The sequence below is a fragment of the Strix uralensis genome, chromosome 8 (assembly GCF_047716275.1).
Source record: "Strix uralensis isolate ZFMK-TIS-50842 chromosome 8, bStrUra1, whole genome shotgun sequence".
Classification (NCBI taxonomy): Eukaryota; Metazoa; Chordata; class Aves; order Strigiformes; family Strigidae; genus Strix; species Strix uralensis.
In genome coordinates, this window is record NC_133979.1 from 17,151,907 (window position 1) to 17,296,085 (window position 144,179).

Below are 144,179 nucleotides of genomic sequence, written 5' to 3' on the forward strand. Positions count from 1 at the left end.
CTGAAAATATTCTCCAGCTATCTTCTGCTTAGACTTTTTACAAGAGTGCATTTGGGAGGGAAGCTGGTGTTCTCAACCGCACGTGTTCAATAATATCGCTGTTCTTTGTCTCCTTGGCTATCTTGTCCCTTGGGCTCTTCCTCTTAGACATGACAGCAAATTTGTTTCAGAGTAACTGGGTTGGGCCTTAAAGTTAACCACTTAAAGAAAAACACACAAATTCCAAAGACGATGTTTTCTTTAGCTGCTGTTGATATAAATATTCTGTGTTTTAGAATTTGATGGACCCCTCTCAGGCCCACTTGACAAATTTCAAAGTCCATTTACTTTATGTGGTCAAAGCATCCCTAGCAAGGAAAATTTTGTTCTTTGTGTAACCTTCCTTACACACTGCAAGAACCAGCAAATGATGTTCCTTGCAATACACCCGTGAAACTCTCTTAAGTTAGATTTGAGCCTGTTTGCCTTTAGGGGTAGAATGTAAAGAAGTTCTAATGCAGCTCTAAAAATCCAGCTTCCATGCCAATGAAGTAGAATGACAATAAAGCATTTTTTTTCCTCGGGGGGGGGGGGGGGGGGGGGCGCGGGGGGAAGGGGGCCTAATGTCCCTGGTTGAAAAGGAACATCAGAAGATTTCCTTTGCTTCTGACAGCTCAGGTTCAAACAAAAATTATATTCAATAGGAGCCCAGGTTTCTGAACACATACTTTTTTTTTGTGCGTGTTCTTCATTAAGTTGGCAATCTGTTCTTGTTCTATCTGTGCGATGAAACAATAAAACAAAGACCGAGTTGAATACTTACTTTCTTTCCATGATTTTAATATCTGCTGGAAGGTTTCCCTTAGCTCTGAAACAGATTTTTGCCTGCTACAATAATTTTGTTCACACTGCAGGAATCTATGACTAAGCAGGCACCCAGGAAACCTTCCAAGTAGCTTGTACACTATGCTTCAAATTCATCTACATATCATATCTCTGTACAAAATGGAACGTACAACACTTTTTTTTTTTAAAAAAAAGCACTGATACTTTCTCCTGCAAGATGAGTTGCCTTTTTTTCCTTCTAAAAAGATAGGAGGGGTAGATGGACACTTCATGTTTCAACTCAGTCATGCATGCTTGCTGCTTTTATTCTTCCTTTCATTAACTCTCTCAAGATTTGGCACAACAAGAGCATTATATAAGACTAAATAATTCTTACATAAATCTGAGTGAATGCCTTTCATGAAGTACTGGGTGCTTACCATGGCTATAAGTAAAAATGAATCACTTCCTTTTTAAACGGGAGCTTTAAACCTTGTATTTTGTGTAGCTAATTGCCACAAGCCAAAATAACCTTTTGAGCTCTATGAATTTTCACAGCTGCAGACTGGAGGAAAAAAACCCCACACTGATAAATAGAAACTTAAGAATTTCCAAAAGAAATTACTCCCCACTCCAACTGCCTCTTTTAGCACAAAGCCCATCTCAGTTTTGCCAGAATGTTAAATGTTCCTAGCATGTGTCTGTAGAGCCAAGAACCTGAGTATCGTCTGAAGGATAGAATGAAAGAATAAAGCAAGGATAGGATGAATTTGACACTTCAAGAACAGCATGGAGAACAGGCAACAGGTCAAGAAGCATTGGTAATTAAGCTTTTCCTAGAGGCTAACAGATTGAGTAGGTTCAGGGCTCAGCAGCTCAGTAACAGAATCAAGGAAGACTCTCGACGTGTTCCTATATATAGGGAAATACAGGGATGTACCTTGTGTCTGCTTTTAAGCTAAGGCAATAAATACCTGTATTACAAGGGAAGATGAATATATAGAATAGGAATCAGCAAATCAAGAACCTAGGGAAGAAAACTGGGAGAAAAGATCATTTCCAGTCTCCTTGATGAAAGTAAGTGGGAACCAGTCCTGGGAAAGGTAAAAGGCTGCAGAAACACTACTGGAACTGCACTCATAAAAGCCAGTTATGCTGGAGGAGAAATTCTTTGACCTGTCATCCTTCTCCACTACAGGATGGTTATCTCCTGGTACAAGAGTGAGTTCCCTGCTTCTGTGAAAGACAAGCAAGAGCAGGAGTGAAGGACCTGGTGTTGGAAGAGGAAGTTTGTGTAGGGAAGTAGTGGGCTGGCAGTAGGAAGACATAGAAAGAAAATGGAGGCTGAAGGTCAGAAACCCACTGGTCATCATGTTAAGAAGGAGGAAGAAAGAAATACTGAGAGAGAAGCAGAGACACATACTTGGTGAACATCAAATGAAGCAAACAATCCCTCTGTTGAATGGTAAAGAGGACCTAAGGCTGGAGAGAAGGATGAGGTTAAGTCTGCTAAAACAGAATAATAAATCACCAACACAGAAACTGAAATCCCTTGTTGGCAAACAGAGGAATGAGAAGTATGGGATATAGTCAGTATATTAAAAGACCAGTGGATGGCAGCATATTTTTACTACCAAAATACTGGGTTGTCATGCCACATGTTTTGGTTGTAGCTCATCTGCTGACTAATACATCACATGTCCCAAGAACAAATCCATGTTTGACTCTAAGTTATCACCAGCTGCAAAGACTTGTGCTTTCTGCGTATAGTTCACATTTCTTTAAGACAGTGGTAACCACTATTGTAGCTGTCCCACACTGAGTCATCTGGGAGATGAGCAGCATGTTTTACAAGAACAAGAGTGAAAGGCATAGAGTGAGAGCGAGACCAGTGAGGATAAAATCATGTGACCTTGCTGTACACACCTTAGAAAGAAGAGTTTATAAGAATATTTTAGGAGTAAAAACTCAGGAGGCTATGCTTAAAAAAATCACCTTTGTGTATTACTTCTGCTAATTTAGTGTGGTCTCAGTCCCAAGTTTATTGTTCTGCTATGAAGCTGATGATTTCTTCTCAAAAGTTGGGAGTAAAATCTGTAAATTGTAGAGAAATTTCTTGGGATCTAGAATTATACATGAAGAAAAAAACTGAGTACCAATTCAGGCTATAGCATAACACCTATCCAATCAAAAACTGGTGTGCATGAAGTAGTTAAAGGGAAGACTTACTCACTAATTAGACTTCAGAAAAAAACCACATCATTCTTGCTTACTGTGTTTATTCACTTTAAGTGGAAAAAACCTGACAAGTTGTAATGGATTTGACTCATTACCATATATACTGTCTATATTCCTTGTTCACATAAATTTCAACTGAGACAGAAAAATATACATTTTAAAAAGAACAGTTTATAAATTCATTTGATAAACAGACTTCCAATAAACTTGTGAAAGTTTGAAGGAAAGGTTTTTCAAGACTTACATCTCATGTTTTCTGAAGCAAAACACTTAACGTAAAGCACACCTGACATCTGACTTCCATACACCTCAGAGGTTTTCTATGTAGTCTTCACTAAAGTGTACTTACTAAATGTTTCACAGCACCAGAGCATGAGTTCCTCCATCAGCTTCAAAACATGTGAACTAGATACTCACTATAAACAATGCTTCTATAAAAAGGACATTTCAAATACAAAAAAGAAGAGGGCATTAGCAGTCAAATTTCTTTGGGAGATAGTACATTGCATTTGGTTCTGACTTTCTTACAAACAGCAGCAGAGAAAAAACATGGTAATCATTTCAATTATTTGAAGCTCTTCAGTTTTAAGAGCATTTGTAAAAACAGGTCCAATTATAACAAACTGATATTTGCATAATTAACTTTGAAAAAAAATTTGTTAGTGATAAATGCATTAAGAGCTGAAATATATTAAGAAGACAAGCTATTCTGTTTGTCAACTTGTCAGATATGTGTGTTGAAGCTTCCCCTTCTAATTACAAGATGTTTAGTACAGCACAACGGATATTTTAAAATTAATATGGAAGCCGGAATGTTTTTTCAATTGTAGCACACTTCATCTGAGAAGATTACCATGACAAAACATGAAAAGGAAAGAGGACTGCAAGCAATGATTTATAGACGTTCTAATTTTTCACTTAGAAATTCTTCCACACTATCTGTATTCCACTTGAGGATGCTCAGTTCTTCTGCAATGTTCCCACTGTCATCCAGCAGCTTTAGTACAGGGTCAGAACCACGCACATACTGCAGGGGGAAAAAAAAAAAAAACAGTCAGCTACCTTGGGCTGGAAATGCATTCTCCATATTAACCTTCCCCCCCAGCCTCCAATTGATTTACATCAGTTAAAAAGATGTCAAAGCACAAATAGTAAAAAGACCAGAGTGACACCATGAATACTTAAGAAAAGAGCACTAAATTACATCAGAGTATTCTGGGCAAACTTTGGCAATAAAATTTGTGCTAAGAAATCAACCTAAGCTTTGGCTTTCTAAAGCTTAGAATTCTTAAAAAACAAACAGACGAGCTTGGTTGTTCTTGACAATGCTCAATGCTATAAATATTCCAGTGCCACGTATTTTGTTCTGATTTTATGAATTTCATTACTAGAGTGTTTAACAACAATGTATTCTACTTTTCCTGAAGAAAACATCTATAAAAATCAAATTAAGCTTATAAAATCAGTCTTTCAGCTTTTTTTTTCCTATGCTGCTACCTCCTCTCCTCCAATATGTTTTCACCTACTGTGCAGATTCAAAGGAGAAGAAAATGTTCAAAGCTAGAGTTTGTGTGCATGTGCATATGCAAAGGAAGAACCAGTAAGAGGGGAGACACCATACTGAAGCTTTAAAGACAGAGAGATGCTGTAGGTTGCACACTCCACCAGCAGCAGTTGGCCAGTGTTTGCAGCTCTGGATTAGATGCTTTCTTGACTAGTTCTAACGAATAAGGGTGGGAGAAAAGATGAAAGCATAAGGGACAAAGAGGCCTCATTTCACAGAAAATGAAAACACATTAATTTAAGAGCAGTAAATGTTTATCATGAGAACCAGAACAGAGTTACTTGCCTTAAATAAAACAGGTAGGAAACAGCTTCAGTTCAGGCTTCCAACTTGCATTTAATGTCAAAGAGAGGAAAGTGGAGGAACAAGTCAAGTAAAGGGGGAGTGTGGAGGTGTCTAGGAGGTGTGTATGTGAGAAACATCATCTACTTGTTCTCCTTGGCCCACTACGCAAGCTAATGCATATGGCAGGGGGCAATGCCATAAGCCTAGGTTTGAAAGACTGTATTCTACTTCTGTTGTTTTAAGTTGCTGAAGTTGGGTTTCTGAATCAAGCAGGTGAATGATTTTTCTTATATAATCAATAGCCTTTTTACCATTTTAGAAATTTCTGGTTACTTTAACAGCTTGAAGTTCTTCTATCAATTTCTAATTTAATCACATTCTTTCTTGCTGTGTGGTATCTGTGCCTGCTCAGCTTTGCTGGTAACATAATACTTTAATGCTTCTGAAGACTCACTAAGTCACAAAATATGTAATGCAAATAAAAGCTTTTAACAGTATTAGAAGGCTCTAACCATTTAAATTTATAGAAAGATTTCCCCAGAAGTATTTTACGTTACCCTATTGAGCTAACCTAGTTGGTTTTACTAAATGAAGTTAGTGGCATCTCTAATCCATTTTCCAGCAGTCTTGTAAAATACAGATCCATTTGCACGAAATTTTTTCTGTTAGTGCACTATACCAATTGTAGTCCAGACTGCTTTGATGTTCAATACAGCTACAAAGTTTAAAATAAAAATGAAACAGTCAGTCATGCAGAAAGAGAGAAAGCTTTTGAAAGAAACTGGAGGACACAGAGACATGAATGCATGAGACAGACAGAGGAAATCTGTTTTAGATGGAATCTGCTGCTGAGAAGACAAATCACTTATTGCAGCCATGCATAGCTATGAAGTGATTCCAGATGGTGCCATTTGGTGAATAGAGATGGGAGCACAAGATGTAAGAATCAAGATGTATATGTGAAGTATGCTGGAAGTTCACCCAGGATTTTAAGGGGAAGGCGAAGTCTTATACTAGATCTTGAAAGCAAAGAATTGCTAGAGTTTAAGGCAGTGCAGCTTTGCATATATGCAAGTCATAAGAAACACCATTCAGTACATGCATTTCTATAAAGCTGAATGTTTGAAGACTATAAAGAAAAACAGAATTACAGAACACAGGAAGGAAATTCTGAGAGTGAGGAGAAAAAAAATAATCTAGGAATCACTGATTGTATGGGAACAGCAGCTTCTTCAGGAAATGAGGGGAGAACAGAACCATACAAAATGAAACTATGGCAGAATATGCTTGAGTAAATCCAAGATATCCACAGAGTAAGGACAGAATGCAAGCATTCCTCACATTGTTTTGCCATCTGCTATTACTTATGGTTTCCAGTATATTTTTTCCTGGATTAAAATGAACAACAAAAAAACCCAAAAACCCCAACAACAACAAAGAATTGGTACCAAACAGTTACTGAGCAATAGACTAATTAATATGAACAGCAGGAACTCATAAAGGTTTATACTGGCAATATAAATATATGTCTTCTGCTAGAGGATTACTTAATCAGCAAATAAGGACCAATCCACAGGAGCACTGTCTCCACCAAGCTTAATTCCTCCTAATATCCCAAATAAAAAAAGTTAGGTTACCTTGATTTGCAGTCCCCTGAAGAGTTTTGGCTTATCACTCCTGACAAAAGCTACGGTTTGGAGAGAAGAAAGAAAGATAATCAAACTCTTCTCCACTTGCATAAAGTAGATTTACATTCAAGCTAGTATTCCCTGAATTACTTCTTTTGTAATGATGCTTCAGAAGATATTTTAGCATTAAAATTCTTCATATCCTCACCAAATTAATAATACTAAACATATTATGCCTAAGGAACACCCTATTTTTGCTAGTATTCCACACAAGCTTCATATCTGGATTTTCCTCGAGCATTAGTGCAACTGTCTAAATCAGTTTATTTGCATGTACAACCGATAGTCTTCAGCAGACTGTCCCATATGCTGCTGTGACATGCAAATGTGAGAAAAAGTGTTACAGTGATCAAAATCTGGCTGAAGATAATCTTTGTGAGGGAGGCTAAATATGAGACACATCCCATCAGCATGCTCCACACAGGCTGCAGCAGTGCAGGTGAAAGGGCACAGAGGAAACTGTGGGTAGAGGTGTTATTCTTGCAAACAAGACGGACAATCTTGTCTTGCAGTGATCTCCAAGACTACATGTTGAAAACCAGCAAGAAAACGAGAAGCTGGTATCTCCTCTTCTCCTGACACTCTGAAAGGCAATCAGCTTTAAGATGGACTTTACGGCCTCTCATGTAGCTACAGGGACAGAAGGTCAGGTCTGAGGTAGGCTACAGATGAACACTTCTTTGCTTGGAGCGCTAATCAGCAAACAGCAAGCATTAGCAGCAGCACAGTCCCTGTTTCCCTACAGCACAACCCAGGCCTTGTGTTAACATTAACTTTAAAAAGAAAAGACAATATGAATTATTTCAGGACAAAGTATGAGCGTAAACCCCTCCAGTCCAAATGCCTGAGTTCTAGAAGTATTTAAAATATATTTAGAAAATAGCATAGTCTTTATTCCTCCTTTTTACATTTATGCTAAAGGCTGAATTTAGTATCTGTACTGACATTAAGTGGATTCTGGACACTCCTGTAGTATGTCAGTAGTCTCTCCCCAAGGATGAACCCTGTCAGTATGGATTGACTCTTACAAAGGTGCTAGCTGCATGTTAAAGCTGCTTTTTCAAGGGTAGACAACAATGAATCTCTCACAAATTGCAGTGCATCTAGCTGGTGCATGGAGAGGAGTGCAACCTCAGGACTAATGTTTCGTACTGCCTCACAAAGTGTAGTGCTTTCCTCAGTAATTGTAGAGATGTCCCCTGGCATCTTTTTACCTATCTTTATATTACTGTAGACAGTTACCTTAACACTTTCTCAGAATCTATACACAGACTGGCATTTATTTTCTTCCCTCTTCCACTGTGCTCCCTGTACAGATCAAAATCATATACTCTCCCTGCTGCACCAACCACTATACAGTATAAACAAGTTAAAAAAAATACCAGTGGTCCAATGAGCTGCCAGATATACTAGAGCCCTGAAGAAGATGAGGCTTATTTTTGTTCTTTCTACAGAACTATTCACTAATGTCATATTGTAAGCTGTACTTGTATAACAATTTCAAGTAGCACTAGATGACCAATACTTGCTCACACACTGCAGTTCAATTCTGATTTAAACTCACAAAGATGTAATTTTTAACTTCAGAGTTTCCCATGTCCTTGTGACCTGTTAGCTGTCTTGGCTGTCATGAACAGTAACATGCAAAAAAGTGGCACAGAGATTTCTTATTCTTTGTTAAATCCACAACAGGTTGAACTATTTCACTTTTTCCACATTTTTTTCAATTTCAGTCTAAAGCGGAAATCAGTCTCTAGGGCTTTATATGAAAAGCAGGTTGTAAAAAGCAGTCAGTACAGTGGGTAACTTTAATGGCAAAACTTAAAGTAAAACAGTAAGAGAGCACAGTAAACCGGATAAAGTTTCAGAAGCAACTCTGAACTGTGGAGCTCAGCTGTATTAAAGAATAGCCTTTAGGGGTTAACTCAGGTTACAGCACTTCAAGCTTGTAACAGGTGTGAGGATTTGTTACTTGAGTGACAGGTGAAAGCTCATTTGGACATGAGTGGCTGTTCACTGGCTGCAGTGTTGGACTGAACAAGTTCACATAAACTGGGAACAGAATTAGGTAGAAGAAGAAAGTATTCTATAGGCAGTATTACATGTTGTCACTTTAAAAGTAGCTATTACACACTTGTATCAGTGTCAAATGTCTAAATCTTCTGAAAGCTGACGCACTACAGAGCATTTTTCCTGAAATTTTAGACAGCTAGAACAAAATTGGTTTCTGTTAATGGCATATTTATTTCTAATGCTGATCATAGTGACTTTCTGCATTAGTCACTTAAATTTGCAATGCAACAAAGAAAAAACTCACTGTACAAATGACTTAATTTGTGTATGTTCAATTTTGGAAGCTAAAGTGAGAAACTAATATACTGACATGCATTAAAACTACAGATTATCCCATCAAACACTTTTTTTTTTTCTTTCCTTCCACAAAATCATCACATAAGTTGAATAAACAGCCTTTGAATGGAATTGATGGGGTTAGGAAGTCAGATGCAGCTACAGTGCACCTTCTGGGACATGTGGCTCCTTGCTTATCATGTGATGCAGTGCACATGCTCCACCTTCACCACTGCCCCAACAGCTTCCCCTCTAAATCCTATGTCTGAAGGCTGCTTGCACATCTTTACACCATTATTTAATATTTTGATGTTTAAACTGACATCCTAGCTACCTCCCCATTTTCTTCTCCCTGTAGCAGCTTTATAAATTACCCACTGCAGAGAAACAAGAATTTATATAATCCCTCCATGGATGAGCGGGGAAGGCATTTTCTACATTGACTTCCATAAGATGAACTCTGAGCTTGGTGGCATGACACTATATTCTGGTGAATTAAGCACCAGACTAGAAGTCAGAGCTGTTCTACTGTCAGCTTTGCAACTGTCCTTTCACATAACGTCCAGAGAATCACTTCACCTTATGCTCTTATAAAACTTGTGCAATACCAAAGCATATGCCTTCTGTCTGAAGGCAATCCTGAGGTGAGCCTACAGAGCAGATTTGATTGCCAGGCAATCAACTACAACTAAAAGGTCAGAGAAAAGGATCAGGTGCATATGGGCATTTTAAAGCCTGCCCAGCACCAAACTCTTTTGCAAAAAGAGGTAATACTGAACAGTGTTTTAAAGACCTAAGAGTAGGCTCTGCCTATGAACGACTATCATTATAATGTCACTTTGTTTTGATATAACACCTCCCTGTTTTGAGAAAGTCTGTGAAAAGTACTCTGTTGGAATTAAAGCCTAGAGTCCTAAATGGAGACTACCAAGGACTCTTAAAAAAATCACTCAGGCCCAAATGGCAAGTCTATGTACATGCATGCACACACCTGCACTTCTCTCTGAGGTACAGTAGGATATACCATGAGAAAACTTCCTGACCCAAAACGGACACACGATACCACATCTCTCCATGCAGAGTTGCAGATCTATATGCTAGGCATAACTCTGTAAACAGTTGACTACCTACTGTTATATATTAAGGGCATGATCCAGACTACCAAGGATATCTACATTCAGAATATTCACATTATTTAGATTCCTGCTTTAGAAGCAAAGATCTCCTGCCTCATCTGTAACTGAAAAAATACAAAATTATGTTGAGAAAAAATTAAACTAATCTCTTAATACCTGAATGACAGCCAATATACAATGGCAGTAAAATCTCACACTCGTTTTCAAACAACTGTCACACAGACAAGCATGTTTAACCTTGTCTGTCTCTACACGCATCAGAAGGTTTATAATAGCCTCAAATCAGAAAACTCTGTAGGAGATTAAAAACCTTACTGTCTCTATTATATCAGTTTCAGATTTTAATGGCAGAAAAGCACAAGTCAGAACTAGTCAAATCTTTACCACAAGGTCAGCAATAAATTTTTACTGCACAATTTTTCCTCCTGGTAAGCTAAAGCATGTCTTCCAGCAAGTATCTAATGTGATCAAGTATCTGCCAGTAATGGCAAAGACCACTTGTTCAAACTTCTAATCCTTTTGTTATTTAAAAAGCTGTGCTTTTAGTTTAGATTTATTCCACTGCTTACTGTTGTAACACTTAGGAGGACTATGTATGCCCGTGGGGATGCATCCAACTTTTTAAACTGGACATAGCCTTCTCAGTTTATGCTATTTTTCTAGTAAACAGAACTCTTTAGCTTCTTCTAAACTCTTGATGCTGTGTACAGATACACAGCTTCAAATTACAGACAAGTCTCATTAAAAATGCTGATTGTACACTGAAAAGCAGCAGCATACTTTTCTGAAGAAGGTGATTATCCCTCCCGCCCCTCAGTATTACAGCAAAAGATCAGGGCAAAGAATTGTTAGTGCTCCAAGAGCAACATCAGAAAGGAATGCTTCTATCATCATTCATGAATAAGGAGGGAGGTTTCACACATTGAATTAGCAATAGAAAGCACATGAATTATTACTATCTTTCAGAAGACTTACATTTTATCAAACAGTAGCATGGTGCTTCATGCAATTCAATGCAGCATATATAACTGACTAAACGTATACAAAATGTGTTACAGGAAATAACTGAAGTGATCTAATACTAATACACCAAAGTATGATTAAAGTACATCTAAGATTATCTACAAATAGTTGTTCTGAGTTAATTTCAATAAACAGAAAGCAAATGTAATATTACTTAGCATAAACCAATGAAATAAAAGGTAGTTTGCTTAACTTGGCCCTGAATTTAGACACAAGCAGTTTGAAAGAAAAAAAAAATTTACTAGAAATATAAGTTTGTGTAGACTGTCATAGATTTGTTAAAAAAAAAAAAAAGGCAAAATGACTGGGCTATACCACAGACTTGACCATTCTGGACCTAAAATGAACTTGAATAAAACAATGGTTTTATTGAGGCATTGCTATCATGTTTTAAACCTATGGAAAACAAAAGCAACCAAAACAAAAGGAAGAGTAGCGGAGTGGTATTTTATGAAGACAGGAAAACCCAGCATTTAATTATGTCACAAGTATTTAAGCATTGCTAAGACAACTGGCAATATTTGCTAAAAATGTGAACGTGTAAATCACTGGGCACACAGGCAAACCAAAAGCATTAATTTTTTTCCTCAGACTCTTTAATAATTTGTTTTGGGGACAAATACATGCTCTGCAGTTTCGAAGACTGCATGAGCCTGCTTCAAAAGATACCAGGAAAGCCTAGCAAAGAGACCAACTACAGCAGACATCAACACTCATTTACATTTTAATGGCTATAGCTCTTTACCTTTTGGGGACCTCAGTTTGAGATAAGAATTTAAATTTAAGAATTCATATGGCACATCAATAACTACTATTTGTAGTCTATTAATCAAATTACAATGGAGCTGTTCATTATTTTATACAAAGCACCACATGTTTTCAAAAGCAAATCCAAGATGGAGCTCCGATCAAGCCTGAAGAAACTTCACCAAAAAAAAGAGACAGGGTACTTTGCAGAAGCAGTAGGGCAAGAGACATTTCTAAATCTGAGAAGTATTGTTTTAGTTTGGTATCATCTGTTTACAAAAGATTATGATAAAATGATGCATGTCTCCCACTATAATATTTTACATTTCTTAGCTTTACTAAGATGTTTTACTATGTTTAAATGTTTTGCTAACATTTCTACCAATGCGAGATTTAAGGTTAATATGACTTACTTTCTTTCACCAGTATTTAAGAATTACAGATTAAAATAACCAGGAAATAAGTGATCTTACCTAAAAACATAATCTCATAACAAATTACATTTTAGCAGCTAAACGAATCCCCCTCACACTTGCAGAACTTGGGCAATATAATAGAGCGCTTACTGACTCTGAAGTCAGGGGACCTAATGTAGTTGCATACTGCATGAGTTGAAGGATTAAGGACCTTGTTTCTGTAACAGATTTGCTGGGATCATGTCCATTTCTTAACGAAGAGAGTCACACAGGGAGAGGTGAGAGTTATTCTACCGATGAACAAAAAGAATGCAGAGAAATATGAAAGAAATGTTCAATGAAGAAACCCAGCCTAATTCAGTTTTTGTTAAACAAACTAGAAAGAACATAGGAGTCTAGACACTGTGATCTATCTCATCATGAACAGAACACAGCTGCCACTGAAAAGTCAACTTAAAACAAATATGCTAGATTAATCACTGACCCAGCTAATTTATTATTCTATTTCAGAGCGTTAGCTTTATGGATGTCAGCCAAAAACTGTCACATTTTCTGTGTTACCTGGTATAATAAGATATTGCTTCATCTATGAATCTTGTCACTTATGTTTTCGATGTTCTACTTTGATGGAGCGCTTTTGAATGATAAATATTTAAGAACAGTTTTATACAGAACAATTTCAAAATACTTGTAATATAGGAATTACTTTTATAGTACAGCATTTATAATGGAGCAATTTATTTTTAAGGGAAACTTAACAAGAAAAATATTTTAGTACTGAACTTAAAGAGACTTACAGAAATGTAGTCTGTTACCTGACTTATCACATGAAGCGGTATTTGAAAAAAATAATAGACATCCTTGGCCATATTCATGAAAGCATTTAGTAGTTTGTTATGATATTACAAAGAGTAACATTCAGTTTAGGATTGATATGATCTTGCTGAGGACTAGATTTTTTTCATCACTTGTCACTTCTTTGCTTTCCCAGTATCTACAGATATATTCCATATCCAATTATTCTCACATTTCAGGCATACAGCTGTATTCAGCAACCATTTGTAGCTAAAAATTATATAACCGGTAATTTTGATAGAAATTTTGATACAGAAGGACCATAGAATATTGCATTTAGTAACCACAAGCAACGCACAGGTTTTTCCAACTGTGTACCTTCCTTACTGTGTAACTTTTACAAACCTTTATTAATTCAACAGATTTTAATCCTTAGCTATTTTAAGATGTAAATCTCATTATAAAAAAACCACTGTTCATCCTTTGGCCAAATAAAATATAATCCAGAAGTAATCCATGACAAATCAAGTCTGTGGGAGTAAGCCAAGTGACAAAACAATTTACACAGGTACTTAAAGGTGAAGACTTCACCATCAGAAACAGAAGTAACATATAATAATCCATGTATTCTAATACATACACTTGTCATGCAATTAGTGGTGCCATTTTGTGTATATTCTGAACAAAAAACCCAAACCCACAATAAAATCCTAGCAGAAGCTATGGGAAAGGAATCAGAGTTATTTGCAATGAGACATTGTCAATGACACAGTTCAATGAAGCCTACAAAGACAATGCTCCAAAAGCAGCAGCATGACCTTCAGGCAACCTAACTTGCGTAGCAAACATCCAAGTGAAAAGTTGAAATAAAAACACTTCTTGAATTTTAATGTCTTAAGATGGAGACATTAAATACTGTTTCTGGTAGAAGTTAAAAATCAAGGGGAAAATCTATGTAGTAGTAGTCTGACATTAATACTAATGTGAGGAAAAATACCAGTTGGACGAATACATTCTACTGCTTCTTAAAATTTCTAAATATGCTCTTAAAATTTATCCCATCTTTCAACCTGTTCTCATACCCTAGCAGTAAATTTGGTCAAGATAAATTTAGACTGGGTAACTGCAGAAATTAGTGATGAAAAGGCAAAAGAGACCTTTAAGTGCACTAGTCAGTCCTTTTTTTCTTCTTACTGTACCAAAGAAGAACTGGTAGTCAAAACAGAGAACCTACTGAAAAACCACTGAAATTTATTCAGTCATTTTAAAAAGCAAGCTATATGATTAGTGGAATGTAAATCTTTGAGCAGGTTTAGATAACCAAGGATTGAAAGGAAAAAAAAAAAATCTCTAAAATTTTCAAGTTTTTCCTTTGGTACTATAAGCTTTTGGAATATGTTTCATGGTGTGCACACAGCAGAAATTGAGAACCATTCCCTTTTAGGACCTAAATATATGACGATAATGGAGGACATAATGCAGGCTGGAGTCAGGCTAACAGGTTGACCATTTCCTTGAAACCTATAGCTCAAATGAGCACTTCACTGTTACAAATTCACAATCATAAAGAAGCTGAGTGAATGGGCAACAACAGTTGGGAATGTTTTTAATTTGCTAAATTTGAAGGGTGATGGAGATATTATGGACTCCTGTGCTAACAAAGTTAACCTCCTCATGCCCCTGAAGTAGAACAAGTCATTTAAAGAACTCTTTTTTTGGCATTTTAAACAGCGGAAGAGAGAGAACAGCTTTGTTCTGGTCTTGCAGTCAATTAACTGAACCCCATGTGGGTAGAGGTGGCAGGAGAGGGTCTAAAGCAGCATAACTTATGTTAATTGTAACCTGTGTTAAAATCTTTTTTTTAATTTGTTTGTCAATCAGCCTTCAAACAGGGAGGTACTAATACCGGCCATGGTAGATGGAGACGTGCTGGTTGTGCAATTTTATGTCTAAAGCTGGATTAGTCTTTCCTCTCTATGTCCAAATTACAGTATTAGAATCTTCATTACAGAAAATAAAAATAATAGAAAAAAAAAATCCAAGTACTGCTAACACCTAAGGTCTTCCCATGTTTATAAGTAAATTCCAGTTTGAAATTTCTTACAGATGTTTTTCCTGCACTTTCTCCCACCACACACTGCTGATTTTCCTTTTACACTACTGTTACTCCATTCACTTTAGTTGACTGTCATTATCCACTGACAAAACAATTATACTGCAGGATCTGTGAAAAGAAAGTAGTTCCATAAGTGCACAATATAATTTCATCTATCAGTTATTGGAGACGAGTTACATGAGTCTCAGGTCAATGCAACTTTCCTGATATAATATACAAAATTTATGACTACTTATAGTAGTACTTAAAAGCACATTTTGTCATTCAGCTGTGACAGTATTTCATATTTGAAAGAGCAGTAGTGGCTTTACTTACCCTGGACTTGAGGGAACCTTCCCAATTTTCATCCACATACCTCTAAGACAGCTCCTGCATAAAGCTGTAATAATAAACAGAAGCTGTTAATGTCAGAAAAAAAAAAATCTAAATTACTAGTTTACTTATTGTGTGTTTTCTGTTGAACTATTTTTCTTTGAGGAGACAATACACTATTGTGTTGATGGTAACTACAGACAAATAAGATCCTAAATAGAATCACAATTCCAGACCTGTCTCTGATTTATGCAACAACTGACTGTTCACTCAAGATACATGATAATTTTCATTCATTATATTAAAAATGTAAAAGCAGGAAAAAGATCATTTGAGATATACTGTTGCTGGAAACAAAGCTTTATTAAAAAAAAAAAAAATGCAATCGGACGTATTACAATGGGTATTATGGACTAGTAACAGGAAAATTTTATTTCTTCCTCCCCAGAGGTGGGTTAACTATTAGTAGTTTATTGTAGTTAATTGTGATTGCAGAAAGAGAAGAGGGCATATTAACAGGCCTTAGCTGAAGTAATATATATAGGCTGGGCTAACTTTGCTTGCACTTAGCTGTCAATCATTTCTGTCAGTTATGCAAGATACTCAGATTTAATGTTCTTAAAGCAAAGTTCATCACCTATTGATCTTGTATACTGTCACATGTTTTTAAACTTTTTTGGTCTTTTTGTTTTTTTTTGACAACATGCAATTGATTCTATAGTTTGCTGAATCTTAATAAATTAACAACAGATTTTTCCAGCTACTAAAATAGAAGTTCATACTGTATAAAGACAGGCATTTTAATCTTACATATAGTTGTCAATACTGTATAACAAATCATGTCCTTCTAACCCTGAAACCCCACTGTTTATAGAGAAGCTGACAGAATAAGCTTCAGTTAAAATTTTTAACTGTTTATAGTAGGCAATGAATTAAGACCTCTGCTTTCATTTTCTTTTAGACAGTGTTTTCATAACAAATGTGCAAGTCAGGACATGGAAAAATACAACCTTACTGAAATGAAGTAAATTCACATTTCACTTAAAATATGAACTGTGAATATATGTAATTAAAAATAAGCTTTCACTATGAAATTTAATGAGTACTAACCCCTCTGAAAAAGGAGTGACAAGTCATAAAAGCAAATCATACATGATATGACAGAAATCTCAAAGAGAATTTTATTAACACTTCATCACCTAGCTATGTAGGCATTATGGACAGCCAAGAATATATCTCCATTTCAGAGTATGAATTGTCTCAATTCAGGTCCAACTCAATATTTGCCTAAATACTATGAATTAGAATATAAGAAATACTCTAATCATTCACAGGAAAATTACAGCTTCTTTCCTGATGCAAACTAATCAGTAATCATTACTTCCACGGGAAGCAGAACTAAAAATGTTACATTGCATTATCTGTCCAGAACAGCATCTCAGAAATTTGCTTAACTGCATTTATATTTTCAACCAGACATTAGATTTAAGATAAAAACTAAGATCTGACTGTTAAAACCCAGAACTGCTATGAAACAATACTTGAGAGATCAAAAATACCAGATTTTTAAAGCTTTTTTCCCACTAATCAAATAAAAATTTTAATTAAAAAAAGGCACTGATAAACAGCTCATATACTAGCTTGCATAATTAAAGTTCCTCTGGACTTAAAACATGACATAATTACAAAGACGGAGGAAATATGGAATAGTGAGATTATAAAAACTTCACTTACCTTGTCTCTATTCATTATTCTTTAAAAACATTCAACAACAATTATATCAGCAATCCTACATTTAGACAGTAGTTTGCACACTCACTAACACACTGAACATTTATACTTGTTCTCTGATCCTGACAGTTATCTGCATTTTTCTATCAAGAAATTGGTACAAAGAAATAGACAAAGGAATAAATAGCCTTTTTCTACCTAGTTAACTGATTATCTTATATATGTGTATAAAGAACTAAGTACACACAATTTTAGGACTACTGTAAAATGAGTTACTGCATTACTGCAAATAATTCTTACAGTTTATTCCTTCCTTTCAAACAAGGATTTCCATGGAACAAGATCACCGTAGGAATCTAAACTACGTAAGACATCTTGTAATTACAAAGTACTCCTAGTCTGTAAGTCTTAGCCAATATCAGATAGAAGTTTAACAAAGAAAACAGCTCAATCTTTGATGTCTATATTTTGAGCTTATAACTCTGCTGTAATTGAAGCCCAACTGTGCTAGTACAAAAAAGTTCAGATTCATGCTGGGACAAACAGCTGCTTTCTAGATGGCTAGACAAGAAAAAAATTAAAAAATCAATTGGCTTCATTTATAACTCTCAACAACGGTGTCTTTTGCAAGAAACACAGGTTTATTTGCATCATTTAGCCCACAACAAAAGCATACTTGTTAGTATCTACTGCTGCTACCATCTCATCATGTCCAGAGCAGATGTCCTCCAAACTTCTTGTGAAGGCATTTACTGTGTTCAAGTATTACTAAGAATGACATGTATCACTCAGTGTGGAGGCATACAAACATGACGACTCAGTTCATTACACAATGCTTAACTCTTAAGTTAGTTCATTTTAAAATAATGCTTCACTTGTTTTAGTGCTCGTAAAAGTGAGTTTAGTACCACGAGCAATCAAATAAAGACTCTGAACTGTTACTAGTGTCCATTTTAACATCCAAAACAAGTGCTGTTATGATTTCCAGGCTGATTCATGTCTGCATCTATAAAAATAACTATCTTTTTTAAAAACATTCCAATAGTATGCTTTCTAAGGTTATTGTGACAAAATCTGAACTTTTCCCTCATCTTTTACAAAGCATCAACTTGAGTTAAATTTCATTCAAAAGCTTTTTGTAAGCACCTGGATGTCTTGTAATAGTTCACACTACATAATGAAGATGGCTCTTCACAACTGAGAGGAGAAAAACCACACTATCAGCCATATCTGCTTTAATGATGAAGGAAAGTGGTAATTATAACAGAATAAACCACCACTTACATAAGAATAGTGTTAGATAAAAAAACATGTATTGTAAAAATAATTCTTCCAGCAATTAAAACCAAGGAACCTTAACTTAGGTGAAAGAAAACATTTCAACCATTATTAGGAAGGGAATTGAAGTAATTTCTGCAAGACAAAATTCCAGCAGTGCTTCATTTAGAAAGATATGGTATTGTTATCACAATTACTCATGGTGAAAACTCCAGATGAAAAATTACCTTCCTGCTATGAAGCTGCTATATAACTGTTCATGTTTACAACCAAACTGGAAGTCAGATCAAACTGAACTGAAAGAAATGTACTTAAGAGAGATTGCTCCTTGATCATAATAAAATGGTGTTAGATCAAAGGTAACAAAGTTTTGTAAAATACAATAAATTATCCCTAATTTTACTTCTAATGCACCTATACTTCTCACGCTGGTTTCTTCTAACTACTGACTAAGCCTGACCCTGCAGAGGTTACAAAGTGTCACTCAAACTGGATTTGTACAGCTGTTTGCAATCAGCTGAAAAAAAATGACAGTACCATCATGTCTTAAAACATGCAATGGAACAGGCTGTTATGATAAAGTCACACAATGGTAAATAGCTATCTTATGCTATCTGGATTCCCTCTGATATCTGCATATTTTCCTCTCAATATCAAACAGTTTTAAAAAAAAAAATAAAGTTAATCTCTGAGAACAAGCAGTAAAACACAATTTATGACTACTGCTAAAACTCTGGAATCTTCCCTTGTCTCAGGTACAAGGCAATCTTCCACTACCAACAACTAATCTCTTTCCAATGCAAACAATTTCTGTTTTTATGAAATTCTGTAATTTTGACTTCATATTAGTATATATGCAGATCTGCCAAAGAAACCTCCTCATCCCCTATCAACTCATACTATTGCTTTACTTCAAAGAAAAGTCAGGAAAAATATAGATATTACTATTCTTATTGACCAAGTTGCTCGGTATGTGCAAACCGGTACTGTTTTAAAATAGAGTGTGTGATCTCTTTTTTGAAAAGCACGCAAATTAATTTTTAGTGTGTTCCACCCACCCAGAAAAGAAAACAATGAGTTAGTAATTGATATCTATTCTTCTGAGAAATGAAGTCACAAAGAAAAGATACTTTGGTGCAAGTTTCCTCTGCTCTTTCCTAAACTTACAACTACCAATTAACCTGTTACTTTAACTAGAAAACTAGATTAGTTAAAATAAAGGAATATACACTGAGATATAAACTATAAAATATTTTCTCTTCTGTGAGGGAGAGAATGCAGGGACAACTAGAAGCTTTCAAAATCACTCTAGCCTTCCCCATTCCTGGAGACAGAAAATGAGCAAGAATCTGTGGGTTAACAGCGAGCAGTCGGACGGCCTCACTGCCAGGAACATTTTGAATTACTGTTCTGTAATGGAGAAAGCCAATAAAGTCATTGCTACACACACACACACCATTCAGAACTGATGTAATCAGTAAATTTAGCAACAAAGAAACTGCTACCATTCACAACTCATCATCCTGTGAAGGGAGATGCCTAACTCTTAATTAGAGTTTGGAAACAAAGAATCAAACAGTCAAAAACCAGTTAATCTCAATCAGTGCTATTCCTGTGACTAGTGCTATGTATTACAGGCAAATTCCTCTGAACAAAGCTGAAGCAGAATCTAAGCTCTCATTTATTTTCAGGGAAGGAAATTCCAACTGCATATAAGGGTGAAAAAAAAGTCACAATGAGGGTGTTTAAGCACTGAAATAATTTACTAAGAAATGCTGTAGAATTTGTATCCTTGGAGTTCCTCAGAACTTTTGAGTTCTGCTTTGAGTAGGAGATTCAACAACATAACATACTTGTGCATTATACTACTACAGTCTTCAGCATACAGAAAAAGTGTCATCCACCTAAGTGTTTTATTTTTGTTGTTAAACATTCCTCCTTGCAGTATTATGTAAACATTTTCCGCTCTTTAAATCTAACAACCACCAAAATGCTCCAAAACAACTTCCCCTCCTGGCAGACTATTTTTTGTTAACTGTTTTCTGAAATGGTTTGGTGGAAGGTCGTATGAGCAAGAGATCTGGCACAAGGGTGAGAGAGAATGCAGAAGCTGAGCAACCATCAACCTTAGACCTCTGGAGCTGTAGCATGGATTAGGTGGTGTGAATCCCCCTATTTGTTTGAGAGGGGGTGAGGGGCAGACTGGAACAGAGGAGAAAGGTGGCAGGAAAAGGGCTCCTACATACAGGCTCTCACTTGGACCTAGTGAACAGAATTACGTAAGCTAAAAAGTAGAGACAGAAAGTGAAAAGTTTAAGTTGCAATTTTGGAATACACTGTCCAATTAACTTTGCTATCTATCTACTTACTTCTAGAAGTAGAATCCCTGAACATCTCTTCTGTTGTCCAGAATCTGTGCTCTTATTAAAAAAATAAGCATCTTAGAAGAGTTGCAAAGAACTCATCAACTATTTGAATTTATGGATTTAAGTAATTTGAAGACTGTACTTTTTGAAGTTGTTTCAACACACATAGAAGCAAATGCCAGTATTTTATCCAGATGAAGGAGGTCAGACTTAATTAGCTAAACCTAATCCATTTCCTAGCACAGATGCACATCAACAATTTTAACTCACATTTAGCAAATTCATATTTATGATTCCCCTAACCTTTTCTTTTTCACTGATAAGACTAGAAAGAGGTCTTCCATAGGTAAGGCTTGCCCTACTACAGACAGATCATGTATTTTATCTTCATTTATCTGACAGAGATGAACCTTTGGTCAATTTGATCCAAGCAAAAGATCGTAATGACTAGCTAGCTACACCTTCCTTATCTACGACTACTGTTTGTCAACATTAATTTTCATTGCTGATAACATCATGTACAAAAGAAGGGAAAGGGTGTACATGGTAAAGTTCTTGAGAAGGACATCTACTTCAGCACATTTTTAGTACAAGGAATAGCTGTGCATAATATTCTGAAGCGACAGTACTCTGATAAGAGACTTTCTCAATTAGAGAGAACACAATCATCTCAATTCCCCAAGTTCCCTACCAATATTCCCCATAAAATTATTCCTCTGTGAACTGTATGGAACACTTTTAGTCAAAAGCAAACGCTGAATGGAGATAATATGACATATTAGCCTTAATTACAGAGTTCTGATTATTTACTTGAGTGTTAAATAAAATATGCTGTCACTGAATTATGCTATTTTTAAAAGTCACACTTGGTAAAAACAATGAACATGAACCATTTTTAGGTAGCATATTAGAAGTAAGGGGTACAGCTCTGTAAAAGCACAATTTGCTTTTTACAAAGATGACAAAGGATTTTATAGAACACGTCAAAAGACAGAAAAAACTGGGGTCTTTGAGAAACAGCTACAAGTCAACTAAAATTCTAATTCATTTATACAAGTATTGATATGAGTTCCATTACACCACTGAGATGTCAATGAATTCTATTTTTATCCATCGAGTTAAAAACCAAGAGTTGAGACTGTTTCATTGGAACTATTCATATTAAAAGCCTCTAGCAGAACAAGCAGGCAGCCAACAGTAATTTTTGAGTGTAGCACTTTAATTAGTGAAATTAAAAGAAAAAAAAAACAACGTGAAAAATGAAACTAAATTGGGTCACACAAGAGTAGCCTAAAGCATTAAAAGCATTTCAAGTTATTCTAGTTTCAGTAATTATTGTGAGTTTTGTAAACTATTTTGAGTTTTAAAAAGTAAGTCTGAACGTCACCTTATTCCTCCTTGTAATTCATAACAGCACATTGAAAAGGTCGGTACATGTAAAAGGGTAGACTTTAAAGAGAGCTTTCAGTATTTTTTTTTATTAAAAGTAGCACACAGTCATAATTACAGTGGACATTTTTATTAGTAATATTACACTAAATATTTATTTCATTTCCAGGAGGGGTCTAACACTAACTCCACTCAAAGAACTGGTTTTAAGTTATGGTCAAACTACATCATAAGGAAAATATAGGTATTATCCATTAGGATTAAAATAACCCGTTCTGAGGAACAATTTCTGTATACATGCTCATCTCCTACTCTATAATACTTAAAGGCCCAAGTGGCAATTTTGTTGTGAGTGACAGATGGTAGACTACAGAAAACTGAATTTGTATGGGCATATTTTTTACCTTTCAGTGAAATTAAAAGTGATCTTTTCTTCAGAATAGACCAAGCTGAACGTTACCAGCTACTTATTACATGGGCTAAATAGGTATAATTCACCCTTCTTTTGTATATTGTCCATCACCTCCCTATTTTTCATCCACAAAAACTTCTCAGAAATTGTGTGATATGCAGAAACAGGTGGCTGATGTGGAAGAAGGGGTCAGAGCCCCAGCTTCACTTTCAACAGACCAGAAGGAAGTTCCATGGTTTTGCAGTGTTGTAACAGGCTGAATCATTCATGTCTTAAAATGATTTCCAACATTTTCAAGTATCCAGGACTTGCAAGGAAAAGAATCTCAGCTTGATGCAGTGAAAACATGATATGAGCTTCGTGCAGAAATGTCAAACTACCTGGTTAAGTACAGCATCAGCTACAATGCAGCAACTAGGGAACAGGTCTGCAACTTGCCCAGCTGCTGCATGTTTTGATCAATCTAACTGCAGTGCTTATATTTACAATTACAATGCTTACATGCTAACATGCTTACCTGACTGGCCAGTGGAAATCCACAATAAAACTCTAGGAAAGGTTCCTCTGCTGTGCTTTGACTTTTCTCCCCATTTTCCAGAGTGTTTTAGTATGCATTCTTAAGATTTTTTCCCCCAGCTGGTTCTCTGTTTCAGCATTTTTCAAAATGTTGGGAAAATACTTGCTAAAGGTCACTAAATACCACAGTTTTCTAAATCTCATCCATTCTGTTTGTCTAGAGCTAAAGGGATTATGTCCATAGACTTGCATTAACTTTCAAACAGCAATCATAAATACTGAAAATCATTTTAGGTTCAGGTAAGATGTAGAATGGGGATCTGAATGTAAAGCAACCTTAAGATGGGCTTTAAGATTTTTTTAGAAAAAGTAATAGCCAAAGTTTAAGCTGCCTACATTTGTTTCAGGTTAATATTTCACAATATTTTCATGTAAAAATGAAAGGAAACTTTTATACTAACTGGTGTGGGAAGAGCATCAAGTTAGAAACCTCCCCTCTTACAGCACAATAATCCATTTCAAGTTTCTGAAATATTTATGTTGTTACATCTAGTACAAGGTTGGTGAAAAACCCTAAATTTCTCATTATCTTAGCAATGCAGAGGCCAGATATTCCCGTAAATTATTAAACCATGCTTTGACAGCTTATCGTATTTTGACAGCCCTAAATATGTGCACGAGAAAGTTGCTAAAAACCTTAGGATTTTAAATGGTTTTGCTTAAATTTGTACAGTAGAGAAGTTATTATCCATCTATACATAATTTTAAAAGTATGCATATAGACTTCTGTATCATTATGTTTGCCTTGTTTTAGAATCATAAATGATTTAGAAATACTGTATGATAGACATGTATGATGTTACCCATGACAACTTGACATCTAAACCATCCACTTTCATGTCTCCAATTTCCTGGCCAACTTTTGCTTACACCTGATGTCACGTTATCTAATTCACCAAACTCCGTAACATTACAACATGACAAATACTTGACAACAGAAATTTAAAATGCTGAAGTTCAACACATCTCAATGAGCAAAATATGTTTCAAAACTGTTTGGAAATATTGATGACTTTTATGGGTTGTAGCAATCCTGCACAGTGCAACTGTGAAAAGTAATGTATTGCAAGTTTCATCACAGAGTTGATTCTTAAAATCAATTTGGATTTTGACACACATATATTGCTGAGATAAATCTAAGACTATAATATACAATTAATGGAATATGCTTATAGCTATGTCTGAAATGATCACACAGCATAAGTGAAGCTGCAGATGGAGTGCGGCTATTTTCAGCTACTGCAAAATATGGACAATCTCTCCTGCTACTACAATTTCACGCACAGTTAGCTTCACCTCTATTTCATCCTTCTACATTTTACACACCAGCAGTACTCTGCATCTGACAGACTGAGGCTTAAAACTTGCAGCTGTCTAAAGCAATACTGTTTAAGCTAGCTTCTGAATTAGTCTGAAAGTGAATACAATATCTCTAGAAGAGGAGAAAATAACCAAAAGAATTTTTTCATTTTACTCACAGTCCAATTATGAAGTAATTAAAATATTTCACTGGACAGGTGTCAGCAGAAGTTAAGAGCAAAATAAATACTGGGTAACAAGAGCACCTCTGCTATTTTCCGCAATGTCAATTCACAGAATACTGGACCACTAACAAGACCAGGATTAATAAATATCTTTCAGGCATATGAAACAGTTGAAATCTGTAAACATCTCATTTGAGGTTGCACTGATGCTATTCAGCACAAAGTATTTTTAGGACTGGGCATATTTTACAGATCATTTGTGAAAAGTAGCAACAATATATAAAAATTCTCAGATACACGTGCTATCCCCTTACCTTTAATTTTAAATTTTCATTTAAATTTCAGGCACAAGTCATGCAATAAACTAACTCTTGCTTTCTCTATTTCTAACACTTGCCACGTACTTATAAGAATTAACTGAAAATCCTGAAGTCTGTCCTGGAATTCCTAATGGTTTGCAAGTCTGCTTGTAGCAGAGGCTACCAACATGCTGTGTCACATGATGGGAACAAATACCTGCTTGCATAATGAACAAGCTAGGTCATGTACTGGAATCATGGTTCAGAAAAAAAGATTCATGTACTTTGAGGATGTTCAAGCATGTAGTCACAGCATTAGCAAAACCCAGAGCACGACTGCTCTAGAACTCTGCAACATAAAAGGTTACTAATCATCAAGTCCAACATATCTAGATGCAAGTTTTTAGACTAAGATTTAAAAATTCTTCAAGCAAGAGGGTAGGAAAAAAACCTTTTAAGATTTTTTACGTCCATTTACTCTTAACTATCAAATTGTCATTAGAAAGATTTCTATGGTAACCTGAAAAAAAATAGGGAAAGGGACAAAATATAGCAAAAGGCAGCATTCAGTTTTTCTATTCTGCACACATATCATGCAAACACTACTGTAGCAAGAAGCTACTATAAATTAGATTGTTACTTTTTACATAAGAGTAAAGTCTTAAACTCAATTACAAACACCTATTATAACCAGCACTATGTTAAAACACAAGTCAATCCAAAATGTCATGATTCTGAATACAATCTGTTAGGATAATTGTGGTCAGTTCTCCCAACACTGATTTTCCACTGTCAGGTCTTCAAGGGAATTTACTCAGTAAGTTTAAAAAAACCAAACAAACAGAACAAATCCAAAAATGTACATTTCCAAGCAGTGGTAACAGTATTAAAAAAAAAAAAATCCACCTTCTGAAACAGCATTCAAAAGAACATTAGAAATGATGTTATAATTTAGCACTCAACCATATAACCATAACGCTAGAACAATGCAATTTTTCTATTCACACACACAGTATGCAAAGCCTGCATTCAAACCTGGATATGGAAATACATGAGAACAGTATCATAATCACTCCTGTAATTCAAGCTGATACTTAACATGCTAGCTCCAAATCATAACTAGCATTTGTATTAAATTTCTTCCAAAATGTCACATAAGAAAAGATAAAATAATAATCAAGATGTACATTGAATTGTGCTATAGCAGCAAATTGTTCACATTTACTACAAAGCAGAAGCAGAAAATGAAACTGGATAAACCAAACCAAATACATGAAAAAGAACAACTTATAATCTACAGTCTCTGGGTTCCTATGAATATACAACAAATTCTGGTTCACTGTGAAGGGATTTGTCAAACAATCTTGAGACCTCATCCAGCCCTATGTTTTGTTCTACTACATTCAGCATAACTAAAATAGAAAAAGTTCTGAGACTAAGAATATTTACAGTGTAAAGCCCTGATCACAAAATGGCATTTGATTAGTCTTACACAAGAAGTGTGATTATCCACATGGTGAAATCTAGGTCTGATTCAAGATAATCAGAAAAATATCCATTGATTTAAATTCTGTTGTTTGATCCAACTTTTATTAATGCATTGTTTACAATGCAAACTAAGGTACATCCTTGAGTAAATTACTGATGAATTGATAAACAGATTTTTTTTTTCCTCAGAGGTCACACTGACAGAAATGCAATGTAACTCCCCTAGTTTATTTTCCAAAAAAAAGACAACACAAATTATCCTGCTTTACAACTTCTTGTGCTGCATCTTATGCACACTGAGGCAAAACTGTATGAATATTATGTGAGCAAATAAAAGCATCCACTCTTTAAGTGAGGACAGGAAGCCTTGCTGCTGCCACCACAACTGTTACTGGTTATGGTACACAACCACAGCACAGCTGGAGACCCTTTCATATTTTTCCATTCCCTTTTAGCACACTTCATTAGTACATTTTATTCTGAAACTTTTCACCTTGTGTGTGTGTGTATAAATATATACATACATACATATAAGAACTGGAGCATTTTCCAGAGACAAACTTCCCTTTATACAATTTATGTATCTAGCAAAGAAAAAGTCTTAGATATCAAGTCCCATAACGATTGTACTGAAATATTATTGCAAGCATTCTTTTGTCAATATATGAAACAATGCAATTTAGTCTTACCTCTTACCTTTGTAGCCTCTCAGTATTAAGGAACTACTAATTATTAATTCTCTGCAACTCTCAAACACTTGCTTCCTGATATTTAATATACTGTGCCTAACACTGTAATCAGTGATTTTGTTAAAAATTATACACAGACTTTTTTTTTTTAATATTATACTGAAGTTAACTGACAGGAGAAACCTGCTAGATTTCGTCAATAATGTCATGTTGTTAGTTATTCAGTTACCTCCCAGCCATGAAAAATAACTTCAGCATCTCTTCTTGAAATCTCTACTCTCCTGATAATTGATTGGTCTTCAATGCATTCTAAAGTACTCTTAAATTACAACCTATTTGAAAGGATGTATTCTTTCCAAGACTCTAAAAATTCTTCCTTGCTGACATACCTTAAGCACGACAGATATTTACTTACTACAGATAAAAGAAAGGTTTTGCCTTAGCCTAGCTGACTGAAGTACAGCATGGGCTCTGAGCAAGACTACTCCCAGTATTTCTAGCTGTTGGAACCTAGCTGTTCTGACCGCTGCAGAATGGAGTTGAGCAGTCCTGCTTCTGTCAGGTTCGTGCCACTTCAGGAGTAGACCCAACGGCTGCACCAGCCTTTTGTTCATTGGGACCGGACTGAACTATCCTGGCCATCACACTATGGGTCAGTGACCAAGCAAGAGCTGCAATCAAGAACACCAGTCTCCTTACCCTCTTTTTTTTTTTTTTCCCCTCTTCAAATCCCAACTTCTTTCAATTTAAAGAAGCTGGACATAGCTCCCATTAGTCACTTCACACTACAGAACAGCTGTCACAGAACCAATGGTTCCTCTGCTCATACAGGGACGTTATTTTAAAGCAGTATGGCAAGTCTGCAAATCTAGACCCTGTATTGGACTATCCAGCAATGTTGCATTTTCCTCTTGAGATTATAATCCAGATTCTCATGCATTTTTAAAATGAAAAGTTTCATAAACATAACCTAACGTGTTAAATTATTCCACAAAGGATTTGGTCCAAAACCCACCTTTCTGGTTTCCAGCTGAGCTTCTTCTTGGCAGCACTGTCTGCAGAATGGATCCAGCTGATTCAGATTGAACTGTCCAAGAAGGTTGCAAGAACTGCATAGCAAATTACTGGAGAAGCCCAGCTCTCTGCAGGCTTCTGATGACAACTGTGCCCCATACACACTTATCTGAAAATCAATACAATGTTATATTTTAATAATAAATTAGTTGTTTAAAAAAGGAAGATTTTAAATGCTTTAATGATTAGGAAAACCAACTAAATCTCTCGTGACCATTTTACAGTAATGCCTAATGGTCTGCCCCTAAGTGCCAAACACCACCTTATTTTGAGGAATAGTCTTAAACTAATAGTGAATTCTAGACATTCATAATATGTATACTTCAAGGTATCAGACCTGCCAAAATTTACTTATATATTACTTATATAACCTGCACTTCTGATTTACTAGTAATACATTAAAATAGGCAACTCAGTTACATGGCTTCTATGCATAACACCAGTTCTGTTTTTAATGAGCAGCCAAAACAATTTGACCAAGTATCCCAGCATTTAAATGGTATTTGGTTTTTGTTTTCACATTCCCACTTCCCTACAGAGGGATTGCTCACACCCTAGCTTAAAACCTTTCCTTCCAGCTGTATGCTTGGGGGGAAGGGGAGCGCATGGGGTGGAAGTGAGAGAGGAAATTAAGAAAGGAAAGAAAGGAGACGGTTTTCCCAAATGCTTCTCAGCTTGGGTGAAAGGCCTTGGGCAAAACCCACAACATTCAAAACACCAACAAAATAATCAGCAAGCACCTCTGTGTTCAGAGAAGAGTAAGGTGATAGCAGCAAACTGGACTGGATGATAACAGACCAAGAGTCAGAAGAATTATGGTGGGCCAAACAGAAGAATACAGAAGAAAAATGAAATCTGTCCTTCAGCAAATCAGACTTCTCTTCACATTCACACATCATTTAATATGTACAGCACACCCAAGTAAGGCAGAGACAAAACCCATTTCCTCCCCTGAAGTGGCCAACCTACAGCCAAAGGAAAGACGTGTCACTGATGTGACAGACAGGAACTGTTAAGGATTAGGAATTGGTAGAAAATATTAGGTACCTCATTAATCTGTTTATCTGTAGCTGCTAAAAAAGTTAAAGCATGAATAGAAAATTATAATATACAGAAAATTATTTTGAAATTATTATTGTCAGACAGAAAGCTATTTTTCTTCCTACAAGACACCACGAAAGTAATTCCTACATATGACAGCAGGCAAGCAAAAATGGGACCATATTCCACTGGAATCATCTATTAATTATCCAATAGTCTCCTATTTTTGTGGGGGTGGGGTGGTGTGTGGGATGGGACGGGGACAACACCAACCAAAAAACAGTGTTTTATGAAAGCAAGTAGTGTCCATTACAAGAGAATTCCTCAGTGAAGAAGTTCTGGTTACACAACGAGCTCAAAACAGCTTGAGAATAAAACCATAGGGAGGGGGAGAAGAAACTGTCTCTCCCTAGGGTTTTTTCCTCCATTTTTAGTACTGTAACTATTGTACTATTCTGCAATAATAAGTATACTAATTATAATAAATATCTCTGTTTAGGATTAGAAAAGAACCCTCACATTTCAGAAGCTAATTTTCCATCAGAACAAGGTAATTTCAGCTGCTTCGCCAGTGATGCACTTCATTTCAGCACCATGCTCGCCTTTAAAGCTTTGACTACAAATACACGTTACACAACTGTTTTGCTTTTACATTAGATAATTTAATATATTAAAGCCAATGCAGTATCGATACAAATTGCTTTAGGAAGTACTTAATAGAGTGAAACATTCTAACATATCCTTAGTATAATCTCATGTCTCTGTAGCTCAGGTGGGTCAGAACTTTGAGGGTGTCAGATGCACTAAAATAGAGAAAGCTGACCTGTCTGGAAAACCTCGAGGAAAAGCTTTCACTGGACGACCTTCAGTTAGAAATCAAAAGCCACCTATCTTCACTTTCCAAACCCATTCTTAACTTTGTTACTAAGAATAATCCGGGTCACGAGGCTTATAACACACAAATTCCTTTAATAACGGGCGAGGAAGCTTCTAAGTTTATTTCAACAGTCCCTGCTACACCCACAGCCATCGCCGTTTTCCGAGCTAGCAGGGCAAACCGGGCCGAGGGGAGGGACAAGGCGGAGGGGTGTTTAGGCTTCAAAACGCGGTTCTCGCAATGTGGAGGAGTAGAGCAGCGACAGCAGGACGGAAGAGAGCAGAAGCACAGAAGAGCCTCCAACAAAGACCAAAAGAGGTGGCCACAGCAGCAGGAGAGGGACGAGGCACAGGACGACGCCTCGGGAATGGGATGGGCAGGGCAAGGCCGGCTGCCTCCGCCTCCCGCTATGGGACACGTCTCATTACCGCCCCACCCCCCTTACACCCTCTCTCTTTCTCTCAGGAAATCGCAGCCGCACTCAGCCCCGAGCGCGAATGAACCGTAACGGCCTCTCACCGCCTGCAGCCCCACTAGCAACCAGAACCAGCAACGCCCCAGGGCCGTTAGCTCGGCGGCCGCCGCCATCTTGGTGCCGGAACGCTCCTGCTAGCGGTGCCGGGAGGCCGCTGAAGGACCTCACCCGTCGCGAATGCCCAACACACTGCCTGATGCGGGAGAGCATAAACTTGCTCCTAGCCCCCGGCAGCACAAGCAGAAGCAGCTAACCCCGAACCTCTGCGGGAAGTCTAGAGCAAGACTATTTTATTCTGTTCAGAGTAGCGCTTCACAGCGAGGCTAGAGGAGATGCCGTTCCCCAGCCTTAGTCAGGCATTGCTGAAACAACCCCAAATAAGGTCCTTTCTCGTTCCGGAGTTGCTGCCAACCTGCACATAAGCCCCTAGCCCCGGCGATTGACGGCCAGTCTGAGCTATACTATTGTGCCTTTCCCAGGTGCCGCGGTGCCTGTGCCCAATGAGAGTGGGCAGGTGGGCGGGATTTCAAGAAGGGCCTCCCAATCACGAAGGGTCGCATGTAGGCGGGACATCTCCTCGGTCCGGCAGCCCAGGGCCGAGCGGGGAGGAGGAGGAGTTAATGCCCTGTGGGCGGGGCGTCGCCTGAGCGGGGCCAATCCTGTTGCGGGAGAGGCGGGGTGACGGTAGCACCGCCCTATGGCGGAGGGCGCGGGGGCGGGTCCCGCCGCCGGGCATCGGCGGCGGCGGCGGCGGGCGGGCGCGCGGGCGGTGGGGCGTTCGGTTGCTGAGCAGCGCACGCAGGCGGGGGAGGGGCGCGCGGGTGGCCGCCGCGCGGCGGTTGGCGCGGGGGGCGGTGGGGGCCGGGCGCGCGCGCGGTCCGCGGGGCTATGTGAGAGCGGCGGCGGGCCCTGTCGCGCGCGCCCAGCCGCGCTCCCTTCGCCGCCCCTCGCTCGCGCCGTCCCTGCGGCGGCGGCTCCCGCCGGCCTCCGCGGCCGGGCCCCGCGTTATGTCGTGATCCCGGGCGGGCGGCGCTGCTGCGGCTGCTCATGGGGCTGCTCAGGATTATGCTGCCGCCCAAGTTGCAGCTGCTGGCGGTGCTGGTCTTCGGGGTGGCCGTGCTCTTCCTGGAGAACCAGATCCAGAAGCTGGAGGAGTCCCGCGGCAAGCTGGGTGAGCAGCGGCGGGGCGCGGCCGGGGGCCTGGGGCGGAGCGGGGCCGGGCGGGGGCAGGGAGGCGGCGGCGCGGGCGGCCGGACCGGCGGCGGGAGCGGACCGGCGGCGGGAGCAGCCCGGCTCAGCCCGCCTCGGTGTGCCGGCCGGCCGGGGGTGGGGGGGCGCGCACCGCCGGCTACTTCTCCCGTATGGCTCCTCGTGTTTACATGCCCGAAATGGTAAAGGGCCGGATCAATACGGTCTGGGGACTCCGCAGAGGGGCTGTCAACAGCAGCGGCAGCAGCCTTGGCCTTTGAGTTCATTTGTATGTGTGTTTTGCCAGATCATGAGACCTCGGAGAGGTCGGTGTTGGAAAGATAAATATTTCTGTAGTGTGTCTAAAGGGGTTTTCTTGAAAGAGCAGCGGTGCTCAAAGCTATTAGGAGCAGCGGCTGGCCTGCGTGCGCCTCCTGACAGGCACCTGGGAAGGGAGCAGAGAGGCGGTAGCGGTGCCGAAAGTGAGTCTAGTTCTGCTGCCTGCTGCTGCAACGAATCCTCTTCACATTTAATTCCTACTTCAAACGTTCTACTCACGCTTGGCATTGTAAAGGAAAGCACAGTGTAAAAAAACAAAAGCTACAGACGTTGTTCTTAATGACAAACGAGTAATTTGTTTTACTCTCATTGAATGTAAGATGTTATTTTTTACAGTTTACTGAGTGTAGTTAGTGATCTAGACTGTCACTGAGCCGTTAGAATAATGATGAACTTGAAAACTCTCGTGTAAGATTTCTTTTGCTATTTCTTCCTTAAAAAGACCTTTTTAGAGTAATACCTGCCTGGTAGGTAACATCTTACTACTTTGTCTCTTGCACATAAGGCTGCAGAACTTGTATAGATTTTACATTACTTAATTAAGAATCTCAGGGGTGTGGAAAAATACCATTCTGAACCTAGTTTGTGGTGCCTAGGAGTTGTAAAAACAGAGCACTGAGACTTCTGGTGTGTACAATTGCAGGGGCTGGTTTACAAATGTTGTTGATTTGTTTGCTTGTATTATTTGACTGTACTAAGATATTTAGACTATAAACACTTCAAGTTTGTAGGAAGAAAAGTGCACATGTCATGTTCCTACCGGTGTTAAAACTGGAAGTGGACTTTGAGTGGCATGGGAAGTTTAACAGTGAGCTTCTAACAGAGCCAGAGTCAGCATAACTTAATGTTGAGCTGTATGAATGCCATTGGGATTTTACTTCTCAGCATTTATTTTCCACTTTGCTCTCTCTGAAGTGGATGTTAGAGATTAGGACCCTGAAAATGGCAATGCTTCACTGCTTGAGTTACAGGATGCTCTTACTCTGCATATTTTTCAACTGAACGTTTGTACCAATTATAATCGAGGCATTATTTTTGCAGGGTCTCAATAACTGTAAACAAAAATTTGAAGAAGAAAATTAATGAAATTGAAAGATAATTCACACAGGTGTTAACATAGTGCTCAAGGTTCAATGTGATTTTGGATCCATCTGTTTTAAACTGATTGGTACCCATGGCTTCAGTGCCTCTGTTGCTGACAGTATATGTTACTTTAGGGAAATCTACCTTCTGGCATGAAAAGATTAACATAATGCATGTGAGAATAAAGAATTTTGCTGGTACAACTTCCTCTTCCTCCTTAATATATATGCAGTGGGCATGATTAAGTTACATATTTAGAGGAGTAAAATACACAGGTCCTACTACTTTGGGACATGAATCTAATTACTGTGTTCTGCTGATGTTATTTCTTAAGCAGAAGGGAAAACTACTGTAAAGTTTATTAAAAGTATGGTGGAAAGATTTGCTTTGTGAGCAACTTACTAGTGAAAACCTGTGTATGGAGGGGAAAAAGGGCTTTCTGCAAGAGCTTTGAATGAGCTTGGATTCTGTTTTTTTAACATGAGAGTGTGCTTTGTTAAAAAGCTTCTAGCTGTCTGAATGTCTCCCTTTTTATGTGTTTGGTGTGTATTTTATGACTAGCAAATGTTAAGGTTTCATTACAGAAAATTTTTTACCGTCATGGTTGGTGATGTTTCTACTGTGCTGTAATACGGAGAATGGTTTTCTCCGAATCAAAGTAATTAGTTGACCTAATGCACTTGAATTCCAGTCTTTCTCTCTGCCTCCCAAAAGAATGAGGTGTGTGCAAGTGTGTGTGTGTGTGTGACAAGGCAGTGATTTGATGGTAATGACAAAGTAGTTCTTTTGGTCTTTCAGTTGTTTCAGTGGGCACTTTATGTTAGAAGTCACATTGCATATTGTTTGGGCACGGGGTTTTGAACTACGCTATGTATTTGTGTTGATATATCATATGGTAAACTGTCATCTTGGAAAGTAGCTGTAGAATTAGGTGCTGACTAGGAATACCAAATTACTTCAGATTTGATAGCAAATAAAATAATTCTGCAGTCTTATTAGCAGTTCTAATAACATTCAGCTACACTTCTGTGTTAGAAAGGGTTTTATCCAATTTCTTCACATATGAGAAACTCCTGAGTCTGTACTGAACAACTGGGGTGTGTGTGTGTGTGTGTGTGTGTAATTTCAGTTCAACATCTTAAAATATCTTACCTATAACATGAAAATGGAGCATGTTTCTGGGCAAAAAAAGAACATGAACCTCTTTCTTCTTGTAAGACTTTATATAGGTAAAACTCAGTCACCCTGGCAAGCTTTCCTTTTTTAAGTTGAGAAGTACAGGAGATAGAAGCCAATGACCATCACAAATGCTGCTGCTGCTTTTTTTTTTCTCTGTGATGAGATTATTATTATCCTAATATAATTGAAAAAGGTATTTGTAAACCTGTGGGTTTCTTCATCATATGAAAGATAATTCCCTAATTAAAAAAATAAAGAAAATCAAAATATTAATAACTTCTCTGCAGCTGTTGGACTTCTTAAGCTCTTTACAAATAGTTTACAGTGGTGAGATCACAAGCAGAGCTCAGTCAGAACCCAGTTTCAAGTACTTTTCTGGTGAGACTTGTACATACCAGCCATTAATCTTTCATATTATTTTCAATTATTTACATGTAAGGGCAGCCAAATTGGCATTCACTCCAAACTGAGCTGTCCCTAGTTGCCAGTGAGAACTTCAATGCTTTTATTTAAGCTTGGTGTAGATACTTGCCCATTAGCTCCGGGAGCATGCAGCCCTGATAGAGAATATTGCATGTGAAAGGCAAATGTTGAGGTTTGCACTATCATTTCTGTAACAGAAATGTCTGACCATCCCCTTTGGTTTTTGGAAGCTTGGTGGGTGCAGCTCTGCCTCTGGTTTAAACTGACCTACTATTAAACATCTACCATGCCATCTCCTGCATTGCTGTTACTGTTTGTGGTGAGTTGGATCAAAAAACTGATCCAGCTGGAAGTAATCCATCCATCTCTTCTCTTCCCTCCCCAAAATTTTGTAATGCATTAATGGGGAAAAGGAAGAGGAGGGAAGTTTATGTGTGTTCTAGTTCTTCTCTTTAATTTTATTCTACAATAGCAAGTATTAGAAGCACTTCAAGTTGGGGCAGAGGGGTGGGAGAAGACAGTGCCTCATTCAAGGAAGAGTCTGTAAATCAGAGAAGGTGAGGATAGTAGATGGGAAAGGATTACTCTTTGGTGGGGTGGAAGTGAAGTAATACTGCTACTATCTAGCTGCTTAGTGTTACTTGCATGTTAGATTTTGAAAATAGTCCATGTCTGGGTAACATAATATACCATAACAGAGAGGGAAAGGATTAAACAACTTTATTACCATTTCAGATTGTTGCTTCAGATCATGTTGAAACACTGGTTAGCCGTACTGTGGGAGTATTTCTTCTGCTAAGTGATAAACAGAGTTATGGCTCATATCTGTTAATTCAGCACCTTTAATTCTGTCATTTGAAAGAAATTCTTAGTATTTTACTTCTTACATTTTTTTTTTGTTTGAAAATACATGAATAACTTGAAAGGCTAAGGCTCTTTTCCTGAGCCCAGGAAAGAAAATTTAATTGATGATTAATTGATTGCCAGATTTTTTTTTTTAAGGTAGTTTCCTGGTGCCTGTGGCCCTTGCTGGGGTAGTATCCTTCCAAGCACTGTGCAAGTACCTAACAAACCACTGTTCCATTGAAGCTAAATGATTTAATTTCCCAATGATGAAATCTTTCTAGGAATATAAGAGTTTCTACTATTTTGGGATGTTGAAATAATAGGCATCTTATGTTTCCTTCATTTAGGAAATAAAAAAGATCTCTTGTCAGTAGGCCTGCCAGTTGCATATGTCTGGAAAATCCCTCAGAAAACTTCTTAATTTGTCCCTCATAATATAACATGCATGGTTCCTTAGTATATTATTTATACTTGAACTTCATTTATGAAGAGTAGTTTGTGATTGTTGGCAGTTCTGACTGCACACAGCTATGCAAATAATTTACTAGCATTTCTTTTAAATATAGCTCCATTGCCCAATAGTTATTATTTTACACTGAGTAGCCCGAGGCATTCTTTCAGAAGCTGTTTTCTTGTGTGCTGGGTTTCCTGAAATAAGAGTTTTAATGCTGCTTCCTCAGTATATCTCCAGCCAGTGAAACATTCTTCCACTTTGCCTTGCTGGTTCTATCATACTTTTTCATTTAGTTCCCCCTTGCTGTTTCCCTTCACCATGCCTCTGGTTGTTCCAGACACTTTCAGAATAAATTTTAAACTACTCCCATACTACGCTTTTACTTTCCACTGGAAAGTGTGATATAGAGCAATTGTATTAATTTTATTTATTTATTATGTTATAGTTTGTGATTTTATATTTATTTATAACTTTTTGGAGTAAATGTTGCAGCTGCTGCTGTTGCATTTTCTATGAAATTGGTAATGTCTGAATTTTGGCTAATACAGAACTGTGCATGTTCCCAAGCACATACCAAGACAGTTCAGACTTGGTAATGAGCTCCAAAGCTTGATCTCACCTCCCTTTTCACTGGCACCCCAACATTGCTTTTGAACTGTGGAAATAAGAGGCACAACCTTTTAAAATTTCTCTCCTCTTCTGGAATGCTGCATGTGAAAAATTTTAGTATTGTAATACCTAGTTTGCGGGCCTCATGCTTCTAGTGAAGTAGGTTTGAGAACTAGGGATGTGGTGAGAGCTGTGCGTTTGATTCTAATAGCAGATGCTATTCCAAAGAGTTATCTGGGAAGGGGATATTTTTGTTAGAGGTATTTTGAGGGCAGTTCTGAGAGATGAAATGGACTTGAGAAATCAGATAAAGTGTACGCCTCTAGTCCCTCCGTCCATGGAATGCAGTGGATGAGGTAGTCACCAGGTAAGGTGTTGCATCCTTCTAGATTTTCCATTGGAAAAGGTCAGGTTTGGGCCAGTACATATCTATGTATGTTACTTTTTAACACATAAATTTGAGTTGAAGAGCACAAAGGTTTACAATACCATCCTCCATGGAAATCCTGGAAAAGAGCCATGATTACAATCAGCTGTTTAGGATAGAAAAGACTTATTGGACAGCCAAAGAAATGCAAGTGCCATGCTCCTCTTCTTTGTGAATTAATGGAATATTGCAGATTTGGTAATAGTGGCTATGAAGCAGGGAATTAGTCCAAGACTGAGAACCTTGGGAGAAAGCGTTTAAAGGAGTTCTAGGTCCTTTATCCATATCATTGTTTTTATACATTAGAAGGGAGATTGGGTTATTTCAATAATGAAATACCTGTCAGGTTTCAGTAATGTGCTTGGCACTGTAAAAGGAAAGGTGATAGCACTACTGGAAATCAGAAAAAGCTACTTTTAATGCCTTTATTTACTCTGTGATAAAGCAACTAACACAATGACAACATGGCATGCCAATGCTCCCTTTGTTTTTCTTGCCTATTTTCTACTTCTGAGGATACCCAAAGTAATGAAAATCTTCATGTCTGCAATGTGTCTTTGAAACTGAATGATTGAAAGTTACTATGTCTCTTTCTTAGGTCTCCTGGAGATTATTAACAAAGGAACTGCTTCAAAACACAGCAAAACCCTAACAAAACCAGAGATCCCCAAATGCTCCACTAAATTAAAATTGACTGGTTGTGCATTTTATATATGTGTGTGTATGTATAGAAACACATAATAAATGTATATATATTTAAAAAAAAAAAGCTCCAAACAGCCCTTGCTAAACTACTTAAACTTTGGAGTTAGCACAACAAGTTAAACCATTGCTTTCCTGTTTATCATGTACATCTGAAGTGAAATAAATCATTGGAATTTTTTTTTCTTCCTTATTTCAGAAAACTAACGTATTTGCAGCTGGATTCTTTTTTTGCATAGCTTTGTATTGCCCCTGGCTGTTGAAGTTAGGGACATTTGAACAGTTCATGAACAAGTCATTTCCATATCTACTGACTGGCAACCATGAGTCACTCAGACGTATTCTGGCCAGACTTGTCTTGTCTTCTAACAATGAATGGCTTTCTCCAAATTCTTGCTTCTCTTTAGGAAATAGGTGGCTTTTGCATATGGAATCCTCCAAGTATTTTTACTTAATTGGGTCAAAATACAGCCTTTTTGTGTAATTGTTTGCAATCTGTAGTTTCTGTCACTTATCTGAAGTGTATTTAAACCTTGTCAAGGCAATATTAAAGTAGTGGTAAGTGCTTTGCTTGAAATGTGGTGCTATTTATCTGTTTATATATCTGAAATACTAGCCTAGCAAGCATAATAAAGTGCCATGCTGTAGAAAAATAGCTGAACTGTTATGTGTATTTGCATTATTTCTTTCAACCAGAAAGAAGAAAGACTGACTGAAAGGAGTCCAGTGTTGAGAGAGGCATCTGAAAGTTGGCCAGTTGGCTGCAGCATTTCATAAATCTGTACAGACTCTTAACTGCAATCTGTCCTACTCGCTACCTAGATGGGGGGTGGGCAGTATCTTACTCAAACCCTTAGCTTTGTGTGATGCTCAAGCCCATCAATTCTGCTGGATTTGCCCACTCCCCTAAAAACGTGTGGCGCTGTGAAGCTGTGTTTAAAGCGCAGCATCTTGAGAAAGGTGGCATTCAGAGAAGTCTTCAGTCACTTAGTAGAGAAAAGCCAACCTCTTTCCTTCCTGGAATTGGGTCAGTTGGTTCTTTATTCACCCCTCAACTCCTCTCCACTTGACCTTTTAAGGTTTGGAGACCTGAAGTCCCTCCATTTGGCATTCCTATCAGTAATTGCCTGTATTAAAATTACTGCTAGTGCTGATTGTAGTTGCTATGTCCAGGCACTTCATTGCTATAAATTCTCAATACTTGCGGAAACATTAATGTTAGACATATATGTATGTTTTTGTGTCAGGAATATGCTGACTATCAGGACATTGGTGTTATTGCAGGATGTGCCCTTGAAAGTCAGGGTCTGGTTTCATATTGAGTGTCTGTATGTTCTGAAGTAATTAATTAATTGCTGTAGTTTAGCTTTTTATGGCTATAAATTAAGAGCAAATTTTTACCATAGAGGTATTGTTTGCAAATATGTCTGCAGGAAGCCCAGCTATATCCACATATCTTTTTATTGTCTCTAGTATTCAGTGTATTACTGTTGTCCTTACTTTGCAATATCCTCGTGTCATCACGGTTCCAATAACATTACTGCTGTAATAATTATTATTCAAGCTTTCTGGTGGTGATAAAATTCATCATGAGTAGCTAGGAGTCTAGGGCAGTGAGAGAATTAATAAGATAATTAAATTACAAAAAGTATTTGGAAAGAAGCTATCTATCACTTTGGCCCAGTCTTTGCCTTCCTTTACGTCCGTTCTCTGTATATCTGGTTAGAGTTTAAAATGACAGCTGACATCCTTTTTTTTATCAACTTGCTGTTTAATTCTGAATACTAATTTGTGTTGAAACATATGTAAAACTTAAGTGCTGTTTTGATAAAACAGCTTTTGATGATTTTGAAGTGTTTATGCAAACCTTGTGCATAATTGCTATAAAACTGTAAAGAGTGTGGGGATGGGTTCTTAGGTTCCTTAAATTAAAATGCGTATCTTCCCCATTTAACTTCTGTAGTGTTTTTTCTCTCAGAAGATCTTATTTTATTCTTCTGGTTTTTTAAATATATATTAAAAATACATAGGGGAGAGTAAGGAATATATAAATTTATAATGTATATTATTATAATAAGTATAAATATTATGTATTTATATATTCCTCACCCTCATTGTCTATATTTTCCAGTGTTGTAGTATGGGACTGATCTTTCTTGGACAACAGATTGAAAGGCAGTAGCATTTCATTTCACTTTGAAAAAGGTGGAGAAAGGCTGTTGAGAACACGAAGGAACTGGGAGATATGAGAGCAATTGAACAGAGGTTATGGCTGTTCCTCTTACTTTCTGCAAAATGGAGAGGGAAATCCAGCTAATTTAGTTTTTTTTTTTCTTCTGAATATTTTCCCTGTGTATCTTTCCATTTTCAATATTTCTATTGTCTTCTGGATATATTGTTGTTGAACATATTCAGAAAGATTGCATAATTATCATATCTGTGTTTTCTTTGAAATATTGGCATTTCTTTATGTTGATTCCGTGGGGGGCTTTTGGAGGAGGTTTTGCAGTTGTAGAAGTTTCTTTTTGCAAAACCTGGCATTTGCAATGGGTTTTAATTTACAAAACATTAATCAGTGATTGATTGGATTATACTGGAGTTGATTTTGATCATTCTGAGCAAAGGATTTCTGTAATTCTGCGAATGATTTACACATGTAGAGTAAAAGGGAATGAAGTCAAAAAGTAGGGTGTGAAAACGATAGAATCTTATTCTGACACATTAAATAGACCAAAAAGTGTCTCCTGAACAAAGCAGTTTAAGATTTTGACTCCTTTAGCATTTGAATGACAGATGTAAATTGAGGAGAAAATAACTTTTTGGAAGATCTAATTCCAAATTTTTTATTCCTTAAGAAAATGGCGATTAATTTTTACAAAAGCTGAGTCCAGCCATGTCCTTCTATTGTCTGTGGTAAAAGTAGTATCACACAGGGTTTTATCCCCATGCTGAAGGGCAGAAATACTACACCTTGTCTATTGACCAAATCCCTCTTGAGCACAAGTGCATGATCACTTTCTGAAGATGTGGTTTTGTAACCAGTACACAAAATACCTTGTATGAGGATCTGTGTTTTAGGAAGCAAAGTCAATGTCAGATTTTTTGTATCCTGATGTTGAATGAAGTGTTTCATAGGTAGAATCCTATTTCAGCTGCACTCCCACCAACAACTTTGGAGCCAGGATTTTTCAGCATCTCATTTGTCAGTAAACCTTCAGCAGTGTGTGCTCTCAAAAGTGAGAAAAGATATTTTCCTGGCAAAATATCTATAATTGCATACTATTCTTGACACATTATCCTATGAATTGTGCTGAGATGACCATAGCACTAAAATGATTTCCCTTAATCAAGTTAGTGCTTTTGGGAATATTGAATGTCTTATAGTTTGCCCCTCTTATTTTATTTTTTTTTTTTTTGGTGAAAAAAACAAGCAAAAGAAGCTTACAAAGACCTCCTGCTTATCTGAGAATTTAGTCTGTTTTAGGTTTTTAGGCAAATTAACTATTTTGTATTAACTTTGGTAATGCTGCCAACAAGGCAATCTTTTGAAGCTAAGTACCTAATAAATAGTGCTTCCCTCTCTTTGCTCTCTAAATTGTTAATCCTGATGTGCTACTTGTGGAGCTGCTGTTGGTTTGAGTGAAGACAAAACTTGCAGTAGCTCCGGTGTTTTAGCAGGGCCTGTTTAAGGTTTAAAGTTGTCTTCGGTAGGAGTACTTCATGTTTTTGTTTGATCAAGCTGTAAAAAAAAAAAAGCCGACCTAGAACAAAGTTCTGGCATACTGCTTGATTTATACTTTTAAATTAGGGTTTATAGACTGTGTGTTTAATGCATATGCAGTAGTCTAGGTGTGTTCCGCTATGAGAAGTACCAGAAGACCTTACTTTCTAATAGGCTAGTAGTATTTTTTCTAGTCCATGACATGCCTGCCAAACATGCTCTCTGAGCCAAAAGCAAAGGCTGAATCACCCGAAATACCTGTCTAAGCTTACATTTAAACACAGCAGTGTTCATAACCTTCATGTCTGGTTCAAACTTGAGTTTTATCTTTGAAACTATTAAGTGGCCAAAACATTAGAGTTATGTAAAAACTTTTCCACAGAATTTAGTTGGAGCAAGTTTTATTCCAAAGTTTTGAATTTTGAGGAGAGATTTTTGAGTGGGTTAGTCTTGGAGGTGCGTGAGAGGGCTTGAGAAGTCACAAGACCCGACAAATGAGCTGTCAAAGTTAGCAGTGGGAACTTCCCCCAGCAGTTTGCCCTGCACTCTCATGGGAGAGTATCACCCCATTGCTAGCCAGGGTGGTAACCACAGGTGTGCCCAGCTCTGCCAGCAGAGATCAGAGCATGGAGCATGAATTTAAAGCACTCTTGATTTCAGTTTAGTTTAATGCTTTGAGCTGCAGAGATAGCATATGTTTGCTTCTGGACAGGAAAGGACAGCCACCCCTTCATCCAACGCAGAAAAAATTGGTAGAGGGTATTTGTCAGGCTTCTTAGTTATTCATGAATCATGTTAAATGCATTTGGCCTAAAGGCATATTTATAAGTACGTGGTCAAGCTTAGAGGAGAATATTAAAGATGAACTTTTGAAGAGGGGTAATGAGGAGTAGAAAGGATGTGTATGTGAGCATTAGTGCAACTTTTGCATGTGTGAGCTATCCACAGTCTGTCTGATCCCAACAGAAAGGCAGAGTATTGGGGAATACGCTTATTTTCAAGGCTAGCTTCACTCTAGCTTAAGAGTCTGAAAATGTACTTGCTTCTGATTCCTATTTCTTTGTCATTTACCCTCTACAGTACTATTAAACCCTCCTCTCTGATGTGAAAAACCCACATAAAACTGTGGTGGTGGTTTAGCAGAAAGAAATGATAAATCAAATAGTAAAACATTTATATGTATCCTCTTCTGGTTTTCCTGTCTGTGCTTTCCAAACCATGCTCTGAAAAACATGGTCTTGCTAGCATGTTTGTGGGAGCATTTTTCTAAACATTTGTGGTCACTGGAGCAACCCAAAGCATTGTTTCTAGTGATTTTTATGTGCCTACTTATGTGTGATTGCATAGTGCAGATGACAAGGCACTCTTAATATGAGAATTAGGAAAGAGAAAGGGATGATAAAGTATTCACATATCAAGTTTAAAGAAAAAAACACACGTGCAAAGGGGGAATGAAGACATTGAAAGAGGCTTTTTCTTTTTTTTTTTTCTTTCTTGTTTGAAGCCACAGCAAAAAGCCTTTAGAAACTGAATGACCATTTTTATATTTGCCGGGAGCATTAGTGGTGATTATGTGTAAGTTTTAAATATGTGCCCTCTTTGATTGGTGGAAGCTTGTGTCAAGGTTGCAGTTAAAAGCACATAGTGTTTTTTAATAGGTAATGGGATGTAATAAACTTAAATTTCTTAAACTGGTGTTAAAAAATTTACAACAAAATATTTGTTTTGCTGGAGATGATGATAAAAGGTTTTAACTGATAACTGAGATTGAAATACTAGTTTTCAAGAATGAATGTTGGAAAACAGGGTAAACTTATTTTAGACTTGCTTCCTCTCATTGTTATGCCATCCTAAAACAATATGGAATAAAAATAACACATCCTGTGCTTTTTTAAGTATAAAAAAACTACTAAATGTCTGACAACATGACAGTTAAGCAACAAAATCTGACAAGTTATTTATATAGCAGCAGGAACATGAAATACATCTCTTTTACTTAATATATATTAAGTATGTGCATGTAAATGTAAACATGAGATGGCACTCTAGAGATAACTAGTATGCAATAGAAACCCATATGAAAATCCTCTCAGATATCCAGGAATTGATTTGGATGAGTTTTCTGCCCTTGGTGGAATCGTATATCCATAAACTCCGCAAATTCTGTTAATCCTTCAACCTCTGCTGTATCAGGTTCCACAATTAAATAGTAACCTAAATAGAGACAATGTTTGGCTACTCTGTAGAAAAATGTCTAGACCTTACAAATACATACCAGGCGGAGCTACCAGATAGTTTAAACCAACTGGTTAATCAAATGCAGACATAAAACTGTGAAAAGGAATTGTTCTTTTTCATTTGTTCAAAACCTTTGTTACAAGGAATTTGAAGAGCTAAAAAACCTGTGATATTTAAGGCTCAGAAAGGCATTGATTTCGAACTTGACTAAACTTGTTGTCTTGTGTAATTTCAGTAGCACCCTTCATAATTTTCCTGTGGTATTTAATGTACAGTATTTTGTGGTGACAAGCACTGTATCCTGTACAAGATGGAATATGAGAATGTAGTGTATGTGTCCTCATCTTGTCCCAGGGAGACCCTCATACAGGTTTTGAGGGTTTGGTTTGGTTTCAGAGCAAAGAATCTTTGTTTTAGGCAGTTTGTTAAAAACCTTAGTGGTTTGAGGATACTTACCTTCTTAAGTTTATCGCTGCTTTCTGTTTGATCTAAATGCAAGATCAAAATTAGCTCCTAAGTATGGCACTTAAAAACTTTGCATTTGGTAATAATTTAGGAGGTGTATCAGTCAAGAACTGTTAACATATGTCAGAGCATGTGAATTAGTTGCCAAAAGTATTCTTCAATTTCTTTAGAAAACAAGTAACAGCACTTTTCCAAACTATGACTGAGCTTAGTGCAATAATTACAGTTTAGTGCTATTGTTTTATTGTACTCTGCTGCCTTGACAGCAGTACTGATTTTATAAATGTAAAAGTTAGTTATGCTTTGATTCCTTTTTTTGAATAAAACATAGTCTGATCTAAAGCAAACTTCCTAAATTGCACTTTAGTACTTCTGAATCATTCTGTGACTGTAACCTCTAGTAGGCATCACAGAATGCTTGTTAAATGAAGTAGCTGTGTTTCCAAACTAGAACCAGACATAATTTCATGTAGGGTAGTAGTTAAAGCATTAACTAGATGCTTAGCATTCTAAATTTGATTTCTGGTGTGTGTGTGTGTGTTTGTTTTAACTTCAGGTTTATTTCAGGTGAATTTAGAGTGCTTTAGATTATTTTTTTAAATTTTTTTTATAAGGGGATTGCTTTGACCAGAAAGTTTCAATATAACTTATACTTGAGAATTTTATATGGAATACTCACATATTAACCTTCTGGTGGCAGTCTTGTGACTAGTATTTTTTATTTTATAATAGCTGGAATAAAACTATGCAGCCACACTATCTTTCATGACTTTCATGATTGGTTGCTGAAGAGCTAAACTTTGTTTTGAAGTAGAAGTGACTACTGGATTTGGTGTTTTGTTTTTGGTGGGGTTTTTTTTTTGGGGGGGGGGGGAGAGTGGTGGGGTGTTTGTTTTGGTATTTTTTAAGTGAACATCCAAGAAGAACATTTACTGATGCCAACTGCTGGAGTAGCATTTTCTCATGAAAATTTAAGATCTCTTGCCTTGAGTGGTCTGGCAACTACTGGATCAACAAAGTGCATGTGGCTTTCCTTGTTTGTGTGTTTTGTGGAAATTTTCCCTTTTATGCTCTGTGAGCCTTGGCTATGATGTTAGAATGAAGAACATTTTTTACTGAGCTTTTTGCCATTTTACCGGTTAATTTGTGAACCACTGACTGAACAGAACAACTTTTACAGACTATAAAGTGCAGCCTTGTAACATGGAGTACCAATCAAATAAAACAGAGTCTCTTGGGGAAAGTAATTTCCCCACATCTTTTAAAGAGTCAATACTTGAAGCAGGGGGAAGGTTGGGGCTGTGGGGTCTTGTGATGATTCACAGCAATCCAAGAGATGAAGGGACTGGAGGAGTTTACTACTAATAGTGTGGGCCACTATAGCCATCAAGCACGGAAATGTTCAGTAACACTTCTGCCTCTGCTCCCATCTCTGGAGCCCCAAGGATATACCTGATTGGTTTATATGAGGGCAGAAAAATAAATGAAAAAGTCTTCATATTTCATATGGAAAGTAATTTTAAAAATACCCATAGGGACCACCCTAATACAGAAATGATACAGTCTTTGTTTGATCCATGTCCTTCACAGGTATATGACATTATGAACTTGTGTATGTACAAAAAGCCACTGTTTGTATTTATACTTGAATTTAAACTTAGTATTTCTTTGTACAAATTTGAGAAATATTGCTATGGAGAGAAAACCATATTGGTGTCCTTGTGTCACCTGACAAACAACTGCTTAGTCTTCCTTATCCTGTTTAAAGCTACATGGGTTAGTTTTGAATGGGCCAGTATGTTTACTTGGGCTGCTGCAGCCTTTCTTGAAGTTATGAACTTGGCTTCTCTGAGCATGTTTCTGCCGAGGTATTTGTTCCACAGCTCACATGCTTGTTTCTGAAGTGCTGCATTTTTGATGTAGATTTAAGCATCAGTCTGTTCATGATGTGTGTTGCCCTGAAGTTCCTACAAAATAGAGGTTTATGGGTCTTCTCTTCATTCTATACCATTTGTTCCATTGTCCATCACACAGAATATAGAGCGATTTCTTCTCTTGGAGTCCTGCACCCATCTTAGTGTTGAGAGAATCTTTATAGTTGAAGGATTTCCTGAAATATTTTTAGTTATTAGTCCATGTGGATTGTTTGTTAATTATTTAACTAACTATGTTCAATAAGCATTGAAATAAAACCTTTATGGAGTTACTTACTTTTTAGTTTAATTGGAATTACACTCATTAAACTAACATTTTGGAGGAGAGAGCGTATGTTTGGAAGACTGATGACTGTTTCAGGGACATTATATAATTTCTGTGCAGTGCCTCATAATAAAATCATGCTATTAAAGACTTTCCTATGTTTAATGTGTGTATGGACAAATGTGTTATTTAATTAATAGAATAATAAGTATAAGCAATAGTCTGTCGGCCTTGGGAGCTCACTGGCTATTTCAAGAATTTAACCTGCTTTGACACTTCCATGGTTTCTTCCTGTGAGCAGCTTGAATACCACTTACTCAGCACTGAGTTAAATAAAATCAGCTAAGGAGAACAGCATACTGTAAATGATGCTGGGAACAGAAAAGACATGTAAAATTGCTTGTAAGATGATAACATTTCATAACATTCTGGAAAACAACCTCTCATCTATTGATTTATTTTTTTAAAAAATTTTTTTTATCCCTCCCGTCTGCAAAGATGAAATGTAGTCTTTCAAGGAGTCTTATTCCTTCCTTGAAGACTTGCTATATTGATCTGAAACCACAGAGCTGAAATTGGTCATATTTTACCATTGTTCCTTCTCTAAAGACAATATATGGCCCTATTGTTTAAGTGGAAAACTTGCTGAAGTATTTGTGTTACTGGAATTTGTGGAACAGTTAGTAAGGGACTTCTCTAAAAATCCCTGATGAGATACTGCAAATGGAATACTTCACTGACATCTGTGTGAGTGGATAGCAGACCTCTGCAAATGTGATTCCTTAGTCGTGTTTCATGGAAGCATACCACCAACATGCTCCAGAATAAAGTTATAGGAGAGAAGAGATTTTGATTAACCTCTGTCTGACTGAATACAGATTTTTGTGTTTTCTTTTTGGCCTGGTGCTCCACTTATCACAGGCCAACTAATCAACACACTTTTTGTTAGTATGACTTTAGCTTTCTTAATTAGGGATAAATATAAGAAAACTTACCATCCCCCTCAGAACAAGGGACAAGACAATTTCTCCTTCTCTCCTACCCCCTTTACCAGATGATGAATTTGAAAGCTGTTCCATATTAATTATTTCCTACGATAACTATTTTAGATGCTGTTGCAAGCCTTACTGTTACTCTAAAAATGTGGTAAGTTTAAAAAAGTATAGGACTTACCATTAATGAGAGAGCTTTTCCATCTCTTGGAAAAAAGCAGAGGGGAAAAAATTCATAAGAAAACATACACAAAGGCCTGTGGTGATTTTTTTTTTTTTTTTGAAGTCTGGTTCTGGAAACAAAGGAAGTACAGAAGGTCAGAATAACAGTGTAGAATTTTTGGTGCTTTCCAGCCTCATATGTTCTTTTACCTCCACTGTCATAAACCTGTTGCTTCAGAACGTGGCAATGTGTTTGTAATCTCTCAGTGGAACTAAAGATGAGTTACGTAAATTTGAGATAAACAAATATAATCTTAAGCTAATTTAGTCTGGCCATTCAAATTTATGGCACTGTATATGCAATAATAGATTTACTGTATTTTAGACATAACAATCTGCAGGGTGAGGATAGACGACTGAAGGATGTCAAGAGCCTGCAAGCTTGGCTTTAGACAAGAACAGGAACCCAGTAGGTCTAAGTAACTTAAACTGAGCCAGTTAAATTTACAGTCTGAACAGATTTTTCTGTTTTGGAAACCACATGATATAAATGTAACATTGAATCAACAAATAATTTAACTGTAGACATGTCTGCATGAACCATGTTTTAAAATCCTACTGTAGTGAAATTTATGCCAGGAAAATGGGCCTCAAATGAAACAAACAAACAAAATCCATTCTAAAACACACAGTTTGAAGTTTTGGAAACTTTAAATGTCAAAAGTGTTTGTTCTTATCCAATGCACAGGAAAACCAGTTGGTTAATAATGTCACAAATGGTTGGGAACTAAATGAATTCTGGAAGATGCACTCTTGTGTATTATAAACTCTTGCAGAAAGTGGTGTTATCAAGAGAACATAAAACACTAAGCAGATGTATTGTTGCACAAAAATTATAAAAGCATGTTAGGCACAGATTTACTGAAATAAGATAGGAGCTAGACAGTGAATTTGATATTCCTCCCTTTTCCTGTTGCCATTGTGCTGTTCTCGTGTTCATCACATGAGAAATTGTTATTGTATGATTTCATAGCACTTTACTGAGGGAGGACAGTGTTACCTCGATGCTAACTGAAACTGTATGGTCTCAACATTGTAACATTACTTTGCATATTAAATAGCAAAAGTTTTTTAAGCTAATGTTTCAACAGTAAAAAATCCTGATTGCCTTGCTAGTGTTTAATGAAACCACATGGTAGGGTTGGTTTAGATCTGGGGGGTTTGGTGTCTTGTGAGGAGAAGATGGTTGTTAATAGTAAAAATGATTAATCTGGAGTGTCCTTCTGCAATTAGATTTCTTAAGTTTCTAATATACAGTAGTAACCAGGGAATGCTTTTGCATTTTATTTAAGCATATATGCATATGTATCTTTAAACTTAAATTCTGAAGAAGTCTGTTTAAAAAACAAAAATTAAAAAAAAGCTCTATTGCTTGGAAACTGCTTTAATGTATTTTGGAATAGTGAAGTTTAAGCCATAGAGTGTTGGGACCTGTGTAGGCTTTTAAAAAATAACCACATGGTGTGACCTCTGCAGGTATCTCTTCCTTTACATCTGATTTCTGCTCATTCTAATGGTTTAGAGAGAGGGCTGAATGGTAGCTGAATGAGATTTGTAATGTTTTAAAAACCTTTTTGTCCTGTTAATTAGCTGGAAAAAATCTGACTCTTGAGGATTGTGATTAGAATTGTTACTTGTATTTTTTACTGAGCATTAGTTCATGCACTTTTCTGTTTGTTTTAGAGATTACTGTGCAATGTAGGATGATAGTTTGATGATAATGAGCTATTCAGGGGAAGAATCTCTCAATACCAGGTGATGGGGTAATGGCAGGTGAAACTCAATTTTGTCATTTCTAAATGTATTTGGAGAAAAACAATCCCAAATTTACATATGTTATATTTTGAATTGGCTGTCCTCACTGAGGAAGGAGTTCTTGGAGTTACAGAAGTTAGCTCTAGGAAAACTTCAGGTCAATTCTCAACAGTGGTCAAAAATGCATGTAGTGTGCTGGAAGCCATTAAAAACAGATGAAGAACCACATGAGAATTTTGTGTTCCATTGGATACAGCAATTCTGCTGTGTTGTCCTTTCTTGCTCTTCATCTTGGAAAAGGTTATAGCAGAGTTGGAAGAACTGTATGACTAGTGAGGATAATCTAAGGAACAAAGCATCTTCCGTATAGGGAATGATTAAGTACCAAGGCTCGTCAGACTTGGGAAAACATGTTAGGAAATAAAAGGCAGGAGCTTGTAAAATCATGAGTAGTATGGAAGAAGTGAGCAAGGAATGTTTATTACACAAGTGTAGGAAATGATCAAAAATAAACTATTGGTTGATAGCTTCAAAAATATTGAAACAAGCTGGTAAACTGTAGAACAGAATGCCACAGCATATAATGATTATCGAAATGCTTAGACAAACCAGGGGTGGAAAAATCGTTGATCTAAAAATTCATTAATCTACTAAGTTGCAAGTAGGTGGACGGTGGTAAATACATCAGGAAGATATGACCATGTGCTTGAGCTGTTTTTATGTCTTCTCCACACATCTATTGGCCTTTGTCACAAACAGGACATTGGAGCTTTGGTCTGAGCCAGTAAAGCCCGTTAGGTAATGTATACACCAGGCCACTTCCCTTAAATACCATGTGTCCCTTAATGATTCGTGTTCATCCTTTTCATGCAAGAACTTGCCTGACGCTTCTTCAGCATTGCATAGCTTCATAGCTATTGCTTCTTCAGAAGGCAATTAAAGACTTACAGACCTTTTTTTGGTCATTATTCACTTAAATTTCAGGTGGTACCTAGCAAAAGTCTTGCTAATCCATTTCTTCCAGGAGGGGATCCAATCTTGCTTTGAAAGTATCATCAAGAAATGGAGCATTTCCTTTGCTCATTTAAGAGTGACCTTTGGAACCTTTCACTATTTTGAAATAAGGCCTTGATTTCTTAAAATCCAGACATGGTTGGTCTCATGTTACAGCTACTAGATCTTGTTATCGTGTTCTCTGTACTCCCCTCCCCACCACCCTGTGGTATTTTTCCCTGTGAAAGTGCTTATATCCTGTAATCATCTCACTTCTCAATCTCTCTGAAAAACTAAACACATTGAATTCTCTAAGCCTCTCATTGTAAGGTAGCTTTCTGATCCTTCAATCATTTTTATAGCACTTCTGCACCCTCTAGTTTTCCACCAACCACTTTAAAATGTGGACAAAAATACTATGCAGTGTTTCAGTAGCAGCCTCCTCCCTGCCATGCACTCTGTTGTTTTTCCTCTGTTCTGCCCTCCTGACCCATCTGTGGATGCCGTTTTGTATGTGGTTGATTGGAGGCATTACACAGCTACAGATATAGCTGAAGTGGCTGGTTGTGTTAACCAGATGCCATGCTCTGACATTTCTCAATTTTTACTGAAATCAAATAGTAGATAGAATTCTGATGACAGCAGCATTATATGAAATTGAAAGCAGAGAATTTATCGTATTATCTCCAAACTAAAAATGCCAACAAGTATTCAGTTTCAATTTATTTGCTAGATACTAGAAACTCAGTTTGTAAATCAAAATACAGAGCTTTTATAATGTGGAGATGAAAGTATAGCTAAAACTTCCCCAAACTCCTTTGAAGAGTTGATACTTGCAGTATTTACTGATTTATTTTACTGATAGGAAAATCTATCATCTACCATCTATTAAATACTGTGAATATATATAATGTGGAGTTTCTAGTTCCAGTCTAAAAACACTATAGTTGAACTTGTATGGAGCCATATTTGTGCAACTGTGCTGTTTTATTTTTGAACTGGTTTCAGGATTATCTATATGATACTCAGGAATTCAGTAGGATTTCTTTATAGAAAGCATATCAGGAAAAAAGACCCACATCTCCATTTTAAAGGTCTAAGTAGCATTTGAAGAGTGTTTAAATGTGTGTGAATTTAGTATTTATATGAAACACTGCATAATTTTCGGTGTTCTAACAGTATGAAACATGATAGAACACGTTTAAGGATGAGTGATGGATTACATTCGGAGTGTGTTGGTGGAATAAATAACAGATCTTAAGATAACATGTTTCTTCTTTATTACTTGTAATAGTACAGTGAAAGAAAAAGCAGCTCACACTTTTAACTCTCAGGTATTTTTTTTGTTTGTATTTCCTTAAGGAAAACTGTTTCCCTGACTTTTTGTCAAGAAAGTAGTTAGGCTTTTTGGATTTCATAATTGACAAGTGGTACTTATGCTGTTTGACTACCTTAAATATTTGAAATTTAATTTCTTCTGCTTGAGAGGAGAGCAACTGTTGCTTTCCTGCCTGACTGTTCTGATTTCTGTTTGTGATGTGCTTAAGCTGGAGATAAAGGGGTTTGTAGCTTGTATTTCTGTTCCATAGCTGTGATATTGTCACACATTAGAGGTTGGAAACCCTTGTGGTAGTAGCTCTACACTAAGAACATGTCATTCATTGTAGCAGCTGCTTTAAACTGCATTTATATTTAAATAGAAGAAAGAGATCTATTTTGAATTTTCAGAGTTGTTCCCATGGCAAAGTAACTTGCTGTCTTGTCTTTTTCTTCACCACTGATTGATCCATTTGCTTACTTAACCCCAGGAGTGGGGAGGAAGAAATCTAGAGTGAAAAAGCCTTCATTTAGGAGCATGCTGAATGCTTCCTAATACCATTTGAGTTCAAAAGACCAGAGTCCTCTGGGTCTGTTTTGTTTATATAGTTTTAATTAGAACTGAGCCTCATTAATGAAAATGTGCAAAATAAAACAAGGGCATCTCTTTAAAGTTCAGATATATACATTGTGAGAGTGGGATTTGTGTTTAATCTAGGAAGCTGTGAGTTAGCTGCAGTACAGTGTTCAAGTCAACTGTTGCAAAGGATCTTACCCATACTGACCATTACTATTCATCTGGTTGTCAGTTTTCCTAACTTAATTATTTTTTCTTCAGATGTAAACTTTTAGAATCATTTGTCGGGTACTTATATTCCTGGCTTCTTAAATTAAGAATTTGAATTTAGCTGAGAAAATGATTGTCAACTTGTTATAAAGTGATCACTGTTTTATGAAAAATACTGTTAGAGTGCTCTTTGCTCAAACTGATGTTGGGACTCTGAGCACCCTGAGTGATAGAAGAGTGGCCACTCTTTGCCTCTCTGCTTGCCTATCCAGATTTTTTGGGTGATGACATTTGGATGACATTTTTTTTTTAATGCTGAAAATATGGAAACAGAGGCAATCACGGTTGTAATGCCAAGTGTGTGAGCAGTTGCACTGCTTTATTTACTTAATTGTTTTTAAAAGCTAAGCAGCATTTTGCTATCTTTGGTTTTTTGTTTTTCAAGACCATAGCTCAGTCTTGTATGTCACTAAATATTGGTAGTGTTTTTTAGAAGAGCATGTGTATATGATGCTTACTTGTAGCATCAGCAAGACATCAGGTCAAGACTGTATTTACTGTGCCTCCTAAGGTTCTGTAAAGTGCCATGCTGGTCCCAGTTTGGAGAGAGGCAGATGAACTGACTGGGATATCGGAGAGCTTGTTTTCTGCCCAGCAGTACCCCTTGTGCGATTGGTATTGAAACTTCTCTCAGACATTGTTAATGCAGGAGTAATGCACAACAAGCAGTTTGCTGTGTTAAGAAACAAGATTAAGCCCATCTCGTGGCTTTATTGGAAAAATAGAGACTTAATTTTTCAAGTGCAGTCTTGTCACAGATGGAACTGTTTGGGACAGAGGAAAAAACACAGATCAAGTATGTTTGTAGTAGCTGAAATATGTGATTATTCTGGATTGCAAGCATGTTTCTCCACGTTGAGAAGTCCATTACATGCATTTACTTGAGTGTTGGAATCATTCAGTTTCTCTTACTTCCCTCAGTTTTAAAGAGGAGGAATACGTAGAGAACTTAAATGCACGCAACATATGGCTGAAATATCACGTATACTAAAGATCTAAAAATCAAAGTTGCTGTTTCCATGACAACTGTAGCCGAGCCAAAGAGTTCTTTTCATAAAGACTGCAGCCGTGCACAACTTAAGTTCAGAGCCTGGGAACCTGGTTCCTAGGATGCTTTAGGGTCCACATATAGATCTCCAGGGAGGTGCTATTTATGTTTGTATCTACTTGTAACTGAGAGTGTCACTTGTTCTCAGCTACTGCCTGCAAAACACACTGACAGGAGTAGAGTGTTTTTATGATATCTAATTGATATGTCTGACATGTTGCAGATGGGAATAGCAAAATCAGAAGTAATACCACCTTGGCAAAGAGGAGTTTTAAATAGAATATAGGAGCATTTCTATCTTTAATTTTGGGGGCGGGGGATGATGAGGCCTTTGATCTGCAGCTTTTGCTAATCTGAATTGTTTATATGAATACCCATAACCAGATTCTTTCTGTGCAAAGACTCTGATCTTGATTACAGGAAAAAATAGGCTATTCTACTTTTCTTCTGTAGTGCCACTGTATTTGTCATGTCAGGTGAAAATTTAATTTTTCTTCACTTTGCTAATTGTTCATGTCTTCACGAAATAGGAAAAGTGAGTCTTGGCCACAGTTAGTCAAGATAGTGAAATGAATGAACTGATATGCTAAGTATGGCCAGTTCTGTGTAACCGTAGGGTTGCATTGGTGTCTTTATTGTGCTTAACTCCAGTTTAATTCAGATTTTAGATAGATACAGGAACAGAAATTTTATGAGATTAGTTACTATTTACCCTTTTCTAGTATCCAGATATAAAGATAAATCAAGGGTGGATTAACCAAATCTGTCTGCAAGTTGTTTTTCTTCATCCAGACTACCCAGCAAAGAAGTTTATTTTACTCAACTGAAGTAAATATTCCAAGTCTTCTTTTGGCGTGTCTCCAATTTCATCTAAACATTTTTAGTTTAAAATTATAAAATGGGTAATCTGGACATTTCAATTTCAGTGAACAAAAGCCCTATTACTTTAAAAGGGAGGAAATAATAATAATATACTGTAATTTTTTTTCCCAATTAAGAAGTAACACTTTTAATTCATGAAAACTCTTAAAAATGTAATTGAACTTTCAATAACCCCATTACTGTAACTGGTTGACATTACTTTGATTTGAAGAGTTCAAACCTTTTCTACTGGGACAACCTGTATAATAATAGAATTGTTTCTTTTTTCTGATCTGGCTCCTCTATATTAATGTATCTCAGTGGCAGTAACTGAGTTTGATCATCATATTTCTGGAATACTGATTCAAGAAAATTTTATCCCTGGTGATACGAGTTAACCTTTCCAAGTGTGCTGTTTAAATCCACGTGAGAACTGAACTTGTGGTGGTTGGCAATCAATGTTAGCACAGTAGATGGAAGCTAAGTGTTTAGAAATTTGGTGCCCCTCCATCATAAAAGAGCTCTGATTCATATTCCCAGATGGATTTTGCTATCTTGGTTTAAGTGATTCTCTGCCTCATGGGCCTGACCTTCCCATCTGCCAAAGGCAGTGCTCCTTGGCAGAGATGGTAGAAGTGGCTTTGCACCAGCTTATGGACCCATTTACACTGATACTCCTCAAGGTATGACATGAGTTCTAGGCTAGACCAGAAGCAGAGCCTCTCGGCTGAAGGAATGGCGCTGTACATCTGCATTGGGCTTTGGATTGTGTCCTCAGATACATTCAGGCAATTTTATCTCTTATCACTTATTTGAGGGGATGTGATGGTTTAGCCCCTGCCGGGGTCTGAGACCACGCGGCCGCTGCCCCTCCTCCACAAAGGGAGTGAAATACAAAGCCCCGATCTGAGATAAGAACAGGTTTAATACAGCAGTGCAATAGCAACACAACAAACAACAACAATAACAATAAGAATAACAGTAATAACAATGAACAGAGCAAAATATCTACCAATACAGCAGTGAGAGAAAACCCGGCTGCGCGAACCCCATGCAATCACCGATTCTTCCCGCGCTCTGGCGCCTGGAGGTGACGTCAGCATGACATATGAATAACCCGGCTAGAGCTTCCTCCCCCACTGCTGGGGAAACTTAACCCTATCCTGGCTAAGTCAGGACAGGGGATTGGGGGGTGAGGGTAGAGAAAAGGTTCACAGTCAGGGCATGGACACGTGAAGTGTCTGACTAGATTCGCTGGTCAGAAAGTTCCAAACACTGTATGAATTAATGAATAGAGCTCTATTTATTAAATAACAGGAAAAGCATTAACAATATTAGCAAATGCCTGGCAACAGATCCTTTCCTGCTTTCCAGAATTTGGAAAAGGTTTGTGGACAATGCCACTTACCACCATTCTCCTTGTCAGTGCTTTGTATTACCAGTGAGGGCACCCTCTTCATTCAATATATTATAGATGAAGATTGCAATAGAAGTTTTAAGTTGGCTTTTTAAGTGACATTGATTTTTGGGGGCATATTTAGAAATGGAGCTGTATTTCCCGACAAATAGTTTTATGGTTAAAGTTTTTGATATTACTTGAATGTGTTTTAACTTCTGTCATTGAAGTCTTGGCTCATGCATCAGGTTTTGAAATTGAATTTGTAGATGGCATTCTTGGAAAAAGTGCCCCCCAAATGAAACATTTTTCTTCTGGTTCCTTAAGTGCTACAGATGTATCACAGACTGAACATAGATGTCACTGAAACAAAATTCTTAAATACAATTTTCAGAACCAGTACACCAGAAAATATGACCTTTCACTTCAGTTTTTCTTTACTGCTAAGCCTAGGTGATATTCTTCAATTTCTATAAAGTATATGAGACTACACCACAGCAAATTTGCAGATTTTCTGAGCAACATAGGGTTTTAGATTATGCAGTCTCTGTCATCTGTCACGATTCTGCAGATACTTGTATAGAAGAGCGTAATTTTTTCTGTTTTCATTTAATGACAAAAAATCATTACATTTTGCTAGATTTCAAAATGGACTTTTCATGACTGGTTTCCCAGGCTCCATTATGTAGATCAAAAGTCTTTTCAGAATAGCTTATATCTTTTGTTTTAGCAAAGTATATATAATTGATAAACTTCCTTTGAAAGTAATCTTTAAATATAGAATTCAAGTGTCTCTGTTAAAATGGTTGAACATTGATTAGCGAGGGACAAATGGTATCTTACCCAAGCCTAATTCACAAGTGAGGAGGGTTGATGAGAGAGAAGTAATTGACATTGACAAGACTGTTAGCATTATATAACTGAAAACATAGATGGGCTTGAGTTACTGTATTGGGTTGAACCTTCTGCCCCCAAAGTTCTGTACATGCAGCATTTTCCCTTTTCTGAGGTCTTAACAAACTGCTACTCTGGCATAGCAGATTATCTCCCTTGAGAAAATTTTTCTTTAACTATCCCATGTCCCTTTGTATCTTTAAGGCTTCCATATGCGCTTTTTTTTTTTTAATTATGGAAATACAGCTGTTTAACTCCACTGTTAACTACAGATGCTTTCAGGCATTTCCTAAAGAGTGATCTTTGCCTGGGGAAGAATGTAAATAAGAATGGTTCTTAAACCTTGCACCTCCTCATTTGGGGTGTTACTAAACACATGAAGAATCATTTTACAAATCAGAATCCATATCTTTCTAATCAGCATTAGTGAAGTCTGGCCAAAATATTTAAAATCAAGATATAGTTTTGCTTGTTAGAGGTTTAAAAGTGCATGATGTCTGGATTCCAAATTTGTCTTCTACATTGTAAACTGAAATATAAGTAGAATACAAAAAATTTCTCTTCCATAGTTTTAAATTGTAATACAAACATATTTGTTGGTTAGCTAAGTAGCTACACCTTAAAATTTTATATAGAACTGATATTTACACAGTAAATTGCTGGTACTGACGTATTTCTGCTGACCAGCACATCGTACAGTGGGATCATGGTGTTTGGTAGTTTACTAGGAACAGACTTTTTTTTTTATGGTGTAGGACTTCATGTTTACAAGAGTTCTTTCAATAAAGTCCATCAAACTTCAGTCCTGACCAGAAATCTGGTGATAATGTAATTCATTACTTTTAAAACAAGTCAAGGTTAGGTGAATCATTGAAAAATAAATTACTAAAACACAGACGTAAGTAGTGAATGCTATATGCTGATGCAAGTTGGAGGAAAAAAATTAATGGATGTAATCTTTGGCTTTTTTGCTAAATAGAATTCTTTGTACAGACATAGGTTAACTACTTCGTTATTGTCTGGTATAATTGGTATAAGCTTGCCAGCTGTATTTTGGAATTTAAAAGTCTGCATGGGACAGATACTTCAAAATATCTTAGAATACTTATATGATCTAATGCTGGTTTTAAATAGCAATTTGATCTTGGCAAGGTTAGCCTGGGGCTTCCTCTGGCTAAGCTTGAATAATGAAATATTTAATGCAGTGACAAGTTGTGAGGTTTCTAATAACAGTCTGGGTCGATGAAGATCAACTTCATGCTTTGTGAGTTGTTTTTTAATGGTGATCACCATCTAAATAATGCACTAACATGACTGTACCCTTAGCCCATCTGAGCTTATATCCTGGTGGAGGACATTGAATGTAGCATCCAAATTTCTGGGCAAAGACTCAAACTACTAGTTAAACCATTGTAACTAATTGCCATGTGTGTTATGTTAGGAGCACTTAAGAACAGATTGTGCTGTGATTTAGAATCTCCTTTATAAAAACTTAATACTTGGTATTATGTTGTATCAGTTTAAAAGGTATTATTTAATATTGCTCTGGTATTATGTTGTATCAGTTTAAATAAGAACTGTCCAAGGAAAAAATAGGAGAAAGGGGTGAAGGGGATCACAATTCAGCTGAAAAGTGTTTCAGTATTCCCCGACTAGTCTAGAAAGTGGTTTTAAAGAGTACAGGAATGAAAGACCTGTGAGCAAAGAACAAGTATTTATTAATGGTATTTGGAAGAGAGGATAGTGCAAAATTGTTATCCTAAAAACTCTCTTCCAGATTATTTTCCCCTTTCTTTTAAGAGCAGAAATTGAAAATCTGAAGTGTGCTTTCCAGATCTTTGAAAATACCGTATTTCATTCTATTCTATGGTGTGTCTAACTTTGCGTTATATATCTCTTTTATTTCTGTTTTAGGACTCTACAAATCTGTGCTTTTGGAAGCAAAGAGATGGGGAAAATAGGCATTTAAGTCTGCCTGCAGACCAGACAGACGTATTAACAAAAATAATTTTGTGTATTTCTTCCTAGTAAAAAAACTCACACAACCCACAACAAGAAAACAATTTATCATCTCACCTCCACTTTTGTGGTCTACCTTTGTTGCTACATTTCTGACTATTACAGCAGACTTGTGAATTTCAGCTTTTTAAAATATGTACCATACATATAAATTAAAACAAGCACAAATTTACTAAGATGTAGAATAATCTAGACAGTTTATCCCTTCTCACAGTCATATTTGAAATAATCTGCTATAGTAAGGCATTAAATGTGCACTCATGTTTTTTTGGTGATACTTCCACTAAAGACATAAAAAAAAGTGTAACTTGCATTACCTGTAGAATATTGCTTAACACTTGCATAAACATACATTTACCAAATTGTACCAAGAGGGAAAACGCAACATAATCATATCATAATTGCATAATCAATTCACTGTGATTATATTTTCTCCCTGGATGCAATTTAGTAAATGGGAGTTTGGGTAATATGAAACAGAGTCACTTGCTTACAGTGATTCGTTCAGTTAGTTTTGGGTTGCTTTTCTACTTTATAAATAGTAAGAAATATCTTTTTAACTTAATTCAGTTCAGAATGTATTTCCCTAATGATCTTTTCAGATTGCGCAGGTGTTTTCATGGAGGTTAGGTCTGTTTCTTGTGGTTTAAGTGTCTAGATTCTCTATAGTCTAGATTTAAACCAGAATAATATGGAAAACAATTCCTTAACGTAAAACTTCTCTTCCGTTAGTATTAGTTTGATTATTCAACATTTGTAACATTCCTTTACAGCAGCTAGGGATATAGGGAGTCTTTGTGAGCAGAAAAGGTAACAAAAGATATGGAGTTTGAGATCTGGAAGTCACTTTATTGTGTGGAGGAGAAACTATTTCCTATTTAATACAGAATAAATACAAGAAAATAGCTTAAATATTGGCACTTGTAAGGTAGATTTTGTAAGTCTAGTTCAAAGCTTAGTGTAATTTTCTTAATTGTGCATGACTCAATGGTAAGCAACATGTGGAGTACCACTGACTATAATGTTGATTCATGCACACTGTACTGTACTTTGGACTTCATGATGTATTTGTATAGGATAGAGCGTACATTCTAGTTGCAGTTACTGAAACAGGGATAGATGTTCTTATGTGGGCAACTAGTCAAAAGAGCTAGAACCCTGCCGTGAAAGTGATTTTTCTATTTCAGTGAGGTTTAATGATGTGGAGGCAGAGGAGAGGAAGCAATAAAAGGTATATAGGTATGTGGTCCTCACATGTGCCTTATGCATATAAATTAACCAGATGCTATTTACTTTAAACTGTATCGCTATTTTAAATTTTCAGTGTTTTCACACAGGGTAAGAGTCCAGGGCTTTGTGTATGTCAGTAGGTGTCACTGAGAAGCTCTACCATTAAAAATAGAATACAAAATCTGCTGGAATATGGAGTAAATCACAAGGCAGTCATAGCTTTATAGCTCAGATTTAGAAAAAGGGGAATGCAAGCTCTGCCCTGAGAAAGGTAGTAGCTAAATACATATGATCAATAGCAGTGCTCAGAAGGAATGGATGAGTACTGAAGCAATGACACACAGTGCTTCTCTTCATGCACTTTGACAACCTTTCAAACTTTTTTATCAGTACTGAGACTCCTAGACAGGAATTTTTGCACTGTAAAACTAAACAGTCTTAGGTGCTAATAAAGCTAATGAAGATTCCTAAGGCCTGGGACAGAGGTCCTTCTCTGGATCTAGCTGTGCTTATAGAATATATTGCTGCTGCCCAGCTGAAGGTTGCTGCCCTCACTGTTTTGCTGAAAGAAAAGGGATTATGTGCATGCTTCCTCATCTGCTTTAGGCTGGTAGTTAAAACAGATGATAAAGGCTGATATGAGCTAGCTCACCTGACCTTGCCTGAGGTTGTTTTAGGAGAACTCATGTAATCCTTAAACATGATTTTTCCAGAGGAAAGGACGTGAGTAACAGCTGATAGAGGTCAGTAGTCAAGAATTGTAAGGCACAGGTTTTTTTAGGTCAACATCAGTCTATGACCTGAGGAAAACAACCCTAAGAAATTTCTATAGAAATAGGTGCTTGCATATTAGGATTGTGCAGATATAGTTTGATGATTTCCTTAATGAGATAGGAGTTAAGTTACATGATTTCTCAAGTCTAGAATTGTTTTCACTTCAGGGAGTCGGTAGGTGCTGGTATACATGCTTAATAGACAAAAGCATAGCACTTCTGAGTTTTATGATTGTGAATTTTGGCCTTGCTCTTTACATAAGCATTATCTATGACAGTAAATTGATGGTTTTGTTTGTTTTGAACAAACACATCAAACATTAGTCTCCGCTTTGGTAGTGATGGACAAAATGATACTGATTTTACAAGCAAAGTGTTCATTATACAGTGTATTCATAAAGATGTCTTAAAACATTTTTGGTGTTGTTATGAACACTTCTTTAATGCATAGGATACGTGAATATCTCCATCATACAAGAATTTTTTTTTTAAAAAAAAGTGCCTCTGAAACAAATGAAATAGAAAGCCCCAGAAACCTAAGATTTCTGATAACAAATCATTAAATCATTTCAAATGTGACTAGTCCTCACTCATGTGCTTAATTATCTTGTTGAACTGAAAACTGAGCTAGTAGCAGTATCTTCAACAAGTACAGGATTAGATGTTTATCTTACTTACATGCAGAGGTCCAAGAATTAGACTCCTGGGGCATATTGTTGGTGAATGTGCCATCTAACTGGGTTCTCCTGCCTTTCTGGAACAATGAGCAGAGCTTTTTTCCTATTAGGGTAAGTAAGTGTAGCTTGCAAAATTGCTTTAGCTATATGTTACTGGTTTACAATTTCTCATTTTAGGAAGTAATGCTACAAACATCTTGAAATACACAACTTAAATTTGCTTACTTTTCCATTAAAATGTTTGTCACATGTCATGAAATAGCTGTTAGTTTTTGGTAAGGCTTTTTCCTGAAAGCTGAGTCATATTACACTGAAATGTAGAAGATATTTTTGGAAATTCTGTGGGGTTTTTTTGTTTTGTTGTTTGCTTTTTTTTAAAATTAGCTTTTTTTAAGACATCTTAACGGTTGTTATATTCTGTTTTCAGGTATCCCATAAGTGTTACATTTAACATTACACTAAGGGCAAAGAGGCTTTGAGAAGAATGCTGCTTTTCTTAAAGGCAGTCTAGAATCCAGACATACTATTTATTCATTTCTCAATGTTCTAGATGTCTTGGAGATGTACTTTGACATGCATTATTTCTGGCAGCAATGCTGACTTAGGCATACTCCACTCTTCGGTCCCGTGCTGCTTGTTCCAAATTCTGTATAATCTTTGTGGGATACAGAGGTAAACTGAAACAGAGAGTTAGTTTACCATGTAGCAAAAGTGGTACTGGGAGGCATAAGGACAGAAAGAGCAGTGGAGAACGTGGATATTGCTTAAATATCTGTGTATCAGGGGGTGTGTGTGGTTTTGTTTCTCTCCTTTATTTCTCTGAAAATAGATACTTTGACATAGAGAAAAGGTAGCTTCTGAAGTATTGCTGCCAAATGTTGGAACAGGAAATTACAAAGTTGATCTCACAGTAGGTGTAGCAGGAAGAGGATGAAAAAATATACCCCAAAAGTAACTTAGTTTAAGTATGTATGCTCTGTAAGATTAGATTCTCCCTCCCCGCTGTGCACAATTAAACTATTAATGAAAGCACGGTTGAAGGTGTGTTTTATCCCATTGCATAGGAGCTCTGATGAAGAGTAGAGAATGGTAGGTAAAGGATACAGAAAAGTAACAAGGATTGATATTTATTTCTAGCTTTCTTTTGTCTTAAGTTGGCATGTTGGAAGTCACTGGAATCAAGACTTAAAAAAAGATGGAAGATTGCAGTTCAGGACTCAGGAAAGGGTCTTAATTGTTCTACTACGTTTTCACTTCAGCATTTGATGTAGGTTATTCCATAGTCCCAGTTTCATTGTTTATGGAATGGCTTCATACATTTCTCTGTGTTATCACAGACATCTGCATCTTCCATGGTAACTGTTCCTTGGGAAGTCAGTAGAGATGCTCTACTAATACTTTCTTCTATTTATTGAACATTCTTTGTCTTCCCAGTATTTAAAAAAAATAGGGAGCCAGAAAGCTAGCTGACATGCACTTTAGTTTTGCTAAAGACAATGATGGTTCTGAGCAGAAGGTGCAGCAGTTTTAGAAATTAGCTGGATTGGTAAATGCAGTTTGATTTGAAGGCATAAGGCCTTCAGTTGTGAAGGTGAACTGCAGTCTGAGTTGCGACAGATTTACTGCTTGTTCTTTGGATAGCCTGGGTAGCCAGGAAAATATATTTGTCTCCAGCTGGCCAAGTGATTGCAGCTTTTCTTTCTTGAACAAAACTGCAGGAATCCATCTTTGTCATCTTTAGACTTGATTACTATAGCACACATTTTCTTTATGTACTTTATGCCTGACATTTTGCTCTAATCAGCATTTCCAAGTGAAACTGCTTGTAATTGGGCTTGCTAGCCTAACATGCTTTATATTTTGCATTATTTACAAGTTTACTCTTGGAATTGCTTAGTATTTGATTATCTGACATTTCATACACTCAAAGACTGACTTTATGAAGCATATATTGATATATATCTGGACATACTAGCAGTCTGCTCAATTAAGACCATTCTGGATCTCATGAGAGCCTAAATCTTACTATTTCCAAGTCTTGATACATTGATCTGAACTGTCTATGTGGATTAGTAATTTTTTTAGCCTCCTTGCTTAGAGATCCCTTCCACCTTACATTTTTCTAGCTTGAACAGATTTTCCTTAGTTCTTGTTTTTTGCATTGTGCAACTGGTAGTGTCTCTTGCAGTTACTTATGATTAGAATTGTGCTATTTTTAAGCCTCTCAAAATATTTGAAGTTCTGCACTTATTAATAAATAAGGCTTCAGTTTTACAGCAATAAAAATAGAAGAGTGTAGGGATTGTATCTGGAATTTGCAGCTGCTGAAAATGGTATTCATGGATTCTTTATGCACACTTGGTATTACAACCCCACCCAGACCCTCAAACCAAGCATCAGTCTTTTTTCAGGCTTTAAAACTTCATAAGGTCTATGAATACTGTGACTGCCATTAAAAGAAGAAAACAGCCAATTTAACTGTCGATATTTGAACAGTATTTCCTTACATACATAACCTGAAATACCTTTATAGTTACGGCACTTTAAAAGGAAATGCAACAGTATAAATATTGTCTGAGGAAATAAATAAATAGTTTGCCAAATAGTCTGCTTTATTTATGGTCTGACAGCTTACTTGTGCGGTTGGACATACAGACTTAGACAAGCGTATTTGAGAAGGTACTTTAGAAATATTTCTCAGTGCTTGCTCTATAGAAAACGCATTGACCTGTAAAAGTATGCTGCTGAGTGCTGTATGTTCATCTGGATAGTAAATGTATCTTGTTATTCACTACTGGTGCTAGTGATCCTGAAGGTGCTCCAATGCATACTTTACTTAACTCAGGTTTTCCTCTGTACTTGCAATCAAATGTTACTCTTGTTTTCATCTGATTTAGTGTAATGATAGCAAAGAATGACCCTCAGCATTTGGTTACAAGAATAAAGATACAAACATTCTGGAAATAGCCTGATGCAGATAGTGTCTGCATTTGTCTGACAATGCTTTTGTTTTAATCTTCACCTTTAATATATTAGTCATGGGAATGTCCCTGACCTCAGGACACTTTACCTCACTTGGAGGAAGTTTGTTAAATTTTTTTTTTTTAATTAGTTCTCTGCATTTCCTTTAGATATCACATTACTGACTGTTGTTTTTAATATCATATGAACTGATTCCCTTGGTCTCCAGGGAAAGTATTTTGAAAAAAGTCCCCCATCCCATCTGTAACACAGGAACATCTCTGATCATCTCTTGGTAAAAAACAATATGACACAAGAGAAACAAAACATCTGTGGTAAGAAATCACTGACGTTATCTCTGGGAAAAAAAAAATCAACAAACATAATGGAAAATAAGGAAGAGAGAAACAACTCCAATTTATGTCTATAGATACCGTTTTATTGCAATGGTGAACAGGAAATCCCTGGTAGGGGACTGCTTGTTCAGTGACTAAGTGCTTGAGTTTGAATATATTTATGAAACAGATACTCTGGATATTTGCTGCAAATAAATGAGTAGCCTATTACCCCTGACTCCTACTGTAACATTATCTCATTGTTTTCTGTGACTTATAAAATCTAGAATTCCTTCCAATTTAAGAGTTAGAATGTCTGCTTTTCCCACTGACACATTCACAATTGATATGCCCGGGAAAAGTGCAAAAAATTAAAGTTCTTTTTAAAATGTATTATAGAATATAAATGGAAATATTTACCCTTGTTTCCATTCATGTGAGGGAAGAAGAGATGAAGAACATTCAGATCATATTTGTTACAGAGTAACACTTAAATTCTTAATAGAGTTTTGGATTATAAAGTTAAATTAGGTGGCTTTCTTGTACAAAATGAGATGAGAAAAGGACCTTTTGTTTTACCACAAATTTTAATGAAATTCCACCATACATTGACAGGCTCTTCAGTGCATCAGTAGGGCTGCACTAAAGTGATTGCTGTTTTCCTTGGGGTATCTTCTGTTACTTTAAAATGTATAGCAAACTAGTCATAATAATATTTTCTCATGAGAATGGTGGTGAATGAAGACCTGGTTTTTACATTGACATTACCAGCTCAGCTTCTTTTTGCTGCCAGAAAAATTCAATACAGTTTATAGCAATATTTTCAACTATATTAGTTGTGCTGGTTTGTTGGTATAGTGAATTATAAATACCATTAAATCCTTAATAAAAAAATTAATGTTAGATAATGTGTCTATAATATTTAGAAGTCAACTGGGGCTGATTTGCGTAGACAGAGGCTGTGTACCAATTGATGGCATCCATTACAGTAAGGCTGTATTTGTTTTAAATAACAAATGGGTAATTATGTTCAGACTGCCAGGTAAAGAAGGTAATTCTCAGGTAGATAAATTATCGTTCTTGATCTTATTGACTGGATCTGCTGTGGGACCATTGATTCCTGTTTGTAAACATTTCTTATCTGGATTGTAGAAAAACCTGAAAATAGGGAAACCTGTCATAAAGGTCTACATTCCTCTATATATTACAATATTAGGAGACTGTAGATATTAGGGCATGTATTTTCAAAACAATGATTTAAATTATCAAGTTCTTAGAGCATTAATTTATTTGAGGGAGCCATAAGAGTTATACAGCTCTTCAGGCACTGAAGTGAATGTGGAAGCTGAGAACAGGTGGAGTGGGTTATCTTCCTGAGTTCTATCACTAGGCTTTGGAGTATCTTGAATGATAAAATATGTAGTTTGAGAGAGCATGTATTTCCAGAACCTTAAACTTCTGATTTAATTTTCTAAAACTCTGATTGTTTAATACTATATAATTCATTGAATAGATTAGATTATGGATCGGTGCTTTCTTATTCTAGCGAGTAAGTGAACCTTATTGATTGATGATAAACTGTGGTCAGCATTAGATATGTTCTTAAATTTTTATTAAAGGTCTTAATTCAGTTTTTAATTCTGTGAAGGGTGAATGTACAATGGTATGTAAGGTTTTTTTAAAATTAATCTAATGCTTAGTGTTTAGAATATGAGTTTACCCAATGCCTCGAAGAAGAAAAATCACAATGTATATGTGATAGAAAGAACAGATAATAAGAAGTCATGGAAACTACAAGATGCAAAGAATTATTTTCATCTCTAAAAGCACAAAGAAGCCATTGAAGTATTTTTAAGATCAATTTTAACATGGAGTATCAAAGTGGAAAAACAAAGTAATAATGAGCTCAGTCTAACAAGTGGGATGCTTACAAAGGCCAGCAAACCTACCTCTGCAAAACTCGCTGCCATCCACAAAGCAAGCTGAGGAATATAGCCAGGTTCTTATGTAGCACTGCATCTATTTTTGAGGATAACACTGCTGACGTTCTCCTTTGCAATTTTGGCATGACTTTCACTTAACAAGGACTTCTTTTAGAGAAATAAAGTTCCCTTTTTTAACGAGCTAAATAAATATTGTGTACAAATTTACTATCAAAGAGAAAGATGCCCTTTTCCCAAATATTCATCTCTAATAGTCACATACTCCCTAATTAATAATATCTTCAAAAAATCATTACACAATTACTAGTTGTATTGCGGGGGAGGGGGAAGATGTATCTTGACTGAATCTGCCACAACTTCTTCCATGTAGCTTTTAAATAGCTCGGTCTCACTATTAAATCATTACTGATAAAGAGCAAAACATCACATGGTACCAGATGTTGCTAGAGCAGTGATTGTAAAGCTTGCAAGTCTCGAGGGACACTCAGAAAAATACATCAAAGTACATGATTTTTGTGTGTGTACAGTCATAACTGTATTTTATTTAGTCTGATACTCTGTCCACATGGAAACCATGATGGTGGAATTAAAATACCAGGATGAATTCTCAAATAATTGGTGCACAAACATCTACTTGCAGTGTAGTACCGTATCACTGATATCTTGGGCCTTATTCTCAGGGAAAACTACAAGATGTCTAGGTAAATAAGTCTGATAACTAAAATCTTAAATTTGGTTGAATAAACCTTGTAATTGATAGAGACACTGATTTTTATCACTTTTTTTTTTCCCCTGCTAAACCTTCACTAGCAGCTATGCAGCAGTCTTGCTGTCTCTTTATACAGGTAGTAACAACTTGGTCCCATCCTAGTGATTTCGAAAGCCAGCTATCCTTTTTCTCTCAAGGGGCCTAATTAGTATAGTTAAATTTAACTAAGCACGATTCTGTAAAACTGTAATGTTTGGAAAGTGTCACTTATTGTCAGACCTGACACTTCAGGGACCGAACACTTGCTCTCACCTGTTTGTTTGGTTTTTTTCTCAAGTATTTTGTGTACTCAAATTTTCTCAAATTTTGTGTAATTTGAAGTGCACCAGAGAAGTAGGTAGGGAAAGGTAAACTCTTGATGACTGTCCTGGTTTTGTCTGGGATAGAGTTAATTTTCTTCCTAGTAGCTGGTACAGTGCTGTGGTTTGGATTTAGTGTGAGAACAATGTTGATAACACACTGATGTTTTAGTTGTTGCTAAGTAGCACTTATCCCAAGTTAAGGATTTTTCAGTTTCCCATGCTCTGCCAGCAAGCAGGTGCACCAGAAGCTGGGAGGGAGCACGGCCAGGACAGCTGACCTGAACTAGCCAAAGGGTTATTCCATACCATAGGGCACCATGCTCAGTATATGAACTGGGGGAGTTGGCTGGGAGGGGCGGATCGCTGCTCGGGCATCAGTCAGCGGGTGGCGAGCAATTGCATTGTGCATCGCTTGTCTTTTCTTGGGTTTTATTTCTCTCTATCTTTTTGCTATATTCATTTTCATTACTATTATAATATTTTATTTTGGTTTAGTCATTAAACTGTTCTTATCTCAACCCACAAGTTTTACTTTTTTTTTTTTCTGATTCTCCTCCCCATCGCACTGGGAAGGGGGAGGAGTGAGCAATCAGCTGCGTGGTGCTTAGTTGCTGGCTGGGGTTAAACCATGACAATGACAGAATTTTCTTCTGTTAGTTGTGTGATGTCTATTGTCATTCTCAGAGGACACCAGTGACTTAACTGATTTTGATAAGATATTGCACTTCATGCAATAATGTAATTGAATTATCTGCACTGAGTGTCAGCTTCATTGCTCTCATGACTCTCTGCAGTATGCAAGATTCAAACCTAGCACAATATGTCCTTTTAATCCAGCTACTTCAGTGTCAAGTGCCCAAACAGGTAATTTTATGCATATTAGAGAACTGCATTAGTAGCAAAATAGGGCATAAAGTGATACTGCAGCAAAATAAATCCTATCTAGCTCTTTGACAATATATTCTGGTGAAGAAATAGAAAATAAAATGTGCGTTCTGGTGTGCAGCTGAAGTTTTTTCTGACAAACAAACTTGAATAAGGTTTCAAGATGCCCTTATTGAAATACCAGCAGCTCTTTTGGGTCAGTCAAGGCTACAGAGAACTATGACAAGTCAAACTGATACTACGATTAAGGTCTGGGCCCAGAATTTATGCAGTCTAGTTTTAAATGCTGGTGTGTGTGTGTGTGTGCACATGCGCAAATGGCTTCTTTGTGCTATGCTTTCTTGTTTATAAAATGGAAAGATACATCTTCCAATCTCAAAGGAGTTTTGGGAGTTTAAACCCATAAATTCTGGAGGCATGTAGGTTTCATGGAAGATGTGGCCATTGTGGTCCTTCCAGAAAATCCTAAAATACAAGAAAGCACTACCCTGCACTAAATGCTGTAGACACATCAGTCAAGTTAAGGGCCATTGTATACTAGTTAGGTTCTTTTTAGAAATATTTCCTTTTTTTTTCTCTACTTCTAAAATCTTTTATACAGAAGATCCTTCATTTTAGGAATATACCAGCTTGGAATCAAATAGCTATAGATAAATGCAATGAAATGTTTCTTGGCATCAACTGTGGTATTGTTTCTCACTACTTCTATGAAGCAGTCTCTGTTCAACATTAAAAACACTGTCCTTGCTAGAATTTAAGCTTTGAGGCCAATATTCATGTAGTAAATAGTTGCACTCATTTCTAAGTTTGGTAATTACACTGTGGTAGGTTGTTTCCCTCTACCCGGAAGAGAAGAAATGAAAGCAGCTTCTGGGGAGGAAAGAGCAGCTCCATTGCAACATTCCAACCCTTTGTGGTACTCCAAAGGCATGGGGGGTGTGTGGGGGTGGAATCACTGTAGATTAGAAGAGACGTTTTTAGGAGCAGAGCTGGGCAATCAAGCACTGTAAGCTATCAGAAACTCAGATGAGAATTAGTTTTGCAAGGAGTAAAGATCTTGCCAGGTACATTCCCTCTGACTGCTCTCCCAGTTGTGGAATCTGGGAGGGTAGCTGGAGAAAGGAACAGGGAAGGAACGACTTCTGTATGTAGAGTTGATATGAGGCGAGGGCAAACATGAAAACTTAGTGCCGTCCTTGTGGAGCTGCTTTTAAAAGTGTATGTGTAGATTCTTTTGACATGGTAAATGGCTTCTCTGATCACACCTATGAAGATTTTTACAAGAAAAAACTTCAAACCAGAAACTGTCTTATTTTTCTGTTACTTTGAAATACCTGTTCTGTGACTGGCATTTATTATCTTCTTCTAATGTTCGTTTAAAACTATGAGAAAGCACATTGTCTATTTAATCTCTGTAAGCTTATTCACTAATTTTGATTTTCCACTGCAGTGTAAGCATCACACTAAAACTCTAACTGTAGCAGTAGTAGTTTTATTGTTTATTGTATAAAAATTGTAAATATGCATCAGTTTTTATCAAAATATGTTTTACAAACTTTTGACTAAAGTAATAGCGCTCCTGGGGAAGAGACAAAAAAAATCAATCTATCTAATATGCTGTTTCACAAAATGTAAATCAGACCATCACCAGTTGTGAAACTTTATGTAGCAGTATATTAAAGTTGGTCTCAAAATGCGAGTTTTCCCATCATTTCATCCTGCATTAAGCTTCAGATCTATGTGTATTTATTGTCGTAGAAATTTAATTGTGTTAATGTAGTGCTTGACTCCTAATGAATAATTTGCAAAAGAAGTGGACTGACACTTTCTCAGCATATTGTGTTTGCATCTTAATGAACATTTTCTGCTTGGTCATGATCAAAATAGGAATACATTTACATAATGTTAATCAAGTACTTTTTCTTAGCATTTGGAAAAGGGCAGGACAAATTTAATTTTTAGTGTGTGCATGTCTCTAGCACAAATTTAACTAGTTTAAACTACAAGTTGCTGTCACAGTGAAAACTCATATTAACTATCACTTCTACAAGCTCTACATTAAATGTTCTTTTAAGATGTTTTATAGATTCATATTTTATAACTCATTCCTACTGCTTGCTCTCTAGACATAAATCTTATCTGAACTTTCCCTAATCTTTCTCAACCTTTTTAATTTAGATGATCACTTTCCATTTTTAGCTGTTCATGGAGTGATAATTCTTTTCTGCTAGTTTGGTACCACTTCATCTTTGGAACCAGAGAAGTGCTTATAAACATCTTTAAAGAGTTTTGTCTTGGAGCCTAAAGGAAGCAGTCTGGGTTTTTTTACTTTTTTTTTTCCTTTCTCCATTGTTAAAGTGGAAATATAATCAGCTTAAAGTTAAGAGAAACAGCGAAATATAGAGAGAGTTAGAAATAGTTACTTTTAGACAAGGTACTGCCTGTTCTCATTTGTTTGCTGCTTCTGTTCCTGGTTATAGTGTTTTGTATAAAAAATGATGAAAGGAAACATAAGAAAATAATTTGTGACACTTAGTTGAAAAAGAAAATGGCAGTCACAGGCAACCTGTTTTGACTATGTAATTATTTTTTTTGCCTTATTTTGTTTGGTTTTTTTTTTTGGTTTTGTTTTCGTGATGGTGTGATTTTTCTGCTTCCTCTTCCAAAAGTGTCATGTATTTCATTGTTTTATTAATTGACAACCCAAAAGTTAGCGTCACCTTTCTGGAATCAGGGAAAAGAAGCTTCTGCCAGGGGGAGATTTTGAGGTAAGAAATGTGTGTTGGGTCCCATTGTGTGAATGGAATCTTTTGGCCAAAAGATGATGTGACAGTGCACAGGGAAGTACAATAGAAAGGTGAAAAATGTGAAGGATGAGAATATAGGGAAAAGGAAGTGTGAGTAAAAAAAAAAAAAAAAACCAAAAACCACTTTGCTACTTTGCTTTCTTCAATACTGTTGGTTCTTTTAAAAAGACACCCCCCCCCCCCCTCCATCTTTTAGAAACAGCTAAAATGTGCTTTTCTCATTTTTCAATACCACACAGATCAAGACTACAGGGACTTGTATACTTTCAGGTTTATTGTAAGAATCTGATTACGAGGGAAATGATCAACAGTAGAAATGCACTGTGTAATCGGTTGGATTCCTGAGTGGTGTTTAGCAAGTCATTTGAAGCGCAGGCTTGTGTTGTTAGTGCTTCTGTGACAGCATCTTTCATCTGTTAGCACTAATTGTGCCTGTAATGGTTCTTTTGGGCCTGCTTTGAAATTTTAGTGTAGTTCCAATATGACTAGAATCAGGTATCAGTTAATGTAGTAGTTCAACTGTCTCACAGTGTTTAATTGTCATAAAAATCATGCAGACTGTATGAAGCAATTCTCTCCCTGATCTTGGTTCTCACAGGTTGAAACCGCTGTTTCCTATCAGCTTCTCACTGAGATAAATCATCCATTATCAGTGTTAAAATATAGAACTTCAGGCTGCACCTTTTACTCTGCAGTAAGCTCATGCAACTTGTTTTCTTTTGGAAAAATAGTGTGTCTGGTGTACAGCTGTAGGACAGCAGCAGGAAAAAAGAGGAACTAATACTGGTAATGGCAAAACAAAGACGATTTATTTTCTCTTTATAGTATTCATCTGTATATGGTGACTTTATTCTTGTGAATTGTTTGATTAGAGTCCGTGGATTTACTGAGAAAGCTTCACATTTTCTCTTGCTTGCCTTTATGCAAAACAAATAGCGATCTGGCTTTTGCCATCCCAGACTTTTTTTTTAGTCCAAATGACTATGATATTTCCTTAGCACCAGTCAGTTTTGACAAAATGCCTTTCTCTCAGAACATCCTCTTCACCCCTAGTGTTGCTTCCCAGAAGAAGCAGAACTCATAAGAGTATCAAACTGAGAATCATTCTTTGGTCCTGGTAGACAAATTTTGCTGTATTTCAATGCAGCTGTTGAAAAAGTGCATGTGTCCTCAGTTTCCTTCAGCTCTCTGCTGTGTCTTCATTGAAAGTTACATCACTCGTTTATGGTTTACCATACTGGCTTAAGCCACCAATGGAGATAGGTTTGTGGTAAGAGGGTAAGATGGGAGGCAGGGCTGAGGAGGAGCAGACACATGGTCCATTCCTCATTCCTGGTATGAGTCTACTGTGTCTATCTGAGCTCTTGTGTACAATCTGAGCTCTTTGTATAGTCTACAGACTATGATCTGCTGTTGTTCTTTCGTGTGAGTACCAATGATACAGCCAGGACCAGTCTGAGGAGTATGAAGAAGGATTACGGAGCCCTCGGAATGGCAGTAAGGGACTCTGGAGCACAGGTAGTTTTTGCATCAATCCTCCCAGTCAAAGGGAAGGGATTTGAAAGCACCAGTTGAATCCAGCAAATCAACAACTGGTTATGGGACTGGTGCCACAGCCAGGGGTTCAGCTACTTAGACCATGGGATTCTCTTTGAGAAACATGGTCTACTGGGGGCTGATGGGGTCCATCTGTCAGAGAAGGGGAAGAGCATTTTTGGTCATAGTCTTACCAAGTGGTGAAAAAGGCTTTAAACTAAAGTTGCTGGGGGAGGGAAACCTCAATCCATCCCACTCCTACCAGCTTGATGCCAGTTGAGCCTGGAGAGGGGTCACAGGTCATCAGAAGAGCACCTGGAGAGCAGCACAAAGGAATTCCAGCCAGTAAGTCACCTTCACTGGGGGCTCAACTTAAATGCTTCTATGCAAATGCATGTAGCATGGGTAATAAATAAGAGGAGCTAGAGACGTACATGTGCCTTCAGGCCTATGATCTTATTGGTGTCACAGAGACATGGTGAGATGTGATGGAGTGTTGGAATAGAAGGATAAAGGGTCTTTAGGAAGGACAGGCAGGGCAGATGAGCAGGGGTCACCCTCTATGTCAGTGACCAGCTGGAGTGCATAGAGCTCTGCCTGGGGATGGATGAGGAGCTGACCGAGAGTTTATGGGTCAGGATTAAAGGGAAGGCATGGGACAGGAGACGTTTTAGTGGGGGTCTGCTACAGGCTACCCGACCAGGAAGACTGAGTGGATGAGGCCCTCCATAGACAGATAGGAGCAGCCTCATGTTCACAAGCCTTGGACCTCATGGGGGACTTAAACCACCCCGATATCTGTTGGAGGGACAGCACAGCAGGGTGTAAGCAATCCAGAAGGTTCCTGGAATTAGCTGATGATAACTTCCTTCTCCAAATGATTCAGGAGCCAGTGAGGAGAGGTGCTATGCTGGGCCTTGTTCTCACGAACAAGGAGGGGGCTGGTGGTGAGTGTGAGGCTCAAGGACAGTGTTGGCTGCAGTGACCATGAAATGGTGGAGTTCAAGATCTTTGGGGCAGCAAGGAGGGTGCACAGCAAGCTCACTACCCTGGACTTCAGGAGAGCAAACTTTGGCCTCTTCAGGGATCTGCTTGACAGAGTAGCATGGGATAAAGCCCTGGAGGGAAGGGGGACCCAAGAAATCTGGTTGATGTTCAAGGATCACCTCCTCCAAGCTCAGGAGTGATGCATCCCAACAAAGATGAAGTCAGATAAGAACACCAGGAGGCCTGCGTGTATGAACAGGGAGCTCCTGGACAAGCTGAAACGTAAAAAGGAAGCCTACAGAGGGTGGAAACAAGGACAGGTAGCCTGGAAGGGATACAGAGAAACTGAGCAGCCAGGGATCAGGTTAGGAAGGCCAAAGCCCTGATAGAAATGAATCTGGCCAGGGATATCAAGGACAGCAAGAAAAGCTTCTATAGGTACCTTGGTGATAAAAGGAAGACTAGGGAAAATGTGGGCCCTCGCTGGAAGGAAACAAGAGACTTGGCTACCTGGGATATGGAGAAGGCTGAGGTAGTCAATGAATTTTTTGCCTCAGTCTTCACTGGCAAGGGCTGCAACCACATTGCCCAAGATGCAGAAGGCAAAGGTGGGGACTGGGAGGAAGAAGAACTGCCCACTGTAGGAGAAGATAAGGTTCAAAACCATATAAGGAACCTGAAGGTGCACAAGTCCATGGGACCTGCTGAGATGCATCCACAGGTCCTGAGGGACCTGGCAAATGAAGTGGCTAAGCCACTATCCATCATGTTTGAGAAGTCATGGCAGTCTGGTCAAGTTCGTGCTGATTGAAAAAGGAGAAACATAGATGTGTTTTTAAAAAGGAGAAAAAGGAAGTCCCAGGAAACTACAGGTCAGTCAGTCTCACCTCTGTGCCCAACAAGATCATGGAGCAGATCCTCCTGGAAACTATACTAGGGCACATGGAAAATAAGGAGGTGATTAGTGCAGCCAACATGTCTTCACTAAGGGCAAATCATGCCTGACAGATTTCGTGGCCTTCCATGACAGGGCTACAGTGCCGGTGAATAAGGGAAGATCAACTGATGTCACCTACCTGGACTTGTGCAAAGCTTTTGACACTGTCCCACATGACAACCTCTAAATTGGAGAGACATGGATTTGGTGGATAAGGAGTTGGCTGGATGGTTGCACTCAAAGAGTTGCAGTCAATGCCTTGATGACCAAGTGGAGAGCAGTGACAAGTGGTGTTCCTCAGGGGTCGGTATTGGGACTGGTGCTGTTTAACATCTTTGTTGGTCAGGGCAATCCCAAGCACAAATACAGGCTGGACAATGAGTGGATTGAGAGCAGCCCTAAGGAGAAAGACTTGCGGGTACTAGTGGATGAAAAACTGACTGTGAGCCAGCAATGTTCACTCACCGGCCAGAAAGCCAACTGTATCCTGGGCTGCATCAAGAGAAGTGTGGCCAGTAGGTTGAAGGAGGTGATTCTGCCCCTCTGCTCTGCTCTTGTGAGACCTCACCTGGAGTACTGTGTCCAGCTCTGGGGCCCCCAACATAAAGACTTAGGCTTGTTGGAGTGAGTCCAGAGGAGGGCCACAAGGACGATCGGGGCTGGAGCACCTCCCTTATAGTGGCCTTCCAGGACCTAAAGGTGACCTACAGGAAAGATGGGGAGGGGCTCTTTATTAGGGAGTATAGTGATAGGACAAGATGTAATGGTGTTATGGGGGGTCTCAAGCAACCAGCCACCAAAATTTAAAAATTTATTGTCAACACAATTAACTAGCCCTCCGCAAATTACAGGTTCGAATGTCTGTGAGAGAAGAACAGAACAACTTCCTAGGGTTTAACGACAACCCAAAATGCTCTATCACTCACCTAAGAAGTGAGGGCTCTCAAACTTGAGGACCTGCTCAGGTCAGTGTCCCAACCCAGGTTACCTCGAGGAGTTTCCTTGGGCGGCGTCCTGACCCAAGGGGAGAGTCCTCAACCACAGCGTGCTGCTCCAGGGGACAAGCTCCAAATGGCTCCCCCAGGGGACTCTATAGCCAGGCCGAATCTGGCCTGTAGTCAATAGTGGCTCCCATTGGCCAAAGGCCCCAACTACCGTGAGGCCCTGAGAGCAAAGGCAATCTGGAGCTGCTACACTTCAGCAGCCAAGAAGCCCTATTTTCATTGAGTGGGTGCACCTGCCACAAATGGTTTTAAACTGAAAGAGAGTAGATTTAGATTAGATACAAGGAAGAAATTACTGTGAGGGTGGTGAGACACGGACACAGGTTGCCCAGAGAAGCTGTGGCTGCCCCCTCCCTGGCAGTGCTCAAGGCCAGGTTGGACGGGGCTTTGAGCAACCTGCCCTAGTGGAAGGTGTCCCTGCCCATGGCAGGGGGGTTGGAACTAGGTGATCTTTAAGGTCCCTTCCAACCCAAACCCTTCTATGATTCCATGATAATTGAAAGTGCAAAGGAGCTGACAGATATTGTACTGACATCTGGAATTCTAGGAAAACCAAACAAAAGTTTGTGACATCTGCTGTCAGCTTTACTACAAATATTTTGATAGAAGCAGACCCTCTGGTAGTAAAGCACAGGTTTAATGACCAGCGTTGTAAAGACAGTTACTGGTTTTGAAATTACAGAGAGTTTGGTTTACCAAGTGTACGTAGTAGCTGAAGCTGTATAATGAGAATATGATGGTGTGTAATGTGAAGATTTTGTTTTGAGGAGAAACTGCAGTGTTTTGATAGTCCAGGTTCCTTCTGAAAGGAACTGAATTAGCAATTCACTGTTGTGAACCTTTGAAGGGTCTGAGTAATCTTTAAATTCATTCAGTGCTGGGAAGAGCATTACAAGCTGATGCGTAAGAGCTGCTTCCAAAATAGATATTGACAATGGACTCTCCTTGTGAGAGAAGGAAGAGTGATTGAGTATTTTCACTTTGAAATCAGAAGTTTAGTGTCTTTAACTCATTTTTTCAAATATACATAAGCACTATGTAATTTTTTTACTGGCAAAATTTTTTCCACTCAGAGGACGTTCTGATTTTGATGTCATTAGATATTCCACTGGGTCTCTGCACTTCAAGGATGGAGAAATTGATCCCTTAGCGTAAGTTTCATTTGCATAAGTATGCTATATCTGTGCTGCATAATTATAGACCACCAGTACGAGCAGCAGAATATTACATGTCTAGAACTTGAAAAATTCTTTTAATTTGACATTTTTGTATTTTTTTGTCAGTCAAGGGTTGGTTTCATTTTATGGAATAGTTGAATAGGGAAACTATGATTGAAGTACCAGTTTCAAGCATCTAGTCTATATATTAGTCATCAGCATACTTGCTATATTAATGTTTTATTCTGTATAGAATTTTGCATTCTCTTTTTTATTTTTTAAAGAAAAATATAGGCTTAAAAATTCATATGACTAACTTGGATTAGGATATAAGTCTCTAAAAATATCGCGTGGAGCAGAAAACAAAAACGATGGAAAAAAACCCCAAATAGTTCCATTTGTCACAGTGTAGTGATTATCCAGATTTTGACATATATAAGAGAGCTTAAGAATAAACATTTCCAAGTGATTTTTATGTGTCTACTGTTCACAGCTGCTTCAGAGCAAAGGTGAAATCTTTCCAGGAAGCATCCATGTATTACCAAAGCTAAGTATGTAATGAAACATTTAAAAATTAGAGTTGAGGTAGCTTATGTTGGCTATGGGATAGAATTTGTGAAACACAAAGTAGAACAAAACTCTTCTTTTAACTGCAAAGAAGCATATTTTTTGTTTATTTTCTGTAGGTGTGTTTGTCCTGGGGGAGCTATCTTGCAACTGCCATTATCTTAATCTGGGGACTGCTTCTGCATCAACAGATAAAGTGTGGATTTTCTTAGATAAGAATAGTAATGTTTCTATCTGTAAGTGTTTAGCTTCTTTATTCCTGTACTTTGTTTTTAATTGTAAATGGAAACTAGGCAACAGCAACTTGGATACCAGCTTCTTAACATTTCGGAGTATTTAAGACGGAGCGGTAGGAGCTTCAGTGTGTTCAATAAGAAGCAGGAGAGTTTAGGGAATACTGGGAAGATTTGACACTGGAAGCTGAAGAGCTAGAGGCTTGCTGCTTAAAATGAAGCTAGTGAAGGGGGGTCAAGATATGTTTGAGAAGACACTAATAGCTCTGAACAGAACACAAATAGGGCCCTAGTAGCCTAAAACTCCCAGCTCTGCGCTTTATTACAAAGTACTTGGCATAATTGTGTACTGGTAAGCATTTTTTTGGTGGCAGGGTGTTTTTTTTGGGTATTTTGTTTTGTGGTTTGGTTGGGGTTTTTTTTAGGAGATACTATAATTGAGTACTAGATTTCTTTTTCCCCCAAAAGAAGTAAATACTCTGTCTTCCCACTGGCAGAGCTTTGAGAAGAAAGGAGTCGGATGATATATTCCTCCCCTTTAGTTTATGGGCCTGCAATCAAAAAACTTGTTTACTTTGGTCTGCCAGCACAAATACCAAGTGTATTGAAAGATCCTCTGGTTCCACACTTTGATGTATTGTTGAATACTAGTATACTTTCTCTGAACAGATCAGTGGTCTGTATACTTGGTTCTTTTTTCAGTCTCTAATAAATGGGCAAAGAAATGTCTGGATTATTTTTATAGAAATAGGTGCATTCTGTAGGGCAGAAGTTTGTGCTTGGAGGGAGTTTAAGGGAGCTAAAGTGATGTCCCCAGTGTTTTCAGCCTGCTTCATGAGCCTTTTGTATGTCATGTTACATTACCTCTGAGTTGGAAGATACTAAAACAAAATCCATTAAGACAAGACCTAATGTTATCTCAACTGCCTTACATATAGAAAGATAGATGAAGACTATCATCCTTCTGTATAGAGAAAGCCAAATGTCCATTCCCTCTCAAATTCCCGAGGCTTTATAAACAACATTTGTGTTCACTCTTTGATAAAACAACCACAGAAAAAAGGCTGAGGCAGTTGACTGTGTAAGCCTGATGGTTGGAAGATGGGATCCTCAGGCCTCTCACTGCTTCCTGGCTTCAGCCTGTTCTCATTCAAGTCTTTTAAAAGCTACCTAAAAAAACTTTAAAAGCTTCTGAAACTGCTGGGATTTTTGTATGGAGCTAGCAATATTTCTTTACATTCAGTGCACCTGATTACACCTCAAGGGTGTCTGGTGTTCTTTTGTTGTACTATACAGGGGTATATTTTTCTGCTCTCTGAGATGATTTCCCACCTTTTTTGTGGTTTTCTGGCTGTTTATTCTTTAACTTCACTTGCTAGAACTTCAGTTGTGTTTTAATGGTGGTTTTCAATAAAGCCTAACACTCCTTCTCTCCAGTTTGGGTTAAGAGGAGAATTGTTATTCAGCTGCATAATGTAAAATAAAAGGAGGACATTGTTAACTATAAATGACTAGCCTTATTAACTGTGTCCAAACATATATTGCAGAATTCTTGTGCCCTTCACAAGGGTAAGCTTGAGATAGCTGTGAGCTGCCAGGTTTACTTTCTGTTAGTAATAGGCTCTATTCCCAGCTCTCACCAAAATAACCTAGACTTTTTGAACTGTTATGCAACTGTATGTGTCTGTATGTACAAATAAGAAATTCTGGATACAAAGTTTGCTCTTTAGTGGAGTGTGAAATAATACAGCATATTCTAATTGACAGACAACTTGTATATTATTTTTTCTTTCCCATTCCTTTCCTTCCTCCCCATGTTTAATGTACTTTGACCTCCTGAATTCACCACATTGTTTGGGGAATTAAGAATGTTGTCTTGGATGTGCTTGAAGCCCTAACTGTTCTTAGCATGGAGTAATTAATAATAAGGCCCTCAGTTATTTAAATCCTTTTGGAGGTCATCAGTGATCTTGAAGGTTGGTTTATCTTTAAGACCATTGAAACAGAAGGAATCATGGAATCATAGAAGGGTTTGGGTTGGAAGGGACCTTAAAAATCGCCTAGTTTCAACCCCCCTGCCATGGGCAGGGACACCTTCCACTAGACCAGGTTGCTCAAAGCCCCGTCCAACCTGGCCTTGAACACTGCCAGGGAGGGGGCAGCCACAGCTTCTCTGGGCAACCTGTGCCAGTGTCTCACCACTCTCACAGTAGAGAATTTCTTCCTTATATCTAATCTAGATCTACCTTCTTTCAGTTTAAAACTGTTACCCCTCATCCTATCACTACACTCCTTGATAAAGAGCCCCTCCCCATCTTTCTTGTAGCCCCCTTTAAGTACTATATGTTCCTCCCCTATATGTTCCTTTGCTTGTATTGTGTTTGTACAGAAAGAGGAGTGAAATGAAAGAAGCTGAATATATGGAAAAACAATGTTAAAAGCTTTCATTGGTGAGTCTAGGAAGAAAATAGCAAATTCAGTCAATGTACAGACTAACAATTTATGCTACTGTTGACTGACATGCTAAAGTCGTGTAGTACGTAATGTGTTCGGAAGTCTTGATGAGATAATATTTTGGAGATTTGCTAGTTTTCAGGTAGCTTTATCAGTTTATCGGTTGTGAAATACAACTCTGATGACTAACTTATGTTGAACGATAAACTGAGCACAATCTATTTAATAAGGTATGCTAAATATTTCAAGGAGTGCCTCAGCCTTCACATCTTACCTCTCTTACCCTCACATTCCTCTTGCATGGTTATGTTCAGCAACTGTTATTCTGACACTGGATTTTTCCTATAACCTTTCTATAATGATCTCTGTATTGTGCTTTAATAGCATTAATATTTACTTTTTTTTAAGTCCTGGCAGTGAAGCAAAATGTTCTGATTAAGTGTAATTCAAGACAAGACTGTATTTCAGAATAGTTGTATTGGTTGCAACAGCTGATAATACTTTGCCCTTAAACTAAGGGAGCAGTTTATTTTCATACTAAGTTGATGTTGTGCACCTTAATCTTTGCAACTCGCGTAACTTTCATATCTGAATTAAACAAACAATGTGTTTGCTATTCTAGTCAAGACAGTTCCTTACAGCTTATAGTGGGAAAGTTTAATACGTTTCTGAGCATAATCAGCTCTTCTGACAAATCTGTGAAGCTCTGTAGGGCTTCACTGACTTCCGCTGATGTTCAGCCAAAAGTAAGAATTCAAACCTGAGAAGTCTTAGTTTTTAACTATGACTGAAATGCATTTTCATGTGTGTTCTTTGGTGGGTAGTTTATTGGTTTTGATCCTATATTGTGTGCTTAAAGGTGAAAACATAGTCTTCTTTATGCCTATCTTATGTGCCAGGAACTCGAAAAAATATCGATTAAAAATAGGTTGCTGTGTCATAGGCATTACATGGATTCCTCTGATTTTTTTTTTTTTTCAGTGATTTGATGTTGGCTAATGGAAAATGTTGAACATATTTCCCCCCCTTCTTTTTATATAAGTTTCTGACAGGAAATCTGTAGCTAAATATCATTTTATGATTTCCATCTGTTCATGTATAATAGTGTTTTATAATGCAGTCCAGATTGCTGCCCAATAGAAATGTCCTATAGCAGGAGATAGGCTTTCAAGTGATTGTTGTACATACTAATTATTTTTTTAATGAGTGTTTCATTTAATTTTGAAGAAAAGTAACTAATTTTAAAGATAGCTTCCTTGATACAAAATTTCTACTAATTAACTAAAATAATGCCTCATTTTTCTAGTGCCAGTATTTTTTTAAAAGAAAGGTTTGAATAGTTGTACTACCATGGTAAAATAAGAAAATAAAATGCACCCTTAGATTCATAGAGAAAGAAAAAGTAGGCAGCAGAAACAGAAAACTGTTGTTGAAATGTTTCTTAGTAGCTAACTTCTGTGATCTCTGTGGTGTGTTTCCCATCTACTGAGGACTAGATTAAAGAACATTTATGGTAACAGATATAATTTGAATTTTGACAACTCAGCTAATTTCCTCAAGTCTTAAGAGTAATTGATAAAACTGTTAAAACACTAGCTCTTGAAAGATGTATGTCAGCATATGTTTTAAAATGAAAATGTCCATCCTTCACAAATGGGAAGAAAGGCTTGGTAATGGGAACCAGGTGTATGCTTCTGGTGGGGAAAAAAAGAAGGCAAATTAAAAAAAATTACCTGTGTTATTCATGCTCTTCATCACATGTCAGTCTTGATTTTTGTACAACTGACTGTAAATCATTGGGGGGGGAGGGGGGAAGTGTTGGACTAGATGACCTTTAAAGGCCCTTCCAACCCATACTATGCTATGATTCTATGATAAATGGTAAATTATTGTTGCTTTTCTTTATAAGCTTTGCAGTCAAGTTGCGTTTAAATATCTTTACTGCCTGGGTGTTTCCAACGTTCACATTTAGTGATAATCTGAATAATAAAATTAACTTGAAAATCGTTTTAATATGTATCATTTTAGGACTAACTTAGGGACAGCTGTATTGTGTGTTAAATGAGCCAGGATGCTGTCTGTGACTTCCAAATTGGGCTGAAAGTTCCTCTGAGAGGGAGAACTGTGCTCCCCCTGGTGGGGATTAGCTTTATAATAGCCTAAATAATGATTATAAAGAGCTCTCACTTGCTAAAATGAAATGTGGTTTGTATCCATGATGGATTTCCTTTCACCAAGACAGTTTGTTGCAGACATTTTAATGGCATAAACTTGAATTTTTGTGGGTCTTGCAGCTCAGTTGTTATCAATTCAAAAACGTTCTCTATAGATAAGCTAATTTCCTATGGTTTGTTTGCTGTGGCTGTATGCTTTGCACCGGGTGACCCTTTGCAGAGAGGGAGGTAGTAATCCATCTGAAGTTTAGAAGTTGGAACTATTCATGTATGTAGTCATGAGGGAGTATGGATCTATCATTTTGTAAAATGAAAGCCATTGGATTCAACTGCTTTTTTTGATGAATATACTGAATGAGTTAGTATCTGGGCTGAAAGCAGGGATTGTTCTCAAATGCTTATATCCACAACAGATGTGCAGAGACAGCTAGTCTGACTCCCACGGCTCTGTTGGGCTAGACAGCGCCATTAAACTTCTGTCAATTACCCCATTGCCAGTCACATCACAGCGGCTAGCGACATCTTTCCTCTGATGTCAGGAGAGACGTCTGTTGTGTTCTGATGCAGAGTCATGTTTTCCTCCTCGGAGAGAAGCAGCATGAAACTCCTTTGCTTCAAAGATGTTGAGAACCATGATTTAAAACCAAAACCAAAACCCCACAACACTTAAAACAACTTTTTTCCCCCCTCTGAGCGGTTGGAAGATGCAAAAGCACAACAGAGCTGCGGCAGCTCAGCATTTTTTGTTCAACAGGAACCTGCTGTTTGGAAATATGTTATATTTTGAAATAAACCTTACTATGTATATTTGTAAATACAGTTTTTAGAAGTTAATATATTGCAGGAATGGTACCTCAGCTGAAGAACAGGTTAAAAACAGTTTTATGGGGCATACAAAAATTACTGAAGTTCCAGATATTTTTCTTAAGTACACAAAGTCAAGTGAAATTTATTCTAGCTGTTGAATTTGCAGGCTTGTAACATTGACTACATAGGGGGGCCTTTTCTATAGTCTCTGGAAGAAATGGCTACTGTTTTAACCAAATTATCATCAGGATAATTTGTCCATATTTGGAAACATAGAGGAGAGGCCACTTGGACAGAATAACCTCTTTTAAATTTAACATCACTTTGCTGAAAAAAAAATAGATATACATATGTACTGAAGTATAGCTCTGTATCTTGCTTGAGCATTCTCTTATCTTCTCAGTTGGCCATAGGCTAGTAGCATACAGAGATGTGAAGTCCTGATCTATAACAATTTTGATACAGAATTTTCTTTTGATGAAAAGTGACCCATTTTCTCATTGAAATGGTGGTTTGAAACATAGTGAGAATTTTTACCCTGAATCAATTTTAATCCTGCAAATTGATGTCAGCCCATGATATCCTCTCCTTTCTGAGAAGAAGATAGCATGGTATGAATTAGGTGTCAAAAGAGGTGTGAAAATACTTTGAGGAGGCTGTTCAGAAACTAAGAGAAGTTACTTTTATCTGGGAACGTAAAAGTAATAAGACTTCAGAAGTTATTTTAGTATGAGCAAGAGAGGTATGTGTTTACAACTTACACACAACCAAAGTATTTTCTCCTTTTGAAGGATAAATTGTGTATTGAAAAAAAAAAAAGGAAAGAAAAAAAAAGTGCTTGAATCAAAAGGCCAAGTGACTTTGCACTTGAAAAATGTGCAGTACCAATGTGGCCTTTGTGTATGTCTTTAAAAAGCATTTGTATTTTATTTTATTCTGTTTTATTTTATTCCTTATGTAACAATGTTGCCAGAGAGTGTGTGTCATGCCAAAGAAGTCCTTTTCATGTTTTCCTCTGCTCACTCAGTCTGAAGAATAACTTCAGTGTGTGACATGTTTCTGGAAGGTAATATGTCATCTCCCTGGAAACATAATTCACCAGTGGTATTTTTTACTTTGAAGTATCCCAGATAAACAAGCTATTTCTTACCAAAAAAAAGTATCAATTGATATATCCTCCCACAGAATTTTATAATAGTCCCATCCCCATCCCCCCTGCCCCCCAAATAATGGCTTGGATTAAAATATCTTTCTGATTTAACACTCTGAAAACGTAAGTTCCAATTCATATAGCAAAAAGGAAGACTTGTGTTATTTTCCATACATGCTTTATTTGAATTACCAACAGATATTAAAAAATATATATTCTTACATGGTTACAGCTTGTTAACATAAAAATGAACTTTTCAACCTTGCTATTCATATACACAAAAATAGTAATTGAGACTAATGAAATTTGAGGATGGTGACTTAATGCAACAGCAAGGCAAATTTAAATTATATATATGGAAACCATCTGTGGTCACTGGAGACTTAAACCAAAAATCAACTCAGGAAATTTGGGGTTCACGTATGGGGATATGAAGAACAGAGAGTAAAAGCTTGTTTTAGATGACTAAAGTAGCTTTAATACTGGCATAGGAAGGAAGCATTATGGCTGTACAGCTTCTCTGGGGAGAGCTGAACTGAGACCGATACCTGCATCTTTAGTGAGAGCACATGGTTGTCAATGTCGCACACCTTTCTTTGGGAACATGGGCCATGAAGTTTCAACAAATCTTTGCTTCAAAACATAGTTTTAGCATTGCTACTCTTATCCGTGCTGACAATGTAATATATTCTTTAAAATCAAGTTAAATATCTTAAGTGGCTCAGTATTGACAGTTCAAAACACTTTCTGTCTGAGTGACAGCAAAAGGTTTATTCCCTTACAGAGCTCTACAGGTTTCAGCCATATTAGAAATGGGTTAATGCTAGATTTTAGGCTATTGACTATTGTTGGAAGCAGATTACTTTGCTTGTGTAAAATAAAATCTGACAATTTAAAGTCTTAATGTCTACAAAAGATAATCTGACCAAATATGTGGGTGTTTCTGGTGGTTGGCTTGTTGGGTTTTTTTCAAGACCAATCAGCTCTTTATATACTGTGCAATTCTACATCAACTGCCAACAAAATGATATGTAAAGCTAAATTAACTTTCTCATTGTTTCAGGGGCCCTCATAAAATGAATATTTTCATGGATTTGAAATACTAAAAAGAGAATCTCGATTCCTTTTCTTCTCTGGTCTTATTGGGGGCTATCTGTAGGAATTTGTTTTCACCTTTTTTCAACAGCTACCTAAAATGCAGTGAGGGAATTGCTTTCCCTTTTGTCTGGTCAAATTTTCATCAAGTAGTCATCCTTGTTCAAAAAAGGACTGATTTGGGGGAAGAACAAAATATTTCTCATGCATATAAGAAAATAATTATTTTTAATTAAAAAGCTTAATCCAATCTAAATCAGGATTCACACCCAGAGGCTTTCAGTGAGCAGCTGGCTCTCCTACCAGTGGGAATTTTTTTCATACAAAACCACCTTATGCACACCTCACCAGTCCTGGACTGGTTCTGTCTTTACCAAGGACAAGGAGCTCCATATCACGCTGACATGTAACTAGATAAAGCTCTTGCTTGTATAATTTTGATTTTGCTAATCAGTGTCTGCTGCAAAGAGTTTTTATAGTAGGGTTGTTGGTATGCAAGTGTATTTGAACTGAGTATGACTGCCACTGTTTCTTGGCATGGAGAGAATGGATGTGGAAGGGTTTCCATTAGCTGGCTGGTTGTGTCACAAGTGTTCTCTAATGCATGATTTCAAACTAATCCTGGGGATTTCATCTGGGTTTATCTCATGAAAGCCCAACTGAACTTCCAGGATAGGGCTGGGGAGTGTACATGTTGCAAGGACTTGCAAGCTTTCCTTTGTAATATTCCCTCTACTGACTCCTTGAGTCCATTGAGCCACTGCTCCTTTTAATCATCTGAAAGTCAGAGGGGACGGGCTACCTTTTAAAGCAGGTGATTAGTTTATTCCGAAAGGAACCAGGTTGATTCTGCATGTATTTTTTTTTCCTAGTCCTGCCTGAGTATAGCTTGGACCCCCAGGTGTGAAGAGGTGTGGGATATAGCAAGAGTTTTCCAAAGGTAGTTTAAAAACTATTTAATTTAATGTTCATTGAGGTTCTAGCATTTAATTAAAAAGGAGTTTTTCTTTTACTTTCATTTACTTAAAATGGCTTTGAGGTTCCTGAAATGTAATTGAGTGGTCTGTGTGTTGTTAGAGCTTATCTTTATTCATGCTTATCTTTTTCATCTCCATCTGAGATGAGGTTTTTAGACTGCAAGCCTAAGATTGGAATAAAAGATAAAGCAGTATTTTTTTATATATGTTTATTTAAGCTACATGAGCTAGCAAATCTCTTGATTAACAATCAGCATTTTGGGTGGAAAAATAAGACATACTTTTGATTTGTATATAAAGCAACCAGGATATAGAATTAAATTGAAGCTCTTAAAATGAAGCTAAGAACAAGATAAATGGTTTCACAAAGAAAACAAAAGATATAATCAAGAGTTTATCTAGTCAGTGTTTTTAAAATGTAATTAAAATTAATTCTGTTATGACTTAACAATGGTAGGGCTCATTCAGCTTGCAGACTCATTTCTGTTTTTTTCAAAGGACTTTACACAAACTCCTGTAACTATACATTAAGGTTAGAAATCACGTTTATCATTGTAAATGCTTAGTCTGTACACAGCCAATGTTAATTAAGCAAATATCATGCTGTTTCTGTTGGTACTGTGCAGAGTTATCATAAGCCTATTCTTGGTACTCTAACTTCCTAAAATTCCTAATAAAATATTTAGATCTTCTAGATCTTCTACCTTAACCACATCGGTTGCTGTTCTGATTAGAAGGCAGTGCTGTTTGCTGTTTTCCTTTTTCTGGCTGCTAGACCAGCTGGCAATAGTTTGTTTTCCAGATTAGATTAGTTTAGCCAAGAAGTGTGAAGACAAGCAGGGGTATAAGTGTAATATGTTGGAAATAACAGTATATCTTACCAATTAGTTTTATTAAATGTATTGGTGACTTACTGTAATACAACATTGTTCATACATATAGGTCTTTTCAATGATTTTAACAGAAGTTTAGTGATCCTTTTTGGCTTTTACACTATCCAGTACTATTTTAGAAAAAGTAAATGATTGTGTGTCTGGAGAAGGCTTGTATAAAATAACAAAACAATCTCCAGGCTGCCTTACTAAATGAAATCAGATGATCTATATTGATCTTGCTTTCCTTCATTATTTGAATTGGATTTTGCTTGAAGGAGTGACATGCACATTTGTATAGTGGAACGCTTGTGACAACTATATCTGTGTATAAACCCGTTCCATTAACTTTTCTTGCTAACACTGAAGACCTGCATTATGATATTAAGGCACTGTAAATAAGAGCAAGCCCTGCTGTTACATACCCAGCTGCAGTTCGTTATTTAGAGAACAAATCCCTGATTTGCAAGTATTTTTCATTGCTGTTATCATAGTCATGGTGCTTCATAACAGTTTACTGACAGTCTTGGGGTTCTGAAAAGCCACAAACCTTTTCCTTGTGAGATTATAACCTTTTTTTTTTTTTTTACAGCTATCTGTTATTCAAGTTTCCTCGTCCTAAAGAAACCTGAAATTGCAAGTGACTAGTAGAAAAAAAAAAAATGGTGTCTATTGGGTTTGCTCTCATGCTAATTGGTTAGCTTGAATTCAACACTTGTGTCAAGCAAAACAGTTCAGTCTGAAGTTGGAGAGTTTATGGAGCTGTTTGACATGCTTATTTTTAAATCTTTGTACTACACCATGTTGCCTGAAATGTTTCTGTAAATTTTTATGTAATTGGTATTATTTGCAATAGTCAGGAGTCATAGTAGTGATGCTATAGTTAGAGCTGAAGATGTGTTTTTAGTATGCACCTTTTCAAGCATTTACAGATTTCTCAAAATTTTCAAACTTTTTCCTTTTTCTCTGTTTTATTGGTTGTTATTACATAAAAATGTCTACTATAAGCCATATTTTTTCTGGGAGCGACCATGCTTGTTGGGGTACCTGAACTTTGATCTACAAATGTGATTCGTCTGGTCTGTGACTTTTCACTTTTGTTTAGTTTTGCCCTTCCTGGGACAACTAGAGATGTAAGGCCTTACCTGTCCTATGTATTATGTAACTAAAACACAGGTTGACTTTATAGTACATACATCAAATGTCTGGTCTTGTATCAAAAAAGGGCCACAACATAGTCTTTCATTAAAATATTCTGCCTGACAGTGCTGAAAGAAAAATGTCGTCTTAGACATGTCTTCTGTGTGTTAACTGTAGTTTAAAAAAGAGAAAAAAAAAAAAGACAAAAAAGGAAATACTTGGTCAGAGCTTAATCTTTAAATACTCTCTTCCTTACAAATGCAGTTGATCAACTAACAGAATTTGCAGGAGAAAAGAGAGATGCAGGCTCTGATGTTAAAACTAGCTTGGATGAATATGTGGGATAGTGATTTCACTGTTCGGAAAACATTTTCATTTTTTAGTTTAAGATCAAACTGTTAACAGTATTATACACTAATCAATATCCTCCTACTTACCTCTTCAAAATCAAGCCCTGGCAAAAATGCTATCTTGAAATTAAATGACTAATATCAAATGCTAATGAAACTAGCAGGTTTTTCAGCATCACTACTTCTAATTTTCAGACAGCTGCTACATTAAATTTTAGTTAACGATCTCAGTGCCTAGCTGGAGGTGCTTTCTTGCTGGTCTGTGTTGGATTTTTTTGGTGGGGTGGAGGGGGTATTTTTGCTTTTAACTAGTTCCATTGTGCATTTGTTGGAGCTTAAAAACAATTCTCTTATGTCTTCTTTTTCATTCAGTTCTGTAAAATGCATTAACTACTACTAAAGAAAAAGTTTTGGCAATGTTAGTGACTTTTAGTTGTTCGCTAAACTACTGGGTTTTATTACAGAAGGTCTTTTATATCTGTTTCTTTTCATGCCTTACTGGAAAAAACCAAACTGGAATGAAATTTCTAAAATTAGTCATTAGAATCTCTTGACACTAAGGCAAAGGAATTTTTAGAAGGGAAAGGAAAAGATGGGTTTTTTTTTTACCTGGCTGGAAAAACCTGAAGTAACTTTTCTGGTACATTCTAAGTTTTGTGCTTGTGTTTCTGTCCTTGTATGTGCTTTGCGCATGATCTTCACTTGCTATAGGTTAGAACTGGGCTCAGAGCACATATGTGCTGGGCTGTCCTGGAATTTGAGGACTTCTTAAAGACAAACATTAAATTAGAAATTTTAGCAGATATTTCATGGGCTGATTAAAGATAGCTGGATTTGCAAATAAGACCAACAATCTCTTTTGTCTAAAATGCAAATAGCTAAAATATCTTAAGGGTTAAGACATTTTAAATTAGGTAAATTGTTCTGAGCTGCACAGACAAATATCTAAGAAAAGAAGAAAGCAAAATGTCTGAGTTATTTTAATTAGAATAAATTATGGCTATTGCTTGTGGCATTAGTAGTGATTACTGCAAGTGTGGTTCCCCGAAAATAATATCTTTGTTAACCAAAATTTCTGAAGATATGAAGTGGTTGGCAGTGGGGGAGTAGGGACTGGGAACTCGATAGGACCATCTAGCCTCTGTCTAAGGGCAGTGGTCTGCTGCTTCAGTACCAGTGTCAGGTTTCTGTTGACTGAAAAAACAACTAAAATTGCAGTTTTGTTTCTCAGCAATCCTTTTATTATTTTTCTTAATAAAAATTCGGTACGATGAGATTAAATGTGCCTTGTTTCACACTTAAGTTGGATTTGCTTTACCAGTGGAAAGTCACTCAGCTCTGATAAACAGAGAAGTTGCAAGACTAGCATTTTTGTACTTCCATCAAATACGCAGCATTTTGCTTTCCTTATTTCTTAATGTTGATTGTAATATGTATATTTACATATGCTAATGGAGATATAGAATAGTTAATTACGATTTTGAGGATGGTCACTTAGAGATAGTTGTTAGGAATCACACTTGAGAGAATCTGAAGTCCCCTGGACTGGTTTTAAGAGCACTGTAGTTACCAGAGGAGGAAGGTAGGGTTTGCTGCTCTTAACTGACGCCCCCCACCACGGCTGCCCAGTGGCTCACTCAGAATTGCCTTTGAGAGTAGTAAACATCCATAAATCAGCAATAAAGAGACAGCAGGCTTCATGGAATACTTTTACAGAGGAAAAGAAAGTAGGAGAAGCCAAAGGTTTGCCCAAAATACATGCTGGTCTTCAAGTCATGAAGTTGCTAAAGAACCAATGTAGTGGTTCTGCTGTTAGTAAGACTTAAAACTAGAGCAGGATAGAGTTGTTACTCTGAGAGGTCTTTGAGAGAGTTGGTATGTTAATACTGATACTTTAAACAAATTTAACTTTAGGCATTTTTTATTAATTCAGTCTATAATTTTCCTGCAGTTTTAATTGGGTATAGTGACACAAATCCTCTATGGCCATAAATTGTCATAGCACTGTTGAGTCTTTTTCTCCTCCCCTCCATTCCCGAAGTACTGATATCCACATACAGCAGCACTGTTCTGGTGTATAAGTATATGCTGCTAAACAGCTCCCAGAGGAGGCCACATTTCAGGGAAGGATGAAGGCTATGTGTATATGGTGGGTGTATATAATTTGAAAATGAATCAGGAACATTAACTTTGCTACATAATTATGGTTCATTTCTAAGCTGCTCTTCAGTTTTCACTCTTCATCAGAGGAGAATGGAGTCAATAGTGAGTAGATTTTTCGGTCCTGCTCGGGTTCAGTATTTAGGCCACTCATGTGTTTAATGCAGCTTTTGGGCAGCGAAACAGCTTGAGAGCTGCTCAGTGCCTCAGGCTACCAGCTGCTTGCCTAATTGGCCTGGGAGCATAGTGGAAAGAGAGCTGAGACACCAAGTTAGTTGGCATTCAATATTGTTCCCAACTGGAAGAAAGCTGCTTATTAGTTTGAAGTGCCATCCAGTATCGTAGATATACAGCAACTGTTTGCTCAGGGCTGGTGCTATCAATACTAGCTGTCCAGTTCCTTTGCATCAAGCCAGTGTGAGTGAAGTTTGAATCCACAGCTTTTTCTTCTGCTGGGCAACACTTGAAGGCTGCTGAGCTAAAATTTATTTTAAGACTGAGTCTTTCCTCATCTGAGTGGGAGGTTTCACAAGGAAGCATGGCAGGCGCATAAGACACATTGAGGAGAGAGCCTAAATAATATCCATAGATACATTCAGAAGGAAAATAGACATAGAGGACAAGGAGCATAGTTTGGGGAAGTAGAGCATTATGCTCTGAATTATTCTTCCAGATACTCCGTTAACTTGACTTTGACAGCCAGTGAGGCTCAAAACGTATCCTTCATCAAGAGTGGTAAGTGCTAAGCTATAGGGGAAAGAAGAGTCTGGTTTTGATAGATTTTCTTGTTAAGAAATCCTAGGAGGTTCTTTTGCTTTTTGTGAAGAATATGAGGAATTTGAAATGTTTGGTTTTGTTAACTTTTAAGTTGTTAAAATCCATGCCACTCTTTTTTGTTTGGGCAGATAATATTTTGTATGCCATTAACAGTTGGATTTGAAGTAAATGCTAATAAACTTGTTTTACTGAAGATATTCATCTGTTTGAATGTGCAAGGAATGTAGACAAATAACTGCTTATGATCACAGTGATTTGTTTCTGTAATTATGTAACTATTGTTCAGTTGGGTTTTCAAATATTTTTTATAGGTGTGTATGGGTCCGGTACATTTTCACAGATGATTTTATTAGTTGAGATCCTAACAAAATAGGGCTAAGCAATCAAACTCTGTCCATTCCTCTCCAAGTGTTACTTTTCCTGTTTAACAGCTTTTAAACATGTTAAACTGCTTTGACTTGAAAGGACAGCAATCTTGAAGATAGATAATTTTGAATTTTTCCAGAATCAGTGGTGGCATACAGATTGAATGTTGTTATTAGTGCTTCTGCTGAAGGAGAAGACATAACTTGGCAATTATATGTTATTTTCTGGTAGCATCTGACTGACAAACCAACTTGTTGCTAGCCATGATATTTCCTGGTTTATTGCACAAGAGAATGGCTCAAGAAATGTAAGTCATGGGAAGATGCTGACAGTTACGAAATGGAATAATGGAGGATTTTGAAGAATGTGTAGACAAATTGGTGAGAAAATAAGCTTGTTCTGTTGTTTACAAAATGGCTACTTCTGGCAACTGAAGATGTTCTGAGAGTAATTCATCTGCTGGTAAATAAGCAGTGTAGCAACCTTTATTACAGTGATCATATATGTACTGCCTGTGTGCAAACTGTCCTTGCAGTTGCTGAAAGTTTACATGTAGGATAACTGCAGATGACAGAACAGCATTTTTCCCAACTGTATAGTAATTATATTACTTATTACAGTGAACCTAAACAGGCAGTAATAAAAAAGTGAGACAGAATATTTTATGCCTTAAAATTATCCTGTATTATATTACTATGAAAACCTGTCTGTATTCAAAGTATCACTTGCTTAAATGCTGCTTATCTTTTTAAATTGATGTAGTTAATAAGTGTCAAACTCAGTGTGGACACTCTTAACCCAGTTTAGACACTTGGCTCTTGATAATTTTTCCTAGATGTTTTTCTTACAAAATCAAGTTTAAGTAGAATGCAATGAAAGCAATGAGCAATGAAACTGTAGGACATCATTTTGTCCACAGGATCTCTGACAGGAAAGAAATGACCTAACCTGATTATTTTTTTGGATTGATTTCAGTGAAACCAATCCAAGCTTATGTAGACAAGTTCTCATAATCAAAGTTAAATTTGCAGGGCTGAGATTTTTTGGTAAATGAAATATAAATAAATACCTAGCATCTTCTTCCTCCCTATATTCCACATGTAAAAAGTCATTCAAGCATACATGGCATTTTCTGTTGTGCTTCTAAAAACATGAAAGCAATGTTCATTTTTCAACCATTACAGGACTTTTACTTCCAAGATTATTTAAATTTTTTAGAGGAGCAAATGAAGTAGTTAATCAAATGCCCATCAACTCCTCAGATTCTCTAACTCCTGATTAACTAGTTATCCCAAAGACTATTCTCAGTTGTATGTTACCATTACTGGACATCTTCCCTCTCCCCAAATAAGTAAGATTCATATGGATCAAGTCACATGTGATTTTAAGAGTTAAACTGGCTTTTCAGGAAGTAACTAAAAAGCTTCCTGACATGACAGGAGAAACTGCAAGCTGGGACTTTGCCATGACTGGGAAAAAATGTGCACTTTTACAAAACTTGCAATTTTCCTTGTTGTGTTATTAATAGACTACAAGACTACAATAGGCCATTAGGATGGCTGAGCAGGTTAGACACTTTCAGGTGCTTTATCTTCTTCTCACTAGCTTTAGCTTCCCTTGCACTTCAGCAGTTTATATCCTGCACTTCATCTCAGCTTTTGGTTTTTAACTATTGCAGTTATTTCAAAAAGGTTGTTTCAGTTCATCATAAAGATTAGTTGTCATTTTAATTTGAAATTTAAAACTTCCTTATTCTTTGATAATAGAACTGTCTGTGTACTTCACAGTCATGAAGGTTCTCCTCCTTGCATGGGTTCTTGCTTTCCCCTCTCACCATAAAAGTTGGAGGTGATTGTATGCAGTAGCCTTCTGCTAGTTGCATCTAATCATACATCTTTTATATCTTATTCATAGCCTTTAAAGTGCGTTTATCACTCTAATTCTTGAATCATCATGGTTTCAAATACCTCATTAGAGGAACACTTCTCATCACTCCTTTTGCAAATCATGTCTGTTTCTCACAAATGTTTACTTCTTACATGTAAAAGGGGAAGCTTCCCTCAGCACCAGCCAGCCTCATCAGCCCTGGAGTTCTGTGCTGTTATGATTCAAATCTAGCTGAGATCTACTACTCTTTTGTAGAAAATACAGATTAAATTTGTTTAATTTCAGCTGCCCTAGGTGGTAATCAGGATCCATGTAGCCTTGGGCAGCCATGTGGTAAACTATGTCCCCTACCAAATGCTTCTTCTAATCTGTTACTGGCAGGAAGGGGAGGGTTGCCCGTCCCTTTTTGTTGTAGCCATCTTCAGATAGATGAAACCTGAGTCTGTTGCCTCATCTCTTTCCAAAATAGGACGTTTGCCAGCAGTGATGGGAGAGGTAGCAAATGAGAAAGGAAGGAGCAAAAACTGTGACTGATGTAGTGGGGAGCAACAGATGTCATGTGGAAAATTGAGATATACTCAATAAGCATTTTCTGCAAACATTTTCATACTGATGTAACTTAGTTATGGGGTGTGAGATACGAGCATATGAGAGAGTGAGTGAGTTTAAGCTTTGAAGCATTTCAGACAGATGGAAGTTTGTGGTTGAAGACAATTTATGTGGAATTACAGGCTAGTGGTGTTCACAGCTTAATGATTCTGCTTTAAAAGTGATTTTATGTTATAATTAAAGAGATGTGGTGAAAGAGAATAGAAGGAGCTGGGTTACAGGAAGCAAGGGAAGTAAAGGCTGAGAGCTGCTGCTGTTAAGAGTGTCATCCAGAAAGAGCTATACCCTGTATACGAACATAATACAGAGAATTACAGGTTACTCTTGTGGTACTGACTTCAGCTTGCACTGTTGGCCAACACAGATTTCTTTGAATAAATAATTAAGGCAGTATCACAATAAATGAATCAAAAAAGATGCTTTGACATCTGTATTACAAATCATATTAAAGTATATACTTATCTAGAACAGAACAAAGCTGTGCCTGAATCAGCACAAAGTATGTGATATCCAGCAGCAGCAAAAAAAAAAAAAAAAAAAGAAAATGCTGTAATACTGTGGGTTTTATTTTCCAAACAGGTTTTTAGCACTTGAAGCAGAGTTCAATTCCTCAAAGTATTGCCCTTTGTATAAAAGGAAAAATGGTTTATTTGAAATGTACTCACCTTGCCAAAATGTCTTGTTCATAGCTTGCTTTTTCCATGTTTCTTTCTTTTTGATGTATTTGATGTTTTTCAGTACTCAGAGATCACTTTTCACCTTAATGTTAACTGTTTTGGAAACACCTCTTGCTTCTGTTCTTGTCAAACTTGAAATTAATAAATCTAATTGAATTTTTGCAAATCCATTTATTGTAATGCTTTACACTTGGGGCTTGTATCAATTGAAATAACAAAACAATGGTTTCACCTGGATTCCAGTGCCTCTACACAGTTAATTGACTAATTACTGTTTTCAGAAAGTTCGTATTCTTCAGATTACTTGAATTATTCCTTCTATTATAATTTTTAAATACGTGTTTTATAGAAATTATTTGGGAAATTTTGAGGATGCCACCATTTTGATAGCGCATTATAGACATTTTTCTTCAGAGACAATGGCTTTCAGAGCATTAGTGTGAGTCATAGAATATGGTGTGTGTTCCCTTGTTACCATAAAAGTTTTGGCTTACACCCTAAGCATATTGTTTTCTAGTTTCGGTGTTCTGTGTCAGACTAACTCACCTTTTATCATTCATACATTTTATAGATTAGTTTTGCTTCAGATGTGTCAGAAATATATATAACAGCGTTTCCTTTATTGCTGAGGAGTTACTGCTTTTCACCAGGTTATTTGCATTCTATGCTTTGAACTTCAGAATTGGTGATATTTACGTTGAAATCTTGTATTTGTCATCCTTAACAGAAAGGGCTATTGCAAGACATGAAGTCCGAGAAATAGAACAACGTCATACAGTAGATGGCCCCCGACAAGATGTGACACTGGATGAAGAAGATGATGTAGTGATTATTTACAACAGAGTACCTAAGACTGCCAGCACATCCTTCACAAATATTGCTTATGATCTTTGTGCAAAGAACAAATATCATGTTCTACATATCAATACAACCAAAAATAATCCTGTCATGTCTCTGCAAGATCAGGTAAGCTGCTGCATTTGGGATGTCTTTATCAAACAAGGTGAAAGTATAGAAGACTTTTTTGCTGTTGCAAACTTATATGGACTGATGGAATTGGCTTTTATGTCACATTTTCCAATATAAATGAATTCTAATGTGTTTATATTTTTTTTGTAGAGAATTAATATTATTTATTAAATGATAGGTTTGGTTTTTGCTGGGCTACTGGAGGTGGTAAGTATCTGTTTATCGGACAAAAACAAAGCTAAAAAGGGACACAGCTAGGGCAGAAATTATCTTTGTTGTTATAACTGTAAAAGTTTATTGTCAACTGTCTGGCTTTTGACTGTGTAATAATATTTGCCTGTCATCTCCATCTGCAGTGAATGCAGTCTTATGTGATTTCCTCTCCGAGTAGTGTAGGCACTGTGCCATGCTGTCAGGGCTATACTTCAGTCTTTGGTACAAGGTCTGGTCAGGTCTCACAGGTGATAAAAAACAGCTAGAAAGAAGTGGTTGTAAATAGCTTGCACTTTAAACAATGAGTCACTTTGCATCCACTTAAAGCTCTCACTAAAATCAGTGTAGTCCCAGGCTAGAAATGATCATGGCTACCACTGCATCAGGTGATGAGTGTTTAAAAAAGATGATGAAGGATCAATGCTCTGTTTTTAATGGGGTGTGGTGTGGGAGTAAATTTTTTTCATTTATTTTTTGAAATAATATTTCTTTGCTCATCATGAGTGCACATGCAGGGAACCCAGGTCAGAGGTCTGAAACATCACTATTCTTATCTTCCCTGTCTGTAAAACAAATGTTTCCAAACTCTTGGGTATGTACTACCGGTTGTACACTGATCATCTCAAGTTGATATGCAGCAGAGGCAGGAGCTGTTCTGCATTGCAGCATGTCAGCGCTGAGGCTTTAAGTGCACGTCTACAGGCAGAAGCAGCGCAGCCCAGCTGCTGGAGTGGGGCAAGGGGAAGCAGATGGTAATGGGCTCTCCACTTTCAGTCCTGTATGTGGGAGAAAGACTGAGGTAGGGATGTCAGCGCAGGGGACATAGAGTGTACTTGGGGTGTGACTGGGAACCTGTTTTGTGATAGCAGGGTTGTGTTACTGTTGGATTTTTGCTGTTGTGAAATCTTTTCCTAAATATGAAGGTGATATTGTCATACATGGTTACTGAAATTACTAAGAGTAAGTCTGGTAGCCATCCCTATAGTCCTGTCCACCACGTAGAACAAGTACTAAAGACCTGTGCACTAACAGCAGAGTGATTTTTCAGAAGATTTAACAAGCTTATATCTGTTAATTAAAAATCATGCTCAACTCAGTCATAGTTAGTGCTGCACTTCCAGCCACAGATTCTGTTTCTGTCAAGGTGTCTCTTTGAATTGTAGTGGTCTGTCCTGAAGGATAGAAGAGCTAGTGATTGATGGTATAAATTAAACATAGGAAACCTTACCTTAAATTTCTACTTTTGTTTGAATTTCACACAAATCAAATTTATGCTTTACTGTCTTAGTTTTATCTAAGAGAAACTCTCCTCCTCATCTTCACTCTAATAATTACCTACTGAAAAATAAAATCTCATCAATGCTGGGCATGTATACAATACTGGCAGTCCTACCTTCTTTTGATACTACGCTATTGTCCAAGGTGGGAAATTATGTTGTTTAATTAGACAACTGATACTCCTTTTCTTCAGTGGCCATTAAGTAGGAGATACTGACAATGAAGAACTCTGTATATTGCGTAGTTGTTCAAAGAAGAAGAAATAATTATTTATCTTTAGTATTATTGAGATACCAATTTGCCATTGTAAGTCATAACACAATTCTGGAGATGGCAAGGGTACTAAGTAGTAGCTGATGAGGTTTATGCTTTGTGGGCTTGGGTTTGCATGAAATATTCACATGCCACCTTCATCAGTATAGCTTACTTGAGTGTAGTAGGTGTATATGCACAAGTAGTAAAATACATAAACACATATAGAGACAAAACGGTTTTATCAGTGATACTGTTTGTTAAAGCAAATCTCCTTAAGCAAGGTGAAGATTGTCTTGGGCCTGAGATAAATTTGTAAAATAGTAAGCCCTCTGTTATGCACTACTTCTGCTGTACTTTTTCCAAACTACTCTAATTCTGTAACAGATTTTAAGTTCTCTGCCCATATGTGAAACCTTTACTTTTTGAATGCAATCTGAAAAAAAACCTTATTTAAAATCCACTCCAAATATAATCTGTATCTGGTTTGAGATAATCTGATAAGAGTCCCAAACACATTCATTTTAGTTTCAGATGGAACTTGTCCCAGCAGCCCTTCTTTCTTTTGCAGCTTCTCTGACAGCAGGATCCTGGGAACTGTCCCTCTTTCCACAGGTTGGGCCTTTTTTTTTGCCGCAAGCTGAGTGCCATGTTGCCTATGTTGCATTTCTGACCTGTGTGGTCTGTAACAAAACCACTTGCTTTCATTAAATCAGAGTAGTTGGTAGGTTGGATTTTGTTACTTGCATGTTTCAGTACTGGTACTTTTTGTCCATACAAGTGTGCCTGTATTATGGCTAGTTGGATGGCGTACCAGCCACATAAACCTTAGCTTTTCTGTTACATAGTAAAACTGTCTTCTAAAACACTTAAAACAAAATTACTGTTCTGTCTTTCAGCGTGTATTCTTGATATACTGCTAGAAAAGGAGGTATGAGAACATGTTCTCTGTACTGGTTTTGTGAACATAGAAAAGCCATGGTACAATTATCCAGCATTTCACTCCCTCAGCTTGCTGTTTTCTGTTCCTTGTTCTTTTTTCTCCCGCAGTTTCTTTCTCCATTTTTCTCAAAAGAGCAACTTGAAGATACATAATCTTACTTCCAAATGTATTCTAAAACAGTGGCCTCTTAGAGGATAACACACTCATACTGATTTTAGTAGTACTTATTTCCTCTGCTGGTGAAGGTTTCAATGGCTGTCAGAAGTGGGACAAGTAAAAGGTTGCAGCGACTCTGTTAGAAGTGGAAATACTGTCATATGCTCCTGAACATTTAAGAATTTTTCTCTTGGAGTTAGATGGCCTAGTGAGTACTAGTGTCCACTGCTATAAATTTGCCAGTTGTATTTTTCCTTCTGAGAAAGAATTGTTCATGCAAGGCGGGTATCCTGACTGTGCTGTGGCTGGACTAGTGAACTCTCTTTTCACCATCTCACAAAATTGCTTCTCAGCAGCCCTTGCCTTGAGCTTGCTTGTGGTTTCTCATGGCATGCAGCCAAAGATATGCTGCTAGACTGTTTCCAGTGTTCCTGACCCTCTGGTTTAGAGTTAACTGTAAGTTATTAGCTCCTATGGCAATTTGGATAATTAAGCTACCAGTGCCTTCCTGCAGAGGGATTCTGATTGTCATCCCATCATGATTGGTCTTTAAATCTGAATCTGAGATTTCCTTTAATGGGCCACTGTGTTGGTCTTCAGTCTTACTTGAGAGCCCTTTTTTTTGTAGTTCAAATGGAAAATCCTCATGTGTCCTTTCCAGGCTGGACTTGTGATATTCATTCCCCAGTTATTTGTAATTTTAAGTCTGTTGTTCAGCAACTGACAAACAAAGCTAGAATATAGCAATGTGAAAAGCTGGGGTTTCTTTGGTATCCAAAAGTCCATGTGATGCCAGGCCACAGGGTAATGACCATACCACCTTTGGGGGCAGAGGGTGTGTATGTGTGTGTTCAGACTGTAGAGAAGAGGGATTGATGGAAGCAGTTAGTGGACAGAGATGACAGTTTACAACATCACTTTGGTTTGCACACACAGATTTCCCAGGGCTTTTTGCTCAGACCAAGTATGCTGGGTTTGTTTTTTTTTTCCCTTTTGGCTCACCAGAACTTGTTTTAAATTCTTATCGTCCTAGAAACTGAATGTATTTAACTTACCTTTCAGGACATCTTACGCCCCCAGAGTATGTTTGATCTGTCTTTTTAATTCAGTGAAGCTCAGCTGATTTCTCACTTACTAAAGGCTGTGAAGCAACTTTGTAGCTGATTATATAAAAGCACCATGAAACAACTTCACAGGAATTCCATTCACGTCTATCTGAACTTTTAAAGTAACCTCAAATTTTATTCAGTTGGGTTCAGATGGAGAAGCTTGCTTGGTCTCTTGAAAGCTCCAGTACCTGCTAAGCCCTGAAAAGAAAGATAAAATTGATCATATTTAACAGTATGAAGCAGCAAGCAATATTCATCTCTGCCCTAAAATGTGTGAATCCAGACTCATTGGGCTGTCTGTGACCTGGAACAATTCTGATTTTTGGAATGCTGCAAAGGTTGGGGGTAGGGAATAATCTCTTGCCTGCAGGCAAGTTATAGGTGTTAAAAACTTAAGTTCTCAGGGGCACAGCTGTTGCTGGTCTATCTTAAGGCAGATGTAAATGTCACAGCTGTCTTATAAAACCTTCCTAGCTTTCTCTTAGCTTGCCTGATGTTAAAGTTAATAAAAGGCTAGAACATCGATCCTATGTTCGTGAAAATTATTTCCTTAGCAGGCAATGACATTGTAAGACAAAGACAATAAAGGATTTTTTTTAGCTATTACTGGAACATCTGAAGTTTGATGCCAGATGGTGGCATGGGGATGTAAGACAGAACTGACCCTTGGGATTTTGCACTTAACACTTCCCTGTGTCTAGTCCTAGTCTATTAGAAACTGAAGTCTGGCTGGTACTAGACCTCAGAAAGGTTGTTCATGGAAATGTAACTGAAATGTACACTTTAATATGCATGCTGCACTATGCACAATAGGTAGCATAACTGGTTTTCTTGTGGAGTTCTATCAACCATCCATAACATTTTCAGGTTTGGGGGAAGGGAAGGGAGGATAATATATACTTTGCATTTAGGAGGCTTCTTTCACAGGTATAGAAATATTCATAGCTGAGTCTTTCCACTGAAAATATCTTGTCATTATTCTCTGAAAGGTACAGTCAATGAAAGTGTGGTTTGTTTCAGTAGCAGTAATGGTAGTTCAACTGGATTCAAAGTCTCATAGATATATTATCAGTTTGTGCTGTGGACAAAACCAGACAGAAAGCCAATGCAGTTTATGAAACATCATTGTATAACATTGTACAGTGCTTTTCAGCTAGATTTGCCACAATTTTTGTGTGCAATATATGGTTTAAATTGTGAAATGCTGCAGACTATGAAACTTGTATGCTGAAAAAATGAATGCTGCCTGTTATTTGAAAGTAATATGCATTTCTTTTACCTGAAAGTCCAAGAGACAGTGTTTGAAGAAATAAATAAAAGGTATCAACCTCTTGACTGCAAGTTTTGCACATTTGAAGAAACAGCAGCAGGCCAGTCTTGCCTCTTAAAATCCTCAATTGGTTGGTTATAGTAAATAATAAATACCATGTTTCAGGACGCTCTCAATCCATTAGACCTTACAGAATATTAGTGTGTTGTCTTGAGCTCTCAAACTTTCCTTTTTTTGACTCTCTTGTCTCACTTCTGTATCTTCATGGTTATCTATGTCACTGTATAACAGAAAAGATATTGTAGATGTTCAGGACACGCTATCTTCTAATTCTCAGCTTTGGAAACAGCATATCTTGTCAGACAGCTCAGGCAATAAAAATTTGTCACACTTTCTTTATTATCCAATTCAGTAGTTTTGAAATAACATTCAGAGTTAAATGATTTGATGTTAAAATATTCTGTTCATCTAATAAAGCCAAGCTATATCAGGATTTGCATGTCCCACTTAATTTGATCATACTTTCTGGTTTGGGGTGTGTATCTTATTTTGTTCTTTGAAATGTAAAGCTATACCTATTTTTGTGAAGTTTGCCAAAAACTGCTTTATCAGCCCTTGTTTAAGGGCTACTTCATGCTTTAACATGGAAGTTTCACTGAAATGTTATGTTTAAGGTAACTGTTCAAAATGGTAAACTATAGATCTAATTTACAGTGTATACATTTATAAAATTTCTGGATTACTCATGCATTGCATTTTGGGATGGGGCAGCAAATGAACCACCAGATTTGTTTCTTATGTCCCAGTAAAACAGGTCTAAGAACATGCTTTTACTGGTACACTTTTATTTGAGGGACTAAATACAGATGAGACAATTCCATCAAAGCATTTCTACTTATTGCTGAGGGAATTCCACATTCCGTTTAAATTACAAATAAAAGGGACTGACAAAAATTTAAATGTTTGTCTTGCTAATGTTTTTGTGGTAGCTTTCCTTGAATTGCCCTTCTGATTGCTGTATTTTGCTTTTGTTTAGTTTCTGATCATTAAATTGTGATTATCTAAAATGAGTCATCTGTTGGCTTGCAGAAAAGTCTATTTTAGCTGGCACAAATTCTTTGGTAATAGTCAAAATAGACTTTTTTTTATAATGCATTTATGAGATTTTACTTACAAACCAGAAAACACCATGTATGGGGAAACTTAATGTGTTCCAGCTGTACTGAAACACTTTCTGCTGTCTACTTTTACAGGTCCGATTTGTAAAGAATGTGACTTCCTGGAAGGAAATGAAACCAGGATTTTACCATGGACATATATCTTATTTGGACTTTGCAAAGTATGTTACACTTAGATTTATCTGTTGAGTAGCATAGTAGCTTAAGTTGCTTGGATCCAGCTGGGATATTAGTGCCCTCTAGTGATAAAAGTCTAGTGATGAAAGACAACTGCAGTTTTGAAAAATTCACACACTGAAATTCCTATGATGAGCAATATTTAGTTTTGATTTTCACAGTTTTCTCTTGTCTTTTTGCATGATAAAATGTAGCTGAGTCTCATTTCAAAACTATTTATATTCTAGGTTTAGTATCCCTTGTCTGAATTACAAGTGTGTTTTACTGAAAATTCTGGTTTTCTCTGGAACACTGGCAATTCTGCCTTAGGATTGGCTTCCTGTTCTGAAAAGTTTAAGATACCTGTTCTCAAATATGTTTTATGTAACAAGTAATACCACCTGCCTCTTAAGTTATGTAGTTCTTCTCTATCAGAGTATCACTTTACAGTTTATCAAAATATTAAAAGTTATATTTTTAAAGCAGTTTTCTAGCCGATAATAATTTAACTTGCTGTAAAAAGCATTGAAATAATTCTTGAGGAGTTAAATCCTGCTACTTATAAAATTAATTTAAGAGAAAATGAGGTCAAAATCCTCCCAGTGACTTCAAAGGTTCAGGATCATATCTATATTCCCAGTTCCATGTGTTTCTTTTTTGTCTTATTTTTGCTTCTGTATCTAAGGCAGTGACCCTTAGTAGCTCAGTCTTGTGAAACCTCCCCTTGAACAGGCAAGTCAGTTTTGCTTAAGATGCTTACTAGGCAGTGCTTCATCTTGTACTTGCAGCATGCAGAAAATGGTTTAAAATTGAAAGCGGAATTTTCAGATCTCAGCATATGTGACTGCACAAACAATAGTAACCACTACTTTTACCTCTTGCTGGTGGTCACTCCTGAGTAATATTATATTCCTGTGTATTAAAACATTTATTTAGTGAAATGATGGCTTTGTATGTAAGAATTTCTTTTGATTAGTCATTGCTTTTAATTATTCATTTTGTTATGTACATTGATTTTTAATTCTAGCTTTTTATTACAAAGAATGAGAAGGGGAAGTGAGATCATCATAGATTCCCAGAGCAGTATATTATATAATAGAAAATGCTAAAAGCTACAGTAGTAGCTGGAAGTTACCAATGGCACCAAGTAAAAGCTTGAAGTTTACACAGAGTAACAGGCAAGAAGTCTTAATTGAAAATCAATCAGTAAAATAAAATGTATCAACTTTCATTAGCTTCCTTTCTGCCTTTTTAAACTTTAAATGCTGCAACATTAGTAAAGCCTTGAACTGAATAACAGTTTTCTGGAACAGCAAAGGTGAGTGTTATTTTATACATTACTGACTTCATAAAGCTGAGAATATTTTCAGATACTGGAACTTTTAAAAATAATTATTTTACGTCTAGAAAGCATCTAAGCAATTTCACAGATTTCTTTCACCTGCATCTTCCTTCCAGGACTGTGTTATCCTTGTGTTTGTTGTTTGTTATCCTTTCATGTAAATGATTTATTCTTTTCCCACAGCAGCTTGCTTTCTCATACTTTGGGTTTTCATTATTAAAATAATATATTGAATGCTCTGGTTGTGCTTGACAAGGCCCACACTTTTAAGATTGTGAGGTATGTTCTTGTAGATGAGAAGTGTAAAATATTTCAAAAAAGTCCATACCTGCTTTATATGCAGACATCAGACTTGGGTCCACTGTCAAATACCAGAAGTACCTCTTAAATTATGCTGTAGCTTAAACTACTGGATTCAGTTAATGTCTTACATTATTGAGGACAGGTTATAACAACCCATCCATGTAGAAATTACAGTAATAAAAGGGGTTTTTTTTCCTCTGTTTTAATTTCTGATCCACCCTTATTCTCTATTTTCCCTGGTAAACAGTTGGAAAAAAGTTCTTTGACAATGCAATTGCCAAATCATTAGCATTATTAATGAAGTTACAATAGTAAGTGGCTTTTGTTATTGTAACTGAAGCTAGTTTTGTGAGATCATGTGCAAATCCATCTGAATGTACAATCCAGCACAAACATTTCCAAGGGCTTTGACACCTTATTTAACCCACAGATACATATTATTTGTTGAGGCTGCTACTGTATCAGAATGATTTGTTGTAGCTTTATACAGCACTTGCAGTAGAGTCTGTAGAAGGGGACACACCTGCATGTCCGAGGCACTCAGTGGACCTGAAAGAGGGTGCAGTTCAAAGACAGCACTGGGCATCAAAATGCTTGAAAGATTCACACACTCCTATTTTGCAGACTTAGGGGAGTAGGAGCTGGCATAGACAGATGTCAGCAATGCCACCTTTAACTGCTAGTCTTTGGTACTCTCCTGGCAACATCTGAAAAATCAATTGCTCTTTCTGTAGCCTTTAAGAATTTCTGTATCTGTAGTTCTGGTCATTTGCCAAAGTAATGCCTTTTAATTGTTTTTTTCTAACTTCTTTTTCTGTTGCTTATTCTATGTTTCTGTTCTTCAGCTTTTCAACTTAGCTGGTATTATAATTTACAGAGTACCACTTTAACAGTAATGGTACTGCATCTTAAAATACAAGCACTCTATGTTTTAGCCAAGCTAGGAGGCTTGAATGGCCCTCTGTCAATGCAGAACACTTTCCCAGTTTGCATGGGAACAGAGGAGCTCCTAGCTTTACTTCAGGGCACTTAACACACTTGCAATTTCTGTTGTGATATAACCTCTTTAATGTTTGGATACCATGTTTATTTGCTACAGTAGTGTCTGAAATGGAAAAGAAGATAAAACTGAGAAACATACTGTAAAAGCTGTCTTGAATGTAGATCGTTGAAGAGTAGCGTTTGCACAAAACAGTTCTGGTGATTTAAATCTTCCATGCGTCCTATGAGCTTACTACCTCATTTCAAGCTTCCTGTTTGTACCACAGTAAATCCACATTTGCTTAGGGTAAATGTCTAAGGAAACATTTTATATCTTTAGATAGAGAAGTTAATACAGTTACAGATACTGTCCTAGGGTTATATTTAATAAGCATAGCCATATGGATTCAACCCAGGTAATGGATGGGCTCTGAGCTCTGTCTTCCTTCTGTTAGAGTTCATGTCTCTGACAACTGGAGACCTGCAAGGAAAACCACTTGCAGCATTGCATAGCACAGTTCAGGAGGACAGAAACTCGATATCAAACTTCATTGCACTTGTTATAAACATATATGTGGCTGCTAGACTAGTTAAGGCATTTTTAGAGTCAGGATGGTTGTATAAACATTTTTAGTATCTATTGTGTGAGAATATATTGGTTTTGTCTGTTTCTCTAATAAAAAAAAATTAAAATCACAATGCTAGGAAACTGAAATTGAACTGACTTTCACATCCACATACACACTGGATATGAGGATGAGAGGAAGTGATCATTAAACTTCCTTTCACCGTCATCTTCTCTGTACATAGATTTCCAGTGTATCAATAGAGACAGGCTTTTCAGTATTAGATGAGAAGCTTTGATTTGGCCTTTAAAAGACATTTTTTCCTCTTTCACTTTAGATTTGGTGTTAAAAAGAAACCAATTTACATAAATGTCATAAGAGATCCTATAGAACGACTAGTTTCTTACTATTACTTTCTGCGCTTTGGAGACGATTACAGACCAGGGCTACGGAGGCGAAAACAGGGGGATAAAAAGGTAACGTATGCTTTATTATATATGTTGTTCTTACCAAAAGGAATGTGAAAACAGTTTTTAAAAATGTCCTGATAAAAGCTGACTAGTTCTTGTATCAGCCTTGGTGATGATGGTGGCTTTGTAAGTTATAGTCTCCCCTTCATGTCCATACTGGACCAGAGTGTAACATTAAGTATGTTCTTTGTAACCTTATAAATTCACTTTATGTTGCAATTTGTTAAAAAACATTTTCAGGTATCCAGAGTTGTAACTATCAAGATAAGCTTCTCCTATGTAAGTTCTTTACTGTGAGGGTGGTGAGACACTGGCACAGGTTGCCCAGAGAAGCTGTGGCTGCCCCCTCCCTGGCAGTGTTCAAGGCCAGGTTGGACGGGGCTTTGAGCAACCTGGTCTAGTGGAAGGTGTCCCTGCCCATGGCAGGGGGGTTGGAACTAGGTGATCTTTAAGGTCCCTTTCAACCCAAACCATTCTGTGATTCTATGATTCTTGTTGAAGACCGAGATACATTTTTTCACCAAAACCTGTAGAACTGCTGATGCTTTGGCAATGACGGTTTGGGGTTTTTTTTTTATAATTAGCAACCCCTTTTTTTTAATGTAGATATTGCAATGGAATTGTATAAAGAATCTGCTTGAAAACTATGGGGTATGAATTGTACATTATACTTCCTCTGTCTGTCTTGGGTGGCTATAGGAGTAGTTCAGGTTAGCATATTCAAACCTTGATTACTAATACAGTTTCAGAATGGCAACATTATTTGGACTCCACATTATATTTATTCCAGAAAGAATTTATATGTCCACTGTCATGGTTTGCAGTAAGACATTTGTTGGAGAATGTTGCTTTAGTCTTTTCTTCAATCAGGAAGAAAAGTAGGGTATTAAGTATATGAATATAGTTTATAAAACTATAGTTATAAAATGTAAGGGGTTTTTGTACTTTACAGAGCCAAACACTTTTTAAAATTTCAGTGGCAGTATTTTCTTAAACTGATGAAATTTTTCTGTAATGTTGACAATTTAGTGTAGCACTGTGCGAATACCAAGAAACATTGAAAGAATAACTAAGCAGAAATCACACTGAATACAGCTTAGCCTATAAACACCATAACAACTAATAAATGTGACTAATCATTTTGTGTGATTTCACCCCCATCCAAACAGTGTTTTTTAAATCTTGGGAACAGACCATTCCTCTTTTCAGTTGATAACTAACTGCTCCTCTGTTATTTAGGTTTTGGCGCCATCTTCAGCTACTGCATGTCAGTTTGTCCAGACGTCCTACAGCATAGGTAGAGAAAAGCTTCAAGCAGAACAAATTGAAATTAAGCTTAAAAAATGTATCTTCATAGAACTGACTACAGAAATGGTTTGGTGATATGGTATCATAAAGGCTTTTTAAAAAAGAGAGATAGGATCTCATCTTTTGTAACCTATTTTGTTCCTTTTCATGAGGAGCATGATTTGGCCAGTGGAATTCCTTCCTGATGAAGATCAATGAGTTGGAAAGCTGACCATGCTACCAAGTCCAAGCTGTTTATAGGACTTAATACTTATTAAAAAGAGTGAAATTTAACCATGTTGGTTTAGTTTTGAACTACAATCCAAACAGCCTTGTTAGGTAGTCACTGGGAAACTTTAAGCCAAAGTCCCTAATGCTACTGCTTAGTAGACCGCACTGTAAGCCCTGATTTGCTGGAAGAACTTGAAATGCATTCCTATTTATGTTTGTAATGCATTGCATTAATAATTTTCTTTTTTATTAAAGATGCTTTTTTTCATTTTGTCACTATCATACCACTTCATTTAGGTCCAAGACTTAGTTGTTGCCATACAGATTTAACTTGTCCTGTAAGCATCTCTAGTTCATTTGAAGTGAAATTGATTTGCTATGCCAAGTTTTAAGGTTTCTTTCATTTAAATCAGGTAATGCTATTTTTCCATGGTGTTTCCAAAAAAAATGTACATATATAGATGGTGTCAGTTTTACATACATTAGATATAAAATTCAGTAAGCTCAAAAATGGATTGACCCAATCACAGTGTCTATAACACTGATATCTTTTCTAATCTGTATTATAGTAGATTCACTAAGAGCTCTTCAAATGAAAAGTAGGGAAGGTCAGAAATGCAATCTTTCTAATGGAAGTCAATTGTTCCTTTATTAAGCGGAAAGGAATCTCAACATACTCTACACCTTCACCCCCTCCCAGTCCATACCACAGCATTTATATGGAAGAATTCTTCATTCATTTTCTTTCTATAGCCTTGTGCTTCCAAAGTTATAGATAGCTTGGCTCTAAGAACAGTCTGTAAAGACAAGTGCATATTATTATAGAATCTCTGGATGGAGTAGTCAAGGTAAGTGTATATAAGAGGAAGTGGGGAAGGAGATGTGTCCTATTTCATCTTGCTTAGAAAATTACTTGCTTTTGCATATTAACTATAAAATAACCTTCAGGTATAAGCAAAGAAGTCTTTCTTTTGACAAATGCCAGTTCAGATTTAGTATATACATTTGTAAGTTAGGAGGTGCATTTAAACAATTTATTTCTTAGATAATGTTGATGTTATAAAGTACTCATGATAGATCAGTGCAGAATTTCTCTAGAGAACTGTGCTAGAGAAAGCATACCAATGTCTTGTTTTACTAGTTAAGCTGCACTTTTATCTGTGATATGTGACATGTATGAGCCATTCTAAACTCAGAGTGCAATGTGGACCAAGACACTGCAGGTTAATCCCTGCTTTTGCCCTGTATCAGTAAGTTTCTCAGGAAATTCACCTCAAAAGAGAAGCAAAGGACATTATCCTTGTTCTAACACCAAATAATTAAGCAAATGTATTTTTACATAGTTGTTTTGAACAGAAACTTGTAATTATACAGATGAAACAGTCTAAGAAGTTGTCTATGTGATCACTTAATCGTTTTTAGGGGTTTTTTTTAACTCTATCCTATAATATCCTGTAATGGCTTATATCTTGATTAGAAATGTCATAAATACTTCTTTTATGGTGACTGGGTAAAATATTTACAAATTATTTTCAATGCTAATGGAGTGCTTATTGTAACTGTGTTGCTGCAGTTGAAACTCTGTGTTGCTACAGCTATCTATGCACCTAGAGCGATGTTGTGTGGAATATTCTGTTATGCAGTGAACAGTTTGCTTTCACTTCTTCTGATGGCCAAAACCAAATTAGCATCTGAAATGGCAGTTATTTGTCATAATACTTAAAATGTAATAGAACATTGTTTAATCTAAAACACAAAATGCACAGTGTTCTATAGTATAAAGATCCAGCTGTTCCAGTATCACACAAATCCTGATGGCATTTGATGCTGTATCTTTAGTGACTTCTTTTGTAAGTGAAAAATAACGATGTCAACACTTACTGACTGTTTTTGCTAGTTTTGACATATAGCCTTTATCAAGGTTATATCAAAGGTATATCAAATGTATCAGGTAAGATCAAATTGTTCATTAGTTCTAATCATAAGAGACTCTCCAAGTACTGTTTTAACTGAGATGAATAGCTACTCCTAATAATAGTGTGAAAGCAAGGCTTGAAAAATTTACTCTTTTTTTTTTTCCTTTCACAGAATTTCTTGTGTTTTTCTGTCCCATTACATTTAGCAACTAACCAGGTTGCGATGTTTGATACATATACTAGATTTTAAAGCTCAGCTCAATCAATTTTGTCTTTGTTCCAGACCTTTGATGAATGTGTGGCAGCTGGAGGTTCAGACTGTGCTCCAGAGAAACTTTGGCTTCAAATTCCATTCTTCTGTGGCCACAGCTCTGAATGCTGGTAGGGAGATAAATGTAGCTTAAGTTGTTAGTCAAGTATATCAGCACTGAAATCTAAACTTAACAAATTTGAATATGTAGCACAGTTGGGGAAAGTGTGAGGGACTGGACAGCAGCAGGTACTTTAGTAATGTATTTGCTTTTGAAGATGCATTTTAGTGAAACAGTCTTCCAGTCCTTTAAACAAGCAATATGTTTGGATACTATATCAGCAGTGCTATGAGGGAAAACAGATATTTTCAACTTAAAAAATAATTTTTGTAGATTTGGAGTCTTGACATTTTTTTCTTGTGTCAGACTACAATATCCATCTTTCTGAATAGAGATATTTTGTTCAAGCTCCTAGAGTTTCTGGGTAGAATAAAATAATTGAGATCAGGATAAATTTATTTTCTTAAACCTTTAGCAGACATCCAGTAGTCAATGCTACTTAGTAGAAACCAAAACAAAAGCAAATAGGGTCTATTTGTCAATGCAGTATGTTTTATAACAATGGCACAGACTTTAAAAAAACTCTTTAGAAAACAAAAAGAAAAATAATTAAAAGGGCATAGATGATTTGAAGGATTCTGAGTGAAATCAAGGGCAATTATTTGTCAAAGGTACTGTTCATCCAAACATAAGCAAACTAAATGGCCCTTTTGGAGCTCCTCTTTCAGTGCCTGTTGGTCAGACCTATATAAACCTGGGCCAGAGGGAGAAGCCCAGAAAGAAAGAACTCTAGAGAGTTGCAAAAAGGAGTTAAAAATGTCCATTTTATTTCTGCTTGTTAAGTAGGGAAGTCCTCCCATTAAGTGCAATGACTTTCTAGTTCAGAATTATGCTTGTAGGATGCAAAAGGGAAGGTGTTTTCTTACCATAACCATTTCTGGTATCTAATGTGAAAGTGGAGACTGAGTATTGACATTGAGAAAATGTAAATTCTCCAAAAATTGCATTAATAGAGACAGTAACCATATGTACACATGGTGGATATACACGTATTTGTGGATGAATTATTAGTCAAAATAACTAGAGGAGTTAAACTTTTAGATAAGAACACCGATGTGAAAAACTGGAAAGGGGAATGAAGTTAGGAATGGTTATAACTTGAAATGAGTCTTGCCTTTCCTATACAAATGTCCTGTTATGAAGTAATCTCCATCTAGGGATCAAGGATTGTTGGCTGACATCAGAACTTGCTGTAATTGTTCTCTGTCATTTTAGGAATGTGGGAAGCAGATGGGCTTTGGAACAAGCCAAATACAATCTGATTAATGAATACTTCCTAGTGGGAGTTACTGAAGAGCTTGAAGACTTTATCATGTTATTGGAGGCAGCTTTGCCCCGGTTCTTCAGGGGTGCCACAGAATTGTACCGGACAGGTATTTAAATGGTTGATTTCCATGGATTCCATGGATTTTTCATCCTTGTATCACTTCTTTTAATGTCAGTTATTTAGACCTAGATGAATTGTTTTGAGTCTCTGTTGCCTCTCAGTTGGCTGATGTTCCTACAGAAGAGATAAACTCTTTAAAAGACTCTAAACACAAATTTTTGAAGGCAGTCCAGGTATCTTCCTGCTTTACACAAATTGTAAATATTTAAGGTTGGAGTAAAGGTAGTTGTGTAGGTATACCACGCTTAAAAAATTGTGACAAGTGTTTATCAGAACATTTTCAAAGGTCTTGTAGGGGCTTCAGTTTTGTAAAATGGCTGGAGGTGGCAGATTTCCATTTTTTCAGAAGCCCTGCTGAAATTAACTGGGCTTGGTACAACCTGGTTGTCTGTGCAAAAAGGCCCAAAGGATACAGAGGCCCAAGTACATCTTTATCTTCCTGGGGTTGTAATAAGACATTTGTTATATAGCTAGTAGCTCAGTTTCTAGGAGCTGGCCATGCAACTGATGATGAAGAAAAGGTCCATCTTAGCAGGGCTTCTATCTGCAAATAGGGGGAGAAAATGGTCTGATGTATAGAGCCTAGATGTGTAGTATTAACAAGTTTATTACAGAGCAACAGGGAGCACTTCTTAAGGAAAATTTTTGTCTCATGGAAGAAGTGTCTTGTTCTGTAGTTTTTAAAATTCTTAACATTTGATACCAGATTAACATCTAAATAATTAACTTTGAAAGACCAATCTTGCTCCAAGTACATTATGTGGAGTAATCTTGTTCCTTAAATGAAGTGTTCATTCCCTGGGTTTATTAGAGTAAGGAGGAAGAATTGAAAGAACTGATGCAAAATTCATTAACATTTAGTGAGAGAAACTGCAATTTTCCAACCCCACGTGTTATGTTAATAAATTCTGGATTAAATTCTGTCACTTCTAATGCAGTTTATCAACATGCTGAGAGTATAAAACTCTGTAAATAAAAGGACTGTAAACATTTTTTAATCACGTGAACTTTAAAGTGAAGTTACTGCTTTCATTCTGCATTTAGGAAAGAAGTCTCATCTTAGGAAAACAACTGAGAAAAAACTTCCCACAAAAGAAACTATTGCCAAGCTACAACAATCTGAAATCTGGAAAATGGAGAATGAGTTCTATGAATTTGCACTGGAGCAATTTCAGTTTGTCAGAGCACATGCAGTTCGGGAAAAAGATGGAGAATTGTATATTCTGGCTCAGAACTTTTTCTATGAAAAGATTTACCCTAAATCAAACTAAGAACACTATACTGTTAGATTTATGGACCTAAATCTTTGGTCACATTCTCATTTTAGTCCTCAGCCATGGAAACTAGATTGCTTGTAGACCTCCAAGACATTTCTTCATAGATCTGAAAAAAAGTGGGCTGTGGATCACCTCCAGGGCGTTGGATACTGGCTAACTATGTTGGTAACCCAGAAGCAAAGGCTTCATTTCTTTTATCTAAGTAATACTTTCAGTGGGAGTTAATATCCTTTACCTGAAGAAATCTACACTTTAATTTGGAGCAATTAATACACAGCAGTTCTAGTTGAAAATATAAACAAACAAAAAATGCTTCTGTTGATGCTCTTTTTAATTTTCAGAACAATTTATTTTCATTTATACTTCTGTGAAGAGGAAATAATTTTTCCCAGCTTTCAACATGGAAATTTTGGTTGTAAACAATATGAGTAGTGTTAATAACTGGTTGACATCTGTGCTTTGTTTTTGTGAATCATGTCACATGATCTTAATTGGGATGGTTAATCATGTTCTGCTGAGAAATACTGCTGCTGCTGGAATTGCCCATATTTATATATGTGGTTTTATTAAAAAATTACAACTAATCATTAGTGTTAAAACATCATTTCCACATTAATATTGTAAAAAGTTAAAGAAGAAGAAGTCAGAGAAGTGGGGGTTTTGTTTTGTTTTTTATCCCCACCACCACTGACTGAGGTTGGGAATACTGCAAAGGAAGTTGGTATTGTCTGCAGTTCTAGTTGATTCTTACACAGTGGTACAAAAATCGTAAATTCAGTATTAAGTTTCTCCATGGATTCTTTGTAATAATTGTAAGCTGAGGTATTGGTGAATCCATATTATGACTCCATTAGTGAGCTGTGGTATGGTTAGGGTTTTCCTACTACTTCGATACTTTTATCTGTAGAATATTTTTACTAAGGTGCTTTATAACGTGTTTTAAAGCATTGCATTTACAAAAGGAGTAAAATGCTGTAAATACTGCTTATTTTATGTATTTGGACCAAAAGGTTTAAAGTAACTAGTTTAAAGTGGGATTTTTGCACCAATTCTGTTATGTGTGAAGTGAAAAACATCACATCTACTTCCTGGTTGAGTTAACTGTTGGACATTGCTGAAATGCACTTCAGTGACCTCTCTGACTTCAATACCAGAATGTTGTCCAGGGATTCTCTTTACAGAAATGTAGTCTTCATCCTTTTATTATGGTAAGAGGACAAGAAGAAAAATGTCGTGTGTAGTCTGGTTGAGAAAGATGCAGTGAACTTGACTGACATAATTGTATTTATGTAACTGCCTTATGTGACTATTGTAAATTTGTGAGTTGCTATTATTAACAATGTGAAACACCTGGTAGATGAAGTAAATTGAAATTTGAGAACAGATGTTTGGGGCCACTGCGTTATAGCAAATGGCAGTGGTGAACTACAAGATTTGTTTCCTATTGAATTTTCTAAAGATCTGAGTATTTACACATCTTACACCTGCCTTTTCTTAAAGTGCTTTTCACAGGATTTGATGGGGGAACGCACTGAGGAGACAGAGTAAGGAATGGTGGTAAAGGTTTAAATTCCTAAGGGATGATGCTGAAGGCTTAGTTTAAAATTACCAAGTGGAGTTTCTTTAACCAGCTTGTTCTTGTAATGAAAACAAAGGAAATGGAAAATGGTCTGTGAACTGGATATCTGCAGCCAAAAGCAACAGCCCAATTACAAAGAGGATAATGAGAGACTATCAAGTACATCTTTCATTTTCTTTGTTTTCTTGGATTTTTCCTTTTGAATTTTAAAAATAGATCTCTCTTTGTTCTTCCCAAATAATCAGGGAAGTTCCTTCTGATAGCTTACCATTTATATAGCATGAACCATGCATAAGTTTTCCTGTTCTAGTTCTTGTCTACTGACATCATTAATAATGCCAACATAGGATGTGTTAGGTCACACACGAAGACATGTTTCCTACCTAAAGAAAGGAACTGAGGAGTCATACACAAGAAGTAGCTAATTGAGATCTAAAAAATTCCATAACAAAGCAGTAACTTTTTTGAAATAAATTGGATATTTATAATCCAGGAAAGATTACCCATTCAGTGATAGTTTTATGTTAGATTTTATTTTGACTATGTTGTTCTCCTTCAGAATAATTTGGATCAGTTTACCTTCTTGAGTCTCCTTCAGAATTTTCGGAAGAGCACCTCTAAGAGAGCAGAAGAATCTACTGAGTGAAAACATAAAATATTCATCTAAGTAATGAAATAGGTATGTAGACAAATGCTTCTGTCTTGACAAGAAAACAATAGGCAAAACTTCTACTGATTTCAGTAGGGTCTACAGAAACCTCCTCTATTCTGTAAGCAATTTTAAAAGTTGTGTTTCTTTTTTTTCCTTCCAGGATTTAGAATTTCTTAATTATGAGTCTTCAGTAACAAAAATAACAGAACAATGCAAATTTTTTTTACTTTTAAAAAAGCAATATATTTTTCATAGCTCATACAAGAAAACACATTTTATTTAATCAGATATCACTTCGTGTTCTGTGCTGTAAACTGACAGGGTTGAGACAAACAAGAATTTTAGGAATATTTTTTAAAAATGGTAGCTACAATTAGAGAGGTATTAATTCCAGATATACTCTGAAAATGTTGTTGTTGTGGAACACAGAAGGAATCAAGACTGTCTACTTTTATATCTAGTGTAACTGTTAAGTCAACTGTGAACTTTTTAGAATCCTTTGAATTCAGAACTATCAAACTTGGATTTCGTAAAAGACAGTTTAGGAAAAGGAGCTTTACAGAATTTTTAATAACCTGCTCTATGCATACTCTATTTGAAAATGGAAACAATCCAAGTTGTTGGTATTAAAAATATTTTACAGTATATAAACAGAATTTATCTTGTGTATTTTCCCTTAATGACTTACAGTGAAAAGCAGCAATACATGGATTTTTGTTGTTGCAGGTTGTATGATCAGTAAACTTACTATGCAGCCTCCTGAACACGGATCTTTTAACTGAAGTCACTGTAGTCTCTACACAGGAGTGAGATTGACTTTTTGCAGGGCTAAGTTCGCTTGAAAGGTGCTGAAATGCTCATATATATATATATATATATATAGTTGAGAGTAGGTTTTGTTACACTGTTCTGTACTTTTTGTACAAAATTAACACCCAGACTTTGTGCAAAACTCTAGCCCTATTGAAACTCTTGATGTCAGCATAATGGCGGTAGGTTCCGCTGTGCTGGTAACTACATAGCCATAACCACAGCATGCCTGGAGCATTTGTGATGCACTGGGCAGTGTTGACAGGAGAGCAACAGTGGTTTTAGCTCCTTCCCATAATAATTCTGCAGCCATGCAACAAAAATTTCACTCTTTATTTGGTTAGTGCATCTGTAACCAGACACAAAGCTAGGGTGCAGAATGTCCTGTGTGCACATTCCTGCTTGCTCTGGGTTGATTTTCAAGCAGTCTCTCTATTAATGGTACGCTGATCATGGTTTCATTTTCAAACAGGCATGAAAATTTATAGCTATACAATATGGGAGAGAGCCCATCCTGGTCCTTTGAAATGCCTTTTCTAGGTACTGAGTTTTTGTGAAGATACGTAGCTACTTTCCAGGAATAAACATTTGCTTATTTATGGTCTCAAAGCAGTTCTATTTTATATCAGGGAAAATTCAGTTATTTTATGTTATAATTCTGTTAAAATTTTTCATTAACCTTACCTGGCGTTGCTAAACGTGTATATGACAGAAAGGGGTACAGATGACTGTCTGAACTGTGCTGCTTAAGCAGTCACTGGAAAAGACTGATTAAAGTGCACTGCCAATTTAGCTCTTCAAAATTAGAGCATATTTTATGACTACTAGAGATTAAATTTAAGGAAACTGTAAGGCTGCTTAGTTGCATGGATGCTTCCTTTACTGTAAGCCTATGCAACTATGTAACCTTTGCAGCGGTATTTATAGAAAGAGCCCTCTTCCCAAGACTTTTCTGGAGAATAATTATAAATGTTCATACACTTGTACTGTCTGATATTTGCATCAGCAGCTTTCTGTAGCTTCTGTAAAAAGAGACAGGTTTGTGAGCATTTCTAAAGCAGTACTGAATGTAATTTTGAGAAACATGGATTGTGCTTCATGACTTTTTTCTTTTTAAACACACACAGCTAAATAGTGCCTTTTTTCCTCACAATCCATGTTGAAGATGCTCGCTCCCACTCACCCTCCGTAAATTGATTCGTTTGTGCAATACTATTCCAACTTGAAACCATTTTGTCACAGCTGTTTGAGAAATAATCTCCATTTTCCGTACTATGCTGCCAGCTTTCTGTTGTTGAAGTGTTTCAGTTGATTACCTAATGCAAATGCTATAAAATAAAACACCCAGTGGGAAAGGGAAAGAAAAGAAGTCTGGTGTCCTGTCTTAATATTTGCATGTCATATTCACATTAAATGCTTTTTTTCTAGAAGATGTTGTTATGCAGTATTGTGAACTTCATTTGCAGCTATTGTGATTTTGGAGGGGAGGGGCAAGCTGTAGCATAGCTCGTCTATAGTAATTTCATATAGCTATAACCAAATATATTTACAGGCCTTTAGAATTTGCATTGGGCTTTCTGGCCAGAAATGTAATAAATTTGCAGAAAGTACACGCTGCACTGGAAGTGTCAATGAAAATTTCTTAATGCTAAAACTGAGATTTGTAAGAATAGAAAACTGGCATTAGAACAATGCATTGATACCTACACGCTTCCCTGCCTGAGGGAAGAAATTACCTGACCAATTACTGTGGTACTGGAAGATGCTCAGTTACTGCAGTGATGAGTATGTATAAGAACTTGAGTAGAATAGAAATGTCATTTGCATGTGTAAGCAAGCACTTAAGAAAATATAGTGAGCTTGGGTGTGCTACTCTCTTCAGGATTTTTGACACGTACTGTAACCATTGCCCTATAAACATTCCTAGCTGCGTGCACCATGGAGCTGAACAGTCATCTAGTCCAGCCAAGTTTTGTAATGCGATAGGTCCTAAATATTTAGTTGTCAGCTGTCATGATTAACAATCATCATCCAGTTACTCAGCAACTTCCACTTGAGGATTTTGCTGGCTTTTCAATCCCCCTTTCGTTCCAAGCAGACTTTTCCTTACTTCCACCAGTGGAAGTGATAGGTGTAATTGTACACAGGAAACAAAGTCTCTGCTTGTATCAGCCAGGAGGAAGTAGAGGGAAGAATTGTCTATATAAAGGTACAGGAATTCCTAAGGTCACTGTACCTCTTTCTGAAATGATGTAATAAGCAAAATGAGAGCCAAAAAAAGTTACTATACAAAAAATGCTTTATGTAAAATTACAGTAGCGTCTCCTGTAAAGTCAAAATGACTGTAGTGTTACAGGTATGTGTTAAATACTGGTTGAACTTTTTTTTTTTAACTGATGCTGCCATTTGCACAGGTAATTAATCTTATCAGCTGGAATTCATGGGAGGGGAGTGAAAGAAGGGAAAGGGATTTTTTTGTTCAAAGCTAGATTTTTTTTCTTTTTCAGGTCTTGAATTTTCATTTTATTTATTGTTTGAATCTTGCATTTGATTTCAGTATAATTTCCTTACTACTTAATAAAATACAAGAAGTTGCTAGTGAATGTCAAAGCAATGTCCAGATGTTTTCTTCAAGCACAAGTCCCCTGCTATGACCTCCCCCCGGCTTCATTACCACATAACGCAGATGTGGTAACTTTCAATATGAGCTAATTTAAAGGACTAATAATACTCTTTATTAAAAAAAACCTCTACAAAGAACACCTGTGGCCTAAAAATGAAGGCTTTGAGACCTTTCACCTTGTCATAATAACCAACTGCATCCTCATAAAAATGGAAAATACTGTGATAAACATTCTCTGCCCATTTTCTGCACGTTTACAAGGCTGGTCCTGAATCCACTCTCAGATTTGCTGCACATAGACATTAACTTCTCATAATAAACATGACTGGCAAAATAATTGCACAAAGAACAACTACCCATCTTCCTATTGAAAAAAAATATATATCTCAGACCAAAATAGATTAAAATGGTGATTCATGGGAACTGTGGTTATATTTCAAGTATACAGGTATTGCATTCCTCTGATGCTTTAAGAAATGGTTCGCTACCTTGCTATATACATGCATGTGTTGTTTCACCCTGCTATTGACATGAACTCATCTGTGTTTTTTCAACTAAAAAAGCATTGTATTTCAAACATAAATCCAGTATTAATAAGGAAAAACACTGTTCTGTTTTGAGAAACGTACCTAATTTGGTATGATAATTTAAATGCTCTCTAACTCAACCAGAATTCTGGGTTTGATGCAGCAGTTACTGGAAAATGTTATGAACTGTCTTTACCAAAAAAAGAAAAAAATTAGTCTAGAGAATAACGGTCTTCTGGGCTCAAAGACATTATTGTCTTGACAAATATTGATTGCCAGTTTTAGCACAGAATAGAATTTGGCATCCTTAATCGCCTTTATTTAGAATTTAATAACTTAAAATGTTGCGTGACTTGGAGAATTGGCAAGGGGAAGTGGAATGCTTAACTGCTAGAGACTTGTGCAGTTACAGGCTGGCTTCATCAAGACTGCCTCACTGCAGTGTGTAACGATGAGTGAATATATGGGCAAGCGTTGTGTAAAACAGTTGATACGGTAAGAAAGGGTGTATATGCATCTGTGAAGACAGTACATAAAGAACGCAGAGGAAAGTGCAGGCAGAAGTATAAACCCCTATATGAGATTGCAGTAATTCCTTAAGTTAACAGCTATGATGGCTATCTTCGGCCTAATTATCTGCTTTGGATCTTCAGTGCCTTCCCTTGACTGCATTAATGAATTCAAAGTTGCAGCCATCAAGGCCGATGCTATTATAAGCAAGGCCTGTACACTGTCAAATGAAATGTCTCCTATTTATAACCCCAGACTAAATACCTTTTTCTAGCACTTTGCTCCAGTACTACTTATAGCTAAACTATAGATCTGGAAAAGCAGATTACATTGACTGGGAGGCTTGTTGGCTCTGCATTTGAGGTCCTCACTTCTTGAAGATAAAATAGTAATTGTATGATAGAAGTCAAATCCATGAAGTTTGGGAGAAAGCATCTTATGCTCAGATTATGTGGAACAAAAATTGTGCGCTTTTTTGGTGTCTGTTCAGAATGAGTTTGCTGGCTCAGGCAGATTCCAACCAGACATCTGTTAATACTAAAGGCTACTTTGGAGAGATGGTTGGAAACCTGAGGTTTACTTTTAGCAAAAATTGCCGTAAACATTGTTTTCCACAAAACTTTTCAACAAAGGTTTTGTGTTTGTTTTGTGTTGTTTTTTTTTTTCTTAAGACAAATGGGGAAATTTTCCCTTAAAAACAGAGCAAAACAGGAAAATATCAGTGCCCCCACCACCCCAGCAAACATTGTCAGTGCCCTTTTTTTTTCCCCAAGTGTATGGAAAAATGTGTTGAGAGTGTATGACATCTGTGTTCAGTCTCTCCCTTTTCTCAGCTGTCTCTGTGAGATAGTGTGATAGGTTTCATTCCTTCACAAGCCTTCCAAAGGACAAGTCTTATCTTACAGTTATTGTTGTAAGACATGAGATCACGCTCCAGCGTGGAGTGTTATCAAACTTGGTGTTTACTCAGGATCACCTTTGAGAGTCTGGTGGCAATAGAGGTCCCTCTCCCGCATGTTGGAGTATTGTGCTCATGTATTGTGCTGATTTAGCTTGTGCACGCTAGTGACTGTGCGTACAACAGTTTGGATACATTTGCCTCATTTGACCACTACTTCATCTAGCAAGGATATTTAACTTGTGTATTACGGTTTTTAAATCTTTGTGCAGGACAAGTGCCTGACAAGATCAGAATCAGGCTGCGATCAACAGCTTTTGTTAACTAAAGCTTTACAGCTAGTTCATGTGTAACTTTGGTTCCATACCCCCTCCTCCCCAACTCACCTGTCCAGGAATGTCTTTTTACATACATATATATATGTGTGTATAGTTCTCATCACTTGATCATACTGAGATAAATGGAGAGTGAATTACAAAGCCAAAAAGATTCAAAGACAGCTTTGGAAGCTATGTTTGAAAACCTTGTCAGCAGTCAGAGGGAGCAAAGCATGCCCGGGCAGACACTCAAATGTGCTTTCAAAACCCAGTTTGTGTATCTGAAATGGCCTCTCAGCATCTGTTGAGCAGTCCAGTTTGGGCTTTACTTGGTTCGAGTAACTAGGAAACAAATTTAAAAGAGCTTTCTGCAATGCAAGATCCTGATAGTAAAGCTTATTGCTCCTTTAACAACAGTGTTTTCCAAGACAATCATGTACCTTGTGACTGAGAGAAAACGGAGAAACCTGATGTTATGGTTTATTATACACATTGAGACGGTTGTTCAAATTTATTTCATCATTTTATGTTCTGCTTATGTGTGTTGATTTAAACTCATTCTTTTTCTTGTGTTTTCTCATATGCATGAAAAAGATGTGTTCAAAATCCAGAAGAATGTGCTTTTCTTTATAGCTGCATTGATAGACTCTCTCCCCATGCCAATCTCATTTTGTTTATCCAAATTCAAATAATGGTTGGTAACTGGAAGTCTTACTGTCTAGTTCCAAAGATACTGCAGAAGACTAGGAAATTGGGACCTGGGTATTGCAGCCATACAGGATATTCTAAAATTTCTTGGAGTCTGTGATATTTCATAGCTAAAAGCAATGCAAACTAAATGCTGTGATAACAGTATTTGACAGTTTTTCAAAAGTTGAGCCTGAATTTAGGTATTTACGTTAATATGTAGTTATCTAATAAATTGTTCATGGGTGTTTTTTTTCTAGTTGAGCAAGTATATCAGTAACTTCCTAGGAAGGCAGAATATCTAGTTTTGGTGCCAAGGTATTAAAATCCATCAACTGTTTGGCATCTGAGTTTGTAATTGTTGACTTTATTCTTTTAAAACCACCCAGAAAATTGTTTTCTGTTGTTCCTTGTTAGAAAATACATTTCTAACAATTTTTTAAAAAATAGTTTCCTCTTCATATTCTCTTCTGTAATCACATCTGCAAGAAAAATGTGAGTTAGGAACATTAATCATTTGGGAGCCTTGTGTCTAAACCTTTGAAGACAAAGTGCTGCTTCTGCTGACTGTAGACTTTTTGCCCAGGGTGGTTTCCTCTTTCCATATAAATCAAAAAACCCCATACTGCTGTTCTTCCCAAATCAGATCGGGGCAGGGGGAACCCTTAAGTAATAAATAGCTGTTTTTTATGTGATGTTGCCGCCATACAAAACAAGCCAGCAACAAAATCTTAAAAAGATTTTTGAGAAACAATATTTAAGCAACATAAATGAAAAAGAAAGCCAAATTCTTCACCTGCCCAAAGCTGGGGCAAAACTCCACCCACATCCCTTCAAAAACTGATGGGATTCTGCTCTCTGAACATCCCTTTAGATTAGGGGTGTTTCTCGGGGTTCTGCAGATTGGTTTCTAGGCTTCAACTGCCAATATATCAGCTGTCTGTAAATGCATCAAATAATAAGATTTATTAGCAACATTTGCTCATGTCTCAAATTTCTGTGAAGAATATGCAGGTGATGAGCATAACTGGCTGCTGGGTGAAGACTTGCCTATTGGAAAGCAGGACAAAGGTTGTGAAGTATCTGTCTGGTTTTAGGAATGATGATTTTTCAGTCTGTCAGATGACATAGAGCATAACTGAGAAGTTAAGTAACTTCCTCACAGTTACTCCTTAGAGACAAATGTTTCAGCCTGCACATGTGAAGCAAGTAGAATAACATAGATGTAGGAGGTGGATTCCTGCATCTTGTACTTCTCATCTTTCTAGCCATCTCGGGGTATCTGTCATTATCGTCATCTATCCAGTAGAGAAAAGTCTCTCCGTTGCCTGAGAGCTTTCTTTTCCTACTTGGGAGCAGTATAGGTGCTTGTTCTTTGTAGATAATTTGGTGTAAAAGCTGTGTTAGTATTATTGCACATAAATATTTTTATTGGCACATAAACCAATAGTGCTGCAGATCAAAAGGAAGCCTGTGTTGGTAAGCAGTATTGGCATGTGGCTGCTATAATATCTGATTATTACCAGATAATATTGAATAGAGTCCTGTTATCCTTTGCAATGTTTTTATTAGAAAATCTGGTGCTGTTATCCTGTATCAGAGGTAAGGCACTGAAACACAGGTGGGATTTATCTGTCCTGAGAAACTGCATCTTCTGAGCCTTCCTGCTACCTGTGTGCAGGCTCACCCCTTGCCCAGCCACAGCGTGGGCCTGCTGGTGCTTCGGCAGGGATGCTCTGTGCAGGGGTGGGCATGGCCCAGCTGGATTCCCATTTCTGTCAGCAGTGAGAACGCTGCTGCCAGCCATCAGGTACAGCAAACGGGAACAGTTTTGAGGACCAGGGCCTTGACCTGATGGGTATGCCTGCTGAGGTGTTTTGATATTGATTCATGCTGAGATAATGGCAAAATTGAGCTTTTCATTGCACTCCTAAACCAGGAGTGTGGTGTCTGCAAATATAGCTGGGATGTCGGTATTGGTGGTATACAAGAATATTGTGGAGGAGGCAGGAATTCAGCTGAGACTTCCTGAGCCTCCTGCAAGGGCTCCTCCTGTGTCTCTTTGCTAATCTTCTTGCCGTATAACTTTCTACCTTGTCATGACTAATGCTCCAAATTAATGTGTACTAACATCTAGCATTTTAATATAATAATAATTTATGTCTTAATACAGAATTTATTTTTTGTACTTGCCCGTCATGTTTCAGGCACCTGGAAGGGTCAAAGAACAGGTGTGGATGTCTGGGGAGCGCTGTATTTGCAGCGCTGGTCACGAGTTACAAATCCCTCTAACTTGCTTTCGTTGGCTGAAGCAATGTCAGGGCACAAGATGTTGCTCTCCAAGACTCCAGAATGAATCCTAGCCCCTAAAGTGGGAAATAAAGCATCATACAACAACTTTCTGAAAGTTGGAACTGACTGACTCATTTGGAAAAGGGTCAGAACAGGAACAGCTGTCTGTGCTGGCAGCATTAGGGGATTAGAGTGCAGCAATTGTGCCTGCTTTTCTCCCCCCGAGTGTGATTCTTGCTTCTGAGGTTTTGTGTGATCAGAGAAAAGAAACGCTATGATTACCTTCTTCGTTTGTCTGCTATATTAACCACTTTAAAAACCAAGGAGAAAAGGATCAGAGAAGGTGATCTGATCCTTTTAGATATCTGTAGCCATTGACAACAGTGGTGTTGCAGAGTTCTGTCGAGTGAATGCTTGAGGTAGGTAGCCTTGTGGTGAAGTATGCAGCTGGTGGGAAGAACTGGGGAGATGTAGAAAACATCATATTGTATAGAACTTGCCCACTTGTGTTCGCAGACCAACATCCCTCTTGACCAAACCCTACTAATGTTTAACAGGGTAAAGACAGGTTATTTTTGGTTCATTTTGAAAAAGAATGCAAGCATCTTCCCCTGCCCCAGCAAGGAGTAGTCATACAAAATGAAAGCACAAGTATACTGGACTGAGATCATGCCAAAAAAATACTTTAATTTTTTTGCTATACATTCAGGCTTATGTTCAACTAAAAACATTCCCAAGAGCACCTATGCCCTTGCCATGCAGTAACACTGTCAAAAGGAATATTACCTTCCCCTACACTCTAAAGAAATGCTGTTGTGCCGTAAATATGTGCCTTGCTAGTTGAGTGCTGTAGCATCACATCTGCTTTAGAGAGCAATGCTTCCAGGGCTTTCCATGCCCACAGGATCGCTGCAGTCTTTCTGGGGCTCTGGGCAAGCAAGAGATATAAACTCTGCCCAACCATTTGCTGCAAAGGCCATCGTACTGTCCTCCCCATCTCTGATCATTCACCCTGCAGTTTGGATTTTGAAGGGGAGACTTGCTCGCACCACCTCTGCAAGTTCTTCCCCATCTCCAGAGGAACTGGGGGTAGGTGCCCTTTGCAGGGCAATAACTGTTTTTAAATTAACACGCATCTCTTTGCACTTACTGCAATTATTTAGGAACCTGCACGTCAAATGACCGACGTTAAGCCAAAGAGCATATTACTAAGGGTGTGCTAACAGCACCAGTGCACTAAACCACAACTGACAGCCTGACCCAGCACTGTGTTTTAAAAGGGCAGGGCTGCAGCATTGGAGTTGGAATTCTGCTTTAATTAGGCCATTACCTGACCTTCAAAGCTGTATTTTCTTCCTCCTCTGCATGCTATGCTGGAGGAAGGGCTGCTGGAGAAGACAGGAAGAGCCCTATCTGATTGTTATCAGGAGCGGACGAAAGCCATGCGTTGCCTTTTCCTTTTGACGTGTGCAATTAGTTTAGCTTGTGTGGAAGAAACATGTCAAGGTAAATGGCCATCTCTGTCTTTCCCCTTGCTGATCCCTGGCAAGGTCTGTCATTTGCTCCTTATGTGAAAAGCTATTCAATCACCTGTTGACAGTGGTATTCCTCTCATAAAACTTGCTGCATATCCTGATTATACACCACCATGAGATACCTTTGCCCAGGCAGTGCATCAGGCAGTGGCCTGCCACTACCGTTAGGCTGTTTTACAGGCTGAGTGCACTCCCACCTCCCCTCATAAAACTTTGTTTGAACCTGGGTGTTTCTACATCTCTTTGCCCCCCCTTCAAAAGAAGCTTTTCCATTTTTATGGGGATACAAGGATCTTTCTGTCGAGGGCACGTGACATCTGTGGTGCTCACCAGGAGCATGCTGACACTGCCCCCACTTCCAAGCAATCCCCTCCCTGCTGGCCCAGCAGTGTCCCACAGCTCTGCTGCCTCCTTTGGCCTCCTTGTCAGAGATCTTGCATCTCCTGTGTTTGCTCTGACTTCTAGATCTTCTCAGGCAGGCGGGGATCTGTGCTAATGCACTTACCTTTGGAAAATCAGTGAAATCAGTAGCCTGGAACTGCTGCTGGCTGCTGCCAGTGTGCACGGGACAGACCCTCTGTGGCTGCGTGTTGCAGGTGACTCTCATAGAAGGCAAAAGACCTTTTTTTTTTTTTTTAATAAATAGATATAAGAATTTATTTTCTTTTTAAAGTTCAGTTCACTAGATTTAAGTAATGCTCTGCTTATGAAAAACAAAGCCAAAAGCAAAGAAATCCGATGCAAATGCTGAGAGAGAGTTCACTGTTAATTCACTTTTTAGGCCAATTGTAACCACGTTGCTGACAGGCTATGCCGAGGAAAGGCATTGTGCTCACTCCATATTCGTATCTTGGAAGTGTGTGCATGTGCCCTTCCACCGCTGCCGAAGGGGTGGCCCCTTGGTGCTCTCAGTGTGAACTATGGTCACAAGTCTCTGGTCATACCCTCTGTCTTGCTGCAGATTTCCTGTGCGGCCACGGGAAAGCTGTTTTAAACTCGTGTTATCTCCTTTGCTTTGACCAGAAGTGCTGCTAATCCTCTCCCTTCTTGTGAAGTTGAATGTGCATGAATACCGATGGTGTGGCAGGCGGCCGCTGCGAGAGCTCTGTCTGTCCCAGGACGGTGCAGAGGGTTTGTATTTGTCCCCACTTGGGTACTGTACCTCAGCAGATGGCGATGCCAGTGCTCCCCCATGTCACTTAGGCCACAGTGGAAAATGTTCCAGGGAAAGGTTTGCAAAAAGCTTTGTTTGTTTCATCACAGACTTTTTTTTTTTTTTTTTTTTGCCTAAGCAATATTTGAAGGGTGATGGAGTAGCAGTTGAGCCCATCAGATAATGTGTTAGAAAAGGAGGGATATTCAGGGATGAGGATAATGGAAACAGTGCTGGATTTTTACAGTGCTATTATATGGTTTAAAAAAGTTTAGTTCTGTTTTATAAAGGGGAAAAGTGAGGCATAGCAAGATCCAGTGGCTTCCCCAAGGGCCTACAGGAAATTTTTTTTGTTGGTGCTAACATATGGGGTGATCTGGCCAACAAATAACCAAAGTCCTGTGCTGCTGGAGCGGAGTGTCTCAGCGGGAGGAGGCCCTGTCCTCCCCCTCTCTTTGCCAAGACCCCACTCTGCAAACAGGCACCTACGGGCAGCTGCCCCAGTCCAGGGGTGGTGACAGGCCTCTGCCAAGCGTGGGCGTGGGGACGAGAGGGGACTGGGGGCACCGGGGGCTGCCTGCGCCTGGGTTTGCATGCAGGCTGCTCGCCTCTCCCCCGCCCCTCTTCAGGAGGTGGCAACTGTACGGTTACACGACTGGGAATCAGAAAATCATTCGTGCTTTTTATCGCTCTAACTACTGCTAAAGGCTCTGGTCTTTAATCTGGTGGCGCTCATAGCTGAACCTGGGGACAGATAAGCCGTTAGCTGGTGAGTTCAGTCTTTATCAGGCTCTGAGCAACTCGCGGGAGGCAGCGACGGGGCTGCGAGCTCAGGAGCCGGGCGAGCTCAGCAGGGTCGGGCTCCCCGCTCGCACCCCGCACCCGCCGCTTCTGGCAGCCGACCCACGCCTTAAGGGAACGAGCAACCTACCCTCGATCGTTTCGTTTCCTTTAGGGGCTTCCCGACAGCAGGAACTGCACAGAACCCCGGCGGGGGAGCAATGAACCAACGACCGCGGGGCTGGGGGCAGCGGCCGGGCCCGGAGCGGCTGCGGCGCCGCGGAGCCGCCACTAGATGGTGCGCGAGGAGCGGCGCGGCGGCCTTGGCCACGCCCCCCCCGCGCCGGGCCACGCCCCCCTCCCCGCGCCGAGGCCCCGCCCCGCCCCGGGTGCGGCCGCCCCGCCGGGCTCTTCCCGCCGCCCCGCCCCGCCCCGCCGCTCTCGGCAGCCCCGGCGGCGGTGGTCAGCCCCGGGGGCGGTGGAGCTTCGTGCTGGCAGCGAGGGGTAGGCGGGAGCTCCCTCTGGGGTAAATGCGGCCCTTATCTTTTCTCTGCGGGCTCGGCCCTTATTTTAAGTAAGGTGGGTTTTTTTGGTGGCTAACTTCAGTGCTAAATTGAGCCTAATTATTATAATATAATGAAGGGCTGCCTTAAGTTAAATCATGACCCTTGCATTGTATTTATATGAATGAAGAATTAACCTTAAAAGGTTGCCCTTCTCAGAAAATGGATTGCACGCTCGGTTCTCTCCATTGATTAGTTTAGGTATTTAAAGTGCTGCATTTTATCTCACCAGCCGCCTGGTAAATTTGTCATGATGATACTTAAAGGAGCAAATTGATGTTGTTTATTTTCCCAAACCTTTTTGGCATATTTCTTGGCTCCTTACTGCACCTTTGAGCTATATAGTATTGTATGAAGGAACAGTGATAACCCTTCTGCTTAAATAAGCATGACAGTATAACATCTCTGTTCAGCTGAAGCACCGATGAAAGGGATGCTGCAGTGCAAAATGTATATTGCATTGGAGCTGATGGAGTGAGGTTAGCAATCCTGAAGACGTTTTCAAGAGAACTAGAGTCTTCCCATATTAAATGAAGGATGGGAGGGTTTGTCAGAATTTCTGTTCACTCCAAAAATTGGAATTCATTTCTCCTTGGAGCTGCCAGATAACGGGAGCCGTCCTAATAATTGCAAAGTACTTCAAGACTGGGTAGCGTTAGGGATCTTGAATGTGAAGGGCAACTAAGCAAAAAGAGGACATACGCATGCATTTCTGTACTACAGATTTCTGAGGAAAAAAATAGGACGATGTAAAGTTTTTAAGTTAAATACGGGCATCTGTTTTTCTTACTGAAGTTTTTAAACCTTTTAAAATTTTCTCCAAAAGCTATTGGGGCATGGTAGGGAATTTTGTGCTGTGATGCTAACAAGAGCTGAAAATCACTCCTCTGCGTGCTGCCGCAGGAAGCACCACTGGTCGTGGTTGTGCCCCTGGAAATGGGGTGTTTCCCCCACAGGCGCATGGGCAGCGGCCTCAGCACTTTTGGGGGGTGGGTGAGGGCCATGCCGTGGCTCAGTGTCACCACAGGCTGACCCCACCAGTGCCTCCCGTGGTGGGCCGGGGAGCACAAATGTGGGTGCCCCATGTTGGGGAGCAGGAGGTTTGCAGGCACCTGCCCTGGGTGAGCCACAGCAGTGTCCCCGCTCCCAACACTGGGCTGGGGTCCAGCCACCCCCATCAGGCTGCACTGCCCAAGGCGTGCGAGGGACAGCGAGCCTCCTCCACCAAGGCAGCTATTTCCACAGCTATCAGTCTCTAGTGTGCTCCTCCAGTTACCCTCTCTGGTTTCTCAAGTTTACAGATCTGCTTTTGGTCTCTGAGTGAGCGATTGCCACCCCTTTCCTAACCCCATATCCCAGCCGGCGGTAGGAATATGCACGCCACTTAAATACCCCAAACAAAATGGAAATGGAAAGTCTTTGGTTTAGTTGAAAAGAACAGCGAATTCTGCTCGCAATCTGTAATGCAATTAGCGTTATTTGACTTGGCAGCTTTCGGAGGGCCTGCGTGGGCTGCAGGCTGCGAGGGCCTGGAGTCAGCCTCCGTCTAGGAAGCAGGACTTGGGAGGAACTCTTGGTAATTTTCACATCTGAAGTCTCTCAGTGGTTTTTCTCCCCCATCTCCTTTTCCCTCCGCTCTTGGCGTTCAGATGCTGCAGCCATTCCTTCTTCCCCGCTGGGAAGAGGCAAAGTCAGCTGGTCCTCCAGCCCCTGCCCTCCTCTGCACCCCCGCCAGCCCCGCGGGTGTCTGCGTCCCCCCTCCGGCCAAAGGGAAATAATTCTGGGTCAGAACTCACTGAGCCATCTGTGTTTCTGAGGCTAAATTATTTCTTGCAAGGGAAATAGCATTAGGTCGGTGTATCTGGCCTGCTAATTGCTTTAACTGGCTGAAAAGATTTCGGTCTGTTCTTGAACTGTTTGTAACAGAATAGCGTTACCTTCAGATCCTGCCCCGTCCGCAGCCAGAACATATAAACAAGTCTTTTGGTAAGAAAAGCAGCACAGAGTTTCAAGCTATGCTAGCAGAGGTTATGAGAGACAGGAAGTTATGGGCAAATTGATTTCACCACTGGGAAACTCGGGATTTTTTTTTTCCCCCCAAGTAATGACTGTAAAACATGCTAATGCTATTCAACATTAGTGCATTAAAGTGTGGCCTTATTAATTCAAGACATAAAGGCAACAAAATAAGCTGTTAAATTTAAAATATAATACATATATAATGAGAAAAAATGTGTGAAAGCTTTATTCAAATGAAAATGCAGAATTGTTTGAGCTAGTGAAGTATCTTTTGTGCTGAGTTATGAGCATATGTAATAGATTTAATTATTAATTTCTCCATTGTTCTATGCACACAGACAGGGTTCAAGGCACAGTCATTCTCTGGCTTTCATAGATCTAATTTGTATAATTATTGCCTGAATAAAGAATTGCTCCAATTCCTAGCTCACTTTTTTCCTTTCCTAAGTACTACCTCACTGCTGCTTTCCAAAAGGAGAGCACCTGCCAGTTCTTCAGGAATCAGCTGATCACTTCCAGTGATGGGCCATGCTCCCGGTGACGTTCCTTTTCAAGCCTTTTTGTCTAAATGAATTATTGTGCATCCTTTTTAATTTTATTGAACAAATTACATTTGTCAAGGTCTAGCTTTGTAAATAAATAGCTAGAGACACATGGATGCATATTGCTGCTGTTCAAGGTCTCCTGTTCTATTTATGGAAGCCAGATGAATGTGAAACAAAAGAGAAACTTTTCTCTAAAAGCAATTATCTTTTTGCATTCCCATCAGTATAATTATATTGCAGGGAATTTTAAGAAGTCATACAAGTAGAATTGAATACTTAAAATCATAGCTGAATCGTTATGCAGAAGCTGAGCAAAGTGTCTTGCCTCATGCTAACAAAACACACCGTAGCTGGCTGTTCTCTTACACCTTTACACTTGAAATGTATGTGTGTATTTGTCCTAAAATAAGAACCAGAGATCCATGCTATACATATGAAAAGTGTCTGTGGGAATAACTACTGAATTCCTCTCAGTTTTGAAGTGCTAATATTAATGGGTTGAAATATTTTATCCCTCAGACTTTTAAAAAGTCATGGCCCCGCTCTGTGAGTATCTTTAATTATGAGTATTTTTTTGACTTTGGAGATATATTATGTTATTAAAATGGGGCACCTTCTTTGTTTATGGAAGGGTCTTCCCAGATGGTAAAAGGAATGAGGCCCAAGAACACACAGCAAGGTCCAGATTGCATTGGTAAAGGAGTCTGGTAAAAATCATTATGTTGACAATGCTTAGAGAAAAACCACTATGACTTTTTAGGAAGCTGCTGTACTGGCATGGTTTGTAAAAAGTCACATCATTCTGAGGGGGAGTAGAGAAAGTCTGCCAGGACAGTAAATTTTTTTTGTCCATTGTCCCATCAAATTTTGAGGGCTTTTCCTGAAAATACAGTTGTCTTTTCCCTTTAATTCGTTAGGAAGATGCTGTCAGACCACCAAAATAAAAGTTGTGGGGATGTTCTGTGGGTGCTTTTTACATTCATATCAGAGCAGAAAGCTCAGCAAAAGCAGCTGCAGGGGTGCTTCTTGAGGAGGAGCAAGACCAGGCCCGGCTGAAAGCCTTCTTCCAAAGCAAAGGAAACTGAGGTCCTGCAGCAGGGTTCTGCTACACCACAGTTAATCTCTCAGCTACTGCCTTCCTTTGCAAGGAGGTGCTATGGAAAGGTGAGAATATGATAGTGCAATTGAAAACCATTAAACAGTCCTTGTATGAGGAAGTGAAATAAAAGCAGCATGGGATAAGTATATGATGTTTCCAGATTTGAATTTGTAACCTATATGTTTAAGTGCATTTACTACTCTAAGTAGACAGATGTATTCTTTCCAGCTAGATTTTTCCTCTTGCCTCCCTCCACTCCTGTTGTATCCAGAGTTGCTGTCTTTTTCCTTTGCTCTGCTGCCCCTTTTTCCCTCTTCCAGTTTTTCCCATGTCAAACAGGACCATGTAAATTAAACGTTTAAACCCCAGCTGTGAAGAAATGAGGTATTTAGCCTGACCTTGACAAACAGCTTTAGCAAGTCAGGAAATGCTTGTAACTCCCCGTGCCACGGCAGACAACTGCGCAAAGCTGCGCACTGAGAGGTGCCCATCCCATACGGGCCCAACTCCCTGCTGCACACCTACAGCAGCTCCAGCCCAATGTTTTCTTTTCTGTGAAAGCCATTTTGACTGCCATGTGTTTGCATTTATTTCCTTTCCGGCTCCGTACATGACTCATCCGCAGCAGGACGGAGGAGCCAGGGCTGAGCTGGGCCGCCCAGGAGCTCCTTTCCTCACTTTCCAGCCCTGGTTTGGGCAGCTTTGTGGAAGACAGTCCCACAGTGAGGAGCCATTCACCAGGCTGCAAGCATTAACTCGCTGTGCTCATGGCAGCTGGGCTCAGTGTTGCTTTGCAGGGCAGGAACATGAGGGCTATCCCCTCCTGTGCCTTGATACAAGACACTGAGATGATTCTCCCTCTGTAAAGTGATAGAGGCAGCTTTTATTCACTCTGGCTTTGAACCTTGCCGTTCCCTATCGGTTACCCACAAAGCGTATTGCCACAGGTCTGCCGCTCCTAGATTTTAGTTCAATCCAAACCTAATCTTTTCTTCTTTTTCCAGAAGTCCCATTGGCGCCAGAGTTTTCTTGCGTTCAGCCATGGGCAGGGTTACAGTAAACGATTTCCTCTCACTTCCTTCTGGGATCCTGTGCCAGGGCAGGAGGTATGTTTCCATCTGAGGATCCTCCTTGGGAAAGATTCTTATTTCACAGGGGGGTTATGCTTGAACCATAATGGTATTTTAACCGACAAAAGTTGAGTAAATTCTCCTCCCCCCTCCAATAATCTGCAAATCTGTTACCAATCAGAATATGATACGTATCTTCAGCCAGTTTCAGTGGGGCTTATTTCTATTACATCTGGCAGTGTGTCCAGCGGGGGAGAAAAAAATCTCAACCAGAATTAGCTGCACTGAAATCAGCTGAATTTTGGATGTGTTCAACCTTTTTGGCCAGACTCATTCCGGTTCATGAGAAGTAATTATCTCTTGAGCATCACATTAATATTAAAGATCCATAGGCATTAGCGTTTAGGCAATATACCTTCTTCCCAGCTCCAAAAAAAAAGATGTGGGATAATTGATCTGAATATGCTCCAAATGTGCATATGTCTTTATTTATGAATTCCAATGTGGATTGTTTGGGAGGATAAGGCAGAATAAGGAAAAGCAGGCAAAAATGTTGAGACCTCTCATCTCCCTGGCTATTTCTGTTAGGAATAGTTATTATCCGCTGAAAATGAGTTGTGAAAGGTAACAGCATGTTAATAGCCTATGTTACAAACACTAAATCCCTTCAACTGGTATTTCTGATTTACACCTTTCCCTGTTTCTCAGATCAGGGAATTTGTTGTAGCTGGAGCTTGTGGTTGCCTGTGGCCAGGCCGGTTGCTGGAGAGCCAGGTTTGGGCACTGATGTCTGCTTCCAAAGGTCAGTGTGAAATTGCACCTGCTTCTGCCTGCTGAAGGAAAACTTGCCCTTGGGCCACCCAAAAAGCTGTCTCCTGCAGGTTGTCCATCAGCTGGCTTGCATCGGCTGCAGGGATGCTGGCGTGACCTGTCCCAAATGTGGAGGTGACGATGGCTGTGCTGGGTCCCAGGTCATGGTGTCTATATGCGTAGGAAACCACAGTCTCAGCTGTTCGGGTACCGCTTGCAGCCGAAGTGTGCAGGACCCTGCCAAGATGGCAGCGCTGCTGGCTTGGGGCTGGGCTTGAGCCACCGGGCACCCCCATGTTGACACACTTCCGTACCTTCCGCCATGACTGTGACACTTGCATCCCTGCTCAGGTATGCTTATGGGTACGTAGATGGTATTGCATTGCTCATCCTTCCACTGGCAGAAAATTCGATTACTCCACACTAGCCAGCAATGTCATTACATTAAATAGAAGGGGAACTTTTTCCTTACTGAATTTTTTTATTGTGTTCAGCTTCACTCAGTAGGGGAAAACAAGTCTATAAAAGTGCCGCTAGCTTGTTTCAACTTTTGCACGTGCACCCACCTCATTTTCACACCCAGGCGAGGGGTGTCGGACAGAGCCTGCCCGCTCGAGCAGTCCTGGACTGGCCCAATTTCCTGCAGAGTGCAGCGAAGGCTGTAGATATCAACTTCAAAGGTAAACAATTACCTTTTATTATCACACATGGCTTTAGCTCTACCAGTTTCAAATAGCACATAATCACAAGTCTGTGATAACATTTACTCCTGATGAGAGAAAATTTACCAAGTACTAAATTGCTGCTGAGATGACGGGAACATGAGCCAGGCAGGAATTAACTCCGATGATGAGTCAGCAGACGTTAATGTCTTGCACCATGCTGGAGACATCTGCTGAGCCGTCCACTGTTGAATCATCTTAAATATTTCTGTGTTATTACCCCTCCAGGAACAAGCATCAGAGAACTTTTGTGTCTCTGTGTTATATATGCATAAGCTATTTTAAAATAAATATATGCAGACACATAACAAGTGTATGCATTTAGGTATGTAGGTAATTTTCAGCTACGGGAAGGATGAGCAACCAGCAACTATTTAAAGTAAAACATGCCTGGAAATGCTAATAGCAATTGCCTGCATTTGGTGTTTGGAAAGTGATAGCTTTGCTCAGTCGTGGCTCTGATGAGCCTGGGAGGGTGACCTCACATCCATGCCATATGCCCTGAACCTTCACACAGACCAGCCTGGCCAAGCTCTCAAAGTAGGAGCTACAAGTTCGCTAAGGGCTCCCCACGCTCTGGAAATTAATCCCCTCAGAACAGCTGCAGGGTGCTGTGTTCAAGTGTAACATCACTTTGGATTTTTCCAGTTTTTTCCCATATGCCCAGAATGTCAATATGTAGTTAGATAAATGTAGTAACTAGGCACAATTCAAAAGCATCAGATGAATTCAGTGGAGAGGGGCAAATGCCTTCTTAAATGAGATAATTTTTCACTGAAACCCTGCAACTGTGCCATCATACACTGTCCTTCTTCTGCAGTGGATCTTCAGCAAATGCTAAAGGCAGTGGCATATAACTGGGGGTGACAAAGGACTGTGCTCTTGACAACATAATCGTTGCATAGAGGAAGAGACAGAGCTTTTATTTGATAAATTCTTTGTTGAGCTTAACTCACTGGGGCAAAACAACTCTGGTTGTTTTAAAGTACATTGTCTGTTCTGGCCTTAATTAATTTAAACTTTTGCATACATAATTACCCAATTGTATGCACATGAGAACTGCAGTAATTCAGTGCACATTGTGCAAAGCTGCATTTTTTGAAACTCCGACTCTCTGAGGTCTAAAGGTCAAAAGTTAATTCTAGTGAGATGTGAGAGTTGTCCATGTTTGCCAAAAAAAAAAGTTGTTTCAGGCATTCTGCAGTCTGAGTGTCACCGCTCCAACTCATGTTTTTAATGTTTTCCCACCCCCTGAATTTTCAGATGCAACTTAAAAAAACCACCACCCAACCCACCGAATGTTTTGGAAAGCAGGACGAAGGATAGGCTCGGCTGTTGCAGAGGGGACGTGGGAAGCACAAGCTGAGAGTGGAGCTGGTGCCCCGCAGGTGCGGCCTTGGGGCCGTGGGACCGGACAGCCTCACTGTGCCAATCCTCCCTCTTCTGTTCACCTCCTCACTGCTGCTGATCCTGGGCGTAGCCCACTCGGGGCAAGCCCATGGCTGCCTGCCATCTGATGGAGGTGCTCTGAGCCCGTGTCCCCCTCTTCCCGGGGCCTGAGGTGGGCACATGTGCCTGCCCGTCCCCACTCATGGGCCTGAGGACCTCAGGACTTCTGAACAGGTTCGATGCCAGATGCTTAAAATAGCTCAAAGAAAATCACGTGAACATCCCCTGCACGCTGGGCTTTGCACTCAAATACTGCTTTTTCCAAAAATTAACTTTAGCCACTCATCTTGAGGTGCCCTAAAATAACAACTTAGTATTTAATGAACATTAAGGGGGAATTAAATTAATCTAAACAGTAGCTTGGTTTCAGACTTCTCAGTAGTGGCTGCACAAAAGTAAGGCAGTGTTTTTAGACTAAATAAGAAATCCATCCTTTGAGGATTGGTTTACAGTCCTCCAGAATTTTCCACGAGGTTAATAACCCAGTGAAACGTCCTGGCGGGAACGATCATATTCCCGCTACTGCCCAGTCGTTAGAGTGGTGCGTCAGGAGGTTTCAAGTAAGTCACAGTAATTTTCTTCTACTGTAGAAGACGAGGCATCTCCATTTTTATTTGAAAAGCTTTCTCCCATTTTCCTTTGCATGCTGAACTTTTTGGGCACAGTGCATTAACTCTTCTTGAAGTACAAAATGAAGAATACAAGTGCCAGAACATTTTTGTCAATGGTTTCCAAAAACTATGGAATTTCCTGCCCAGCTACATCAGATCAGCCAACAACTTTGTAATTGCTAAAAACAGCCTGTTGATTTTCCTCCCAAGTGTTTCAGCTGGCCTGGCTGAACTTTCTCTTTTCCACTGTCTTGAGATGTTTCTCTCATTGTGCACTGTGCTGTATTTTTATGGTCAACATATCCTATAGCAAACAATTTCAGGCTGATGGCGGAAGGGAGATTGGATTCAGGTTAGAGATTTGAGCTTGGGACAGGGAGCCAGGAATGCCTCAGTTCCTGGACCAGATCTGCCACTAAATCAGGAATCCACATAAAGCAAAGCCACATGATGAGCAATTGTAGACGATTTGACTTTCTGTGCAGAGGAGGAAGTGAGTGTTTGAATGCGGTTCTCTCCTTGGCGTGCCCACTGCAACCGAAGCCGCGGCTACAGGTGGGCTGACGGCGGGGGGCAGGGAGCAGGTTCCCTCCAAGGGGAGGCTGAGATCTGGGAGGCTGCTATCTAATTGGGGACCAGGAGTTTTCACCAGAGCGGTACTTGGACTGACATCTCAATGGTAAATGCAAATAAATTAGTTAAGTGTGCCTGTATGAAATTTTCCTGCTGAAAAATTCATTCTATAAAAGCATTTATACTGTATTCTTTATTGTCAGCTAATCCAGCCCAAACTCATTAAATGGCAGTGTGTGGGTTACTCGCTGTCAGTGAAATTATCAAAGGCATTTTTCAGCTGGTGCACCGGGAAAGCATGTGCTTCAATGCCAACTAAAACAATAACGAGGAAATGTTATGATCAGACTTGACCAAATGACCTTTCCCATTTTAGATTAGTTCTTAATTTCAGCGCAAGGGTCATCCTGTGAGAATACTTACAATAAGTCACTGCTCACCTCTCACATGAAAAAGAAGTGACTTATTAGAAATCTCACTGTACTCATTGCAGTTAATGAGATGTGGAAAGCTTTATAATTTGATTTGCTGGACCATATGCTGTAAAGGGATACTGCTGATTTCATTCCTCCACATTTAATTTAAGCAGTATGCAATGGCTTCTTCGTATGGCTACTTATATAATAAAAATTAACTTGAAGTATAAAAAAAATACACCATTGTGGGGTTTATTACTCTATGTGGTTGAGTTTCAAGTGTTTTTCATTGAAACATCTGTAAGTAATGTGTAGGTCTAATTTTAAATCCTGGCAAATATTTTCCATTTAACATTTGGTTTTACTGACAGGCTTGGAGCGGTGGTTTTCAGAGCTTGTCAGTAACAGATATGTATTTTCAAAGATAAACATTTTTTTAATTGAAGATAACTGTAATTCAATACCTGCTTTTCCTATCCCTCTTGTATTTTAGCATTGCAAGCAGCAATGCGGACGCTCGTCCCCTCTCCCTGCAGACCCCGGCCATGGCAGCAGCACTGTGGCGGTGCAGGCTGTCCCTCACAGGCAGTCCCAGAGCTGTGGGGCCGCGTGGGGCTGCGCAGCGTTCAGCACAGCCAGCGCAGCCCCCGCACGGATCGTCTCCCCAGGGGAATAAGGTGGCTGCATCGGGAGATCGTGAACTCCTGGAGGATGTGTCTGTCAGAGATATCCCTTCAGATATTTTGCAGGGGACAGTTACCTCTGGAGGGTGGATTTGGGCCTCAGCCCCGTTGGAGCTTGGCCACGTGCCGCGACTCAGCAGCACACGCTCTGCTCTTGGGGCCAAGTGCGCTAGCTTGTACCACAGTGGCTCACCATCAAGGCTTTATTTCAGGTTATTTGATTTTCGGCTGCAGACAAAATGAAACAGCTTGAACAGGCAAGCTGGCCTGCATAGCCCATAAAAGCGAAAACCTAGCTGACTTGTCAGCGTGCATTGCGCTGCCCGACAAAAGCTTGTACACTCCTCTCGTCGTGGTGCTTCGTGTGAGAGCCTGAGCCACAGCTGGGCTAAAGGTGGTACTAGAAATACCTGGTGTAAGGGATGAAAGGTCAGTTTGGAAGTCAAATATTAAGATTATTTTCAAAAAGAAGTCCTGGAAGACTAGAAATGTGGGAGAGTCACTGGTTTCACCTGAAAAAAATGCCACAGCATTATTTGCAATTAATGCCACGGTGTCCACAAGCTCTAAATATGAGGATTGTGTGTGTTTTAATCTAACCCATTGGTTAAATTTGAGTTCAGGCCAAGAGATCTTGTGAAGTTGCTGCCCATGGGGGAGAGTGTTGAGGGAGGCCGTGGCCCTGTGATGCAGCAGGGCTGCAGGAGCTACAGAAACGCCATTTTGTGAGGTGCATGGCAAGGGGATGGCATTTGTGTCCTACTTGCTCTGTCTCTCTCTCCCTCTACTATTTACTCTTTCCTCACCACGATTTTAAAAACAAGTTTAATTCTGTAATAATCCATTATTTCCCTTAGACCCAGGCTGTCATCTTGTTGAACCCTGAAGTGCAGCAGCAGAAAATTGGGTTTTGGCATAAGGGGATTAGCCATGGCGAGGATCCGTGGATGCAGGGTGCTGAGGGGAGGCCAGCAGGAGCACAGGCACCTCCACTCTCCTGCAGCACCATGCTGAGCTCCCGGGAAAGACTGTCAGCATTACCTTCATTTAACGGCTTTACATTTAGAGAGACAAACATGTCTTTGCTACGAAAGACAACCTGTTTCTTTTAAATTTGGAAACTGCCTTTAATGCTTCGTGATGGTCTGTGGTGTGGGTTCAGTGGCTGATCCAAAGGCGTGTGCTTGAGCCAGCCCTCTGCGCGTCTCAGGCTGAGTCTCCTTTGTGGACACCCTGCCAGGGATCGAATCACAGGCTCTTCATGTGCGGACCTCCAGATTAAAAAAATAGTAACAAAATCAGGTTTCAATTTTAATACGTCCCTGTTTTCTTTCATCAGAAGTTTTGAAATGCTTCTGAGGAGGTTGGTGATAGTCATAATCTCAGCCACAGTGATTTCTCATAAACATTGAGAGAAAGTGCAGCTTTACTGAATATAGCGTCTGTTTTAAATGGCTGGTGGTTCACTTGTTTTTAATATGAGTACAAGCACAGAGGCAAGTAAAATCTAATGAAAGTGCTTAGAAGATTTTGTTTTGATACCCCACAGCAGCCCTGGTTTATACTGAAGGGGGAAAAGATTTCTTTATAGCCAGGCCTGTAGAAGCCAGAAATTTAATCTTGCTCCACAACTTATTTTATTGCATTTTTAATTTTCTCTTGCGTTACCCTGACCCTTTTCTATAGCTTTTGACGCCTGGTGCTTAATTACTTATCATTAGCAATGTACATGGGGGCCTTCCTGCATATTTATAAATGTGATCATTAGTACATGGGAAGACAAAGACTTCTTTAAGACCATCATTAGTTATTCTGTTTTCATAGAAATGTTCATTAGAGAAACTACCCACCTGGTTAAATAATTATAATTAAGAATTGGTAATCTCCTTTGCATTTTTAACTTGATCTTCAGGACGTGTGTGCATAGCTAAAGGAGCCTTGTTTGGCCATCTTACTATCTTTTATTTGAATTGTCAAGCAGTTTTAAATGCTGTGTTTTGGAGCTGTATACCCTAAGAATGATTTATGGAAAGATAGGTTATTAAAAAAAAAAAAAAGAAAGAAAGAAATCAACCCAGCAATTATCTCTGAATTCATTAACTGTGCACTGGCAGCGAGAGGTTGTATAAGCCATTTACTGTAATGCATGGTATGGAGTTAAAACAAAATGTCACTGGAGCCTGATTTCTCTGCCCTATCTGTGATACTCGCTGCAGACACCCAGACTGCGGGAGAACACTTGCAGAAAGGTATCATTTCCATGTCATGGTATGGTATTACTTGGAAATGCCAACAATAAATGCGATGGTGTCAGCACTCCTGCTCCCAGCCGTGGCGGGGAGCTGGTGGGAAACCCGTCCGAAATGGATGCACGTGCCCGTCTGCTGCGAGGCTGCAGGGAAGGGAGAGCATCACCCCTCCAAGCCTGTGGCGGCTGGCACAGGGAGGGCTCACCTCTCATAAACCACAGCAATGGGAAGAGCTTGTCAGTGGCATAAATATCATCTGTAAACAATTAAGCAGCTACTGCTCATTCAGGGCAGTTTTGAGAAGCAAAGGAAGTCTGCAATCAGTTATATCTCCAATTACCATAAAAATATATTAGCCATTCATTCATTTATTAATGATTCATCAGTTAACCACACATAATGAGCAAATAATTAGCAATGCTGTACGATTGCCAAAATTGAAGAAGTGTTGGCATTTTAGAGATGAAAGGTTGCATTTATGTAAAAAGTCGGGTGGTGATAAAGTTAATACAGAAGATAATTATAAAAGTGGCTGTCCTATTTTAGAGGCTGAGGTCCTGCAAAACTTGCCTAATTGAACTGAAATTAATATTCTTCAAAAGCACGCATGTTACTGCATACTAGCTGCTGCATTTACTTGGAGATCTCCCTTCAGTAAGGTACGTCGCACAATACAAGTTAATAAAATGCCAGACAGCAAGACTGCGTTCTTTGTTTGCTCGGTTCAGGGCCTTGTGGAAAACAATAAATTGCATTCATGTCAGCTGAGGCCCATCCTTTTGCTAATTACTGTTTGGTGCTGAAATGACTTCTGTGAAATTGGGAGCATGAAGAAACACACAGCCGTACAAGGGAGGCTTTTCAGACTACAGCAGTAAATGTGAGATAGGCCTTAGGCGCACAGATGTTAAAACAGTGAATTCCCCTACAGATTACACTAATGGAAACCCTGTCAGGGTAAGTCAAATCCGGGGTCTGTGGTCAAAATCTAATTAATGTTCCTGTACTTAAAAAGAATATGAATGCCTGGAGGTGATGAAGAACATATAAGAAACTCACTTGTTTGTAAAATTGCTCGTGCGGATGGCAAGCGCCGCTGAGCCCTTCCTTATGAGGTAACACCTGCCAGAGGAGCTGCGCACGCCACTTGGTGCAGTGCTGCGGGCACCGGGCACGACCCCTCTTGGAAGTCCTGCACGAAAACGGCTGCTTGCGCCTGGGCTGCCTCCCCAGTGGACGGTCATCACCACCATTAAACACCCCCTCTTCCTTGGGTGTGACTGAGCGGTGTCAGCATCACTGTTTAGGAAGTACTTGTAGCTGAAGACGCAAGAAAGGGCCAGCTCCTCTTTGTGCAAAAACAAAGGCTCACCCGTCTAGGTTGAGCTTGAGGACACTGCTGGGGCTCTTACGGCGCTTTCACAGCTGCTCTGTGCATGGCCTGTGCAATAACAGAGGAAATGAATTTATAATGCAGCAATCTCTTCGTTTTCACAAGCACAAAAATTCCCCTAAATACTTAAAATAACACTCAGAGTGGGACAGACCTTAAATTTTGAATAAATGAAACCCTAATCCAGTGTGTTGCTGAAACAAGCTTGTTATTAAAGAAATAAATTTGAAACAGCAAGTGGTTTGAGAATTTTGGATTTAATTATTTAAATCTACTTAAGATAACTCTCTAGCACTGTGTTTGGGTTTCCTGTTGAGAGCATGTTTTCCAGGAAAGGTATCCCACCCAGTGCCTTGGAAATATTAACTTTCTCATGCAACAGTGGTTTAAGCAGTAGAGACAAATAATTATTATTATAATAAGGCAAAATATTATATGGCAACTTGGTGATATTTCCTGGATGCATCCTGTCATGAAAACTGCACAGAGCCACTCAGGGGTTTGGAGACACCACAGCTCTCCTTGACTAAATGGCACATGTAATGCGGCTCCAAATGCTCTTCAGGTAAGAGAGAGAGTAGTTCCCTGAGTACTGTTAAAGAATCAGCCATGACCAGCAGTACCTGAACCCACAAGTTTCCAACTGTAAGCTAGTTTGAGGTACTCTGTGTTATTTAATAGATAAATATTGGTAATCAGCCTTTGTTCATTGCCGATTGCTATACTTTAGTTAAAATCTACTATTTCATCTTTAGGATGTAAAATTGTCTCCTAATGCTGCATAGATCAAGCAGGCAATAAATCTGTCTGTTCTTTTGTAGGGCCGTAACAGGAGCTTCCTGGGTCTGTGTTTAGGGTAAGAATCAAACAAATGTATTCAAGATGACCCTGATCTGCACAAAACCCAGCAGAGGGACAAGAACTGGGGAAGTGTTCCTTGTCCCCAGCCATGACCCCGGCACAGGGGAAGTTGACTTCCCCTGCAGTCAGGAGTGAGCAGGGAAGAAAACTCTGGCTCTGAGTCATGTTTCCTTCCCATGGGCTCGTGCTGGGACAGAGGGACGTGGCTGCACTGCATGCTGGCTCAGCCTTGCTGCTTGGCTTGGCTCCTGCAGGGCAAGCACACTGTATGTATGCTCTGAAGAACAGGGTTGGTGTTTTTGTGTTTGAATATCCTCACAAGTAATGATATATGTCTTCAAGGAAGGATGCTCATCTTAACCATTTTCTTTCAGTATGCTTTCTCTGCGTTGTCTGTGTTTGCAGTACAGCTCTTGCAGGGTGGTTACATGATAGTTTGAGGGCCAGACTTTGTTGCTGAGTATTGCCAGCGCTCACTGTCAGTCATGTTGACCACTGTGGCTCAAGTGCCACCTTCTGTCACAGGGAGGAAGCCTTTCATCTTTCCTGATGCTACTGAGGTTGCATTGATGTAACTGAATTTGTCCCTTCTGTCATGCATAAGGGTGAGATCTTAGGGAGTGTTCAGCTTTCTAGCCAAAGTTTGTGGGGACAAAACAAGGCAAATCCAGACTTTCAATTAATCTAGTTAAATGGTTCAATTACTACTCACAGGTCTAATGGTCAACATAGCTGTGTCATCATCTGAATCCAACAACACCAACTGACTCAAGAATTGGTGCTCGGTTCAGCAGTGGGCTCTCTAAAATTCACATGTGTAAGGATGGTGTTCAACCAAAACCCAAAAAGATTTGCCTAGTTGTCCTCATTCAAGCATGCTCGCTGACTTAGCTTGTGATTATTAGCAATATTTTCGTTTATAAATAGTTTTCTATTTTCAAGAAAACATAGTCTTACATACACTTTTTTCTTAAGAAATAATGTCTATGTTTATGTGTTACATGAGGCAGATGTTGGTTTAAAGCTTAGTTCTTGCTTAAGAGATATCTTTCAGTTCACTGAAAGGGGTTGATTAGTGTCCCCTAGCTGAACCATTTTTTTCCCTCTGTTGCTTTGACCCATTGATTTAATTAAGGTCTAATAAAGAGAGGGCTGAAAGATTGTTAAACCCCCCCCCCCCCTTTTTTTTTTTCATGGATCTGACCTATGCTGCTCTGTCAGTGCATTTTTGACTCACACATGCCCTCTTTAATATGTAAGCACACTGATACAGAGGTTGTCTTCATTAGAGCCAGTTGTTTTTCTCCCTCAATGGTAGATCAGATTTAATTTTGGTTTTAACCGAAACAAATGCTTTTCTGGAGACCTTTTATTTTAGTGAAAATAAGTAAAGAGACAATAACCAAAGCAAGTTACAGTATAAAAAGGAAAGACCTTAAAAAGCTTAGTGGTGACCCTTTCTTTCTCTGTTTCCTTTCCCATCCTCCTCTTGCCAGTGGAGAAAGAGGAAGAGAAATGAAGACTCTGCTTTTGCTTTCCAATTAAGTAACAAGAATGACTGGAAGTTTATGAAACATGGAGGGGTTTTCATTGAAAATGCTTGCTACTTTTCAACTTTCTGTCTTGCCTAG

The 144,179-nt window shown here is 38.2% G+C and overlaps 2 protein-coding genes across 2 annotated transcripts; one reads left to right on the plus strand and one right to left on the minus strand.

Annotated features, from left to right (window-relative positions):
* Nucleotides 1-3,066: 3,066 nt before the first annotated feature.
* Nucleotides 3,067-30,819, minus strand: SELENOF (selenoprotein F). Its single transcript, XM_074876439.1, has 5 exons — nt 30,697-30,819; nt 28,201-28,368; nt 15,477-15,540; nt 6,529-6,578; nt 3,067-4,069 (listed from the first exon to the last, which is right to left on the minus strand). Exons 1-5 carry the CDS (start codon nt 30,763-30,765, stop codon nt 3,938-3,940), a joined length of 483 nt encoding a protein of 160 aa, XP_074732540.1. The 5' UTR covers nt 30,766-30,819; the 3' UTR covers nt 3,067-3,937.
* A 673-nt stretch (nt 30,820-31,492) lies between these two features.
* Nucleotides 31,493-117,532, plus strand: HS2ST1 (heparan sulfate 2-O-sulfotransferase 1). The gene is made up of 7 exons (XM_074876440.1): nt 31,493-31,823; nt 96,195-96,433; nt 102,911-102,996; nt 106,521-106,659; nt 110,371-110,468; nt 111,674-111,831; nt 112,890-117,532. The coding sequence occupies exons 1-7, from the start codon at nt 31,700-31,702 to the stop codon at nt 113,114-113,116; spliced, it is 1,071 nt and encodes a 356-aa protein (XP_074732541.1). The 5' UTR covers nt 31,493-31,699; the 3' UTR covers nt 113,117-117,532.
* The last annotated feature ends 26,647 nt before the right edge of the window (nt 117,533-144,179 follow it).

Coding starts and splice junctions, on each gene's coding strand:
- HS2ST1 (XM_074876440.1), top strand. CDS start 31,700: ATGGGGCTGCTCAGGATTATGCTGCCGCCCAAGTTGCAGCTGCTGGCG. Junction 31,824..96,194: donor GGAGTCCCGCGGCAAGCTGG/GTGAGCAGCGGC, acceptor CATCCTTAACAG/AAAGGGCTATTGCAAGACAT. Junction 110,469..111,673: donor GGCCACAGCTCTGAATGCTG/GTAGGGAGATAA, acceptor CTGTCATTTTAG/GAATGTGGGAAGCAGATGGG.